We start from the raw sequence: 137,824 nt of genomic DNA on the forward strand, positions 1-137,824 counted from the left end.
ACTTTGGACTTCAGTCTAGAACTTTGTATGTGTTAAAACCATGGTTCCCATAGGGATTCACTTCATTCTGACTCCTCTCTAGATCACTGGGTTTAGCTCTTGCTCACTCCATTGATTTTGAATATTCTATTTGTTCTACTACCTGGGGATTTCCCATTCTCAATTTCAAGCTCAGCTGTCTGGTTTAAAAATTAATTCGGGTTTATCGTATCCAGTTTTTCTAAGCCTTTTTTCATGGGATGGGAAGCTTCTAAAGTCAGTCCTATCCATCATACTGCCACTCAAGTCATATGGTTTCTGGACTCACACCCTTGACCTTTTAATGCATGTATTATTTATCTCCTGCTTTGTTCCAAAGAGAATTTTAGAGATCAGTGCTATATTTCTTAACTCCTTGTATGATTATAAGGTACTTATGTGGCATGGAGTACTAGTTTCTACACTCCCAGACTCCCAAAGCAACACTAGCCTAAACCTCCACACAGTGTGAAGTTACAGGTATCTGTTGGAAAGAACAGAAGGGAAATTTCTGAAACTTTATTAAGAACTTGTGTTTATTAAGTTCAATTTCTTTAAAATGAAACATAAGACAAACTTTCACCCTTTTCATTGGACTGAAGGTAACTGTTAACTATTTAAATAGGTAGACGATCCCTCAACTAGTAGATGTTTTTGCTTTTCTCTACTAATCTGCTAAGAAAATATAGCATTAGAAAAAACTCAATAGGGGCGCCTGGGTGGCTCAGTGGGTTAAGCCGCTGCCTTCGGCTCAGGTCGTGATCTCAGAGTCCTGGGATCGAGTCCCGCATTGGGCTCTCTGCTCAGCAGAGAGCCTGCTTCCCTCTCTCTCTCTGCCTGCCTCTCCATCTACTTGTGATTTCTCTCTGTCAAATAAATAAATAAAATCTTTTAAAAAAAAAAAAAAAAAAAAAAAAAAGAAAAAACTCAATAAAAAAAAAAAAAATACCGGGGCGCCTGGGTGGCTCAGTGGGTTAAGCCTCTGCCTTCGGCTCGGGTCGTGAGATCGAGCCCCACATGGGGCTCTCTGCTCAGCAGGGAGCCTGCTTCGCCCCCTCTGTCTCTGCCTGCCTCTCTGCCTACTTGTGATCTCTCTCTCTCAGTAAAATAAATAAATATTTTTTTAAAAAATACCTCCTCAAAGAAGCAATGCTTCAATTAGCTAAAATGGGAAGTGACAAAATAGATCCAATCCTTTTAAATTGTATGGGTTACCATGAAGTAATTTAGATACATGAAGGTGCAGTGAGAATGACATCATGAATGCCTAACAAACAGTGTAAGAAACAAAACCTTCTGAATGGAGGGGCCAGGAAGGAGTAGGTGGTGGTGCTCTCTCTCTTGAGAGTCAGGGACATCCTTCATATCTGGAGCCAGAGTAAAGTGATATGTTCCTCTTTCTGTAAGGAGGAACCTCTGAAATCCCTCTCACACTTGGGGCTGGTAGCTCTACAAGGACTCTTATCTCCCAGAGGGCTGTATAGTGTGGGGACTAGAGGGGCCTCTGGTTGACCTCCTAGCTGGAGACTTCAGGAGTAGTTGGATGCACCCCATTCCTCCTCGTTGTAAGAAAATCCCTAAGAGACCCTTGGCTGGAAATTTATGCAGCTGGATTGCCCCAGATTTCCCAATGGAGGAGGCACGTCTTGTTGCTTTTGCAAAGAAATGAATCATTTGGGAAACTTGGGACTCAATATTATTTCAGAAGACTTTTCTAAGGAGAGGTGCACAAAGAGAAGTGGGGAGCATGATGCCAATGTGAGACGCTTGAGGAGCACAACTGGGAATTTATTTGGGTGCCCTCTTCCAGCATCTGGATCTTGGGGAAACCTTTCACCAGAAGGACCCATGATCCCTGGAGGGAAAGTAACAAGGGGTGAGGGCAGATTTAAGAGCAAAGTGGCCTCAGCACTGAGCAGAACAGGCTTCATGGGTCTTATTGCCAAACTGAGGACAGTGTTCCATCCCATGGAAAAGACTTCTAGAAGAAAAAAGAAAAAAAGCTCAAGCTATATATTGGAAAAAGCTGAAAGCACCCAAATATCTGTGACTTCCATGACATTTGAAAATTTAGATTAAAGCTACTAAGAAAGAGGAAAACGAACAATGATAATGGGGATTCTCCAGAGGCAGGTAAAGACATCCCTCAAGTCGAGTCTGTCCTTTTGGCAGATTTTTGTAAGACAAAACATTAGCTCCGCAGACAGAATGTTAAACCCAAAGGGAAGGAGGGATCCTTTCTTGGAAGAGCTTATACCAATTTTGTTCAGTTTTTTTTTACCCATCTAAAGGGATTACCCAGAGAGGTGACTCACTTCTGTACCAGGGACTTTTGAAGCAAAGGCTAGGAATTAATTTCCAGCTCTTGATTAGACCATAGAGCTAGTCAAGCTCTACTAGACCATGCTAGAGGAAACCTTTGCTAGTCTTCAGTTTAACTCATTTAATTTGCAGGCGAGGGCCTTGAGGTCCTGCAAGACTGATGATCATACCACTCAGTGACAGCTGGAACTGCAATATGATGTCCTGACACCCAACATGATGTTTTTTTCTGTTACAACTCAAAAGCTCTTCTGGGCTGGAGGACACGCTCAGAGCTGGCTTACCTATGAAAGACTATTAAGGAAATACCAATGTTAGGTGGGGAAGTGACTTGTCCAGCTCTAAAGGAAACTTTCCAGGGGCAGGAAAATAGATACGGGCTAGCCTGTACTTTCTTATTATCTGTGATGGGAAGGAAGAAAGTTGAAGTTTTCAAATTCAACTTTAGACCTTACATTTATTCTAAAGTAACAATCTGTGATTAGTTTTGAGTATATCTGGTTGGGTTATTAGAACCACAAGTAATTCCAGTCCCTTCTGTGTTCAATACTGCCTGAGAAGGAAGATTAAGTTTGAGATGTGGTCTTTGGGTTTTCCTTCTCATTATTGTTGAAAGGAGCACATGAGGTGGGAGGGCAAGTAAGTAGAAGTTAAGAGAAATCTAGGTTATGACTCAGTTGCTCTTCCATGTAGAGTATGTTCAGAATGCACTTTCTACAAGTCCATATAGCAGGTTCCTAAGGTACTAGGAAGCACAGTGGACCTCCAGGTGGGCTTGGGTGACTTGTTCTGATGGTAGGGAACCTTGACAGGACAACAGAAGGATGTACTCAGCTTGATCTCTCTTCCCTTTTCCTTGTCTGTTTTATCCAAGTCACAATTCTTTTGATGGAAATAGAGCAAAATGGAAAATGGATGCATAGGAGCAGGAGAAAAAAGAACTTTTTAAAGAAAAGAACCAGAATTAGTCATCTTCACAGCTGGCCTCCAGCCTCCACCCACATGTACACTCTGTACACACAGCACCTCACAAAGACAGTCAACAAATATACATGCTTAGCCTGTTTCTTTCTTTCTTGTTTGTTGGGCTATATAACATCTTCTCCTTGTCATTCTTCAAATTTATGACAGAAATCTTAACATAGCAATAATTGACCCAATGGTGTTTTAGGAAGATGGAGTAGAAAAAGTGTGGGAAGGTAGAAAATATGTATTTGTATAAATTGTATGTACATAAAGCTTCTCAAATTTCTGGATGCTTTTTATTTTGATGGTCAGCTCAATTCAGCCTGATGTACGTACTTTTATGAAGCATTTTTCTATCTTATCTCCCACTAACCTTCTCACATTCAAAAACCTCATTGTTCTCTTTATAATTTTAGTGACTTAAATTCCTATTGGATTTAAACATTTGTACAAATATTCATTCATTTAATTATCATAATTGGAAGTGAGGGAAGGACTTATAAAAGACACTAAAATTGGAATCAGGAAGTCTATGGTACATTTCCATGTCAGACATTTACTTGTTTATTGAGATTGGATTAGTTTTAAGATCTCTTTACACCATATTTCCTTCATCAGAAGACAGAGACATAAATACTTTTCCTACTTCCTGGCAAAGTTGTGGGAAGTGCTGATTGAGACCATATGAATAAATGCAGGAAGTATTGGAGGTTTCTCAAATGTCAATATTGTTACGGATAAAGAAATGAAGGCTCAGAAAGATTCATTTAGTTAATGGAGAGTCATCACAAAAGTACCTACCTTTTTTTTAACCTTTTTAATTTAAATTCAATTAATTAACATATAATGTATTATTGATTTTAGAGGCACAGGCTTGTGATTCATCAGTCTTACAAAATACCCAGTGCTCATTACACTACATGCCCTCCTTAATGCCTATCACCATTACATCCCTTCACTCCCTCCCCTCCAGCAACTCTTAGTTTGTTTCTTATGATTAAGAGTCTCTTATGGTTTGTCTCCCTCTCTGGTTTTGTTTACATTTTATACCTGAGGGCAGGGGCACCTCGGTAGTTCAGTCAGTTAAGTGTCCAACTCTTGATTTCAGCTCAAGTCATGATCTCAGGACCATATTATGATCCAGCCACAAGTTGGGCTCTTTGCTCAACAGGGAGTCTGCTGGAGATTTTCTCTCTCTCTGTCCCTCCCCTTTCTTGTGCACACACATTCTTTCTCTCAAATAAATAAGTAAATCTTAGGGGCACCTGGGTGGCTCAGTGGGTTAAGCTGCTGCCTTCGGCTCAGGTCATGATCTCAGGGTCCTGGGATCAAGTCCCGCATTGGGCTCTCTGCTCAGCAGGGAGCCTGCTTCCCTTCCTCTCTCTCTGCCTGCCTCTCTGCTTACTTGTGATCTCTCTCTGTCAAATGAATAAATAAAATCTTAAAAAAAAAAAGTAAATCTTAAAAAAAAATAAAAAGTCTGAGGGTTATATATAAATGTGAATAACATCAGCTCTAAAATTTAGCTTGAGGCTGATCTGAGAAAATGGTCAGATAGCTAAATGACTCTATCACATAAATAAGAACAACTAGCCTCTTCATTTTTTTTCACATTCAAATTAGTGGATTTTTTTTTCAACTAATTAACATATAGTGTATTCTTATTTCCAGAGGCAGAGTTCAGTAATTCATTAGTCTTATATAATAACCAGTGCTCATTACATCATATGCCCTCAATGTCTATCACTCATTTACCTCATCCCCCCACCCACCTCCCTTCCAGCAACCCTCAGTTTGTTTCCTATAGTTAAGAGTCTCTCATGGTTTATCTTCATCTCTGATCTCATTTTGTTTTATTTTTCCCTCTCTTCCCCTATCATCCTCTGTTTTGTTTCTTAAATTCCAAATATGAGTTAGATCATATGGTAATTGTCTTTCTCTGATTAACTTATTTTGCTTAGCATAATACTTCTAATTCCAACAGTCTTTGCAAATGGCAAGATTTCATTTTTGATGGCTGCATAGTATTCCATTGTATGTATATACCACATCTTCTTTATCCATTCATCTGTCAATGGACATCTGGGCTCTTTCCATAGTTTGGCTGTTGTGTGGACATTGCTGCTATGAACTCTGGGGTACAGGTGCCCCTTTGGATCACTACATTTGTATCTTTGGGGTAAATCCTTAGTAGTGCAATTGCCAGGTCATATTTCCAATTTTCTGAGGAACCTCTATACTGTTTTCCCAAGTGGCTGCACCACTTGCATCTTTAATATATGTTTTTATATTAGAAATTTAGACCTTACACATAAGGGTCTTGTTAATATGTTTAGAACTTGATGCTACTAATTTGAGTAAAGTAAAATTTAAATAAAGTTTTCAGTCAGCAGAAAAAAATTCCGCCCTATATAACAAGATAAACTGTGGAGACCCAGATGATGTTTACCCAATAGCAGCCACTGTAATTCCTATTTATTCAGCGCTTCAGATGTTTCCTAGTGTGACCATGGCCTTATTATACAAATACTTGAAATATATTTCTACCACTAGATGGAGACATAACCATAAGTGATCAATTTTCACTTGCCTATTTAAAAGAGGGGAAAAAAGCACCTCAGCCTCCAATAATTGTGTAATAATTGTATATTGTATATATATAGAAAGGAACATATATATCAGTAATGCAATGTGATAAGTTTTTTGACATTCTTATATACTTGTTTAAATATTTACTATTTTACTAATATGAAAGCTTGACATGTGTAAATGTTCCAGATAATTTCCAAATGCCATATTAATACCTTAAGTCTCTGGGACTGAACTACAGAAGATGGTCAGTTATAAGAACAGAATAAAGTCAAACTGCATACGTAAAGTTATTAGAACAGTGTCTAGAATCTAGTTTTCTATTTAAGAATGATAAAAGATCTAATATAAACTATTTTTTAAAGTATTTTATTTATTTGACACAGAGAAAGAGAAATCCCAAGTAGGCAGAGAAGCAGGCAGAGAGAGAAAGCAGGAAGTAGGCTCCCCCCCTGAGCAGAGAGCCCGATGCGGGGCTCGATCCCAGGACCCTGAGATCAGGACCTGAGCTGAAAGCAGAGGCTTAACCCACTGAGCCACCCAGGTGCCCCTCTAATAAAAACTATTATACAGCACTACTTTCTGTCATGAAATTTAAAGATTTTTTTTTCTAAAATAAGACAAGATGGATGCATTTGCTTCGTCAATTCTGCCTAAAATTCTGTAGCTCTTTTCACTTGGTAGATTCAAGACTACCTTCAAATTAGCAACATCTTCCTTTATTATTTCTCTGGTTATTGTCTACAATGGAAGTGTTTTTATGTACATTAAGTGCTTATATGTGTATATATGTTTTTATAAATTAACACATATATTTTTATAGGATATAGATCATAAAAGTGAAATTTCTAGGTTAAACATTCTGTTTTTAAATGTGATCATTACTGCCAGTTACTGTCCAATTGTTGAAACAGACACTACTATCACTGCTGTGGAAGTCTGCTTTAACAAAATGTTTTTATTTTTATTTTTTATTTAAAGATTTTATTTATTTATTTGACAGAGAGAGATCACAAGTAGGCAGAGAGGCAGGCAGAGAGAGAGGAGGAAGCAGGCTCCCCGCTAAGCAGAGAGCCCAATGTGGGGCTCAATCCCAGGACCCTGAGATCATGACAGGAGCCAAAGGCAGCGGCTTAACCCACTGAGCCACCCAGGCGCCCAACAAAATGTTTTTAACACTGAATGCTTAAAATTTAGCCAATCTGATGAATGAAAATTAATCTATAATTTTTTATTTGCACATCTTTGAATACCTGTGAGATTGAACTTCTTTCTATATTTTTATTGGGTGTATGTAATTTTTTCTCTGTAATTGTGTATTTGTTGGCTTATCCAATTTCTTATTTTAATGTTTATCTTTGTAATTGTAGAGTTCATTTTATATTGGATATTAGTTTGTTATCTATTATATTGGTTGCAAATTATTATCTGTTGGTCTCTCTAGCTTACATTAATAATGATTTATGCCATATATAATTTTGAAGGTAATCAAATATTTTCCTTTAGAACTTTCGGTTTCCTGGTATTGTTCAAGTTTATTCAATTGTTATTCTCAATTCTTACCACATATATATACTTTCACATAAAGATAATTAAATGATACATATTTATATTTTAGATGCTTAATCTACCTAGATTTTATTTATGTAAATGATGTAGTGCAGCAATCTTTTTGTCTTCCAGAACAATATGCATTTATGCCAGCCTCATTTTAAAATATAAAATACTCTGTTCTTTTTCTATTGAATTAAAATATCAAGTTCATCCTTAATTATGTTTTGGTGTCATGTTACTGTTTCTCAATTAAAACATTTCAGTCTATTGGTTTATCTATTCTGAAATATGTATTAGTAACTTTCACGATTAATTTTATAATTTGACAAGTATTGTTTCAAATAACTAAAGATATAAAACAATAGCTATTATGAAATTACAATAGATCTTAAAATCAGCATAACTCCTGCACTCTTGACATCGAAGATAAGCAATTTCACTTGTTTTTCTTTCTGAGGCCACAGAAATGGTAAAGCTAAATGATTCCTAGTTTTCCTGAAACCTAAACACAACATAGGGCTTTTTTTTTTTTTTAACACAGGGCTTTTTTAGAAAATAAATTTTCCGTGACAAATAGTTCCATTGTCTTGATTTTTTTTTTTTTTTTTGTCTTACAGTAAATAAGTGTTTTCTCGGAGCAGTATGGCATACTGTCTTATTATAAATTACCTAAACTTAGAAAGACCTTTGTCTCTGAATGGGACTTTCAGCAGGGGAAAGCCTGAGTTGGCTGCTTAACTGTGTGCTCGCCTGGTTGGAATGTATTTCTCCCAATCTCCCCCCAAAAAGAGTCTCAGAACTGTATTATGTAAAAGTCATCCTATGGTTTGTAACATATTCCCTTAAAGTATGGGCTTCTGTTGGTTCCTTTAATAATAATAGCCTTGGTTGTAATATTTAAATTCATATCTGTTTTGTCAAAGATATAAATACTTGTGAGCTAGGGTGCCTGGGTGGCTCAGTCAGGTAAGTGTCTGACTCTTGATGTTAACTCAGGTCACCATCTCAGGGCCATGGGTTTGAAGCCCTGCATCGGTCTCCGTGCTGGGCATGGAGTCTGCTTAAAACTCTCTCTCTCGCTCTCCCTTTGCCCCTACCCCCCTAAATAAATGAATACTTGTGAGCCTTACTTTTAAGGAAGAGCTTCAACATTTTCTTTTTTCCCATCATTCAAAAGATAAAGTAAAATCTGCAGTCTTGTTGGATTCCTTATTCAAACAGAGAAATAAGCATCCTTATCTCTTTTAAATTAACAACCCTCTGTGGACTGAATGATTAAACTGAGGTGGAGTGCAGGCTAACAGAGCCAAACTAACCTCCATCTGGGGCTCAGAGCGAAGACCATCTGTCTGCTGCCATCTGTCCCAGCAGCTGGTTGTCACTGAGGTTGGATCCATAGAATTCAGATTTTTTTTTTTAATGACATGAGGACATCTGCAAACTTTGGAACTTAAAGAAAAATGATTAAACTGCTTAATTTCCTGTTTCTCGTTTGATACTTTACCTATGAAACTGGTTAGAACCTTGGTTTGGTTAAAGGCAGGAAACAGGTGTTTTTTTCTTAGGGGAGCTGAGGGTCCAGCAGAGCGAGGTTTTATTTCTGTACTGCGGGGAGGGGGGGGCAGCAGCAGAGCAAGAGAGCTCTGTGGACACACAGGGCACTGCCACCTCCTGGTGGCTAAACACACTTGGTGACGGATGGTCTCTTCTAGAAGCAAGCTTACTCCGGGCAGGGATAGGCACCACAGAGTTGAATGCCTCTCCCAACCCTGGCTCAGTGTTTGGTATTTCGTTTTTCTTTGGACAAAAAAGGATGTCCGAACCTCCATTTTGTCGCCCAAGTATTTGATGAAATTGTACTACTGAAGCTGATCTGTTTTTTCTTCCCTGAATGAAAGTCCATGAATTAAAAAACAGGGAGAGGGGAATCCAGGGGAAATTCATGAATCCTAAATAGGGTCTCCAGCCTTCTAGAAGCACTTTGTTTTTGGGGGCCACATATTTCCTGAGAAGTGAAAGGGGAATGAAGACAACCCTGATATATTCTGAATAAAACCCAGTGACCAAGGAGGGAATGTTGATCAAGAACCATTTATGTGCTTAGTTCTTTAGTAGAAAGACAATAGTGTTTTCCAAATGCAATGGTGTATTACTACAAAAAAACCACTAAATGCATATATAAGTCAGAGAAGAGTCTCTAAGACTTCAAAAAATATAAGAAATCAAGATAACATTCCTAATGTTTTAAATGTGCTCTTTCTGATATAAAAGCAAAAACAATAAAACAACAAAAGCCTCTCTAGTTTGAAGAAACTGGAACTACCTATCTTGCAACAACTGTGTTTTCAAAGAAAACCATTATTTATATATGATACAGAAATGAATATTCAGGGGACAAAGTGTTAATTTTTTTTTCTATCTGAAAATGTTGCCTTCCAAATAAATATTATTCAAATGTTCTAACACCACTGGCTAAAGATAATAGTATAGTTTGATGAGAGGAGAAATAGCATACATACACTTTAGCTGTGTTGAAAAATCTAAATTAAAAATTAAAGTGTTTTTCTGCCCTGGTATAAATATTTTCTATCCTTTGAGGGGTTTTGGGTGAGGAAAAGGAAGAGGTACGGTTTAATGGCCTCATTGTTTCTGCTGAAAATAATAAATTATTCAACAACATTCCAATAATTAATAGTCATGAAGAGGCCAAAGGAGAAAAACAAATATGGAAGGCATGAGGCCTAAATTCGTTTTTATAGTAAAAAGACAACTTTTAGAAATATAATATACAATAAAATAACATTAGAAATGCACTTTATTTTTACTTATATTTAATTTAATTAACACACAGCATATTGGGCCAGGCACTACTCCCAGCACCCTCCAAATACTGGCAGATTTCATTCCTATAAAAATTCTATAAGGTCCTACCAGAAGATTTATAGATGAGGAAACAGAAATGTTAAAAAACTTGCACAAAATCATACTGCTAGAGATATCAACATACTTTTCAGTTTAAAATATAAAAAATGTCCCTTTAAAATATATGAAAGCAAAATTATTTAGTGTTCTATAAACACAAAATAAGTTGTGAATACTGTATTTAGCTACTGTATTGGTTGGAGCTACCGCATCCAGATGCCATACACAACAGAAACTAATTTTCTCACCATTCTAGAAGCTGGAAGGCTAAAATCCGAGTGCCAGCATGGCTGGTTTGGGTGAGGCCTCTCTTCCTGGCTCATGGTTGGCCACCCTCTCACCGTGTCTTCGAACGGTGTGGTCAGTGGGGGAGACAGAGAGGGCTAACTTTCTGGTGTCTCTTCTTATAAGGGCACCAATCCCATCATGAGGGCCCTCTCCTGTGACCTCTTAACCCTAAGTACCTCCCACAGGCCTAGTCTCCAAACACCATTCCACTGGGGAGTTAGGGCATCAACAAGTGATAATTCGACACTCCCACCATGAAATGACCATTGAGACTCTACTACATTCAGCAATTCCTCCTGAATTCATAAAAACCAGTTGTTTTTAGTGTAGTTTGTATGTAACTATACACTTCATGACTTTCTTTTTATAGCACTGCATTGAAGAAGCTGAGCTTGTGTTATCCTTGGATTACATCTGCTAGGATTATTTACATCCTTCCAGTTTAAGGCTGTTGACGACCAACCACACAGCCCTGGGGCTTGTAAATACGTGTGTGGGCCCCTGTGACAGCCCTCACCTATTTGTTCCAACTGTGGTGACACCTCTAGCACCTTTGGAATATGGTACCTGGGGGTGGCGAGAGTAGTAACAGATATCCTTTATCTTCTGTGCCCCCTCAGTGGCACCCAGAACAGTCGTTCCCTTCTTCTGCTGGCCCATGTGAAGGCAGATCTTCAGGAGTGACAACTTTTATCTCCCCCTCAGAATTTTCCAGACTGTTGCTCCACAAAACCAATGACCCTTCCTTTCAACCCCCTCTCCTGCCTCCAACTCACTTGAGATGCCATGCTGTCCTTGCTCAGTGTTAGGCCATGCTGGGAAGAGATGGGTAATCTTTGCATTAATGGGTTGCTTTTTTACTCCCTCCACAGCCCCCTAGCCTGTCCTTGCAGCTGAAGGCAAGGTATGGAAGGCAGAGATGCAGTCTACATTGAAAGAGGTCCCATTCCAAGAATGCAGTGATGATAACCTAAAGAGTCATACCACAAGGTTAAGACATACCACGTACCATAAACTCCAAAGGGTAAATACAACACAATTAGAAAATGAAGTTTTATTTGCATTTTCACTGCCTGGAAAATGGAAAACACATTTGTGTTGTGCATCATCAATGAAGCACGGTAGCAACCTTTGAATGTCATTGGAAGCCAGTGTTCACAGGTGGCACAAAGCGTGATCAGCATAATGAATAATGACAGGATTAAAGATGCGTATTAGGGAACCGCAGGAAGAAGAAGACCTATATCAAGATAAATAGGTTCTAAACAACTATGGCATTGTGAGTAGGAACAATGTTGCCATCTTTTCCTGCCACAAAGAACTATAAAGCTACCCAGGAGTAGCACACTGGGCACATTTAGGAATAAAACAGTGTAGGGGATCTAGGATCCAAACTGAGAGAGATGGTCCCTGGACACTATGAATAATTCATGTGCATGGATTAGATAATAAACACATAAAAAAGTACTTTTCCTCTACCTACCATTCTAAATTTTCATCAAAAAATGACTATACATCACATGGAACCAGGAATTTTGTAATCCATTTTTAAGCCAAATTACATTTTAGGCAGGGGATTCTCAGAAAAAAAAAAAAAAAATTTTTGCTTGGAGGCCCTGCACACAATGTTTCTGTGTGGAAACTGAGCTTAGTCTAACCTCACTAAAGAATTTTGAAGAGAAAGACTAAGATGAACTAGTTATACTGCTAGGGGCAAACATAGAAGATTTTGGTAAAGAATTATGAAGATAAGAATATCAGAACAAGCCTGACAAAGAATTAGAAAAGACTCCGGGCACCCGGGTAGCTCAGTTGGTTGTGTCCAGACTCTTGGTTTAGGGTCAGGTGGTGATTTCCGGGTTATGAGATCGAGTCCCGCGTTGGGCTCCATGCTCAGTGGGGATCCTGTTTTCTGGATTCTCTCTCTCCCTTTCCTTTTGCCTCTCCCCCTCTCAAATAAATAAATACAAATCTTAAAAAAAAAAAAAACAAGGAATTAGGAAAGGCTGGAGTGTCAGACTTCACTCCATGTAACCACTGATGCAAAATAAATCCTGTCTAGTAAAACTAGGACAGTGTATACAACTGCAGTTTTAATTTTATGTAAATAGAGCTGAAAATCCTCTACAGCTCTGTGGCCATTTGTTGGCTACCTGCATGTATTCCTACTTATATTATATTTACTTTTCTCAATAATAAAATCAGCTACTTCTATATTTCTTAATTAGCATGTTTGTTGATTTCTCCCTCTCCCAATACTTTTAACTGTTTTCATATCTGGGCACAAATAGAAAACTGTGATATTTCTATGTCATCCAATGATAAACTGAAGGTCTCTGGGAACACCTATTTATTTATTTATTTAAAGATTTTGTTTATTTATTTGACAGACAGAGATCACAAGTAGGCAGAGAGGCAGGCAGAGAGAGAGAGGAAGAAGCAGGACCCCTGTTGAGCAGAAAGCCCTGATGCAGGGCTTGATCCCAGGAACCTGGGATCTTGACCCAAGCTGAAGGCAGAGACTTTAACCCACTGAGCCACCCAGGCACCCCTGGGAACGCCTATTTAGGGAGTGATGAAAAAATTCTTACATTAAAAATATCACATAGTTATGATAAGAATAATAAAATACAAGAATCAGGAAAGGTCTTGTATATTGAACGTATATGAAATTTCCAAATAAAATATTCTCAAATTTTTAAATGAGAAACTTCGGCTTTCTCACTTATGTAGCTTTTTCATAACTTTTTATATAGAATTTTGTTCTTGAAATACTCTATATAATTCCCGATCATGAATCTTTAATGATCTTTTCAAAAGCTTGATGGCCACTATCAATGAGAAATTTTTCTTGTACAGTTTGAAATGTTTTTGACCATTCACAATTTATAACACTTGAAATTACAGTTGACTTTGAATAATACAGGGGTGAAAGGATGACTTCCTACACAGTAGAAAATCCACATATAACTTCTGACTCCCCCAAAACATTACTACAAATAGCCTACTGGTGACCAGAAGCCCTACCAATAACATAGTCAATTAATAAATATCTTGGATGTTATATGCATTATTTACTATATTTTTATAATAAAGCTAGAGAAAAGAAAATGTTAAGAAAAGCATGAGGAGGAGATAATACATTTGCAATACTGTATGGTTAAAAAAAAAAAAACTCACATGTAAGTGGATTTATGTACTTCCAACCCATGCTGCTCAAGGAAAGGTCAACTATGTATATTTTTCTTTGACTTAATATTTTAAATTTACAAATATTATATTATTCTGACATGTCCTTTTTTTTTCTTTTGACATTTCGCTTTTCACACATTGGGCTTAGTAATTCTATTTTTCAAGAGTGGTGGCCTAAGATTTGGACTAATCACTAAGAAGTAACCAAGGGAACTGGATTTAAAACATTAGAAATTGTCTTAAACCCATTGATAAGCCAACAAAACAGCATGCGGATTGCCACAGTTAACTCTGATTGCAAAACTGAACCCAGGAAAGAAAAGGAAAATATCAATAACAAAATTAAATCTGCCATAGGGCCATTTACTGATATCAGAAAACTTATGTTTATCCTTTTAATTTCATGGGCCCAGGGGCTAGTAAAGGACTCTACCCTCAGGCTCAGAGTGAACCCAAAGTAAACCTGGCCTTTTCTGACCCTAACCCCAGAAGATTGTAGGGAAGATTGCCATAGTGTTGAATGAAACAGAAGAAAAAAAAAATGAATAGAAACATAAAAACTTAACCCTAAGAATTAGTGGCAATCATCCAGTCATGGTGAGGATTCCCAGTCCAAGTTCTCAAGACCTAGGTGGGTCAGGAAAGCTCATGTTCTAAATGTGGTTTAAGGTAGCACCCAGATGACCCTGCCAAATAAAATTAGTATATGGTAAACTAAAGTATCTCTGGAAAGAGTAGCTTTACCCTATGCCTTAGGGAATCCCAACAAGTAATTTTGCAAAGGCAACCGGGCACACAGGAAAATAAGCCCCAGTGCGTGAGAACTTGCAGAAATAAGGGAAAGAATGAGATGGTGAGTAGGAGGCGAAGAAAGAGATCAGGATTGAGAATTCAGTTTAGTAAATTACTTGGCAGTGGCAACTATCCCGTAGTATGCAGTGGAAGTGAACAGATCGGAAGCCCACTGAGTTTTTGAGGAAACTATGTAGTCAAAGAAATTGAGATCCTGGACTTAGAAAACCTTTGGCTGGTCAAGTTTGGGGTGCCCCAAATTTCATGGCAGTAAGTGGGCTTCACAGCTGTCTACTCCAAGGGGAACAGAGTCCACTCTGGTCCACTCATGGTCATTCTGAAGTGGCCTTGGAGGAAAATGAACAAAAACGAACCTCCTGAGGGCACATCTGCAATACTAGTGGCAAAGGGTGTTGGCTATAATGTGACTTCCTGAGAATATAGGAATCCAGGGTAAAGCAGAACACATGGGATTCCTAAACCCTTCCTGATGTTCCATACATAGATATGTTTCGGCCAGCAGAGTTGCAAGTGTTGTGAAAGGTCATTTCTTACAATGACTCTCATTCCAGCGTCACTTTACGTATTTCTAGATTCCTTTCCATTTTTGCACTAAGAAGAGCTAAAACTTACTGAGCCCTTCCTTTGTGGTTGGCACTACTCTAAACACTTTATGTTTATAACTTAATTCTCACAGCAATTCTATGTATCCCCACTTTACAGATGGAAAGGCACTTTATAGATAGATAACTAAGGTACACAGACAAGGAATTTTTCTAAAGTCACGCAGTTGTTAAATGGCAGGGGTGTGATTTGGCTCAGGCAGTCTGTCTCCAAAATCTATGCTCTTAACGACTTAGCTATACCACTTCTCAGGATGGAGTCAATTACCTCTCACCTCCTCAAGGACTTTGGGAGATACTTCCTTCTTTCTCCTGCATCATATCCATCAGCATACATGATGTAATTTTCGCCATATTTTAAAACAAAATCTCCCTTGAGCAGACAGTATGTTCCAGCAAACATTTCTCTGCCCGAACTTTTTGGTAAAGCTTTTCAGAAAAGTTGTCCATATTCATCTGCATTGGCTCTCTTCAATCTCTCTCATCCCGGGCGCCTGGGTGGCTCAGTGGGTTAAGCTGCTGCCTTCGGCTCAGGTCATGATCTCAGGGTCCTAGGATCGAGTCCCGCATCGGGCTCTCTGCTCAGCAGGGAGCCTGCTTCCCTCTCTCTCTCTCTGCCTGCCTCTCCACCTACTTGTGATTTCTCTCTGTCAAATAAATAAATAAAATCTTAAAAAAAAAAAAATCTCTCTCATCCCAGTCTCTGTTTTAGCCCCTCCACCTAACCTTTTTTACAACCACCCCACTGAAAGAGCTTTGGTCAAGGCCACCAATGACCTCCGTATTGTAAACCCTAATGTTGAATGTAAGTCTTCATCCTGTTTTTTTCATTTGGGTTCATTGAAACATGTTCTCTTACTGATGACTCCCCAATATAGATCTCAAGCCTAGACCCCTCTTCAGAGCTTCCGATTTGTATTTTTGACATGCTTACAACATCTTCACTTTGATGTCTAAAAGGCATCTCGAACTTACCATGGGTAAATCAAACTATTGATCTTTCTGTTATAAAAGTCTTTCCCAAGGGAAGTAAGGTTAGGAAAGAGAGACTGTTTCCTTTCTGTTGCTTAAGCGAAAACCTTTGGGGTCCTCCTCAATTACTCTTCCCCTTTTTAACTGCACACCTGATCCTTTAATAAATCCTGTTAGTCCCAGCTTCAAAATATAACATTATACATCCCATCACTCACCTCTGAGTCCTTACCTCCCCCACCCTAGAAACTGTCAGGATGCTTGGATCAGAGACTTTGAGCAACACAGGTCTTCTTTGTTGTTCATAGGAATCTTCTCTCTTCCTGATTCTCTTCTACCTACCTCACCACCGCTTCATTAGTCCATGTGGAGAGTACAGGATTTCAGAGAAGAATGGCAAGAAAGAGAGTTGTCTTTAACTGGTTCTGCTTCCACAGGTCATGATGTTCCCATGTAGCAAGGAAGACCAAAATTTGGCTACCTGCTTGGAATTGAGAGAGAGAAACTATAGGGAAAAAAACATTTTAGTAAATTGCCCTGCTAAAGTGAAAGAATAGTTACTCTTTCTAAAGAATATATGGGGAACTTGAGAGGGACAGAAGTAGAGGCCATGGGAATTAAGGAAAAGAATACCACCATTTCTCAACACGGAGGCACATGGAGTATGAAAATGAACCAGCCACCACTGGGGTAGGTTTGCAAAGGAAGCTTTGACTTTACAGAAGAGGTTGTTTTTAATTTAGGCAAAGGGGTGGAGGGAACATTCAAGTTTTTGAATAGAAAACAAGGCATTTCCACTCCACTCTGGCATTAACCAAATTAAAAAAAAAAAAAAAAAAAAAAAGCTAGGGTGTGGTAAGACAAAAACTACTAATGTTCAAGTGTTCCATGAAATCTGATCGTGATAGTAGGTTAACTATAATAAAAGGCAAATTTCTGTGGTAAGCAAGTATAATTTCCTGCAACAAACCAGCATCAGTCTCAAAAGTAAAGGCAACAAAATCTTTGCAATCAAAGCATAATCTCAAAGGAGAGCTTACCTTGGGAAAAAATAAAATGATTCAAGTTCATGACAACAGGACACAAAGTAATTATAAATCCTAAAAGAAAATGCCATTACCCACAATATACCTACTGTTTATACCATTTTCTTCAAAATAACTGTTAAATATATTTTTTTAGCTTTACCTTGATCTAAATAATAAGATACACAGGCTAACTCAATGTATTGTATTGCTCAAGTTCAATATTTCCCAATGTCTAAATTTCTTGGTATTATAAACCTGTGTTCATTGATTCTAACTTTAATCAAGGCAGAATATATATTTGGAACTTAATGATTTTTACTTCTACAATAAACACAAGTCTTCTCCCTGAGACCTTCCTACTTTGAGCCTGCTGCATTGTTTGCAGGCTCTCTTCCTGCTTGGCAAAATCTCTTATTTCTTCTACCATAATTCACATCCTATTTTGAATGCCCCCCTCCCACCACCCACCACTCACCCATGTAGCAAAGATAGCTCAGGCACGCTCTGTATTCTGTACAGGTGATTACTACAACGCTTTTGTAATTCTACACTTTCTCTCAGTAAGTGTTAGTTTTGGTTTCTCTGTGATAGAATATAAGCAAATTGAAGGCAGCCACTGTATCGTAGTGACTTTGACAAGCTCACCCCTAGCACATGGTGACCTGTTCATGGTAGGCTCTTAGGTATTTTTCTGAATGACTGAATTGATGCTATCCTTGCTACCACCCTAGGAAGCACCCAGACTGTCACAGCGTAGGCAGAGGAGGCTTTCTCATTTAACTAATTAATTAGTTGTTGCATGTGTGGCTATACACAGAACTTTCAAAAGAGATAAAAGAATTTCCGAATATTAGAAACTATGAGAAAATTCTTGTTAATCTGATTAGTTGTGACAATTGTAGCTAGGTTGAAAATTCGTCCTTATTATTAGAAATACATATTGAATTATTTATAGCAAAATACTATGATGTATATTGAATTTAAAATACTTCAACAGCAAAACAGATGAAGCAATATGAGAAAAAAATTATTGTTAAGTTTAGTTATCTGTGTATTCTAGTCTATTCCAACACTTAAATATAACTGGTAAGATGATAAGAATGTATAATAATTTAGAAATTAATATGATTATCCTTAGGTAAATCAGTAATAAGGGACACAGCTCTACTATGAGACTATGACGTGCTTGACAAAGTACAATATGGTATAATTTCAAAGTAAATGAAAATGTTTCACCCCAGGAGAAGCAATGGACAGCATTCTAAAATACTTACAGGAGGCAGGAGAAAAATCTATAATTTAGAAATAAATTATTTATATCCAAGAAAATAAATTTCAAATACTACATGAGACAAAAAATGTGATCAATTATTTATTTCTATTTAGGGAAAATAAATTTTTCTTTACATATCTTCTTGAACTTGTCTTGCTATACATGTAAAACCAATGCATTCATTGACATAAATAAATATAAATAAATTAATCTCAGTATTACAAAAGAATAAGATTTACAATTTGGCTATGAATATCTCACTTCAGAAATATAGACTCTTTTCTTATGTTAATATAATATCGCTGGATACTTTTAGAGATATTAAGTTAGTGGAGACACCTTTCACCCTTCCATAGGGTTTCTTCTCCAAGAGAAAAAAAAAATTGTCCTTAAACAAAATTATAGCCAATCCATCTAACTTACAAGTGAGAGGCTAAGTCCTGACTGGATACCTGTACTTGTGGGACAAAGAAAGAGTTATTCCTTCATTCTGTATTCCTCCTTTGCCACCAACGAACCCAAGAAAATCAACATTCTCACATCATAAGCACGTTTTCCCTTTAAAATATTTGCTAACCCATTCAGACTAATTTTAATGGAATGAGAAAAGAAGAAAATGCCTTACAATCAAGAGTTATTTTATAATACAGTTCATCTCTCTTCAGCAATTTTGCTCAGAAGAGGCTAGGTTTTTTGTTTCTTTCCAATACCAATTACTGTTTTTAGTTTCTAATTTTCTTTGTAAACAAAAATAACACTACATATCTAGTGGGAAAAAAATGACACATTTCCTTTACTTCATGCTCATGTTCTAAGTACAAACAAACCTCTACAGTTTCCTAAACTTTGAGGAAAGTAATCACCCTAAATCTTGCAAGTTCTTCTATTTTCGAGAGTTTGGGGAGTGTCCCAGGGCAGATTCTCTTCTCCTTGCTTCGTTGGTTTTCCTATGCACCTTAAGGACAATGATAACATGCGAAACGAAGAGCACTATTACATTTATTTTGTCCGCTCCTCCAGAAAGGTCTAAGAAACTAGAAATACTCTGCATACTGGTGTGCATTTTCTTCTTAATTCTTCTTTGGCTAAATCAGCTAGCCAATGGTTACTAGCATCATAAACAAGACTGTCAGTATTATACATGTGTGTCCTGAAAGTTAAAAAAGAGAGTTAACATCAAAATAATTTTATTGACTGATGATACACATTAATCTTTTGGTTATGATGTGATAGACAATGAAAATTAATCCATAATAGGGCATGCAAAACACATGCAAAGTTAGTAAGTTATCCAACCTCAGCCAGTTTAGCTATAGCAACACCAACTAAAATATGTCACATGAGTTTTTTAGTTTCTTGAAATTAAGTAGCCAAGTTAGAATCACTTAAGGTACTTCCAGATTAAGAGTCAATGAAAACCCCTGACACATGCATTAGAGAAAAGTTTCACCAAAAGACACTTTGAGGAAGACACCTAGAACGTTTCATAGATTCGTTTACATTAAGTTACTGTTGTGTCATAATTTTGTATAACATAAAGGAGATAAAAGATCTATAAGCATGACTTACAAAAGATACCATAAAACAAATCTTAATTCCTACACACTGGAAACTCTTAAAACCCACCAAGCAAAAAGGAGAAACAGTACAAGTCAATCATCTCATGATGCAAACACTCATAAAGAAGGCATTCCTATTTGTAAGCCCTAAAGTATCCACTTCTCAGTCCCCCCCCAAATATTTGTGGCATCACTAGTATCCAATCATTTCAGTAAACTGAGTGCGAAATACAAGATGAGATGGTGAGTGGAGCATGGATGACATCATGCTAATGACAGACCTAAAGTGTCAGTCAGTCGCTCAACGAAGAAAAACCAGTCTGACAAGATAATAGAGGTCTGAGCTCCTATTATCCTTGAACAGTCATGGATAAAACCTGTCCTGGCTTACTGATGGACATTTTGCAAGACAGAGAAGTACGACTTCATAAAACCATATACCTTTTATGATTTACCAGGTCTTAACTTCTGAGGCATCACCAGTCACACTTAAATTATGAAATGTAACTTTGCTTGGTTTGCTGTTTTTCGTGAATGTGTAAGAGCTGAACAGTAGAGAAGGAAAACACTAGTTGAATTATATAATTTCCATTTCAGCTGAAAAGCAGTATCAGCATTTCCTTACAATCACATCCCTTTTAATTAAACGTATGGGAACCCTCCATTTTTAAAAGGAGTAAGGAAATCCTTGGTTTTTTCCACAGTAGTTTTGCTCAGGCATCTGTACCAACTTAACCCACTTTATAGGACTTCAAATTCTGTTCATTTTTGGTGGACTCTAAACTACATTCTTAAAAAGTCCCTGAAAAATCTGAAGTTCTAGTTTACTACATCTGCTATTAAGCTTCTAGAACACTCAATTGGCAGTAAACAAGTATCGACTTAAAAGCCCACAAAGCCCAGGACCCAGTGCTCACATTATTTTAGTAAAAGACGGAACCATTTAGTGATTTAACGAACATTTACACATTTTAGCTTATAATAGGCTTCAATAATATTGTTAATTTAAGGAGAAATAAGAGTTACAGAGGGTAAAAAGTAGATAGCTCACATCACCCCCAAAATTAAACCAGGCCATTTAGTGATAGCATTAGAGTTGCTTTTAATTAATGGGGAAAAAAATAGGCATTAGGACAGTTTAGAAATAATTCTAGTTTATATAAACTCCATGGTAAATTTTCTGAACAGTAAAATCTATAAAACAGAGGAGGGTCAATTTAAATAATCCTCTGTCTACAGCATAGGTCAGAGCCCACTATGACATTATACTTAACACATGCACATTCAATGCAGATCAGATGTTTCAAGTAATACTGATTTCTTCTCTATGTGCTGCTGTTCAACCATCTGAGGGCTTACCATGTGTAAACTTCAACCCCTGGGAGGATTCATAGCAAGCAGTCAGGCTCCTGGACGCACCCTCTGAACCAAGGGGCTGTTTTTAGCTGTTTTGGCATGTTTTCATAAATATAACTCAGAAAAAGGCCTGATCACAGGCAACCTCCTGAATCTGATAGAGACTGATTTTTCCCTAGGTTTTTGCTTCTGTGTAACACACAGATACCATCAGCAATTATACTGAGTAGGGAAAAAAGGTGAGTTGGCTAATAGATTGTGAAGTGAGAATGGGGCTTTTCAAATCACTTTCCTTTGACATGTTAATGTCCTTGAGTCTACTGAAAAATTAAAGAGAAAAAGACACAACGTCTGTTCACCCAAGGCTGTAATGACTGAGAAAAGGAATAAAGAGAGAGCATGTAAAAAAAAAAACAAAACCAAAAAACAATTAATCAAAGAGGTTACCTTCTGATATAGTGTCAAGTTTTACTGGAAAAGAAGCTAAGAAGAGTTGTGTTTTTTTTTTTAAATTATCAGAATTTCTGCTCACCCTGATTTTCCACGGTGCCAGAAAATTTTGACTAGAATTAGGGTACCAGCTACAGTACCAGCAAGTCCTTGAGGAGGAAAAAATGTGGTAACACAGTTAATAGAAACACGAGCAGGTATAGACATAATGCAGTGTCACAATGACAAACACACCGGTTATGCGTCAAGTTAAAGAAAAACAGGAGACACAAGTTACATTTTGTATGTGGCTTTCTTACGTCACAAGTTTGACAGCAAAAATTGCATGCTACTTATCCTGCTTTCATTCAAAGAAAAAAGAAATAAAATATTTAAACTATCACCATGCTCAAATAGGATGTGTTTAACCTCCTGGAGAGGGTTCCAAAGTGTTTCATCCCCACCATGCTCCATTGTAAATGCTTTGATCATTGGTTGGTCAAACACGATGACGGTGTTCCGTAATTTTAGCACTAGACAGTGTCTTGGAGTTCACTCACATTGAGTAGATGAGAAAACGGAGTCTCAGACAGGGAAGGGTTATCTATGTGGTGAATGGGAAGGCCATTTACTTTGTTCCTAGTTAAGGTAAGAGCTGTAGGCATTAGCCCATCCCAGGAAAGGTAATATCACCTGTGCATGGAGGCTAAAACACATTTATGTCGCTTACAGGATATGCTATTCAGTGTTTAGCCTGTTGTAGATACAACTTCATTTAAGAACGCTAATAATTCCTTTGGAGATTAAATGCACTATTTTGAGTTTCATGACAGAAAAATAATGGTCAAATAAGTTGGTCAACAGTAATTTTTATAGTTTGATTTCTACACACAATCTTTCTTCTCCAAACCACCTGTGTGCCCTTTCTCCATACCATTCTAGGTCTCCCTTTTTCCCCCACGCCACCCTGCAATGTCCTTGAGCTCTAGTCTTTTGATCTGCATGGCAAAAGAAATTAGAGAGGACACTAGGAAAGCAACTGAAACTAATATGACCAAATCACAAATTGGTTCCAAATCAGCAAAACGCTCAAGTCACACAATTGCACTGTCGTATGGATACATGATTCAACAAAACACCTATTTCTATGACAGGTAAGTTTTTACAGTATTTTACCCAATCAATTTCTTTAGTGGATCCCCTAGCACCATATCATTATTTCGGAAGACTTCATTCATAAAATAAATCATAGCTCCTCAAAAATTTGGGGTTTCTTTTCCCTTTAGCACTTCCATTAACTCCACCATTTTCAATGGTTGTAAAACCATCCCATTTTCAAGTTGAATGATAAATGAAGATAGAAAATTTTAAAGTGATCCAGAATATACAGATGGTAGAACCAAAATCCTATTCTTAAAACACCGACAAGCACATACATGTAATTCTAGAAGAATGTGTGCCGAGACCGATGTTTTCACAGGAAACTAGATCAAAATACAGAAATATGAAAAACTGGATTTTACATAAATGGTTCCTCAGTAAACTAAGAGGAGTATTACTTCCCAAATTATAAATAAAGAAGACTTTAAAGTATAGAGGCAATAGTTATGATCTCAAAATTCTCTTGGTACCTATGGAAAATGAACCCAAGTGTATATTGGTGCCAATTTGAGACCTACAACTCAGAATAAATGACACAATGAAATTATGGCTATGATATCAATGTTCTTGCTAACTAATGAGCTTTCAGGTAGGAAAATTATGTGATTTTAGAAAATGGGTTTCTCTAAATAAAAGGATTATTTTAGCAATATTTCTCATTATATTTATAGTATTTAAGACACGGTAAAGCAGTTTGTCACCTTGTATCTCATTACTCCAATAACTAGCACAGTGCCTGGCAAATAGTAGGATGTGTTTAGAAAATATTTATTAAATTGCGTCAAATTATCTTCTTTTTGCAGATGAAAAAACTGAGATCAAAAAAGGATACATTGAATAGTTTATCAACAGACAAAAACTGATTTCTAATCCCAGGTTCTGGTCAGAATTTTAATTCATAGTATGCTTAAGAAAAATACCTGAGGTTATTCGAATATGATTTATATTAGATGGGTATTACATTAATATATGCAGTATCATCTCCATTCCTGAAGAAACTGAGTCAGAATTCCACATATAAGATCTGGTATTAATTTAAGGATTCTATTTTTGAAGAAATGTGGGTTTGTCCAGTCAATTCAAAAGGTATCACTTACATACCTAATAAAGTAGAAATGCTGTTCATATACAAAATTAAAGACACCGTTAATAGGTTGTTCTTCCTTATAATACTATTTAACAAAACAAAGGAACTGAGGTCTACGCACTGGTGAAGTCACACCGGAAAGAGACTTTTATAGAAGGAAAAAGAATGTGCTTCAGTAAGCCTTACATTGTCAGATTTACAATTCAGAATTAAACACCACTTTCTTGGCAACATTCATAGGACCCTTGAAGGGTTTTGTTATTATCATTGTATTTTCTTTGCCTCTGTATCTTATGCTTCTCTTGCCAGCCTAATGAAAAACAGGATGATTATGTTGTCTGATTTCTTAACTTTGAATAACTTACAGATAATTGAAGTCACTTTACAGTGGAATTTAAGTTCATCCTACAGAGAGACAGGTAGTAAGAAACGGTGATGACCTGGTATCATAGCATCTGATGCATTTCAAATTACAACTGATGATTCTAGATTCTTGAAAGTACACCTCCACTTAAGCTGGTCTGCACCATATGCCAGATGCAGGTGGATGGATGTATAAAGCCAAAGTTAATCAGCATGTGATATTTGAAGGATACAGAAAGAACATTTTAGATACGCCACTGAGCAGTCCCTAATTTTTTCTTAAATATTCCTTCAACTGACCTATTAATCCCCATAAGAGATTTATGAATATCATGATATAGGACTTCAGCAATGGTGGGGCGGGGGGTAAAAACTTAAGTTGTGCAGATTTCCGCATAGGACAAGAATCTTTCTATCCTTTCAAGTACCTGGTGCTGGAGAAACGAGTCATCTACTTCTGTTGAAGCACCTAACAGATGTGTGTTCTTGGGCAAGGTACAAATCTTGCAAAAATCATTCTTTCAGATAAAAAAATGGGATATAGAGGGGCGCCTGGGTGGCTCCATCAGTTAAGCATCAGCCTTTTGCTCAGTTCGTAATCCCAGGGTCATTGGATGGAGTCCATAGTCAGGCTATCTGCTCAGTGGGGAGCCTGCTTCTCCCTCTGCTGGCTGCTCCCCAACCTTGTGTGTGCTCTCTCTGACAAATAAAATCTTTAAAAAAATTTTAAAAATTGAAAAAACTAAAAATGGGACACAGATATAGATATGTGTGTGGGTATATAGATACCCACACACACTATAAGATGTTTTGAGAAGTAAAATAAAAATACAAAAATTTCAGTAGAGTACTTGCTACACAGCAAAAATGCAACTCTTACCTTAATAAAGGACAATTCTTACTCTTTGGTGTGGCCAGAGGGAATGATAAAACTATCAGAAACCCATTCTAGGAAAATACCAGTGACAGCACTGCACGACTGCTTTAAGCTAATATTTATTCAATGGTTAGCACTGTGCTGGAGTTTTCGTATCTATTATCTCATTAAGCTTCAAAGACTTTAAATAGGGATCATAAATGAGAAAACTGGGACTCAGAAAGATTAAGTTCAATCACTTGGGTTGAAAAATTACTAATTTAAGAAAGAAAAAAGAACCAACAGGATTCAAACCAAAGATCTGACTGACTCCAGAACACAATCCTGTCATCTTGACAATGTTGGCATAAAAAACAAAAACAGAAAACAAAAGCAAAAATAAAATACAACTACATAGAGCATGTATTCTCAATGGGGGTGTTATTATCCTAAAAGGGTGAAAAAAAATCTTACTTTTTTATGTATAAAGTATAGATATACAGAATATAAATAGATTTACAGTATATCTGTGGTAGTAAAATTTCATGGGGGTGGGGGGGCGATTGGGGAAAATAAAAGTCCAAAAATTTCCCTGAGGGGGAGAGGGCAATAATGAAAAAAAGATTTTTGAGAAGCACAGATATGGAGCCAGCAGAAGAATAGCTTTAGACCTCAAAATAAAGTCTTCATTTACATAGCAAATAAGGAAGTTCTGAGATTAGTCAGTCTCTCTTTTGTAGCAGAATTAAATGGGAAAATATTCAAACACTTCCAAAGTTCTAGTATCATCTATATTGCTCACTAACATTGCAGTGTAATCCAGGAAAGCAATTTCCTCGTCAGTAGAGTTTGCTTAGCTTTAAAATAAGAAAAGTGGCGGGAATAAAAGGCACAGTGTAAGGAACTTAGTCAATGACATAATAGCTGTCATAGGGAGATATCTGTATAGGGAGAGATGGCAGCTACTTTTGGGGTGGGCACATTGTTTATCCAATCACTGTGTTGTACACCTGAAACTAACGTAACATTGTGTATTAACCACAACCAAATTTTTTAAAAAATTGATAAAATAAAAACAAAATGAGAAAGCACCGAATGCACAGAATTGAAGAAATAAGGATAATTTTTAGGTTTATACTATACAAGTGAATGTTCCCAAAGAAAAAAAAAAAACTGCCATATGTCTGATTTAAGAGGGAAAGAGCTCCTCTTTATTTCTGAGCACAAGTTGGAACAACAACTAACCCTAAGGAAAAGTTTCTGGGGAATCACATAGTACATACTCCAAGAATTCCAGAGAAAATAAGCACCTCGAACCTTCATTAGATGCCACTGAGCAGAGAAAAAGCCCATCCTCTAAACTCATCTCTGTTAACATTAAATGATGAAATCATGAAGTTTTCATTTAGAATGCATTTATTTCTATTGAAAATATCAAACAAACAAAGTGAATCCAACTGTTCCAATCTTTCAAGATAACTATTTTAGCTAAGGAGAGGTTCATTCAAAATATAAAAGAACTATAAAAGAACTATAAATAATAATAATAATTAAAAAACACCTTTTCAGCTTCAGTCCCTTATTTCACTCATGCATGCATAGATAGGAGACCTCAGCTTATAAGGACATAATTTTAAAATAATTCACTTTTTAATGTGCATATTTTCTACTGGGCATTCCTTTTTAATATGCCAACTTAGCTGTATTGCTTCTTAAACATTTCTTTTGCCATCTTCTTTAGGAGTTATTAATCTTCTTGGTAAAATGTTTAACATCAAATAATATATTTATGAACAACAAAAAAGGACTGGAACAAAGAAGAAATTGCAACATAGAAATGTCCTTAAGTCTATAGCAACAGAATAATTTTAAAGCTATCTTTGCTTTAAATCACTGACAGGGAAGGGAAAAGGAACAGGATGTAATCAAAGGTAGCATTCTGGTTTATCTGGAACACACGTCTAGAAACAACCAAGGAGTAGTTTGTGAGTACTTGTAAAATACTGCAGGCTTAAAAACTGTATTGATAATAGCTTCCTTATTGTTGTTTTTGGCCCCTAGAATGATAATGCATTGAGACAATAGGCGTTCAGGGATACTTGATTGACTGGCCAAATGATGTGAAGTTGCCCTAAAATTACCTTGGAACAAGAACACGGTTGGGAAGACTTAGGAACGTACCGCGTACCTAACGGGGTCCACCAAACATGTCGATAAAATGCATTTACCCTTCTTCTCCCTGACCTTAAACATTTCATCTTAATAGTATTCCTAAGGCAGTAAAAAGACAATATTCTCCTCCAGGAATAAGGATTGTACATCCCACAGTGATGACAATTTTTTTTAACTGCCGAAGAACCAAACTTACCAACTGCAATGATGGCAGCATCTGAAGAAAAAAAAAATGAATTACAAAAATAAAGAAAAATACATAAAGCCACAGTAATTTAACATATGTATCCACAGAATATACTAGAAAGTTCAAAAGTAACATAGATTTTCATAACGAAAAGAAATAATTATAAATAAATTTAAGAAAACAGTTATACATTAACTTAATCAAGCAACATACACCCTAATAGATACAATGCCTGTATCTATTCCACAGTGAACCCCATAACCATGAAACACGATAAAGATTTAGTGACTACTACAACAAACACCATATTCAGTTATATGACTTGATGGCAAGAAATAAGTTTGAAAGCTTACATAGTAAATAACTGAGATCTAATCTTATGACCAAGAAACTATTTACCCCAAAGATAAAGATGTAGTGAACAGAAGGGCCATCTGTATCCCAATGTTCGTAGCAGCAATGGCCACAGTCACCAAACTGTGGAAAGGGCCAAGATGCCCTTCAACAGACGAATGGATAAAGAAGATGTGGTCCATATATACGATGGAGTATTAGGCCTCCATCAGAAAGGATGAATACCCAACCTTTGTATCACCATGGATGGGACTGGGGAAGATTATGCTGAGTGAAATAAGTCAAGCAGAGAGAGTCAGTTATCATATAGTTTCACTTACTTGTGGAACATAAGGAATAACATGGAGGACATTAGGAGAAGGAAAGGAAAAGTGAATTGGGGGAAATTAGAGGGGAAGATGAAGCATAAGAGACTGTGGACTCTGAGAAACAAACTGAGGGTTTTGGAAGGGAGGGGAGTGGGGGGTTGGGTGAGCCTGGTGGTGGGTATAAGAGAGCACATACTGCATGGAGCACTAGGTGTGGTGCATAAACAATGAATTTTGGAACACTGAAAAAAATTAAATTAAAAAAAAAAAGAAACTGAAGCCTCTCTCAGCAGACTTCTGATTAATTCTGAGTAATTACTCAAATTACTATAGCATCTTAACTTTTACACCTTTCAAGGACTGTGAAAGTGGCACAGCAAAACTTACTTTCCAATAAATATATTTATAATAATACACTGCTCTCCTAAGTGGCAAACAGATGTACTCAAAGTACCACTGAGAACAGGTGACTTTACGCGTCAGAAGAAAGCACAGGATCTGGAATCAGCAAATAGGTGTGTTTAACTCCCAACATTCTCCCTATTAACTGCGCACTATATGAATCACACAAATTAATCTCTAAGTTTCTAATTCATCATCTACGAAATGAAGCTAAAAAGGCTTATGTTGCAAGGCTGCCGCAAGGATGCGTATCCAGAGAGGAGAGGGGCACAGAACATACGACTATGGTGCAGATCCTGCAAGTGGCAGTGACTACTTTCTTTTACAATGTGAGTAAAAAATGGTCTATGATATTTGAAGAATAAATTAATTGCATAAAAGAGAGAAATCTGACCCAAATAGTAGTTGTATTTTCATGACAATTATTGACTCATGTTTAGTTTAGATCTTTTTTTTTTTCAAGTTTGTTTAAGTTTGTTAAATTGTCTTGAATTTTTTTTTCCAAGAAGGAACTATTTCAACAAAGTTGGTGCTCTAACAAATTTATATAAGGTGAGACATTTTTCTCGTTGCTGTCTTCTATGAAAAATCAGGTGTATTCAACCTAAAACTTTTAGGCCCAAAGAGGTCATGAAAATTGAAGAAGTCAGTAACCTCCTACCGGTTTAAAAGTAATGAGCTAGGAGAGAAATGGAAGTGGCCCAGTACACAATATCTGTAATGTTTAAATTCTTTAAAAAAGCCAGGTAAGGGCAAAAAAGGCTTCAAGATAATAAATGTGAAATATATGAAATCATTATGAAAATATGGTCACAATGTGTTGAACTATTTAAAAAAATACCCACGATTATGTGACTCCATCGAAGAATGACCAAAAGGGGCAGGAATGGGTAAAGATTTTGTGTATATGCAATGTATTTGGCTTTTTACCTAAGGGAATCATGAAATACACAAAGGAAAGATCAACAAGGGTATCTGTGATGTTTCAAGCTCTTAAAAAAAACTGTCTGGGTGATGATGGCAAAACATATTCCATCAAAGCAGTTATGAAATATGGACAAAATATGGAAAAGCAATCCTAACAACGATTTGAAGGCACTGGTGGGCAAACTAAGACAGGCAGAAATGGGTCAAAGGCAGAAGAGGGAGAATGATATGGAATGGGGTTTGCATATTTGCAATGAGGGGAGCACTGAGGCCGTGCAGGACACTGGCTAAGTGAGAGGGGTTAAGTCAGATGGAGTTCAGGATCATCCGCGGAGCATCTGGAAAGTGAGGGGGCAAACGTGAGGGCTGCTAATATTTTATTTCTTAAAGTTGGTAGTGGTTCCACAAATACTTGCTTTAGAAAAGTTATTGAGCCATACATGGGTGTTTCATGCAGTGTGTGTGTGTGTGTGTGTGTGTGTGTGTGTGTGTGTATTTTAATGAAAAAGTTCAAACAATTTAAAAAAAAATTATCTCCTGGCTCATAGTCCTGTTGAGATTTTCCAAGAAACTGGAAAAAAAATAGGTATCTCTAATAGAGAATAAGAGTGTCTATAAAAATTCTGGCTATGCATTAGGTAAGTTAATAGACAGGGGGACATCCTTGGTAGCCCAAAGCAGCACTAGCTAGTAAGAAGGGTTTCATTCATTCACTCAACACCTATTTTTGAAGTCTACAATGGATTTTACTCCACTTTGATAAAAATTGACATTTAAAGACCCTTGTGTAAATATAGACTATTTCAAAGAATTCTGTCTTTTCAGTTACACTTAGAAGACACTGTTAGATGCTTTACCAAATTGGCAGCTCTAGAGAATCCGGAGAAATCTTTCAGCATGCTTAAGAGATGGGTCTCTATCAATAAACCAGAACCAGAAAATGGCCATAAGGATGGTACATATTTGGTTCTCTGAAGGGTCTGGAAGATATCAAGGACTCCCTAAAACTCATATTTAAAAAAATTTCTTTGCCAAGCTTAATTTAGCATTGTTTTCATGGAGCCAAAATCTTTTTCTATATTATTGCAAAATGTTTCACCCTAGCACACTCCCCATCTGCCTCTGAAGATAGTCAAGAGCATTAGTATGAAAAACTCTTCCCACCATGGCTCCTTAGATCCCTACTCAGGAAAACCTGAGCAGTGCCAACTAACCTGAAGAGAGGGTCCCTCTTCCATGAGGTGCGCTGGTTGTCCTGGGAGTAGCTGAACTCTGTTTTGCTGTAATACGAGCAGAGGTCAATCTTTTTGTTGTATGGAGACCCTTAGTCACTGGGGCATGTATAGCAGTGGACTTTCGTGTTGCTGGAAGACTCTGTGTAAATGAGGCTTTTGCTGTGGAGGATCTATGGGTTGCTGGCATGGCCTGTGTAGCAGACGCATTTGCCATGATGGGATTCTGGGATGCTGGCGGGGTCTCTGTAGATAAAGCATTTGATATGGGGGATTTTTTGGCTGTGGCTGAATCTTTTGCTGTGGTGGGTTTCTGAGGAGTTGAGGGGGTCTTTGCAGCTGAAACATGTACTGTGTTGGGATTCTGAGGAGTTGGTAGGGTTTCTGCAGCTGAAGAATTTATTGTGTCAGGTTTCTGAGGAGTTGATGGGACCTTTGTAGCTGAAACATGTACTGTGTTGGGTTTCTGAGGGGTTGATGGGGCCTTTGTAGCTGATGCATTTACTGTGACGGGTTTCTGAGGAGTTGGTAGGGCTTCTGCAGGTGAAGAATTTATTGTGTTGGGTTTCTGAGGAGTTGGTAGGGATTCTGAAGCCGAAGAATTTATTGTGTCAGGTTTCTGAGGAGTTGATGGGGCCTTTGTAGCTGAAACATTTACTGTGTTGGGTTTCTGAGGAATTGGTAGAGCTTCTTCAGCTGAAGAATTTATTGTGTCAGGTTTCTGAGGAGTTGAGGGGGCCTTTGTAGCTGAAACATTTACTATGTTGGGTTTCTGAGAAGTTGATGGGGTCTTTGTAGCTGAAACATTTATTGTGTTGGGTTTCTGAGGAGCTGATGGGGCTTCTGTAGCTGAAGAATTTATTGTGTTGGGTTTCTGAGAAGTTAGTGGGGTCTTTGTAGCTGAAACATGTACTGTGCTGGGTTTCTGAGGAGTTGGTAGGGCTTCTGTAGCTGAAGAACTTATTGTGTCAGGTTTCTGAGTTGATGGGACTTCTGTAGCTGGAACATTTACTGTGTTGGATTTCTGAAGAGTTGATGGGGACTTTGTAGCTGGAGCATTTATGGTGGTGGGTTTCTGAGGAGCTGATGGGAGTTTGGTACCTGAAACATCCGCTGTAGTGGGTTTCTGAGGAGTTGATGTAGCTTCGGTACCTGGAACATTCCCTGTGGTGGGTTTCTGAGGAGCTGATGTGACTTTGGTACCTGTAACATTTGCAGTGGTGGGTTTCTGAGGAGTTGATGTGGGCTTTGTAGCTGATGCACTTACTGTGGTGGGTGTCTCTGTTGCTAGTATGACTGTAGAAATCTGAGAACCTTATAAGGAAGAAAAAAGTTAAAAAATATTAGCTAAATAATGCTGTCAAGTTAAGACAAAACAAATTGCTTCCTCTATGAATCCTCTCTTTCTCCCCCGCAAACACCTAAATATGAATACGACTTTTAGGAAATCAAGTCTAATTCTGATTTTCCCAAGGAACTGAAACACTGCATTGCCTTTGCTTTGATATAAATTGACCTTTAGTCAACTGAAGAGGGTTTATAACAAAGTAGTACTGAGGTTCTTAAACTGTTTTCTGTGTAAATAAAAGAAACCAAAGTCAGAGTTGGTGGTGATCTCATTCTGTAACACACCCCAAATTAAGATATTTTCTCTCAGAAAATGTTTTCCTTTCTCATGCCAAGACCAAAGAACCAGAAAGAACCACTGGACAGACAGAGGTAGTCACAACATAGTTCCTTTTCCCAATGTTTTCAGGACATGTTAGTGACCCTGGGAAACTTGCTCTGTTTTAGTCCTTTTTTTAAGTAATACATTCAGTCTGAAAAAAAAAAAAACCTTTTTTTTTTTTTTTTTTCTCTTATGCTAGTTACCAACATTACACAAATTAGATCGGTCTCTCTTTGGATTGCAGATCAGGTCACAATTATCTGAAGTGCAACCTTGATTAAATCCTATTCTGAGGGGTGCCTGGGTGGCCTCTGCCATGGGCTTGGGTCATAACCCCAGGGTTCTGGGATCAAGCCCGGCATGGGGCTCTCTGCTCACCAGGGAGCCTACTTCCCACCCCGTCCCCCATCTGCCTCTCTGCCTACTTATGATCTCTGTCTGTCAAATAAATGAGTAAAACCTTAAAAAAAAAAAAACCCTACTAAAAAAAAAAGAATGTTAAAAAAATAAAAATAATTAAAAAAATAAATCCTATTCTGAGAATTGCAACGCTAACAATTTAGTACAATTTTAAGTCTTCCTTCAGTGCCTGTCGGACTTTGGGCTGCTTCCACACCCCCTCTTGCCAGCTTCCCCACACACTGGAGACCGCTGTCCATTTCCCTAATCCCGCTAAGCTGCCATTTCTTCAACTGAACAAGAATAAAAACAAAGCAGATTTGAAAAAATAAAAACAAAAACAAAGCAGATTTGAGAACATTATTGTAAGGAATGAGAGAAATAATTCAGGTAAGTTATTTCACACAGTGCCTATCCCTGAAGGAACACACTTGACCATTCCGGTGTGCAAGTGCCTGCACCACCAGCACACACATCCTGCCCTGTGCCCTCAGACACCATGTATCATTTATTTCCGCTTCCTTGTATCGACCTCGGAGGCTGGGGGCGGGGGGATGGGACTACTCACATAAAATACCCAGCCAGTACCACATGACTGAGACACTCAGAAAATAGTAGATAGTATTTTAGGGTAAGATTTTATATGGCCCTTTCCTCTAAGGTACTCATATATAAAACTTACTCTTTGTTCCACCAGGCTAGTTCTGGCTTTTGATCCAGAAGACCTATGTGCTAATATAGGGTAAGTTTCCTGGAAATTGCTTTCCTTGTTGTCCTTTTGTTATTTTGTGTCTTGTTGACTCACATCTGCCATCAGCATGCTCCAAATTATTTCAGCCTTCTGAACTGCACTGTGATACAGAGCCCAGCCTATGGGCAATGTTCCAGCACCCTTGAAAAAAAAACTTTCTCCACCTGTCCTTATAGGGTTCAATGCCCTTAATATGTCAATTAAAAAAAAAAAAAGTTTCTATATTCTTATTGATCTTTGGTTGCTTATTCTAACACCTCTTGAAATAGGTATGTAGAATTCTCAAACTATAATCATGGATTTATCTATTTTTCTTTCTGCCTGTTTTCTATGGATTGAAGCTTTTTTCCCACAGTGCTCATAGATCACAGATTGTGATAGATTCCTGCTGAATGGACCCCCTTTATCATTATGAACCATTGTATCTTAAAGTATTCTTTGATATTAATGGAACTGCACCTGCTTTTTCCTTTTTTGGTAATTGCAAAGTATATTTTTCCATCCTTTCTTTGGACCATTCAGTGTTCTTCTCATTAAGTTTTGTCTCTTATAAACAGCAAATAGGTTTTTTTTTTTTAAGTTCTTTTTTTAAAAATTTTATTTATTTATCTGAGAGCGAGAGAGAGAGATCACAAGTAGGCAGAGAGGCAGGCAGAGAGAGTGGGGGAGACAGGCTCCTGCTGAGCAGAAAGCCCAATGAGGGGCTCGATCCCAGGACCCTGAGATCATGACCTGAGCTAAAGGCAGAGGCTTAACACACTGAGCCACCCAGGTGCCCCAGGTTTTCTTTTTTTAATTCAGTCTGACAATCTGACTTAAATTACACTCTGGGTAATTACTGATACAGTTGGGTTTATAGCAAATATCTCACTCTAAGTTTGCTCTTCCACCCATCTATTTTATGTTTCTCTTCCTCTCGTTTCCTTTTGGATAAAGTGCTCATTTATCATTCCTTTGTTGGGTTATGATTAGATTGGATTAGATTTTGAGAAGATAGAATTAGTGATCTGGAAGACAAACAGATAGAGAAAGGATCAGGAGGAAGCCTTTGTTGGGTTATGATTCATAGTTTCTTTCACTATTATTTTCATGGTGACCCTAGAGATTACAGTATATATCAGACTATAAACCAATTATGCAAATTAACATTCTACAACTTTTGGGTATTGCCAGAACCTTGTAACTTTTAAATTCAATTTACCTTTTATTGCCTTTGGCTCTGCATTCAACATACCAAACCCCAGTGGATAATGCATTTATCATTTTGTACAGTCCCTATTCATGTACCTGTTCTAATGTTCATTTTGTCTTGCATTTTCATGTTTTACTTGAGATTATTTTCATTCTACTTGAAGGAATGCCTTTATTTTGTTGTTCTGTGCAGGTCTGGTCTGCTGGGGTAAGTTCTCTCAGTTGTTGTGTGAGAACATTTTCATTTGGCAATTTTAAAGGATATATACCCATTGGCTAAAGAATCCTAGGTGAGCACTCATTTTCTTATCCTTAACTTGAAGGCTTTCTTCTCATTGGTCTTTGGCTTCTATAATTTTTGTCGAGATGCCTGTGGTCAGTTTTTGTGTTGCTCCTTTGAAGATAATGTTGTCTTTTGTCTCTTGGTGCTTTTATCATTGTTTTACGTTGCTAAAATTTTTGCCACAAAATGCTGGGAACTGGTTTTATTCTGCTTAGAGTCCTGAGAACCTTTGGAATGTATCGATGTATTTCATCATTTTTCGAGCATTCTGTCATCTCTTTGAATATTTCTGCTCCTCTTTCTCTCTTTTTCTATCTGCCTCTCCTCTTAGCTAACCTATGTTAGAACAGTTTCACATGTCTCAAATACCTCCTAACTTTTGTCTGTACTTTACATTCCCCCCCTCTCTTTGTGCTTCTGGGCATTATTAATGAATTTTCCTTCCTGTTCCTAATACTGGGTCCAAATCACTGTTAAACCTATCGTGATCTTCATTTCAGATTTTTCATTTTTCATTTTTCTTTGCAGAACGTCTACTTTTATAGGTTCCAGTTCTTTGCTGAAATTCTTTATTTCTCTCTTCCTTGAAAACCTTAAACATATTAAGTGCTGTTTTAAAGTCATCTGCTAACTCAGTTGTCTGGATTTATTTTCCCCTGATTTGGTTATAATTTCTTGCTTTGCTCCATGTCTAGTAACTCTTTTACTGTATTACAGATGTTGTATATAAAACATTCAGATGGTATGATCTTCCAAGAGAGGTCTCCTTTTCTGATAAGCAGACTGGTTGGAGGTGATCACACCCTCAGCCCATGAGGGACTGAGCTCAGCCTTAGTAAGACGTAGTAAGACTCAGTCTACTTCTACTCTTGCCTCTGCTCCTTGGGACTTGTCCCTCTGGGCTTTTCATCAACAGCCCAGGAATCTTTATTTCCTCAGCTCTGAGAAACTGTGGGAGATCCAGGTCTGTCCTTCAGGGGTCCCCAGCCCAGCAATCTAGTCTCCTTCCCCACCCAACTTCAAAATGGGCACAACTGTGTTAAGGGGCACAAGACTGTGTGTTTGATCCAAGCTTCTTCCTATTATATTTGTTGCCCAAATACCATACGGGTCTGAGAGATTTCATTTTGTACTTTGGAAGGTTTGGGTCAAAGTCCTCAGCCTCCCCTGCAGCCCCAGAAATCAGCAAATGGCCCTTGGGGAAAAACTCGCTCTGCACTCAATTTTCAGTGTATTTTTCTAGCCCACCACAACCACTTTGCCAGGTTCTCTCTTTCCTGGCAGTGGTCTTCCTGTGGGTCATGATGGATCCTAGGCCCAGGTGCACTTCAGAGGGGCTTGCCTTCCCTGTCCACTCCCCCAGGAATTCTAGTTCCTTCAGTCCTGGTTGTGCCCACCCTTGTATCTCATGCCTTTCAAAATGGGACTTAAAAAAAAAAATCTATCCAGATTTTGTGGTTATTTGTAAAGAAAATATTGGCCTACCATGGTCTACTGGGGCACCACCCTAGACTTGTAAACTCCGAATAACAGTTAATTTAATAAAATAGGGGGAAATAAATATGAGTGTGTCACATAGCCAGATTAAGAAGTGAACCCATATCAAACTTCTCCCATAATTAAATTAAGTCAAATAATATAATGAAATTTTCCCCTTGCAGTTGTCACATCTCCACATCATAATAAGCATTATCATTAGGGGAGCAGAGAGCCAGCACAGTGATCCACTATTGCTGGGAGAGTAAACTGCTACGGTTTCTTTGGAAACAATGTTGGTGACATCCGTCAAAAGTTTAATGCACAGGGGCGCCTGGGTGGCTCAGTGGGTTAAAGCCTCTGCCTTCAGCTCAGGTCATGATCCCAGGGTTCTGGGATCGAGTTCCACGTGGGACTCTCTGCTCAGCAGGGAGCCTGCTTCCCCTTCTCTCTCTGCCTGCCTCTCTGACTACTTGTGATCTCCGTCTTGAAATAAATAAAATCTTTAAAAAAAAAAAGTTTAATGCTCATACATTTGCTCTAGTAACTATGCTACAAGGAATTTATTTTATGAAATATACTTGCACACCTGTGCAATTTCAGATGCCCAGTACTTTTTGCAGTATCTTTTGTAATAATAATTAAAAACAACAACAACAACCTGTAATCAAAAACTAAATTTCCCTCAATAGGTTAAATAAATGATATATCCATACAACTGCTACAACTGAAAAAATAAATACGTGTATGTTTATTTTCCAGAACCAAATGGAAACATTTGTGAACAATGGTTACTTCGAAGAGAAGGACTAAGGACAGAGAGATTTCTACTTTACCTCTTATACCCGTCTGCATGGTTTGAACATTACTGTACTGTTGACATATACTATTTGTGACAAGCAACTGTTTTTAACAAGCACTGATATTTAAAAATTCATGCTACCATAATTCCAAGTATAATTACAAAAGGCGCTCGAGTCACACTGGCACTTAAATGTCATGTTGCTCAAACAAATCCCGCCAATAGGATCACTAGCGAGATCCCTCGGTTTAGTCTAAGATTCCCTCCTAACCAAATAAAATCAACCATTTTATATGCCTTTTGTATTAACTTATTGAAAGTGATACGGTTAAGAAACAGCAAATGTAAGCGAACTCACTAAAAACATGAGACATGTCACATGCATGTTTGTGTGCGTGTTATGTACCATGGGTATTTATTTTATTCATATGTTACCACATATTCTCCAGTATCAGTGCTTCCTCCTTCTTGGAAAGTCATAGACCCCTCTGAGAATCTGATGAAAAACTGTGCTCCCCTACAAAGATACAAATAGGCATATATACCACATTCTCCATTCATTTCTCAGGGAGTTCACAGAATCTCTGTAGTCCAAATAAAGACCCACTGGTAATAAGAAAACAAAAATACAACACTGCAAACTCATTACCTTTGCATTCAGGCGGCGGGCCACTCCATTCTCCTTGGTCACCCTTAACAGTACAATAAATAGAGTTCTCTCCGATCAGGGTGAAGCCTTTTATACATTCATATTTTACAGCCTGTTGATACACATAAGTGTTCTGTTGATCTAGAATGACTCCATTGCTAATTTTTGGTGGTTCCGGACAAAAAATTTCTTTAAAAAAATTCCAAAATAATTAACATTAATAAAACTGCCAATTACTTACTTTAATAAGTAAGATTAAAGCATGTTAAATAACTTATTTTAAAAAAGTAAAAATCGACCGTTTTTTCTAAGTTCAGCATTATCAACCAGGGAGTTTAGAAATGCCTGTTAAGTCATGAGTAGAGTATTTGGAGCTTTGGATACAAATGGTGTAAAACACGAACGCTAACTTTGAGACCAACATATAGAAGTAAGATTTAGAACATATACGTGAAGCAAGAATTACAATAAAGTCCTCACACATTACGTATCACAGTTGTGCCGGGGAAAGCAAATACTGCCGGAGTTCAGAGGTAAAAGCAGGGCATTTTAGGAGGAAATGGAACTTGAGCTTAATACTAAGATATACCCTTCTGCTAAGACAGTGGAGAACAGGGCATAGCTCTGCATTCCAGGGGAAAGAATGCCAGATGAAAGGAGCCTGGAAATCAAGTGGCATACTTTGGAAGCAGGAATAGATCGTTTTGATGTGTCAATATTAAACTTTGACTCTTAGGATAAAAATTTTTTTAAACATATGTTGACACACTGCCTTTTAGTTCAAGTAAATGTACTGAGCAGCTGCATTTGGAAAACAGATACAAGCAGAGTTATTCTGGTCATATTATAAAAAGCGGCCCCTCCCTGGCAGTAGCTCTGATAAAAAAAAGTGCAGTGGCTCACCTTGTCTAGAGCCAGGGAAGCAGTGGGATCACGTGTGTATGTCAACTATGTTGCATCAAGTGGCCTTAGGTAACCAGAGAATATTAGCAAACCTGTAAGTTACTTTTAGACCCCTTGCCCCAATCAAAGCCAGGAACCAGAGCAGGCCCATCTGCTTCACACGGGGCTAAGGTGCATGACTGCACATCGCCATAAGTACCATCCAGAGACTTTCTGAGCACCTAACACATACCAGGCACTGTTCTATAAACGCAGTTGCAAAACTAAATAAAATATTCAGTTGTAGGTCTTAAAATATAGCGACAGGGGCACCTGGGTGGGTCAGTCAGTTAAGCATCTGCCTTCGGCTCAGGGTGCTGGGATCAAGCCCTCCCCTGGACTCCCTGATTAGCGGAGAGCCTGCTTCTCCCTCTCCTGCTCCCCCTTCTTGTGTTCTGTCAAATAAATAAATAAAATCTTTAAGATGAAATAAAATACAGTCACGAAAAAGATTCAAAGATTTTCATTTTAATGCAAAGTGGCGAGGCTTATCACAGAAGTGTGCACCATGGTGTGGAAAGCGAGAACAGTTAACCAGCAGGGATGTCCCAGAAAGCTTCTAGAAGGTCTATCAGAGGAAACCCTAAGCTAAGCAAAGAAGGGGCTGAAGGGCATTCCAAGCAGGGGCAGTAGCAGAGGGAAAAATAGGGAGGTTTGTGTGGATAGAGACTAAAGTATGAGGGCAAGACGTGAGCATGAACTGGGCATACCATGGTGACCATTGTACGCTTTACTAAGGAGTCTGGACTTTGTAAGTGATGAGCAGACATGTACAAGCTTTAGGATCCATGTTTCAGATGGATCACTTTGGGGAGAATGTGGATCAAACATCAATGGAGTCCAAGAATGGGGGCCACTGCATTCAGGGTCACCTTGAACTCAGGCAAGCGGGACTTCTGCACCAGCTCCCACACTTTAAGAGGCTGTGGCCCTCTTCTGACTATGCTTCTCCCCACCAGTGGGGTATCTGCAGGGCTGAAGGTATGGTCCCTGAGAGCTGCTCCCCTACCCCACTGTAAATCATGCTCTAGGAAGTGGCCCTTGGAATTCCCTCTTTTTTTCTTTTTCTTTTAATATGGAACACTATAAATTTGTATGTTATCCTTGAAGGGCCATGCTAATCTTCTATCATTCCAATTTTAGTATCTATGTCACATGGTCCCAATTGTTGAGAACAGTCTATACTTCTGATATGTACACCTATAGTCCAAAGTTCAGAGACACAGATGGGGGGAAAGGTCTCAGGGTACATGTCTTGGAGCGTGTGGGCCAAGCTGTGTAGGTACATGCATTAGAGGCTTATCACAGTGCCAGAGCAGATACATATTCGAGTAAATTTGCTGTCCAAACGCACTTTAGTATCACTTACAACATCCCTTACTAGACGGTGGAAATGGTAAAGGTGGGTGGTGGGTAGTAATGCTGAAAATTTTGAAGTACTAGTAATGGGAAAAAGGGGAGTAGCAGACATAGGAGGGTAGAGCTCAAGATGGTGTGCCAAGGGTGTCCCTGGGTGTGGCCAGCTCACCCCTGCAAGCTCTTTGTTGGCCAGACTTCCTTTTGTATGTCTCCCTATCAGCTGACCCCATACCTTCCCCACCACAGTGTGTACCACAGTGTGTCAATCAAGACTCACCTGTCAATTCCATTAAGCCTAGTCTAGTTTTCTGCTCCTAATAACAACAAAAACTTGAACTTAGTGATAATTTTTTTTAAGATTTTATTTATTTATTTGACAGAGAGAGAGAGAGATCACAAGTAGGCAGAGAGGCAGGCAGAGAGAGAGAGAGAGAGAGAGAGAGAAGCAGGCTCCCTGCTGAGCAGAGAGTCCCATGTGGGGCTTGATCCCAGGAACCTGGGATCATGACCTGAGCTGAAGGCAGAGGCTTCAACCCACTGAGCCACCCGAACCGAACTTAGTGATAATTTTAGTAAAGTTGGGAGAAATAATAAAGCCTACATTTTTAAGCGTTGCATTTTTTCTTAAGAGAAAAAAAAATATGTTGCACATATTTTACTCTTCTCAATTTTCAGGAGACATATGTCTTTAGTGGATATAAATTTGACTGGATATATGCATTTTTAAAAAAATATTTATTTATTTTTATTTTTTTTAGAGATTTTATTTATTTGAGAGAGAGAGAGAGAGTGAGAGAGAAAGAGAGAGCATGAGAGAGGAGAGGGTCAGAGGGAGAAGCAGACCTCCTGCTGAGCTGGAAGTCTGATGCAGGACTTGATCCTGGGACTCCAGGATCATGACCCAAGCCAAAGGCAGTCGATTAACCAACTGAGCCACCCAGGCACCCCTGGATACATGCATTTATGATACTATTTCTATACCCTATCTCCCTCAGAAAATAAGATTCCTAAGGGCAGAAATCATATTTCTTCTTTATTGTATAACTTATTTCTCTAATCATGAAAAAAATCAATCCCATTTCAAAACATTTATAGGCAATTAGCTCAGTTCATAATTGTAAAAGAGGCAATACTGAATCCTAGAAAAATGATGAGTTTGACGTCCAACTAACTAGAGAGGTTTAGGGTTTTTTTCAGTCTTACCTTGGCATTCAGGCAATGGATCACTCCATCCAACATCGTTCTTTACAATGGAACAGTAACTAGAAGCTGCACCGACTAATCTATACCTAAACCAATGAGGGGAGGAAAAAAGTTAGGTCCCATCCACACATTTGGCTTCCCTTAAATTCTCCAAAATGTCATCTTAAAATATTTACTACACCAGTAGAGGGAGACAAAACAACAGCTGATCAAAATTCACATGGCCATTTAAAGGAAAAGAAAAAATTAAATTAGAAAAGGTGATATCCAAAAGGTAAAAAAGTGTAAGACACAAAAAGTTTTTTATCTGGGTGGGGTCCTTGTGAGAAAACAGGAAAGTGTTCTGAAACATTTAAAGTGATATAGATGCTTGAATATTTTATATTTCTGAATTCTAAAGAATTCAGAATAATAGAATATACTTATATTTTAGGGGCTCCAGGTACTCCCCAGATTTGATATTAATCCTATCAACGATCCAAGCATCTCTGTTTTGTACAGGAGACACATGATATTGATATTTTTAATTTTATAAAGAGCAAGAACACCCACATACACACAAAGTAAAATAACATAATTCAATTTGCAGATATTAAAGAGAAAATGAACATTAAAAGTTTCCAGCTGTCTCTCAGACACTAAGGAGACCCAAAGAGTGAGTTCCTTTCCCTACATAGAGAACTCAGAGAAGACCTCAGGTCAGCATGACATTTTTACACTAGGAGTAAATGTTTTTAACACATAATATTTTGTAACAGGCAGTTTGCATACAGAAAAAAAAATATGCAAATTCATTATTTAGGTAAAGTAAGGATTGGTTTCATTTGAACATTTGAAGGATTTAATTTCTGCAAGTGCCAACCTATTACAAGATTTTTCCTTTACTACTTACATTTAAATTTTATAACTGATCATATATGTACTAAAAATCTAACAGTAGAGAGAATTTGGTGTTATAGGAAATTGTCCTTTCTTGCCTCCATTTTATTAAACTTAACCATGACGGCCTCATGATGAAAGATCTTTGAGCACAGGAGCTGGTTGACGAGCTTGTAAACACTGACCACGAATCTAAAAACTTCCACCTTAAGTCCTAATTGGTTTTTGCATTTGTTAAATATAGAATAGAAAGATGTAGTATGCCAAAACTTACCCCTCGTTACACGAGAAGTGGATAACTGCAGCATACAATATGTCAGTTGGAATGCTGACATGACCATGTCTTAAATCTCCAGGATTAGGACATGATTTTCCTAGAAGAGAGCTCAAATTGATTTTTTTTTTCATTAAATTATCAGGTACTTCTAAGCAGATCCATCATCTGAACTACCAACATTTCTTATCCTTAAACTTCTAAAATCCTGCCTTCATTTTGTAAGTTTCAAATAACACACCAGATTTCGAATATACACTTATTACATTTTAGGTAACCTTAAACTAATTAAATGGGAAATCTGTGAGTAAATGAATACTCCCACCTCACAAGTATTTAGTTGGCCTAATTTAAGACAAAATTATAAAATTACTTGGATGGTTCTTTTCAAAATCATACTCAAAGTAATAATATGGACACAAAGACTTCAGCATGAATGAAGGAAGAAATATTTTTTCTCCCAAATAACCCTACGATTACGAATACTCTGTAAAAATTATACTCACTTTTACAAAATTCATCGGGTTTGGACCATGTAAAATTCGGAAGGCAAGTTAGTTTTCCTGAGAGAAGATGGTCCCTTTGGTAGCCAGGTCGGCATTCATATTCCACAATGGAACCCACTGGGAAATAATTCTGTTTGGTGAAAGACTTTTTGAGAGATGCAAATTGTAGCCTGGTTGGAACGTCACAGCTACCTAAAAGTATTAACAAAAGCAACAATGTAACTAAAACCACCTTCTTTGACAATCTAGGTTTAATGATCCAGAATTATCTGGACCTTATGTCACCCCCTTTTCTGTACTTCTTCATACACATTTGATATTTAACTGTATTAATATCACTATGACACTTACAGTGCATCAAGCATACTCACATATATACTTCTATTTCCTAAGTAGTTAATTTGGCACCTAGATATCACCACGCCCGCAGTTCAGGAAATATAACCCATTATAGTTGCCTGGCACAATTCTGCCCGTGACCCCTGCCTGCCCAAAGGAGGACACGGCTGAGAGCAGAACAGTGTTTCCTTCAGACCCCCTGGGGCTAATGTCTGAACAACAACAGTAACTAACAATGATAGCTAATATTTATTGGATACTTCTCCATGTTTTATACACATAAACTCATTTCATTCTCACAACAACCCAGAAGTCCATGAATCAGGTGAGCCAGTGGTGTACAAAGAAGTACTTATAAATGGTAACATCTGGGCAAATGTTAATGTGTAGAGACATGGTAGAGGGGACGGGGCATTGGATTTATAACCCAAAGACTGAAGTTGGTACCCTGGACTGCTGATTTCAAGAAGTTACTTAATTTCTGGGGGTCTGTCTCCCCAGACTACTTCCTGACTGAAGAATGGAAATAAGGGTCCCTACTCCAGACATGGGGTTGTCTACCCATGGAGACGTCAATGGAGTCAGCTATGCAGAAGCATTGTAAACTCTAAAACATAATACATGTGCAAAGGCTTAAGTACTTCAACCACTGCCTTCTGTCCTGCACACATAAAACCCAAAGGTTCAAGCTGATGTCACACCTGGTTTCATAAAATACTTGAGGCAGTTTCTAGAATTCCCATACATTCTAGGACTCCAGATGGTCCAAAGCTAGGTCCTTACCTTTACTAGTTTCTGTCAAAGCTACCATAGGACTATGAATCTAGTGATAGATTTCAAGGGAAATACTGGGAGCTTTTTAAAAGGCTACCACAGAGTTGTGCTTGATGAGTCCTACTTTAAAAAATGAAACTTAAGAACACAGAAAACTATGTGTCATGGGGTGATTGCCAAACATATTCATATATAATGTACTTCCTAAATTGTACCTATTGTTTATCTTCTCTATTAGTTCAGGAGTTCAGGAGTTATTTTCTCTATTAGTTCAGAAAGCCCAAACCTGTTAATGAAGAAGCAGGATCTATTCTGGGAGGAATGTCAATTAGCTGCAGCGGGAAATGCCAGGTATACATACCCTGGGATTTCATAATGCTTGAAAACTATCAATTACCACTCATGCTGAAGAGGGATAAAAGTAAGCTAAGCAGATACATTCCATTCCCGTAATGTATATATACAAAAATGAAGAGCTTACGGTTACAAAATTCTGCCACCTCTGACCATTTATTGTTGAGACAGACCACGGAGTCTGCCTTGCCAGGAACCTTTACAAAGCCTTCTTTACATTTGTATGTTACTGTGGTTTCCTCAGGAAAACTCTGGCGGTCACCCACACTTTGTATGGCATTAGGTACCTCTGGGGGAAAGCTGCAGTCACCTAGGGAGGGAAATAAAAGAAAAGAAAAGCAGAACTGAAGGAAATGACACTTTTCAGTTCAGAGCAACATTCTTTTTGCAAGAGGAGTGAGGGAAGCAGCCAAAGGCTTCTGAGGCACAGGTAACATTTCCATCCAGTGGCTGAACCGACATACCGAAGACTTGCTAGGCTGCCTGTCTTGTCAATTAATTCAGTATTAAAATAAGGAATCGACCCTTTTCTTTCAATATTAAAAAAAAAAAAAAAAGCGGTTTAGAATTGATCCTGTTACTAAGCGCACAATACAGACAGACGCCCCCGGGGAACGTCACACCTGGAAGAGAAGACGGGTTAACATGCCGCGTCCCCAGCAGCCCACAAGTGGACTCCGTTTAAGAGGCGACAGAGGTCAGCTGTCGCCTCCCACTGCTAAAGAGATGTTGGGGGACTGAGAATTCACTCTTCGAGCCCAGCCCTTTGGCTTCCCCAGGTATGCCTGCTCCGCCAACTCAGCCCGCGCTTCCTCAACGGTCTCCCCCCACTCCCGAAGTCACGCCAGCTGGGGTCCAGCTCAGCAAGACCCCAAACTGCAGGTTAGCAGCGGAGATCCCGTCCCTGTCCCCAAGGGATCGTGCCAGTAGGCGCTCTGAGCCATACGGGTGGAGGATTACGGGAACAATTTACCCATGCCCACATACCTCACCTCCCCAGGTCCCCAGACTTCTCGGTTGTCACGGAGACGGATCCCGCCCCTCCCACCCAGCCTCAGGGTCCCCCAGCGGGGCTGAGCCCCCCCAGCCCCCACTCACCCTGCGCCGTAGGCGGACACAGCAGCAGCAGCAGCGGCAGCAGCAGCAGCGGCGGCGGGGCGCTGAGCCCGCCGAGGAGGGACATGGCGCGCGGGGACCGGGACCGGAGTTAAGTGGAAGCTCGCTCCAGCAAGCAGCCGTAAGTAGCAGCAGCGCCTAGCTGGACCGCGGGGCGGGTTAAATTAGCGCCTGGGCGGGGCTGGGGCTGTGAATCACAAAGGGTGGGGCGAGGAGACCCGCGGAGGAGAGTGTGCCGGCACCAGGTGCCGCGCCGCGCGAGCGCCGGGGAGGGGGGCTCTCGCGGTCGCCTCCCCTAGAGACCCTGGACTGGGGACCGCGGATAATGGGCCGGGAGTGGGGCTCCCCCGCGGGTCACCTGGACTCTCTTTTTCTCTTTGCTAGGGTGGGGCCTGCGAAGAGCTCCCATCTGGACGTGTAAATATCTGCTTTCCAAGTAAACAGAACGCTGGGGGGAACCGAGGAGAGGGGCGTGGCTCAAGTGGGAAGGGCTTTGCTGCCCGGAAATCTGCATTAGGTTGAGAGGTAATTCAGCGCTCCCGAGTGCTGCCGGGCTGAGCAGAAAGTGCCTGAGTAGAGAGTGCGGTGGGTTCCCAAGTAGCCCCTGGAAACATAGAGTGCGCCCACCCAGGGACCCAGTGCCTTCAACTGGAGGTCTGTCAGATGCCAAGAAGGGATAGGAAAAAATCGGAAACAACAGCGTTGTCTCCTAGCACACTCAGTAATCTGAAAACAGCAAGTGGGAAATGGCCCAAGAAAACAGGTCAAGCAATACAGCAGGGAGTGACCATTGTTCATGCTATGTTTTGGGTGGGAATCACTTTCCTCGCCAGGGTATTCCTTATTCAGGGGGGACAGCTCATGCATTCCGCTTTGGGACTATTCTGGTCAGACGATGGGAGGAGAGAAAAATGCCAAAACAAAAACCAAGCGCCAGAAAACTAAATGATAGGGTGGTGGTTTTAAGAGAAAAGAGAAAAGTTTGTTAAGTATATTCCAGTGGTTTGCAAGACTAGCCACACATTAGAGTTACACGGGGGAGCTTTAAAAAAAAAAAAAAAAAAAAAAAAAAAAAATCCAGAGGCTCAAGCTACACCTCAGACGAGTTAGATTAGAATCTCTGCGGAGGGGCGCCTGGGTGGCTCAGTGGGTTAAAGCCTCTGCCTTCGGCTCAGGTCATGATCCCAGGGTCCTGGGATCGAGCCCTACATCGGGCTCTCTGCTCAGCGGGGAGACTGCTTCCTCCTCTCTCTGCCTGTCTCTCTGCCTACTTGTGATCTCTCTCTCTGTGAAATAAATAAAATCTTAAAAAAAAAAAAAAAAATCTCTGGGGATGGGAAGGGGGCAGTAGGATTATTTAAAGAATTCCAGGTGATTACATTGGGCAGCACAAATCTATATAAGGCTGGTCAGAGTAAAGGTCTTCCCTCCCACCCACCCCGGTCTGGCTCTGTCCCTGTCAGAAACATGAAAGGACATTTATGGAAGGGCCAGTTACTCCTCTTCATGGAGAGTAACCCCAAGAACATTTCCCTTTAGTAATTCACCTGAGTCTGGTTAGCAGAGTCTATCCTCAGTTTCCTATCCCCTGCAATACCTTCCCTGGTTCAATGAAATCCTTGACTTGGAAATGCATCTTGGTCCATGGGTCAGATGTGGGGTATTTGTGGCATCTAGTCTTGATATTCTTTCCTAAATGTTTTTGATCACTCTTTTTCGGTTAGTAAGAGCTTTATAAGAAGGAAAATAACAGTTTTCTCTGTTTCTCTGGCTCATGTTTACTATAGAAAAATGAATAAACCTTGTATTACTGAGTGCTGGAACCAATTGTATAGGGATTCCAGGGAAGGAACTCTTATAGGTTTTCATGGAAACCTATCAGTATTAAGACATCCTAGAATTTAGAAGTTGAGGGACTTTTAAAATGATATAGTCTTGGGCCGCCTGCATGGCTCAGTCAGTTAAGCATCTGCCTTCAGCTCAGGTCAGGATCTCAGGGTCCTGGGCTCCTGCATCAGGCTCCCTGCTCAGCGGGGAGTGTGCTTCTCCCTCTCCCTCTTGTGCTCTCTCTCTCACTCTCTCTCAAATAAATAAATAAAATCTTTAAAAAAATAAAAAATAAAATTATCTAGCATGATCCTCTTATTTGATTTTAAAACACTTTGCTTTTACTTCCATATGTGATATAAAAAACACAAAGTATATCAGGGCCCAGCAGTGTTTTAGAATTGATACCAGATCTTTGTTTATTCTCCCATGACTTTATCCACCATTCCTTTCTGTTGCACCATGATAGGCTGGCAATCTTTATTCCTGCTTGAGCTCAGAGAATTGGTGTGAAAGGCAAAGTAGCATTATGGAAAAGAGCTGAAGGTCAAGGCCAGTTATGGAGCTGTTGGAAGACTTAACATCAAGGCCCATTAGAGCTCTCTGTTTATTAAGTGATTTTAAGTAATACCTTTTTATTCAGGAAAACAATGAGCTCTGGATAGTGTTTTTAAAAAAAGATCTCTAGCACCCAGTTTAGCTACACTAAGTGCTCTATACATTCACCTTCTCAAATATTTTGTTCTTGGTATTACTTTTTTTAAAAAAAGGAACTTTTCCGAGAATAACTGGGTGGGACTCTTTAGTCATACTATGACCACCCCCTCCCAAAAAAATTTCAACATTCTAGGCGTAAAGGGAAAGAAAGAAATCCACTACCATTTACTCAATTTAGAAAAAAGATCTGTGACAAAATTCTATGCATTAAGAAAAAAGAAATATGCAAGCCTGTAACTTACTGAGAATTATTTTAAATAATGGCTTCAATGTGTGGTGTTCTACTCATTTCATACACATGACACCATGTCACCAACACCATTTCACCAAGTGGAGATAATTGCTCACATATTACAGATGAGGAAAAAAACTGAAAAGCTAAGTAATTTTCCAAAATCCATGCAGCTAATAAGTGACCCAAGCCCGAATCTACACCAAGTTCGTCATTTCAAAATCTGGACTTCTCTATCTCTACACCACTAAGTTCTTTTCATTGGACCCACGTGGCGAAGGTTTCTTTTATGTAGAGGACACTGAATTCAGTACTTTGGGGGCTGCTTTGGGAACGCAGCTGCTTCTGGTGTCAGCAGTTGACCCAAGTCTTCCATACTTGATCTTCCAAAAGCGAGCTGTGTATTCTCATTGAGTTACTCTACCCCTTAAAGCCTCATTCTTACATTGACTAAGCAAGAATATGGGACTGAAAGAGCCTCTATAGAGCCTTCCAATTCCAACACAATAAGTTTATGTAATTAGGTCAAAAATATTTTTTAAGATAGCAGATAAGTGTATGACTTTGGCAGAAGTAAAGGAACATGGCTCTCACCCTGTCCCAGGAACCATACAACGACTGAATCAGAGACTTTTCATGAACTGGGAAGCACACTGCATTCAGAGGCATGTTAAGAATGTGCCAATACTTGTGTCCAAGCATCTATAATCTACTAGGGAGGCTTTATGTGATCAATGAGGTGAGAATGCCATCGCCAATGTAGGGCGGGGTGGGGAGTCAAAAAGACCATGGTTATTGGTGTGGAGGAGGATAAGGGCCCAGGGATTCAGCTAAATGTGATGAATGAACATCAGTGCAAAGGGAGAAAATATGAAAGGTGATAAGAATGAGCACGTACTTGCAGTCAGGAAAAGATTAGTTGATGCCAAGAATAGTTAAAGGCTTAAGGAAGAACGTCGGAGAGCTCACTAGAGCAGTGGAAGAAGGGATTGAAGAGGCTGAGAGACATTCTGCCAAGAGATGTAAGAGCTTTAAACACGAGGCTTCATCCTTTTCTGCACCCCGGAAGCACAGAGGGACTGTAGACGATGTTAAGCAGGGAGGTCCAAGGTTAGCTGGGAAGTCACGCGCAAGATGGTGCCGTGGGAGTGACTGAGTCAGGAAAGACCCAACTTCCCTAACTGTGCGATTGTTCAGGCTATTAAGTGTGGAGAACGGAAATGTCTTTAGTTTTAGTTTTCAAATGAATAAATCTATGTAAAGAAACAGTCTTGTTACGCTACCAAACCCCTGACATAATTACTATAACCACGTAAGTGTTCCTGTCTGTCCTGATCAAAAGTGTTTTGAAGGAAGAACCCACAGAATTTGCTGAGTGATTAGATAAGGAAAAAGAGGGGGGGAAGGAGCGTTAAGGATGACTCAGAGGTTTGGTGTCTGTGAGATGAGGGGCCCTTTTTAGAAGAACCACCCATTCCTGAGTCAAGAGGGAATTCAGGGAAGAAATAACCAATTTGGCTGCACAGTGGCTCAATGTCAACTCCCTTGGCGGGGGTCCGTGTGCAGATCGGTGTACAGCACAAGACTGGCAAACAGGGAGACTGCGGCAGAGCCTGGATGAGACAGGGCTGTGGGCAAGGGGACCAAGGGAGAGAGTGTGAACTGAAACTCACAAACAGGCAACCCCCACATTCGAGTAGAGACAACAAAAGCGGAAGGAGAGGGGAGGGGAAAAGAAGAGGATAGTGCAATTTCCTGAAAGCCCAGAGATACAAAACCGTGAGCCAAATATGATCACTCTAGTTGCAGGGGAGGCGATTGGTGTTCAGGGAAGTTAAGTAACTGGTCCCAGACCCTAAGGCTGGTGGGGGTGGAGCTTGGCTCAGGTTCTTAGACCCTCTGTTACATTGCTCAGGCAGTGTCTCATCCGGGAAGCCTCCCCTGCTTACAGTGTCAGACCCAGTCCCTTCCTCTACACTACCCAAAGTACTCCATGTGTCGGTCAGTCCTCCCGTCCAAGAGATCCATCTGTTTTCATATTCGCATTCCGAACTCGGCTTCGAAACGATTCCCAACTAATTTTAACATGGCCGAGGAAAAACAAAAAACTTTCTATTGAGGTATTTTGCCATGCAGCTGCAAATGAGGGCAGCTGCACTCTGCAGAGTAAGTGGCGTACTTTTAATTAATTAATTAATATTTAAAATTTTTTATTATGTTCAGGTTGCTACCACATAGTACATCATTCATTTTTGATGTGGTGTTCAATGATTCATTTATTGCATACGACACCCAGGGCTCATCACAACACGTGCCCTCCGTAATACCTAGCACCCTGTTACCTTATCCCCCTACCCATTCCCCTCTGAAACCCTCAGTTTGGTTCCCGGAGTCCAGAGTCTCTCATGGATCGTCTCCTTCTCTGATTTCTCTGCCTTCAGCCTCCCCCCCCCCCATGGTCTTCCTCCTCCCTCCATAAGTCCCACCAATGAGTGAAACCATATGGTAATTGTCTTTCTCTGCTTGATTTACTTCACTCAGCATAATCCCCTCCAGTTCCATCCATGTGGATGCAAACAGAGGGTGTTCATCCTTTTTGGTAGCTCAGTAATTATTCCTATATGTAAATTCTATATGTAAATTGTGTATTTAAAAAAAAAAGTAGCAGACCCCTATTTCTCCTGAAGGAAGGTCATTCTCCAGGACTTCGCTAATCAGGTTATCCGCCCACTACAGCCCATATCGCGTTTGTTTTTTCTCACTAGGTCAACGTTCAGCAGTCCCCAGTAAAGTGGCCTAATATGACAGATGACATTTTCATCTGCCCTGCCCTGGGCTTCCCGTTGACCAACGGAAGTGTAATGCCTGACTCACGTAAGGTAATGTTTCTTTGCCAAGCCCTAATTTTCTGAGGTTGCAATGAAATTTTGCTGAAGTAGAGGAAGTGGTGGCAGGAGCCAGAAAAAATTATGTGGGGTGTGTGTGTGTGTGTGTGTGTGCGCGCGCATGCATGCGCTATTTGTATGTGTATTTGTGTGTGTGTGTGGTGTATGTATGTGTAAATGTGAGTGTGTGGAGTGTGTGTGTGTACCATATGTATGTGTATTTGTGTGTGTGGTGTATGTGTGTAAATGTGAGTGTGTGGAGTGTGTGTGTTTATAATATGTATGTGTATTTGTGTGTGTGCTGTGTATGTATGTGTGTAAATGTGAGTGTGTGTACCATATGTATGTGTATTTGTGTGTGTGCGGTGTATGTATGTGTGTGAATGTGAATGTGTGTGAATGCTATATGTATGTGTATTTGTGTGTGTGTGGTGTATGTATGTGTGTAAATGTGACTGTGTGTGTGTGTGTGCGCGATGGGTGACAACACAGCACAGGGACAGAGTGGGTGGCTTTGGGAGTCAAACTGACTTCATCTGCATTAGTCGGGCATTACTGACTTTCTGTGTGGTCTGGTTTTCAAACCACTCTGTACCACACATTCCTCATTCATAAAACAGGTGTGATAGTATTACCTACGTCCTCGAGTTTCTGTGAAGGATAAATGAGATAACATATGTAAGCTTTCGGTGTGTGGCTTGGCATACAGTAAATACTCAACAAATATTAGCAATAATCGATGGCAATGACTGACGCGAATGAACACTTCATAGACCAGAACCTGCCCCCGCTTCTCATCTGATCTAGAAAAAGGGACATGTCATGGCACAGAATCTGAAAAATCTATAAGAGAAGTAGAAAATATGCAGATGCTGGTTGTGATGAGATGCTGATAGTGATGAGATCATTCATTCTCCTGATGCTCTCCCCACCCAGTAGAATTTGTTCTTTGGCAAAGATAATAAGGTCATTTGCAAAGGTTCAGATTTGTTTACGCATTGTCCACTTTCCCTCCCTCCACTGTAGTCCATCTGCATTCTGTTTGCCTTGATTTATGATCTTTCAAATTAAGAAGCAGAACTACACTCATGAGAATCGTGCAAGGATAAGGAGAGAAGAAAGAAATTTGCATTTAAGGATCATGTACTATGAGCTCCTAGTTTGAGACCTAACCTCCCTGCTTACCCATTACCTCAATGCCGTGAGGAATCTATTATGACATCCACTTTGACTTGAAGAAACAGTGGTTCAGAGGGAAAATGACTAGACCAAAGGATGTAGACAGCTAAGCCAAGATTCGAACCCAGGTCTAAGTAGCTCTGAAATTATGTTCCTCCCACCACGTGTGTCCCCTTATAGTTGTCGGTGCATAATTAAGGCTAAATGTGTCCTTGATGTGTCTCAGGAGTATTCATTAGTGGGTAAATATTTTCCTACCACTTTTCTGTCAGTTGTCAAATGAAAGTCATTTGCCCAAATGATGAGCACTTCCCTGGGATAAATTGTTCTTTCTTTCTTTCCTTTTTTTTTTAAGATTTTATTTATTTATTTGACAGACAAGTAGGCAGAGAGGCAGGCAGAGAGAGAGGAAGAAGCAGGCTCCCTACTGAGCAGAGAGCCCGATGCGGGGCTCAATCCCAGGACCCCAGGATCATGACCTGAGCCGAAGGCAGAGGCTTCAACCAAATGAGCCACCCAGGTGCCCCTAAATTGTTCTTTCTGATACAAAGTCAAACAGGTTGCGATAAAGAAGACCGTTCACTTCGAGCAAACAATAATTGCAATTAGTCTTGGAAATGGTACTCTTTTCCTCAAGAGGAGGAAAAGACCACGTCCACCTCTGAGAATTCTGTGATACTCCTTTCTCCCTCCTGTACGTCACTACTCGCGTTTCAGAGCACTCAGATTCTCCTTGCTGGTACTTTCTTGGTTTATTCTGACATGTATAGGCTAATTGAGGTTCAAGTCTATAACCCAGGGAGATTTGAACTTATTGAGGGCAAGTATAATGTCTAATTTATCTTTCTATCTTTTACTTTCTAGTGTAATACCATGCACAGTGTAGGCACTGAATAAATGGTAAATTATAGTTATTAATCTGTCTTTATGACTTTAGGATTTATGGACTCATTCAATAAAATATTAACATCATCCCTAAAGACATTATTTCAACCTCTGGCCATTTTTCTTTCTTACTTCATAGTTAGGTAAGCTTTCCCTACCAGATCAGAATTTTAATATGTAGAAAAGAAAGAATCTCCTGGGAGTAAGGAGCCTATATACAGTGATTCTGAGTTTATATAGGAAATATATGGAAGTGAGCTCATTTTCATATTCATCACCTGCCTCTCTAATTCAAACCTGCTTTACCTCAAAGAATGGTACCATTATCCACCTTCCCCTCGGTGCCTGCACATCTGTTACTTGAAGACATTTTACAGAAGAAGATATTGGAATGGCTCAAATAAGCACAAGGAAAGAAAAAAGTTCAACATGGTCATTCATCAGGGAAATGCAAATCAAAAGCACAGTGAGTTACTACTAAATACCCACTAGAATAATGAAAAATTTAAAAGACTGAAAAAAATCTAGGTATTGGGAAGGATACAGAACAACTGAAATGACTCCCATTCCTTGCTGATGAGAATATAAAATGATACAACCATTTTGGAAGATACTTTGGGGACTTCTTATAAAGTGGAACAGATACCTTATGACCCAATGGTTACATTTCTGAGTGTTGACCCAGGGAGTAAGAACATGCCTCCAAAAGACTTGCACATAAATGTTTATAGCAATTTTATTCATAATAGCCACAAGTGAAAACAATTCACATGTCCATCAACAGCTGGAAAGATAAACCAGTTGTTGTACTTCCATACTCTGGAACTTCTGTACAATGACTCAGCATTGAAAAGAAACATATTAGGGATCTACAAAATTTGGACAGATCTCAAAACTTCCTGAGCAAGAGATGCTAGACACATGAGAATATATACCATATGATTCCATTTATGTGATCTTCTAGAACATACAAGACTAATGAACAGTGGCAGAAATCAAATTAGTGACTGTTTGGAGTAAGGAGTATAAAAGGGTAGGAGGACTGACTACAAAAGGGTGAGAGGAAACTTTGGGGGCGCAACGAAAATATTCTTTCTATATATTGGTTGGGGTTGGGTTATATTATATTTCTAAACATTTATCAACACTCATCAAACTGAATAAATGTCTATCCATATGAGAATGGATAAAGAAGATGTGGTACCTATGTACAATGGAATAGTATGCAGCCACAAAAAAGGATGAGATTCTGCCACTTGTGACAACGTAGATGGACCTAGAGCATATAATGTTAAGTGAAGTCAGACTGAGAAATACGAATACCATATGATTTCACTTATATGTGGAATCTAAAAAAAAGCATAAACAAAAAGCAGAATCAGAATGATAAATACAGAGAACAAACTGATGGTTGCCAGAGGGGTGGGTGTGGGAGGACGGGCAAAATGGGTGAAGGAGAGTGGGAGATACAGGCTTCTAGTTGTGGAAGGAGTGAGTCATGGGAATAAATTAATAAGAAATATAGTCAGTGATATTGTAATAGTGCTATATGATGACAGTTGGTAGCTACACTTGTGGTGAACAAAACATAATGTATAAACTTGTTGAATCACTACATTGCACCCCTAAAAGTAATGTTACATTGTATGCCGACCATATTCAAGTAAAAAAAAAATAATGTTTCCATTTGTAATTTGTAATTCCAGTCTGTAATTCCATTTATGTAAATTACACCTCAAAAAAGTTGATTTAAAAAAAAAACACAAAATAGGGGCGCCTGGGTGGCTCAGTGGGTTAAGCCTCTGCCTTCAGCTCGGGTCATGATCTCAGGGTCCTGGGATCGAGGCCCACATTGGGCTCTCTGCTGATTGGGGAGTCTGCTTCCCCCCCCCCCCGCCTGCCTCTCTGCCTACTTGTGATCTCTCTCTCTTCTCTCTGTCAAATAAATAAATAAAATCTTAAACAAACAAACAAACAAACAACAACAACAAAAACACAAAATGAATTCCAAGACTTTGGTTCTGGAATTTGTGGGCTTTAGCCAGAAAGCACCAAGTAAGTTATTATGCCAAGGACAGCACAATCCAACATACTTTTCTTCTTTTTGCCCCCTAATTCAGTAAATCAGTTTTAAGTAATGTTAACCTTGCTTATGAAATAGTCTTAGTCTATATGGAACAAGATTAGTTGGTTTTGCTGACTCCCAAAAAACTGAATTATTACATATATACAAGGAAATTGATAGGACAAAAAAAAAATTTTAAGCATGTTAGATCAACCTTTTGATTTGGATGGTATAACCCTGGTTGTTTACTATATTCTGAGAAGCACAGGATCAGATCAGAGGGCCCACCATTACCAGGACAACCATGGAACCTTCCAGGATGACTTTGCACCAAACGAGAACCAAGGAGATTCCATTATCCGTATGGTTTCCACCCCAGTCTGCTTTGTCCACTCCATCTGAGGGGCTGGTGATGTTTTCAGAGCAAGTGAGGAAAGTTTCTGGCTCTTTTGCAAATGACCTCTCCCTTGCTCCCTGAATCACCACTAAATCGTGTGCCTGGATAATGTGGAGGACGGAAGTGATGACAGCAACAATTAAGATATGTATGAGACACTTAATGGCCCCTGGGGAATTTTTCATTGACATCCCAGTTAATCCGCAGATGCAGTCTGTGAGGTAGTTGTTAGGACCATCTCCCAGCAAATTTCAAGCACTGTAACTAGTCCAAAGTCATACATCTGGTAATTATCAGGGCAAAACTTGAACCCAAATCATCTGACCTCAGATTTGGTGCTTTGTGCATCAGGCCCTCACACTTCACAACACACTAGAAAATGAAAAGCTGACCCCTGTAGGCACCAGGGTTCACTTGCCACCAGAATTTTCACTGCTGTTGCCAGGGCTACTAACTGGCTTAGATATCTCTTCTTAATGATGTCTACCATTTCTATTAATTCAGAATTTTCAAACAGCAATGTGATGAATTAAAAATAATTGCATACTTCAGAATGTACTATGTGCACACTCCTAGTGAACTTAAATGTAGATACATATAAATAAGTTTAAATGCAACATAAAAACACACAAATATAGGTATAACTATAGTGTGCTTTTGATGTTAATTACCAGCCCTAGTTTGCTTCCTGAGATGTTTTCTATGCTCTGGTTAATTTCCCCAGAGTCATTATCAGTCCTCCTTCAGGTGCAGTAGTGTGGTTAAAAAACGGTCATTTTGTTGCCTCACTAAAGTTTTGCTATTTAACTGTTTCATCCCCATGTAAATAGAAGTTATGTTTAACCTGGTCATTTTTTTTCATTGTCCATTGTTTTTCACAGAGATTTTTTTTTTAAAGATTTTATTTATTTATTTGACAGAGAGAAATCACAGGTAAGCAGAGAGGCAGGCAGAGAGAGGAGGAAGCAGGCTTCTCGCGGAGCAGAGAGCCCGATGCGGGGCTCGATCCCAGGACCCTGGGATCATGACCTGAGCCGAAAGCAGAGGCTTTAACCCACTGAGCCACCCAGGCGCCCCTTCACAGAGATTTTTATCTACGAAACAAGCCTAAGGAGGTAATTCATAATATAGAAAAAAGATCTTAAGCAGATAGATAACACTATGTAAAAAGAAAATTTAGAATGTGCTTAAATGCCATTATATTTAGGGGAGCAGTTGGGTGGCTCAGATGATTAAGCCTCCAATTCTTGATTTCGGTTCAGGGTATGATCTCAGGGTTCTGGGATCGAGCCCCAGGGTCGATCGGGTCCACGTTCAGCATGGATGGAATCTACTTGACTTTCTCTCCCTCTGTCCCTCCTCCCCCCTTACTAAATAAATAAACCTTTTTTAAAAAATAACATTATGCTTGGTTAAATACCTTTAGGACACATGCTCACATTATTGAATGCTATATAATTATTCAGAGTTATGTATACAAGTAAATTTGTAACAGATTATGAAATGTTTTCTTTTTCTTCTTTTTTTCTATTTCCCATATTGAGCATATATTACTATTCATTCTAGAAATCTTTATTTTCATTTTAAAAGAAATCCTAGGGGCACCTGGGTGGCTCAGTGGGTTAAAGCCTCTGCCTTCGGCTCAGGTCATGATCTCAGGGTCCTGGGATTGAGCCCCACATTGGGGGGGTCTCTGCTTGGCGGGGAGCCTGCTTCCTCCTCTCTCTCTGCCTCCCTCTCTGCCTACTTGTGATCTCTGCCTGTCAAATAAATAAATAAAATCTTTAAAAAAAAAAAAAAGAAAAGAAAAGAATTCCTATCAGCTGACTCAAGATAACAATTGTGAAGTATTTGATTATTCTGGGGTATAAATTGTTTGAATCTAGTAATGTGAACTTATTTTTAAAAAAGCAGATCATGCTATCTAAATTGCTTACAATTTAGCTGCATTTTAATAATATCTTGTTCCATAATTTCTAGTTTGAAAATCTTTCTCCTTGGTATCCTAGAGTTGAGAATTACTCTGATCTGATTTTTTTTCATTTAACACCTCTATCTCCTACAGGGTAGTCACCTGGATGCACTGTGTTTCAGAAGGGTCCTTGAGGTCCAACTGCTTTACATAGCTTTTCAACCTGTTCTGCCATTTTCAGTCCAAAGCCTCCCCACCATCCTCAGAGGTTCTTGGTGCCTCCAACTTATCAGCTTTTCTGAAGTTCTTCAGCATGAAAGACAGGCTTCTCCCTATATAGGCAGTTAGGCTTCTCCTCCCTGCTAAATCAGTAACCATTCAAACACCTTCCTGTATCTCCTTACCCATTGTCATTCTCTCGTGTTCCTAAGCCTTTGAAAAATTACTGTCATTTTAGTGGAATTTGGGGAAAAAGTAGAAATAAACATGAATATTTATTTTTAACCATTTTAAACCAGAAGTCCCTGTCAATACATGGATAGATAGATAGATAGATGATAGAGTCACAGCTTAACCATCTCATGTGATGCTATTACCACCTAAAGAACAGAGACCAATTTATCAGCCAATATTTATTTAGCATCTGGCTAGAAACTTTGAAAAAAAAACTGGATGTCAATTTAAAATGCAGAACAGAAGTATAAATCGAAATTTTTTTTTGAAGATTTTTATTTATTTGACAGACAGAGATCACAAGCAAGCAGAGAGGAAGGCAGAGAGAGTAAGGGAAGCAGGCTCCCTGCTGATGCGGGGCTCGATCCCAGGACCCTCAGGACCTGAACCGAAGCCAGAGACCTGAACCCACTGAGCCACCCAGTCGCCCCCCAAAATTTTTGTTCCTAGGGGAAAAAAAACACATCTGTCTAGTAAGGTTAGCTGTAAATCAGTTCTTCTCTTTTAAATGGCTTGGGAAGTCGGCTGTTCTTATTACCTAAAATGCAAACCAGAGAGGGAGACAAACCATAAGAGACTCTAAACTCTAGGAAACAAACAGAGGGTTGCTGGAGGGGACGTGGGTAGGGGGATGGGGTCAGTGGGGGATAGGCATCAAGGAGGGCATGTGATGTGATGAGCACTGGGTTTTCTATGCAACTGATGAATCACGAAACTCTACCTCTAAAGCTAATAATACACTATGTTAATTACTTGATTTTAAATTAAAAAATAAAAGTAATAAAAATAAGTAAAATTCAACAAGTTGCATCAATATTTGTCCTCTGAAAAGCCCACTAACTCATGAGTTATAAAAGAAAACCACAATGGGCACAGGGTGGCATACGGAAGTGTCAGATCGCTACATTGCGCACCTGAAACTAATATAGTTCTGTATGTGAATTAACTGGAATCAAAATAAAAACTTTAATTAAGTAAAAAGAAAGAAAGTCTTGGCGGTCTGGCCCTGTTTCTCAGTACAATCACACAAAAAATGCTAATTCAAAGTCCAGGGTCTAATGAATCTAACAGTACTGCAGGGAGTAGACAGGACTCATTTTTATGCATTAATTTAGCAACCATTCGTTGTACCCCCACTTTGTGCCAGGAACTGGGCTGGCTGGCCCTTTGATGGGAATATTTCCTGTGCGTAAATAGGGCTCCATGGGGGGCCTTCTTTCTCTAAAGCAGCCAATCCAGAAGGGTCGCCGGGGATCACAGGTGCTCTCTCTGGGCACAGAGCACAAAAGTTTATACCTCTGTAGAAATTTCCACCATTCCAAATATGTGATGAGTTTGAGCTTCCAAAAGGGAATTCCAAATTAAGAATTTTTCTGGGATGATAACAGCATGTACTTAATAAACAAATCAAGTTCTTCGAGAAGTGCCAGTAGTTGTTATCTAGTAGCTCCATAGAATAGCTGTCTATTCCTCATGGACCAAGACCGGAATGTTTAAAAGAAATGTGAGTTCTAGTGGGGATGATGCAATCTGAAGTCAATTTCATCCTTATTTCTTCGAGCCAAAAGCCAACTGACCATTTCCAGGGCAGGAGTCCCTCAAAGTCCCACCGACTGTGGGTGGCAACATCAGTTCGGCCATGTTTGGATTGAAGAAAATCTGAATATGGATAGTATTTCCAGAGGAAGTCTTTTCTGCTGTGAAGGATCCATAATATCTACTGTATTTTCAGGAGGAGCAGATAAAATAGAGAGACGTGGCAGACTGGCGGCCTGTAGGCTGGACCCAACGCTTCGTGTGCACTCTTGCCTCCCCTCGGGTCCCGGATCCCAACCTACCTCTCCCGCTCTGCGACATTCTTCCAGCAATTGTCTCCCCCTCTCACCTGCATTCTTAGCTTTTTCTCTCAGTTGGATCTTTCTAGTAGCAGATTCTGTTGTCTCCACCTCCAAACACATCACAAATCTCACTCAGTGTTCCCCTACCGGTCTTGTCATTTCTAGCTAGCGTTACTACAGTAGCGTGGTCTTGAGTCGCCTCACTCCTTCCCTGACTCTATAGAAATGTGCTTTCAACATGGCGAGCACAGAGCTCCTCCTCAGCTCCAGTGGACCAGTGGTTCCTCATCTCACCCAGGAAAATGGCCCAGACCCTCACTGTGGCCAATAAAGACCCAGGAGCATCCTGTCTTCCTTTACTTCTCCACTCTATCTTTCCAGACTCTTCCTGGAGGTCTCACTGCATCTGCTGCCCTGGCTTCTTTGAATTCACTGGGCTTTGCCAACCTCAGAGACATTTGTTGTTCTTTTTCATGTGAATATGAAAGTAATTATCCAAGTGGCTGGCTCCTTCACTTCCCTAAGCCTTTTTCTCAGACCTTCCTTTCTCAGGAAGGCTTTTCTCTGCTACCCTATTTAATATTGCTGTCCACTCCAACATCATGGATCCTGCACTCCTGCTTTCTGCGTCTTTCATGCTTACTTCCCCAACTAACAGACTATATATTTTCCTCATTTCCTTGTCCCCTTTCTTGAACTGTAAACTTCATCCAAACATTCACAAACAAAAAGGGATTTTTGTCTCCTCTACTCACTGCAAAGTCTGCAGATCCTAGAATAGTGCCTGGTGCATAGTAGGTGCTCAACACACAGGGTTTTTTGAATCTGGAAATTTCCCATGAAACACCATGTTTATAATCTTTTCGGCCTTGTCAGAAAATTGGGCAACAGGGAAACCGCCTGGAGTGGCTCCTGGCTGTTTCCTCTGGTTGATACTTTCTCTCCACCACTCCCAGTGTCTATCATCAGCTGCGGAGGGTGTCTTATCTGATTCTGCAGCAACACCCCACTTCCATCCTACTCCTGTTGATAAGGGAAAATACTTTCTCTTTTTCTTTCTTTCTTTTCAACAAAGACTGATTTTCTAAGTAGCAAGAAGGAAATGACAGAGAAAATATAGTTTCATTTGTGTCTGTTTCATGGATGCTGTCAAGTTCATCTCGGGTCTCTCAGGCTAAGCATTTCTGTGCTCCTGAGTTCTGTTCAGGATCTTCTTACGTGGCCTCTGTCCCTGCTTTCCTGGGACTCACTTCTGAGTTTCAGACTCACAGAACCCCTACTTAATAGAGACCACTGCTGGGAATTTTCAGAATCATCTCAAATCTATCCTGTGAAAGTATTATTTGCATCTCCCTCCCTAACCAGCAATTCTCACACCGTCTTCTTAATCTTGCAACCAAAATTGTGCCTCCTCCAGTGTTTCTCATGATAATGAATGGCCCCCACCCAACACCAAGTAAACATGGGCCAGACTCCTGCGGTCACCGTGGAATTCCTATACTTTTCTCTCATATTTTCCGTGTACATTTCCACCAACAAATCCCAAGAGTTCTACCTTCTAAATGTCTTCTAGTCTCCTCTCTCCCTTTTCCTTTACCCCACAAGTGTGGGGTTTTGTTCCCCCCTTTTGGAATCATTTCTTAACTGATCTTCTGGCCTGGAGTTCTCCCAACCCTCATCCCTGCTCTTCTCAATCCATGTTATCAGCGTTGCCGTCTGAATAAAACAACGTAAAATCCTACGTAGCCTTGACTTTCTATAGATTAGAATCCAAACTCCTTAGCATGGCATTCAAGGCCCTTCAGGATGAACTCCCTCCATACCTTCACCTTGATACAAGCCGCTTCTTCCCTACACACACACACGATGCTAAAGCCCAGGTAACCTCCTGGTTCTTTGCCGCATGCTGTGCTCTCTTCCATCTCAACTACGAGGCCCTCACCTAACATTTTCTTACTTCAGGATGCAGGCTAACTGTTGTCAGGTTCAGGAAATTTCCCACGGCCTTCCCATGAAGACATATAACACTTTGTACGATATCCTATCACAGCCCTTAACAAAGATCTGTAATTATTTCTAAGAGACCATGGCCTCTTAAGGAGAAAGATCGGAAGTTAGTTACCTTTATGTCCCTAGCAACTAACTTTATCTAGCCATGCGTGATGTATAAGATATACTCAGTAAACTTACAAATGGGTGAATCTGTCAAGGACAGAGATTTGCTTCAATTCTCTCTCCTTTCTTTAGAACTTTGTTCCAGGGCTTGTGTACATAAGAGCCATCAGCTCATAGGCTTATAATCATACCATATCAGATTATTGAGCCATAAATTAATGCTTAATGTCTCAGTCTTTCCTAGGAATTGTGAGTCACAGGACCTGGGTGTAGTCCATTATATATGTGTCGTAATATATTCCAGGGCTGCACAAACAAGTAAACTGGTCTATCCGGCACAGAGCAGAACGAGGGAGAATCTCAAACTAGTGTGAACTCAACAGGCAGGAAACATGACCTCAAGAAAATATGCAAGCAAGGGAACAAAATATATGCCATTTACAAGATACGAAATCATTTTCGATTTAAATTTTTCTTCTTAAAGAAAAAGTTAACAGTATCAACCCAACCTCACCAAGTCCCTGGTTTCTATAGTAAATAACATGTTTGTTATGCATGTTAGTTTCAGATAATTTCTCTTCCAACCACATTCTCCCCGACAGAGATTGTTCCATTTAGCAACGCTGTCCCGGGCCTTCTGCTCAATGTCAGCGGCAGACTTCTCTTCACCACAGCCCTTGATCTGTTGAAGACTGGCATACTCACAGGCTTCTTCTCCATCCAACATCCACCCATTTTTCTGGATGATATCATATCCATATTTGCCATTCTGGGCATTTATTTCCTTGACATATTCCTTTCCAACGACTTCTATTGCAGCCACCCCTTCCCATAGAAATACCCTGGGACTTGTCACCACCCAGAATTGCTCCAGCTGCAAAAAACATTTTTTCAGACATCAGACTCTGAACGTAACGTTGAATCAATCTCTCTCAATCTACAGTTTTTGTCCTCACTGAGACCTCCAACTCACTGATCCCTCTGCTTTCTACGCCGCCCCCTCGGCTTCTGTCCGTCTTCATTCTTTCCTTTCCTGTTGGATAGTCTCTGGCCCATGACTTCTCCATTTTACTTTCCAACACCCTTAACTTTGGTACCCTGTCGTTCTTTCATTGGACCTGCCTGGCCAAGTACCAAAGCTCCACGGACCACCTTGTTGCCTGTATCTACCTCTTCAGATGATCTGCTGGAGAAAATAAGACACGCAGTGCACATCAAGCCATCCGAACTGAAGCACCAGTGCTGTGTTTCTTCATCAGCTCCCTGTAGTCCTCAACCTCGTCTATTTTCTACTTTTTAGCACTTTTCTCAAACAGCTATCCTTCTCCCCAACAGGCGGCACCCTCACTTTCAGTAGAGGATTTCCCCTTCTAATTAGCAGCTGTAAGGCTGGCATCAGCCTCCCCCAACAAGCACACTCTCCACAGTTCACTTTGCCAGTGTTTTAGAAGAGCCAAGACTCCGTCTCCGGAGGCCCTGGAGGCAGCTTCACTGCATTGCCCCTGCCTCTCCTCTCTCCCAACTCCACCCAGAGAAAGCGTCTATGAGCTGACACTCACCGCCTGGATCATGAAAGTGTGCTTGCTGTTGGATCTATCGGAGAACACATACAATGGCATACCTTGAATCAAGGAGTTTCTTGGGCCAGAGTGTGAGATCTTATATGAGGTTTTACAGTCCCTCAGTTTCAGTCTGAACAAATCGTTTCCAACCCAGGACTGCAACTCTTTTTGAATGTCAGAATCTAGATCCTTGTATCATTGTGGTTTTACTTTTTAGAATCTTTTTTTTAAAGAATCTTTTGATTAAAAAAAAAATGATTTAAAAAGCTACCATGAATTCAGAAATATTAAGATTCATTTAAGTTTATTAATTGCTAGCCTCTCTATGCTTTTATAAATATCATTTTATTAATTTGTCAAAAAATAGCTTCACCAAGCACAAAGATCCAAAGATATCTTTACCATATCCACAGCCTATCATGTGGACCCACTTTTTCCTCCTGTCCTGCTGGACCTTTTCTTTTCTTCTTTTACTTGCCTATGTTATCTCTGAGATCTCTCCGCCCATTACTAAACTACATTCTTTCTCATTTCTTTTCATTGTGCCCATCCTTTAGTATGTTCTTTGAAATTCAGTTAGTTCAGATTTAACAATCCTTTCTGAGCATTTATTATGTGCCAGGTACTTTTAGGCACATCCATGCCTTAATTACAAGTAATCTTCACGTATGCCTTCTCAATAATACTTTGAAGATGCTATTATTACCACCACTTTATATAGAGGGATATTGATGGATTGGTCAGGATGTAAAGATTTTAGTTAGAAGATGCCAAATGCATGTCTAAGGCCTCTAGTTTTTGCACTGCATCGTATCTGCTATGACACCTATGTCCTGTTGCTCTTAGCGTGTATGCGGATCACACATGGTGTAGCATTTGTCTATTTTAGGTGCTGGTTGAGGGCAGTAAGAACACATCATCGAATAAGTAAAAGTAATGGTTTTTTAAACATGACTAAGCACACCCAAAAGTAATATTTTTACCTTCAATACAAATGTAACTTCTCCACTTAAAAAAGTTTGTCAAGTATATTTCCCCTTCTCCACATAATAAGGATTTACTACATGCATCCTTATTAACGGATCCATTGAATAAAAGCAGTCGAAACCAAATTACAGAGATCTAATAGTTATTTCAAATTCAGTGCCTGCTAAACCTTGCCAGGAATATGCTGGCCTCTGTGGAAGTCTTTGTAACCAGGCAAACATGACATTGCTATGGCATTGTCTCTTGGAACAAAATAAGGCCCTAAGGTCTTTGGGGAGCTGAGGCCACTTTGGACTTCAGATCAAATTGGAGTCTAAAGAAGCCAACCATAAAGTACACCACAGGCAGAGTGTATAGTCACATTTGCACTGACGCACCCACAAGTATAAATGCCTGGTCTCTTCTGTGACCCTTCAAAGTGTGTGACAGAGTCTTCTGTTGGGTTGCCTCTTTTGTCTTTTGAGAGAAGAGTAGAGCTTCAATTTTAAATATTTATTCTGGAAAGCAAGATTGACTTTTTTTGATAGAATAAACAACTAAAAAGAAAGGAAATAAGACCAAGAGGTAAAAAGATTTGTTTCTCCTGGCATGGAGGGAAGCCTGAGTGGAGAACTCTGACAGAGAACTGAGCAAACCCCAGAAGCATGTAAGAACTGGGTGTAGTTACAACACAGTGAGAGGACTTTGACATCTGAAGTTGGAATTCATCCCTGAGGCATGAGCACATTTGGAGACACATTGTTAGGGCCATGATACTGACAATTTTTAAGCCTGTGTGAAAATGGTGCCAGGAGAGAAGAAAGGGGGATATTTCTGCACAGCTGAAATTTTCATTTTCCTCTAAAGCAAGATTCTCCTAGTTCCCAAGCACTTCTGGCTTCGGCACAAAGTCTTAGGCTGAGAATCAAGAAATGTGAGTTCTAGTATCAAGTCTCAGAGTAACAAGTAGGCTTACTTTGGGAAAGTCAAAGAATAATGGAATTACAGCCTAGAAAGAAACTTCAGAATTTTCTTAATACATGACTTTATTTTCTAGCGGTGGAAGTGGAGCTGGGACCTTTCTGCACTTGGTTTTTCCACCCTGTCAAATGCTTTCATCATTCTCATACCTCCATCACAGAATTGTGGTGAGGGTCGGATGAGCTCGGTATGAGAGTGACTCATCCCTGTGATCTCTTTCTTCCCTGGACTCCTGTATTAGTTACTGTGATGCCCATGCTCCCACCCTCCCTGCCTCCTTCCCTTCTCTCCTTCCTTCCTTTTTCTAATGGCCTCGTCTTATTCCTTATACTACATTTGTCTATCTTTGATCTTACCTTGATTCTGAAGGTGAGGAGTTATATATTAAATAGAGAGCCTGAAACAGATTTGTTGAGCATATACTAACAACGGAAATCTACTATGTAGTTACAATGCACCAGGCTCTGGGCTACTACACACAACAAATCCTTAGAAGTGGGTAGCATTGATCTTCCTTTTCCATGCAAGGAGACTAAGAACCAGAGAGGTTAAGTGGCTGCCCAAGAACACACAATTAGGAAGTAGTGGAGGAGGGACCAGATTCAATCTCTCTGGCTCTAAGCCTTTATGTCTGTCCATGCAAATTGGCTTGATTAAATTAAATATGATTTTGAAATGTTAGGCATAATTATGACAACCCTTCAATCTCCCTCAGGACCAAGGAGATAAAGGCAGGAAAAATCAGGGGAGGAAGTAAAGAAAAAAAAAAAAAAGATCCTTTGATATTATTGAAACCAAAAGTCAGAGAACTGGAAAACTATTCATCCATCTCATACCCCCAAGGATACTGAACAAGAAATTTCATTCAACCTTATCTTCTATCCCTTCGTTCAGCCTAGCTACCAGCCTACAATATATGTTCTCTGGCTCCTTTTTTGCATACCCAAATGAAGGATGACTTAAAAATTTTTATATCCCTTAAATTTAATCACTGTCCAAATGTCTTCCATTTCAGATTCTTCAAATCTTCTTACCTCTTCTCTCTCTCTGGTGGGACAATGCAATGGGCTCAGTAGGGGCACCGGTTCTCAAGGCTGGATTCCATAATGAGTGGAAAGCTACAAGCCATGCCCTCAGGGAGCACTTGAACCCTGTTCTCTGCAGCTTCTATGCTTTCATGAGGCACTGGCCACCAAGGATACCTAGCATTAAAAACAGCCGCAGTTTTAAATGGCAAATCCTCCAGGAAAAGACTGTGTTTATACCTTTCTCAGATTTTTCTACAATTTTTAACTCTTTTTTAGCCCCTACTCTTTAAATTACACCTTGTTAGAAAAAGACAAATTTCACCAGAAGAAAACTCTAAAGAACTAGTGGCCCAAATAGGTGAAATATGAACTCACATGTGAAAAAATATGTTTTGTTTTTTTTTTTACTATGTTATGTTAGTCACCACCCAGTACATCATTAATTTTTGATGTGGTGTTCCATGATTCATTGTTTGTGAACAACACTCAGTGCTCTGTGCCATACATGCCCTCCTTAATACCCACCACCAGGCCCACCCATCCCCCCACTCCCATCCCCTTTAAAACCCTTAGCTTCTTAGAGCCCATTGTCTCTCATAATTCAACTCCCCTTCAGTTTTCCATTCCTTCTCCTAATGTCCTCCAGGCTATTCCTTATGTTCCACAAATAAGTGAAACCATATGATAATTGACTTTCTCTGCTTGACTTATTTCATTTAGCATAATCTCCTCCAGTCCCATCCATGTTGATGCAAAAGTTAATTATTCATCCTTCCTGATGGCTGAGTAATTTTCAATTGTATATATGGACCACATCTTTATCTATTAATCTGTTGAAGAGTATAACAGCTCTTTCCACAGTTTGGCTATTGTGGACATTGCTGCAATGAACATTGAGGTGCAGATGGCCCTTCTTTCCACTACATCTATATCTTTGGGGTAAATACCCAGTAGTGCAATTGCTGAGTCATAGGGTAGCTCTATTTTTAATTTTTTGAGGACTCTCCACACTGTTTTCCAAAGTGGCTGCACCAACTTGCATTCCCACTAACAGTGTAGGAGGGTTCCCCTTTCTCCACAACCTCTCCATCATTTGTTGTTTCCTGCCTTGTCAATTTTTGCCATTCTAACGGGTATAAGGTGGTATCTCAATGTGGTTTTGATTTGGTTTTCTTGATGGCTGCTGATGATGAACATTTCTTCATGTATCTGTTAGCCATTTGTATGTCTTCTCTGGAGAATTATCTGTTCATGTCTTCTGCCCATTTTTTGACTTGATTATTTGTTTTTTGGGTGTTGAGTTTGAGGAGTTCTTTATAGATCTTGGATATCAGCCCTTTGTCTGTAGTGTCATTTGCAAATATCTTCTCCCATTCTGTGGGTTGCCTCTTTGTTTTGTTAATTGTTTCCTTTGTTGTGCAGAAGCTTTTTATCTTGATGCAGTCCCAAAAGTTCATTTTTGCTTTTGTTTCCTTTGCCTTTGGAGATGTGTCTTGAAAGAAGGTGCTGTGGCTGTTATCCAAAAGGTTACTGCCTATGTTCTCCTCTAGGATTTTGATGGATTCCTGTCCCACATTGATATCTTCCATCCATTTTGAGTTTATCTTTGTGTGTATGGTGTAAGAGAATGGTTGAGTTTCATTCTTCTGTATATAGCTGTCCAATTTTCCCAGCACCACTTATTGAAAAGACTGTCTTTTTTCCATTGGCTATATTTTCCTGCTTTGTTGAAGATTATTTGACCATAGAGTTGGGAGTAGATATCTGGACTTTCCATTCTGTTCCATTGGTCTATGTGTCTGTTTTTGTGCCAGTACCATGCTGTCCTGGTGATCACATCTTTGTAATATAACTTGAAATCAAGTAACATGGTGCCCCCCACTTTGTTTTTTCTTTTTCAATATTTCCTCAGGAATTCAGGGCCTTTTCTGGTTCCATACACATTTTAGGATTGTTTGTTCTACCACTTTGAAAACGCCAATGGTATTTTGATCAGAATGATATTGAAAGTATAGATTGCTCTGGGCAGCATAGACATTTTAACAATGTTTATTCTTCCAATCCATGAGCATGGAATGTCTTTCCTTCTTTTTGTGTCTTCTTCAATTTCTTTCATGAGTGTTCTGTAGTTCCTTAAGTATAGATCCTTTGCCTCTATAGTTAGGTTTATTCCAAGCTATCTTGTGTTTTTTGGTGCTATTGTAAATGGAATCGATTCTCTAATTTCTCTTTCTACAGCTACATTGTTAGTGTATACGAAAGCAACTTATTTCTGTGCATTGATTTTGTATCTTGCCACGTTGCTGAATTGCTGTATAAGTTCTAATTATTTGTGGGTGGAGTCTTTTGAGTTTTCCACATAACGTATTGTGTCATTTGTGAAGAGAAAGAGTTTGACTTCTTCTTTGTCAATTTGAGTACTTTTTATTTCTTTGCTAGGACTTCTAGTACTATGTTGAACAATAGTGGCGAGAGTGAGTGTCCTTTGTCATGGTCTTAATCTCAATTTCTCTCAGCTCTCAGCTTCTCCCCATTGAGAATGATATTTGCTGTGGGTTTTTCATAGGTGGATTTTATGAAATTGTGAGATGCTCCTTCTATCCCTATACTCTAAAGAGTTTTAGTCAGGAAAGGATGCTGTATTTTGTCAAATACTTCTTCTGTGTCAGATGAGAGGACCAGGTGGTTCTTGCTCCTCTTATTTATGTGTTCTTTCACATTTTGATTTGCAAATGTTGATCCACCCTTGCATCTCAGGGATAAATCCCACCTGGTCATAGTGAATAATCCTTTTAATGTATCATTAGCTAAGATCTTGAAAATTTTGGCCCTCTTAGTGGTCTAAAATTCTCCTTTTTGATGAGGAAGGTAATCCTGGCCTCATAAAATGAGTCTGTAAGTTTTCCTTCTGTTTCTACTTTTTGAAACAGCTTCAGAAGAATTGGTATTATTTCTTCTTTGAATATTTGGTAGAATTCCCCAGGGAATCCATTAGATCCTGGACTTTTAGTTTTGGGGAAGTTTTTGATCACTGCTTCAATCTCTTTAGGGGTTATTGGTCTATTCGAGTTGTCAATTTCTTCCTGTTTCAATCTTGGTGGTTTCTAGATTTCTAGGAATGCATTAATTTCTTCTAGGTTGCTTAATTTATTGGAATAATGTTGATAATAATTTCCGATATTTTATTTATTTCCTTGGTGTTAGTCGTGATCTCTCCCCATTCCTTCATGATTTTATTAGTTTGCATCTTTTTCTTTTCTTTTGGATAAGTCTATCCAGTGGTTTATCGATCTTATTTTTTCAAAGAACCAACTTCTAGTTTCATTGATGTTTTCTACTGTATTTCTGGTTTCTAATTCATTGATCTCTGCTCTTATCTTAATTATTCCCTTAATTATTTCCCTTCTTGTGTTGTTGATTTTCCAGATCCTTAAGATGTAAAGATAGTTTGTGTATTCAGGATTTTTCTATTTTTTTTGAGTAAAGCTTGGATGGCTATGTATTTTCCCCCTTAGGACTGCATTTGCCAAATCCTATAGATTTTGGACCAATGTGTCTTTGTTCTCATTGGTTTCCATGAATTGTTTAAGTCTTCTTTGATTTCATGGTTGACCTAAACATTCTTGAGCAGAATGGTCTTTGGCTTCCAAGTGTTTGAATTTCTTCTAAACTTTTTCTTGTGATTGAGTTCCAGTTTCAGATTATTGTGTTCTGAGAATATGCAGGGAATAATCTCAATCTTTTGGTATTGGTTGAGACTTGATTTGTGACCCAGTATGTGATCTATTTTGGAGAATGTTCCATGTGCACTCAAGAAGAATGAGTATTCTGTTGTTTTAGGGTGGAATGTTCTGTATATATCTATGAGGTCCATATGGTCCAGTGTATTATTCAAAGTTCTTGTTTTTTGTTGATTTCCTACTTAGATGATTTGTCTATTGCTAAGAGCGGAGTGTTGAGGTCTCCTTCTATTACTGTGTTATTATCAATATGTCTCTTTATTTTGGTTAACAGATGGCTTATAGTTGGCTGCTCCCATGTTGGGGGCATAGATTTTTACAATTGTTAAATCCTTTTGTTGGATATACCCATTAAGAATGATATAGTATCCTTCTGTATCTCTAACAGTCTTTAACAATCTACAGTCTTTAGATTAAAATCTTATTTGTCTTATATGAAAATTGCTACCCCAGCTTTCTTTTGAGGTCCATTGGCATGAAAGATGGGTCTCCATCACTTTACTTTCAGTCTGTATGTATCTTTAGGTTCAAAATGAGTCTCTTGTAGGCAGCGTATAGATGGGTCCTGTCTTTTTATCCAATCTGCAACCCTGTGCCATTTCATGGGGAACTTATGCCATTCACACTGAGAGTGATTATTGAAAGATATGATTTTATTGTCATCATGTTGTCTGTGAAGTCCTTGTTTCTATAGATTGTCTCCATATATTTCTGTTCTATATCACTATTGGGGTCTTTCTTCTTTTTTAAAGCCCACTTTAATATTTCTTGCAGGCCGGCTTAGTGGTCACATATGCTTTTGATTTCTGCCAGTTCTGGAAGCTCCTTATTTCTCCATCCATTCTGAATGACAGCCTTGCCAGATAAAGAATTCTTGGCTGCATGTTATTCTCATTTAGTACTCTGAATATGTCTCGCCAGCCCTTTCTGGCTTGCCAGGTCTCTGTGGACAGGTCTGACATTATTCTGATGTTCCTCCCCTGTACGTAAGGAATCTCTTCCCCCTAACTACCCTTAAGATGTTTTCCTTGGTTCTAAGATTTGCAGGTTTTACTATTACCTGCTGGGATGTTGGTTTGTTCTCCTTGATCTTGAGAGGGGTCCTCTCTGCCTCTAGGACATGAATGCTTGTTTTATTCCCCAGATTGGGGGAGTTCTTGGCTCTGACTTGCTCAAATATATCTTCTAACCCCTCTCTCTATCCACCACCTCAGAGATCTCAATAATTCTGACATTGGAACATTTCATGGTTTCTTTTATTTCTCTAAGTCTGTTTTCATGGATTTTAAGCTGTTTGTTCCAGGCCTCCTCCTGTTCCTTCTTTCCTATCAGTTTGTCTTCTAGATCACTAGTTCATTCTTCTGCCTCATTTACCCTAACTGTTAGAGTATCTAGATTAGATTAGATCTCACCGACAGCATTTTTATGTTCTGCCAGACCAGCTCTCATTTCTGCCCTTAGATAATCTATGCAGCCATTAACAGTTTTCTCTGGCCTAGCTATTATTTTCAAAACTGTTATCCTGAAGTGTCTTTCTAACATCTTTCTTATAGCCATATCCATTAGGTCTGTGGAATAGGCCATTGTTTTGGGGTCTTTTCTTTGTTGGAAGTTCCTCCTCCTAATCATTCTGTTGAGTTGTGGTTGAGGGGATATACAGCCCAAAATACCAACCACAATCCAGGCAAGGCACACTGGGAAAGTTCAGATAACTGGAAACCACCACCACCAAAAAAAACACAAAAAACAAAACAAAAAACAGACAAAATGAAACCCAAGAATAAGACTTTTAAAGTACAAAAGCAAATATAAACAAACAAAAATACCCACAGCCCCCCCCAAAAAAAAAGAAAATGAAAGAGAGGGTGATGGGAAAGTGGCTATAATCCCTTGATGTGGGAGAAGAATGGTATTTCAAGTCTTCCTGTATTTTGTTCTCTTTGTTAGAGAACATTACTTCCCAGAGATACAGGGAAATTAAAACTGGTATATATGTATGGAAAAAAGGTCTACATTGGAGCTTATATCTATCTATCTATCTATCTATAAAGAAAAAGAAAAAAGCATATGTATGAAAAAAAGTTCAAGTTAAAAAGTAACTATGGAATATGTTGTATTAAACATGTAGTTGAAATGATAAGTAGGTTAAAAAAAATAGAAGAAACATGAGAAAAAATTTAAAGAGAGAGAGAGAGAGAGAGAGAGAAGTTGTATCACAGGCTGCATCACGGGCTGTCAGACAACACCAGGAGCTTAATATACTATTTTCCCCTGATGTTGGTGTTTTATAGTTTTATGGGGACCTGGGGTTGTTGTCCTCTTTTTCTTTCAGCTTGTCTTCTGGGGGAGGGGTATACCACATTGTTTTCTAGTCAATCCTGCTTTAGAGGATTTGCCCTTCCCCCTATCAAGGGGCTGGGCTTCTTGGAAACTGGTTTTCTGGGCTTTCATTCTCTGGCAGCTTTTTGCACCTTTTAGGAGGGTCGAGCAAAGGAAAATATCTGCACCCAGACCCCAGACCTCCACCTCAGAGGAGAGAAGCCACAGTCTGCTCCTCTCTGAATCCCCTGGAACACACAGTCCCCCCCTCTCTAAGTACCACTGAAAACAGCAGCCTCCCACAGGTGGTGTGTGCCTCCAGTGATCCTCTCAGTGGTGGACCCTGGCCCCCACTTGTCCCTGCACCCTGCACCCCATGCCACCAAAACCACCAGCAATCCAGGTCTAGGCCCGCCAGGGCCCCAGAAGCAGCTGGCCCTGGGTCCATGGGCTCAGGTCCATTCCTGCAGCCACCAGGTCCCAACATTTGCCCCTTAAGCCCCTGTGTTTTCTTTGAGCACTGTTACCAGTCCCTTCCCATCATGCTGCCACTGGTCTCCGAGCTATCGCTTATTCCCAGGTGCAGGATGCTTTTACACCGGGGCATTACTTTCCAGTGGCTACCTTCTGGTGATCCCCATTCCCTTCTGTTTATCCTCAGACATTTGTCCACTTATTCACAACTCTGTCCTTCATACCTCTCACTGATGATCCTCTGTTGATATTCCTGAGAATCTCTGAGATCCCTATTGAGATTCAGACATAAAATCTTACATCTCAGGCTGATTTTGTGGGTGTTCACAGTGGCTTGGTAGACATCTAGGTAAATTCAGGGGAACAGTTGAAACACAGTTACCCACACTCCCCCCCCCATTTTTAATTCATTTACTACGTATTAATTGCCTATTCACTGCAAAGCTTCTGCAGTGAACTTTCAACTGATGGGCATTCAGGGTCCCAAAGAGATTGCTAGATCTACCACATCACCTACAATCTTACATCTGGACTTCCCCAAACTTTCCTCTCCCATTTGCCATTGTTTTTTCTTTTAGTCTATGTCCTACACAAATACTGACCGTTTAAAAAAAAAAAAATCTGCTGGTCAGAAAGTAGCCCAAGATTCTTCACAGGGAGTAATGAAGGTGCAAGACTTACACTGGAAGACGAGGCTTTACATTATGATAAAAATATACCCACCATATAGTCCCATTGTTTATACTGGTTTTTCCTAAGAGGGCTGTTCTTTTATTTATTATTTTACAAAACCTTTTTTTTTTTTTTTTTTTTTAAGAGAGAAAAAGCTTGTGAGCAGGGGAGGTGGGGGGAAGGGAAGGACAGAGGGAGAGGGAGAGAGAGAATCAGGCAAGCTTCATGCACAGTGCAGAGCCTGATGCAGGGCTTGATCCCACAACCATGAGATCATGACATGAGCCAAAATCAAGAATCAGACACTAACCGACTGAGTCACCCAGGCACCCATACAAAGCCCATTTTTAAAAAATCAGTTTGTATTAAAATTGAGATACATTTTTGTGTTAATATTTTTGTCACTATTCAGTTTGGAACTCATTACTGACCATTTCTCACTTATCTGACCACAAAAATATTAAGCATTTAAGCCTACTTTTCAAAATCAAGATGCTGGATTAAAACCCAGCAAGCTATCTACCTTCCTCTCTCCGCAAAAAAGAAACAAACAAATAAAACATATGATTTTTGAGTACTTGGCTTTCTGTAAGTTTCTTATCCTAAGTCTCTGTTAGTCAGAATTATCTCTAAAAAAGAGGAAATACTTAATGTCAAATCACATATTACACATTCCTACATATTTAATATCATTGACATTAAGTAAAATATATAGAATTAAAGGGGGTAAACATCTAAGTGAACCCATAAGAAGTGATTACTCAGTATCTTGGTGAATTCCCCCCCCCCTTTTTTTCTTATATTATTTTTACTTAATATTATATTGTGACCATTCCAGTGCCATGACAACTTCTAAAATAGTTTTACAATGGCACATCTGTAACTGGTTGGTAATTTATTAGTCACTTTCCTATTGTTGAATGCTTAGGCGATTTTTTCACCATTACAAATAAGGCAGAAATGAGCATCCTATATAAACATTTTCTCAGTATTTAAATTATTTCATTGATGGACCCTTATACCATACACAAAAATCAACTCAAAATGGACTAAAGACTTAATTACATAAGTCCTAAAACCATAAAACTACTGGAAGAAAACACAGGGAAAAACCTCTTGACATTGGCCTTGGCAATGATTTTTCTGTTTATGCCACCAAAAGCAAAGGCAAGACAAGCAAAAATAGACAAGTGGGATTACATCAAACTAAACCCTTCTGCAAAGTAAAGGAAACAACAGAATGAAAAGGCCAGATATGAAATGGAAGGACATATTTGTATACTGTAATCTGATAAAGGATTCATACCCAAAATATATTAAGAACTCCTATAACTCAATAGCAAAAAAGACAAATAAATCAAATTTTAAAATGAACAAAGGACCCAAATGGAAATCCCTCTAAAGAAGACATACAAATGGCCAACATGTATATGAAAAGATGGTCCACATTAGTAGTGGTCAGAGAAATGCAAATCAAAACCACAATGAGATATCACTCTGTCCCTGTTAGAATGACTATTCTCAACAAAACAAAAGATAACATATGTTGGTGAGGGTGGTGAGAAAAGGGAGACATTGTGCTCTGCTGGGAATGTAAATTTGTATGGTCACCTTGGAAAACAGTATGGAAGTTCCCCAAGTATTAAAAATATATCTACTGGGGGCGCCTGGGTGGTTCAGTGGGTTGGGCCTCTGCCTTCAGCTCAGGTCATGATCTCAGGGTCCTGGGATTAAGCCCCACATCAGGCTCTCTGCTTAGTGGGGAGTCTGTTTCTCCCTCTTTGCTCTCCTTCCCCCTCATCAAATAAATAGATTTTTAAAATCTTGTAAAAAAAAAAGTTTTAAAATATAGCTACCAAAAGATCCAGCAATTCTGCTTCTGAGTTTATACACAAAGGAAATGAAATTATAATCTTGGGGGCATCTGGGTGGCTCATGGGTTAAGCCTCTGCCTTCAGCTCAGGTCATGATCCCAGGGTCCTGGGATCAAGCTCCACATTGGGCTCTCTGCTCAGCAGGGTGCCTGCTTCCTCCTCTCTCTCTGCCTACTTCTGATTTCTGTCAAATAAATAAAATCTGTAAAAAAAAAAAATCATAATTTTGAAGCAATCTGGTCTCCATGTTCATTGCAGCATATTTCACAACACCCAAGACATGGAAGCAACCTAAAGGTTACTTTGATAGATGAATGAATAAAGAAGTATATACATACAATAGAATATTATTCGATCTTAAAAAAATAAGGAAATCCTGCCATTTGCAACAATAAGGATGAAACTTGAGGACATTATAAGTGAGATAAGCCAATGCAGAAGACAAATAATGCACTTTTTTGAGGGGTCTAAAAATAAACTCATAGAAATAGAGAGTAGAATGGTGATTGCCCAGGCCTGGGAGGGGAGGAGAGGAAAACAGGGAGGTAGTAATCAAAGGGAGCAAAGTTTTAGTGATGCAAGATGAACGAGTCTTAGAGAGCTACTACACAGCATAGTAAATAATAATACTGTGTTGCATGGTTGAACATTTGGTAAGGAGGTGGATCTTATGGCGGGTGATCTGATTACACACGCAAACTAATAGTAAGCAAAAAAGATGGGAGGAGATGTTTAGTAATGATGGAGGTGTTTATGGCATAGATTGGGTGATAATTTCATGGATGTATACTTATCTCCAAATTGAACAAGTTGCATATATTAGGTATGTATAGCTTTGGTATATCAATCATACTTCAGTAAAGTGATTTAAAAATTATTTCATTGAGAATGAATCTGTTTAAGAAACAAAACAAATAAACAAATAAAAAAAAGATACAAACAAAAAAGCTGACTCTTAAAATACAGTGAACAAACTCGCAATTGCCAGAGCGGAAGAGGGAGATGGGTGAAATAGGCAAAGGAAACCAAGAGCACATTTATCATGATGAACACTGAATAATGAATAGAATTGTTGAATCATTACACTGTACACCTGCAACTAATATAATTACTGTATGTTAATTATACTTCAATTTTTAAAGAGATGCTAAATTCCTGATGTAAGATAAATAAGAAAAAAAGAGAATGAGTCTCAAATACAAAATTATTATATCAAAGGCTTTTGGTAGAAATTTCCATATTGCTTTAAAAAAGACCGATACCAGCTTATTATTTTAAGAGAAAAACATCAGTCCTAGGGCACCTGGGTAGCTCAGTCAGTTAAGTGACCAACTCTTGATTTTGGCTGGATCATGATATCAGAGTCATGAGATCAAGGCCTGTGTTGGGCTCGGTACTGAGCATGCAGTGTGCTTGGGATTGTCTCTCCCTCTGCCCATCCCCAACCCCCCAGCTCATATGCTCTCTCTCTCTCAAAAAATAAAATAAAATAAAATAAAATACAATAAAATGAGAAACACATCAGTTTACCACCCTCTAAAATTTATATTCAATTATGATATCCACATTACTGATCTAGAGGCTCTGCAATTGGGACTCATGAGTTCCTATGACTCTCTGACAGTAGGCTTGCTGTCAAAGTCAAGAACTTACCTTATCCCATTTCATTCCAGAAACTTAGTTTTTACAAAATGTGAGTTATCTACAAAGAAAAAAATTCTAAATGAACTAACAAATATTTCGTAACAAACTTACTATGCATGAAGAACAATACCTAATGCTTGCCCTCAAGTGCTTACGCAAGTGGGAGAGGTAACATGATGAACCTGCCTTCCACCGCATTCACTTTGCAGTGTTTTAGTTACACTTTGTTCACTTTGCAGTTGTATTAGTTATGCAGTCAACACAAAACAGAAATTAGTAAGAGCCACTGAAGAGATTCAAAGAGCTTAAGAGGATAGAAGAGAGGAATACATTTGATGAGATTGGGAAATCTTACGTATATCAATTGCTTTAAAACTTGTCCTCTTTTATGAAGAACAAAATGCCAGAAGGAGGGCTTTGGAGCCTTAAGATACTGTTATAGAAAGCTCTGGTAGAAATCCGGCTTTCTTGAGAAATTTTGCATTTCTTTAATACATGGTATAGGATGGGGTGAGGAAGTTCTTGTCCATGTTCACCGTCTTTTCCAGGAGTATAAACTCTTTCCACAGTGTTTCAATTACAATGGATCTACAAATAAGTTCTCAGTTCCACAAATACTCTTGATATCTATATATTTTAAGTTCTTTTTCTTTTCTTATATTTAGTAGAGATGAAATTGATTCTCGGACAAAAGTAAAGGCTAAGAGTTTGGCCTCTTAAGATCCTGGGTGGTGTAGTGTGAACACCGGACAAGAAAATGAGAAATGTTTTGTTTTTATCTTATTACGATACACATGTCATCCTTTTTACTCCCAGTAGTCTAGAGAAGCATTACGTAATATGGTAGCTGCTAGCCACATTAGTTGTTTGAATTCACTTTTCAATTAATGATAATTAAAATTTAAAACGAAGTTCCTCCATCATACTAGCCATATTTCAACTCCTCGATAGTCCGTGTGGTTAGTGGCTACTCTATTGGAAAGTGTACATAGAAAACATTCCATTATTGCAGAAAATTCTATCGGGCAATGCTGATCTAGAGTGTTAGGTAGTTCTGGAGGCTCACTGTTTGGTAAAAATTCTGTTTTCCTCTACTCATACAACACTTCTGACGCTAGATGTGTATGTTTTCCACACCAAGCTATTCTGACGCTGTATGGAGTTAATACAGTCTCCACAGGTGAAGGGCAATCATACCAGACTGCCCCCCACTTTAGACACCCATTGTAAGTAATGGTTCCCCTGGTTACTCATATCTTCTATCTGACTTGGCTACAAATCTGAGGTTCTTATAACCTTCTCCTCAAGTTTGGTAATTTACTAGGGGGGATCTACAGAACCCAAGAAAACAATTTACTTATGATTGCCGATTTATTACAGAAGATATTTTAAAGGATACAAATGAAAAGCCAGATGAAGAGATACATAAGGCAAGGTTTGTTAGGTTCCTAAGCACAGGAACTTCTGTCCTGTGGGGCTGGGATACACCACTCTCCCTGCATGCGGATGTAATCACCAATCTGGAAGCTCCCCAAACCCCATACTTGGGGCATTTTTATGGAAGCTACATCATGTAGGCATGATCTACTAGTAACTTAATTTTTAGCCCCCTCCCTTCTCTGGAGAATGAGGGGTGGGGTGGGGATAAAGTTTCAAGCTTCTAATCATGGATTGGTCTTTCTGGTTACCAGCCTCCATTCAAAAGTCAACCAAGAGTTGCCTCATTAGAACACAAGACACTCCTATCACCTGGGAAATTCCAAGGGGTTGAGGAGCCCTGTGTCAGATGTTCCCATTGCTCGGGAAATTACAAGGGTTTTGGGGGCTCTGTGAGATAGGAATTGGAGTCAAAGACCAGCCATTGGCAGGAATTGGGAAGAGATCGATATATATACTGCTTATTGTTTCAAACTCATGAACATTGACGATGCAGTCGGGCAATTTTGAGAGATTTTGTAATTAGAGATGAAAGACCCAATTTACCATGGATGAGGGAAGGGAGTGTGATTCTCCTGTTTTCTAGGATATAGTTAAGAAAAGAACATTCTTTACACATCAACTATTTTCAGAGTGTCTATGTAAAGTGTGGTCTAGACTAAAGGCAAGGAGAAAGAAACCATGCTCATGAAGATTTCTAAATCTGGGAATTTTTTATTTATAGATAGAATGATTATATGTCCTAGTATATGTGGGTGGTCCCAGTTTGCCCCTGTTTTCTTGACACATAGTTGTTTCGTGTTCTCCATTTGACTCTGAAGGTGTTTATCATCCCAGTTGGGATGATAAATTAAATGGTCTTGTCTATTTATAGTTCCATTTCCTCTTTCCCTGTTGAAACTTTGTAGATCCACAGAACAAAAACCCTGTAGATGTTGGTTTCCTGAAACCAACTTTGCCAGGTCACATTCAGGTCGATGTGCTCACAGACTGTAAAAATGTTTCCCACGTATTCACTTTCTTACTTCTAAGTACTTACTTGCCAACTTACTTGTTGCAAGCTATTCTCGTACTTTAAGGGTGAATCATTAGAGCGAACACTTTTTAACCAGAAGGTAGAATGGCTTAAAGCACCATCAGCTTCATCAAATGCTTACATATATTTATTTTCTGCATCAACAGATTTCCATGAGGGTGCTGATGGAAAAGAGCCTTGGTCTCGAAACAAATGCAGAAATATAAATATTTAAAGGAGAGAGAACTGATCTGGGAGTCGGAATTTCTTGCTAGCTCAGTCATCTATATGAACCGAGCTTTCTCCTTTTTATGCCTTGCTCCTGTCGGTTTCCGTTTTCTACAGAGAAACGTATGATGTAAATTTCACACATTCTCTATCTGAGCCAATTTGAACTTTTAAACTTCCTTCTCCATGTCTTAAATATCCCTGTCTCTCTCTCTCACTTCCTGTTCTCTGCATATACGTTTCCTTCATACCTTAATCTCACCATGCATGTCGCTCTCTCAGTAAGTCTCCTTTGGTCCCCTGAATCGGGTCAAGTAATCTCATCGTCTCTGTATCGCAACAAAGCACTGAGCTTTAATTTTCTCTTTACATGTCAAAATTCCGCTTGAGACTAAGCTCTGAGAGACATGTCTGTTATATGCACTTTATCCTTCCAGCCCTAGAACAGAATCCGTACAGTTGCTCCTCAGTTATATTCATGGAAGGAAGGAATGAGTAAGTCAATGAGCAAGTCTGCGCAAGTGTTCATATCCAAGGATACTGGGCCAAGGAAGACATTGCTTCTATCCCAAAGAAGAACAGTTAAGGCCAAACTGGAATGACTATATTACAAGGCAAAATAAGCTTCACTGAAGAGGTAAAGGAATTCTGGACCAACTCAGAGAGAAATGAGAACACACTGGAGATAAGAGGAGGGTTCTTCCAAGAGGGAGCCATTGAGATAGGCCTTAAAGGAAGGTTGGAACATTATAGGCAAAAATAATTAATACATAACATTCAATATATTGTAAACTCTTATGTGTATAGGAAGATACTGTTTGGGGCCCCATGTCAGTAAAACAAAAAAGGACATGCACCCTGCCTTAAAGGGGCCGGTGATCTAATTGGAAAACCCATAGACCACTTTAAAAGGGATGGCATCAAGGCAAATTGTATTCTGTGCTAAAATAAACAATGTAAACAGAGTGCTGTGGGAGATGAGGGTGTGGTGGGTGCGGAGATGGAGAGAAGAGGGATCAGTTCTGTCTGGAAATGTCTCTTCCACTAGGGTGGAGAACAGTGAACCAAAGCCCTGCAGCTGTGAGGATTAATGAACTTCTTGAAACTTGCCTTTGTTTCTCTTGTTGCTTGGTAACCCTCATTCTGGCTCAGGAGATGGCCACCGCTGGGAACAATTTTTTAAAAAACTGAACTGTAAATCCCCCATTTACACATAGACCACAGCTGCAAAACTACCCCCCCCACCCAGATAATTGCATATTTGGGCAACGACCTTGGCCAGGTTAAGAGCGTTTCACCCAAATTTTGCCTTCCCTTGGCGTCTGCCTATCTTTACAGGGTTATCGCTGGACTATTTTAACTTCAGTAACTCCTGGGGACATTTTGAGCTGATTTCTTCCAAAGGGAGTTGTGACTGGTTAGAATTTACTTCGGGTGAGATCTATTTATTTCCCCTTTCCCTCTTGGACTCTCACTTTGGGAATTATAGGCTCTGCTGCTCTATAGAGTCCCCATGGTTTATGTACCAAATGGCGTGCCTAACCCAGCTGGCTGCTTCTGCCCCTGGGATGCTCCAAGGTTGCTCAGCAGCAGCCTGAGGGGGAGAGAAGCGTTTTTTTTTTTTTTTTTTGTCTTCAGTTAACATTAAGCCTATATGTGGATTCTAACTCCTGCCATCAACTCAAATGTACTGTGTCTGTGTGAGTGTCCAGAGGGCCTGGAGCCCAAATGTCAGTTGCAAATGGTGATACACACTTGAGCATCCCCTGAGTCACAGCATTATGCATTTATCTAATGACCTCTAATATAGACAACTGGAAAATATAATTCCAGTACTAACTAATGTCTTCTAAAAAGTCTTTGGATAAATCAAGGCCTATAAACTTCTGTAGTTTATCAAATTCCCTCCGTCCCCAAATATTCCTGGAAAGACAGGAAAGTTGGCAGCGAACTTATTTTTTCTTGGGAGGGGGTGTCATCTGGACAGAAGGAACACTGTTAAATGACTCATTGATCTAGGACTACAGAATGGTATAATGTGATGATGAAATCATCACTAATTGTGCAAATACATCTAGTCCTAATCAAGGAGAGAGATGTAATTTATACAAACAGCAGGTGATGGCCAAATGACTTTGCATCCTCTCCCCCATTCCACAACTGAGTCTCTGCTTTGCAAATGAATTTTGTTACAAAATCTGGAAGCATTAATTAGTTTAAAGCAGGAAAGAAACTGCAGGCCCTAAAGACAGTAAAACATTCATTTTCTTATGAATTTAAGCATAGCTGATGCAGGGTCTAAATACAGACTTAAACCCATGATTATATGGTCAATTAAACTTTGACAAAGGAAGTAAGAATATGCAATGGGAAAAAGAAAATCTCTTCAACAAACGGTGTTGAGAAAACTGGACAGCTACACACACGTAAGAATGAAAAGGGACTGCTTTCCAACACCATATACAAATATTAACCCAAAATGGAGGAAAGACCTAAATGTGAGACCTGAAACCAGAAATATCCTTGACGAGAGCACAGGTGGTAATTTCTCCAGCATCAGCCGGAGCGACATTTTTGTAGATCTGTCTCCTGAGGAAAGGGAAACAAAAGCAAAAAGGAACCATTGGGACTACATCAAAATAAAAAGCTTGTGCACAACAGAGGAAACGATCAACGAAACTAAAAGACAACCTACGGAATGGGAGAAGATACTTGTAAATGACATATCTGATAAAGGGTTAGTATCCAAACTACGTAAAGAACTTACACAAACTGACACCAACAAAATAAATAATCCAATTTAAAATGGAGAGAAGACATATACAGTAGTAGAAGACATATACAGTAGTCCTTTCTCCAAGGACTACATAGATGGCCAACAGACACCGGAAAAGATGGTCAACATCACTCATATCAGAGAAATGCAAATCAGAATGATGATGAGAGATCATCTCACACCTGTCAGAATGGCTAAAATCAACAACACAAGAAACAAGGGTTGGTGAGAATGTGGGGGAAAAAGAAACCCTCGTGCACTGTTGGTGGGAATGTAGCATGTTTGTGGAAATTCCACAAAATGTTTATGGAAAACAGTATTACGTTTCCTCAAAAAATTAAAAATAGAGCTACATTATGATCCAGTAATTCCACAATTGGGTATTTGTGAAAGAATACTAAAACATGAATTCGAAAAGATATATGGATCCTTCTGTCTAAGCAGCATTATTTACAATAGCCCAGCAAGGTGAGTGAAATAGGTGAAGGAAGCTAAAAGTACACTTGCCATGCTGAGCGCTGAATAATGTATAAAATTGTTGCATCCTTACGTTGTGCCCCTGAAACTAATACACCAGAATTAAATTTGTTAAAAAATGGAAAAAATACAAAATATTTCAGAGCAGAAATAATATCTTTGTCTCTGGCATCCCTGACTGTGACCAGCCTACCCAAAGACAATTATGCTGAGAAAGTCCTTTGTCATTTGTAAATGAGACAAAAGTCTCTGGGAAAAAAACATCTTTCCCAAGAAAAAAAAAGAAAAAAGAAAAAAATTTCTGACTTTTATGGTTAATTTATGGGGAGGATTTGGTTTTTTATTTATAGTTCTTTAAACAGATACAGCAGTATCCAGAAGAGGGTGAATAAGGAAAAACTAGCTCTCTGTAGGAGGGAATTTAAAGAAAGACACACACACACCCATATGGTGTCTGTTAGAAATGCTTTACGAAGCTATTCTCTGGAATCAGCAGTCTTAGAGCCAAAGAAAGCTGAGAATCTGGTCGCTATTGACTCTGAGCCACAAAGAAACTACTGACCAACGGCCACATTCTTCTATTGTACCGATGCAGTTAACACTTTCCTGCAGTGGAACCATCTCACTGTGTGTCCGGAGAAATCTCTTACCACGATGTTTAAAGGGCAGAAATCTGGGGAGGCCAGATTCTAGGCAGAAACAGCCACACCCTTTGAAACCAGGGGTCTCACAGTGGCTCGTTGAATGCTAAACCTAGTGCATTCTGGACTCACTCGTGCCTATGGGGCTTTGCCAATAATCTTCCAGGGAAAATATGAGATGCTGGGGAAGGTGAGCAGGAAGGACGAGAGCTCCCCATTGCTTCCGGGAAAGTGCTCACGGAGTGTACCAGGCAGGATGTATATGACCCTCTTTTGGATACCCCAAACCTCTCTCTGTTTTTTGCTTGTCTGTCTGTTTGTTTGTTTGTTTGTTTGTTTAATTTTTTAATATTTTATTTTTTATAAACATATATTTTTATCCCCAGGGGTACAGGTCTGTGAATCACCAGGTTTACACACTTCACAGCACTCACCAAAGCACATACCCTCCCCAATGTCCATAATCCCACCCCCTTCTCCCAACCCCCCTCCCCCCAGCAACCCTCAGTTTGTTTTGTGAGATTAAGAGTCGCTTATGGTTTGTCTCCCTCCCAATCCCATCTTGTTTCATTGATTCTTCTCCTACCCCCTTAACTCCCCATGTTGCATCTCCACTTCCTCATATCAGGGAGATCATATGATAGTTGTCTTTCTCTGCTTGACTTATTTCGCTAAGCATGATACGCTCTAGTTCCATCCATGTTGTCGCAAATGGCAAGATTTCATTTCTTTTGATGGCTGCACAGTATACCACATCTTCTTGATCCATTCATCTGTTGATGGACATCTGGGTTCTTTCCATAGTTTGGCTATTGTGGACATTGCTGCTATAAACATTCGGGTGCACGTGCCCCTTTGGATCACTACATTCGTATCTTTAGGGTAAATACCCAGTAGTGCAATTGCTGCGTCATAGGGCAGTTCTATTTTCAACATTTTGAGGAACCTCCATGCTGTTTTCCAGAGTGGCTGCACCAGCTTGCATTCCCTGTTTGTTTTTAATTAGAGCTGAGAGAGAAACAAAAGAGGACGATAGAAGACTCCTGCATAGAGAAGAACTAAGACACCACTGAAATCATGCTCTAGGAGTAAGAGAGAATTCTCAGGCATCCCCAGTGGGACAAGTCATCATTCCGTGTTTTCAGGTTCCTTCTGTGCTCAACATCCTTAGAATTCCCATTCCCTGTGCTAATGACATGTTGAAATCTCACACAGTTGGAATGTTTCTTTTCTGTTTCTTTCTTTCCAGCGGCTGAAGAGCATGGTTTGGGCGGGCTTGTGTCTGTGACAGCTTCCCATGGGGACAGGCTCCCGTGAAGAATGGAGAGAAACGTCTGCTCTGAATCCCCAGCTACGGAGTGAGAAACGTCTGCTCTGAATCCCCAGCTACGGAGTGAGACACTGCTCAGCCTTTGGCTGAGCTCCAGGCAGAGCTGCATGAAGCAGGGCTGGAAAGCTCCAGCAGTCCATGAATATGTTCCCAGAGTCGCAAAGACGGGTTTTTGCTTTGTTCTGGAAAAAGCTGTTTTTATTCTGAGGTTGGAGTATCAGCAGAACTCTGTAAATGTAAGCTAATCCTGTCTGCTATGGTTAATCCTGTTCCCACCAGTCCCGTGGACCCAGAGGAATATCCTGTCACGTCCTTAACCGGACTCCCAAGTGTGTTGAAAAATTACATTATTTGAAATTTTCAGGCATGCTCAATGGAAAGAGACAACTGTTAAGTGTAAAGTTCGAGACCAAAATCCCACCTCCTCTACATGCCTTTCAGCTACAACGCCCGCTCCTGGCCCCGAATTCCTGTACGTGGCCCTGAGGTCTCATGAAAACAGCTCTGACCTTCCACTCACTTATTTTGCTCCGGACATTTTGTGTCCCCACATGGATTTTTGGGTTGTTAGAGGGAGGGTGCCTTGTTTTACTTTTGCTTTTATTTCCTAGCAACACCTGCTTCAATAAGCCTGTATCAAGCGCTTGTGAGATACTTGCTTAAGTAATGAATGATTCTTCCTCCCTTCTCTGCCATCAGTCCCATCACCCTAACCTGATGCCCTCAACACTTGACACTCTAGAGTCCGACTGGTAAACTGCTTTTGTGGTTCTGCTGTTCATCTCCACAGTCCTCCTGACTGCAGCAAAATCAGACAGGCATCACCTGGGAAGAGCCACCCAGTGATCATCTCAACGTGAGACCCTCAGTTTGCCCTTGCAGGTCTCACTCTTCTCCCTGGCAACAACCTCCAGAGGAAGGGAGGGGACAGGTCACATTTCCCAATGACACTGTCATTGACAGCAAAGTAAAACAGATAATATGGTGAAGTCACCTAAATTATGATTGATGTGGGGAATGGCCAGCCTTGTTAAGTGATGCTCTTCCTGTGTCATTTGAATTGTGATCCTAAGGCCCATTGCCGTTGAGAAACTGAAAAGAAACAGCTATCACCAACTCTAAGCAGCCCGGATGTAGGTAAGGTTGGTCCTATGCGTGCCCCCTACCCACTGTTCCATATCCTGCCTCCAAACCAACGGCTTTCTCAGTCACGAATTGTTCTGTTCTCTACTATTGTTCCTGTCTTAAAAAAAAACAAATCTGTTACAGGTCACCTGGGTGGCTCAGTTGGTTAAGCATCTGCCTTCAACTCCGGTCATGATCCCAGAGTCTTGGGATCCAGCCCGGTGCTGGGCTTCCTGTTCAGCAGGGAGTCTGCTTCTCCCTCTGATCCTGTTCCTCTCTCCACTCCTGCTCTGTCTTTCTCTCAAATAAATAAATTAAAAAAATCTTTTTTAAAAAATCTGTTACAGGGGCGCCTAGGTGGCTCAGTGGGTTAAAGCCTCTGCTTTCGGCTCAGGTCATAATCCCAGGGTCCTGGGATCAAGCCCCACATCGGGCTCTCTGCTCAGCAGGGAGCCTGCTTCCTCCCCCTCTCTCTCTGCCTGCCTCTCTGCCCACTTGTAATCTCTGTCTGTCAAATAAAATAAATAAAATCTTAAAAAAAAATCTGTGGGACGCCTGGGTGGCTCAGTGGGTTAAGCCGCTGCCTTCGGCTCAGGTCTGATCTCAGGGTCCTGGGATCGAGCCCCGCATCGGGCTCTCTGCTCAGCAGGGAGCCTGCTTCCCTCTCTCTCTCTCTCTGCCTGCCTCTCCATCTACTTGTGATTTCTCTCTGTAAAATAAATAAATAAAAATCTTAAAAAAAAAAAATCTGTTACAAACATACAGAACTTGCTAACATCTCCCTTGTGAGAAAAAAAAATGCTTTAAAAAAGATGCAGCGAAACAGCGATCATTAACACAAATAATGATAGAAATTCAAGCATTAGTCCACTCCAGATTAAAGAAATATGTGTTGTTGTTGTTGTTGTTGCTTTTAATTTAAGAGTAAGAAACTACTCACAACGAGTATTAATGAGGCTGGTTGTAACTGTAATAAACATCTCTGGCAGAAATAAATTGTCAGATATCACTGCACAAATCACTTAATGTTATTTTATTTTTAAAAGGAGAGTTCATCTCACCCAGCTGTTTGGTGATCCGGTATCCTGGAGTAAAAACAACTAAAGGTCAGTGATGATTCTTTCCTGAGACAGTGAAGATATTTTCACTTTAGAGGTCTGGGTTTGCCCAGAAAGGAACAGCCAAATCTATTAGCAAAAGGAAAGAAATCTCTTCCAGGCTTTTATTTTCTATGAGAATCTTCAAAACGGGCCCAACTGCGAGCTGGTGGCTCTTCTCCCAGCCAACCTGCTCTCACATTTTGGTTGTTTCTACCACCTGACGTTGACGTGTATTTGAATTCGGTGCCCTTTAATTTTGGCCCAAGCGCAGTCACAGACTCATTTCTTTGTTTTCACCTTAGCACAGCTAAGACAGATTGGAACTTTCACAAAAGCTTTTCTAATATAGTAATTAAAACAAAAAAAGAAAAAGAGAGAAAAGAACGGAAAATCAACAGACTTCCAAAGTCCGGCTCAACTTCCGGTGGGGGAAGTCATTTGAGCATCCTCAGTTTCCTCCTAGACATTGTGCCCTCATGGTGGTCCAGATCAAGAGAGGGAGAGAAATTTCCACTGAGCCGCCCGGGCTTCCCACTACCCTTCCCCACCAGTCGCAACAGAGCCTTCTCCTATGTTCTGACAGGAAAAACATGGTCTGGTGTGCTGGGGGAGGGGCCTGCTGCTCTCAGACACACTTGCTCTAGGAAAGAAGCCCCTGCAGAGTGCGGAGGGGTGGGGCTTGGTGTAAGCGGCTCTGGCCTCCACTTTTGGCATTGTGCTGCTCACTGAGGTCAGCCTGTGCCCATGGGTAGGGGAGAAAAATGACACCAGCCCTCTCCGTTATCCCCAGAGAGGGGAGATTGCGCCACCCCATCCCCTGTCTGGGGAAGCCTTCCTGGAGGAAGGGGCAAACTTCCTTCGTGTACCCCGTATTCCTGCCTTCACCCTGCCCGTGCCATCTGCCTTCACCTGCCTGCTCGGCAGCACGGTGCACCTGCATTTTATCCCAGGCAGGCCGGGCGAATTTTCCAAACTTAGGGACCTGGCATGGTGTGGATCCTTGCTCATCCTTTGTCGGGGCGGGGGGCGGGGGCGGTAAGAGGGGATCCTCACCTCACTGGGGCTTGTGCTGGTTTGTCCCAAAGCAGTTGCACCAATGTGCAGGAGCTTAAAGTTTAGAGTACAGTGCAACAAACAGCTGATGTCCGGGTTAACCTCCCTCAGCAGTTGTCTCTGCCCCTGTGCTAAGGAGTGGGGCAGAGCAAGGGCACCTGCCAGCTCTTTTGTCCCCTGAGTGCTCAGGGGATGTTCATTGTTCCAGATGCGCCCCAAGAAGGGAGAACCACGTCTCCCAGTCCATATTGGGGGATTCTCGGATTGCACACTCCACTCCCGGGCCTCTGGCCTCTTTCTGCACAGGAGAACTGTGGTGACTGCTGGGCCAACACTGGCCAAGTCACTGACCTCTAACACTCCAGTCTTCAAGCTCTGCTGGTTCTAAATACTCACAATAATCAGCTCCTCTTGTTTTCTTAGTCGAAAATGTTTACCTTGGATGAGCCCCTGTGTGCTGCTCTCTCTCTTTCTCTCTGTCTTCCTAGCCTCTCTCCATGATCAGGGCTCATGTCAATTTGATTATTAGATCAGTTAGACAACTAGAAGAACATAGAAGAGTAGAAGAAACTCCCCATGGTCCCCCCCTCCACACACACACACAAATTCCCCGAATGGAAGAATAGATATTTGGTCATACTGAGGGTGTATGCTTGTCACTCTAAGTTCAGCCATTCTAACTGCCTGACAAATGTCTGAAAGCTAATGAGTAGGAAAAGGAACCTATTGAATTATGGCAACAACTTCCTCCTCTTTATTTTTTTTAACGTGTTTTTTTAAGTTTTTATTTTTAAGTAATCTCTACACCCAATGTGGGGCTTGAACTCCCAATCCTGAGATCAAGAGTCACACCTTCCACTGACTGAGCCAGCCAGACACCCCATAACTTCCTGCTCTTTAAAAAACAATGATAATGAGTTGAAATACAAAGCTCCGCTTCTCACTTCTGTCCTCTGAAGCCTGAGAAAAGCAGGATATGGGCTTCTGACCTATTAATCCTACCAAGTTCATAAACATGAATTCAGACAATAACAAACTGTTTTCTATTGGTTGGAGAAGGAAATAGCTCTAGAAGACATTTGTTGCTCAACTCATAAATATCTAATTAAATTCAGGAGTGATTACTTGGAATAAATTCTGAATAAATGAGCTATACAATAAATGATGAATAAATCCATCAACTTAAAATCTTCCTGCCAACCGCCTCAAGCCCCTTTAACCAATAGGATTTGCTCTTTTTCTTCTTTTGGACCCTAGTGCCGCATTTTGTTCCCAGCCTCTACTCAAGCCTTCTGTTTCCTTCCTCTCTGTTATTTACTCCTACAGCCTAAAACAAACAAAATAAAACAAAATGAAAACAAACCAAACCATCAGCTCTGCTTTCCCTTCAAAATAATCCAAGTGACCCCATCCTTGCGGTTCCCCCTCTGACTTCTCAGCGAGGCCTCCACCCCCACACTGGCCTGTTGAACAGGTTTCTTTTTTCCCTCCTATCTCAACAGAAACCAAGTTGTCTTGATAGTACTTCATGCCCAGCTGCCTCCTCTTGTGAAATCCCTATTGCCTACTCCTACTTATTTCGTGATAGAAGAGAAATTTCTATTCTGCTGTGCCTTTAAGCCCATCAATCCATTTTCACTAAAAGTTTTTCCAACCCTTGATTTAATTACTTCCAGAGGGTAAACACAGTCCATATGACTCTTCTGATGACATTTGCTCTCCCATTTTTTGGTCTCAAGGAATCCCTCTTCTCACCAGGAGCTGGAATAACCCTTCTAAATAGCATATCTGGTTATATTATTTCCCACTTTTGGATTGCTTCGTGATTCTCTATAGTCTATTGGGTAAATTCCAAACCGCTCCCATGCTTGGAAATCTATTACGGCATCGTTCTAACTGTACTTTCTGACATGTCCCACCCCCAAATTTCCATGGCTCTCGTTCTAGCCATGCCAAACTGCTGCCCACCCACAGAAACATACAAGGTGCCTGCCTCAGCCCACCATCTTCAGGGTCATTGACAAACCCCTACATGTCCACAGACACACCCAGGAAGCCTGCTTTTCACTTTTTAGGAGGCATAAGTATTTTCTACTGTGTGTGTCATGCCATGAAAATGCCAGTATAACCGCAGCAAGAACCGAGTATATCTGGGGATGGACAGCTGGGTCACTGCTTTTCAACTATATGTGATCTGACCAGGGGAAGAGCCAGAACTTTCTCAGAGCCATGAGTTCTCTGAACATCCTGGACCAGACTGTGGCATGTGGGTATTTTAGTAATTGGCTCACCTTCAGCTGATGTGATTGAAACTATGGTTCGCTACTTATTTGGTCAAGTGAAAAGAAGATGACCTTTAGTCATAAAAAATGTATGTTACAGTATGTTAAAACTTATAAAGCAGGATTCATGATACCGTCATCAGCATTCTTGTCATCACAGCTGATACAGTTTGCAATATATCCCATACTATGATAACTACATTATCGCCATTATTTCATTTGTTCCTCAAGGTATTTAATTCTACTTTTATCATCTTACATCAGTCCTACCCTCACCCACTTCTGCTATTTCTAATCACCCTAACCTACTACACTTCATCTTTTCCACAGCAACGTTCGCCTTCTATTTACCTGTTTATTATGCCTACTGCTCCTTTTCTGTCTTTTCTTAGCAGAATATAAATTCCACAAGGCATCAGACTTTTAAAAAAAATTCTATCTGATTATAGAAGTACATAGTAGGTGTTCTACAAATATTTGTTTCATAAGTAGCCAAAGCTCTATGAAATAAATAATATTTTAAAATTCCTGTTCTACAAATAAGGAAATGGAGACACAAAGAGGTTAACACATATAGCAGGGAGATGGAGGACAAGAATTTGAATGGCCAGTGGATTCCAGAGTCTGCTTTCTTAACATTACACGGCAAGTAACATAACAATTTATTTGGAATTATCTTTCTTTTAAAAATTATCATCAGTCTTGCTCACAAAGGCTAGCAGTCCCTTTTACAGATACAGTCATTGAATACTGTTTGAAAACTCTTGAAGACATCAAATATGGTTTAAGAGACTTTATTTCGGGTATTTATGTTCTAAAAAGTGTTTCCTTCCAGGACATTGTTTATATTCTCTCTTTAGGTTTTATTTGTATCTGTTGTGGTGGTAATTTTCCAACCCAGGAAACTACTTTGGAAGTATATTTAGGGCGTTTAAATTTAGATAATAAACTGAATTACTTCTTTCGGGCAACAGTGTCATGCTGTGTGTGGTTTCAGAATGCTGACTGCCAAATACAAGGGCTTGTCCGCCAGATGGTTCTTTCTGATGGCTGGAGTCACGGCTTTCAGCAGCCTGCTTTCCCATCTCAGAGTAGCTCCACAGAGACACAACACAACCAGCAAGGGCTGGTGAGTCCATATTTTTTCTAAAGGACGTCAGCATATGTGCACAGGGATGAAACTAATATGCATTTTTTTTCTACTAAAGAAAAGCACAGTCCTCCTGTGTCTCCTCTATTCTCAATATTTCACCATGACACCATTCACTTTAAAAAAAAAAAAAAGGAAAGCAGGCTCCCTGCTGAGCAGAGAGCCCCACTCGATTCCAGGACCCTGAGATCATGACCTGAGCCAAAGGCAGAGGCTTAACCCACTGAGCCACCCACGCACCCTGACATCACTCACTTCTGACACCCGATGTGTGGTGTTTCCATACACCAAGCCATTCTGCGACACCAGCTGGACACCGGACGATCCAGTTCAGTCCTGACGCTATCCACCTGGTGATTGTTTAGCTCCCACACATCAAGGGGTCAGTCCTACCAGACTGCTCCCCACCCCCACTTAGATGCCAATCACCAGTCCACCTTGTCACCTTTCTGATGGAGGGGTATAAATTGGAAGTTCCTAGCACAAGCTCTTCGGGTTCCATTAATTGTTAGATTGGCGTGTAGAACTCAGGAAAACATTTTGCTTATGAGATTACCCATTTATTTTCAAAGGATGTAAGTCAGAAACAGCCAAATGGAAGGTACATAGGACGGGGTGAGGAGGGGCGGTGACTTCTCGGGCACCAGTCTCCCTGCTTCTCCCCATGTTCACCACCTAGGATGCTCTTCAAACCAGTGCTTTGTTTGTCTGTTTGGTTTTTATGGCAGCTTCGTTACAGAGGCACAATTGATTAGATCATTGACCACTGGTAATTGAACTCAGTCTCTAACCGCACTCTTCTCCCCCGAGGTCAGGGTGGGGGGGGGGTGCTGAAGGTTCCCACCCCACAGTAGAAAAGAACCACTGTGCTGGCAAATCCATAACCCAGTTATCATTGTCTGCTTTCTTAGTAACTGCAAGGAATTATGCCAGCACTAATTTATATACTGTGTCTGACCCTATTCAGGGAACACAGGTGTGCAGAGCCCTGAGGAGAGCTTTTGAAAGGGATCGTCATATAAATGTTGAGCCTTGGGAAATGAAGTCATGCAAAATGGTAAGGTGGCCCCTGGAAGCGGAATGAGCCAGGTCTGGGAAAGCTTGAAGTTTGACTTTAAGATTAGAAGCGTACCACTCCGGAGAGTGCATCTCCAAGGGTGCATCAAATATCCATTTTGTCCTGATGCCAAAAGGCCAAGTATCAGAGTACAATGGTTGACTAAAATGGAGGTCAAAGCTTATTATGAGGATTGTGGAATACATTTGGATGCTGGAGGGAGAAAAATTAGATATCTTGGATAAACCAAGAGAATTGAACAATTATTGCAAATGTTTATGAAAATTTAATAGTTGAACTTTTAATGTTTCTATTCTCATTCAGGAACAAGAATTTATCAAGAATTTCTCAGCATTGTCAGCCGCTAGGCTGTTCCCATGGTTACTGTATTGGTTCTTTGTGAACTTCCCAGATCTTCCCTTTCCATGGATGTTAGAAGAGCAAGATACTTGGGAACTATGACATTTTTTCTTAACCATTTCTTCCTTTTTTTGTATGTCTTATAATAATTTATCACATTATGGTTGATGACACTTCATCATGAATATCACATATGATTTAGAAGTTTTTTTCTCTTTTTGTCACATTCAAAGTGGCAGCATTGATGTTCTCCTTTCTGTTCTGGTTTGGTGAGTTCCTAAAGGACTTGTGTAAAAACATAGTGGCCTAAAGGAAATAAAATAACTCAACAGAGCTATGCAAGATCATTTTGTTTAACATGACGAGTGCTACCGTATCAAGCAATTCCATGAATAGTATCACTTTGATGTAAACTCTTGTTTTGCCTTGTGCAATTATTTATTAGATGTTTGTTGGCTGAAGAGTTACGGTTTCCCTCAAGTTGTCCTCATAATGCACTGTCAATATTTAATATGAATGCTCAAATGATTTCCCTATTTATTTAAATATTTAAATATTTTTTGTACATACACTCAATAGGTTTAACAGTGATTTGTCACAGTAATACATATAAGGGATATTTGTAATAATTCATGTGTAGTATATATCCTTCAACTGACTGATGGAATCCTGGTATAAAGCACATAAGGAGACTTTTCACTGAGTTGCATTTAGAATACCTGCTCTCCATATTTAAAAGAGAAGGTTCAGTAGGGACTATACATTTCAATGACATTCTTTTTATACATTACCATCACTGTGACTCAGATTAGATGTGATTAGATATGGCCTTGAAGGATGCCAGAAATCACCGGTGTAAGACGCATAAAGATATGTGGCCTCCACAGGACAAAGCTGAATTGCAAATTGTCAAATACAGAGGCTACTAGGTGCATCTCTGGTCTCTGTACTATGAAAATGGCATTATGGGGCTGGAGGGGGGTTGCTCTATCGGTGATCGAATGTGATCATTTTTCTGAGATGCATGGGCAGGGTAGGTACAAGCATTCTTGGTCCATGTGCATTGTCACTGGTAGTGATGAAATTGAAGGATGTCAGTTGTAGGCACATCACCAGAGATCCACTTCGCCCGGCTAGGCATTTTGGAAGTGCAACCTGAATGCTTGGTTTATCAATTAACAGGTTCTAGGTAAGCAGTCATGTGCCCAAGGGCTGTTCAGAACCACCTGTGACATCTGGGAGCAGAATGTTAGATTCCTACTAATTTCTTGCACTTTCCCCTTTCGTCAGGATGCTGAAAGTACCATCTCTTCAGGGCGCCTGGGTGGCTCAGTGGGTTAAAGCCTCTGCCTGTGGCTCGGGTCATGATCTGAGGGTCCTGGGATCGAGCCCTGCATCAGGCTCTCTCCTCTGCAGGGAGCCTGCTTCCTCCTCTCTCTCTCTGCCTGCCTCTCTGCCTACTTGTGATCTCTGTCTGTTAAATAAATAAATAAAAATAAAATCTTAAAAAAAAATACCATCTCTTCCAATCATTCCAAGAATCCGTATTACTCATAAACGATAGAAATTGCATGAGAACCTTTACAATGACTTTAGATTTCCCTCCCCTATAAACTCTGAAATTTGGAATAGGGGCCACCCTGGGAGGGTTGGGAGACTGTAGAAACAGGACTCGTGAGAGGGAAAACATCTCTAGCAGAACCTCGCCTAATTAGCCCTCAAGGGTTGCTACCTCTTGGAGTCAGTAGCCTTGATCCTCTCTTGGGACCATATTTTGGGTGGGTGGGTGGGGGCAGGGAATAGAATGTGGCCACAAACAAAACCTAGTAAATGGCATGATAAAGGAAACATAGATTTACAGCAAAATATCTGAGTGTCCCTCCGCCCCCTTTGGAGGATCTGGTGCACTCATCAACCAGGCCAGTGATGGAATTTTAGGACCCAGGAGGCAGAAGCGAAGGCAGAGAGTCCTGATCTCCAGAGGGCCAGGGATGTCATTATTAGAGACCACATGGGGATCTGGATGGCAATAAATAGTCCTATGCCCAAGGGACTCAGGAATACCTGAATTATGCTTTCTCAAATATACTCCAACTTCTCCATCATCACTCTATCCCTTCCCCTGCTCTGCTGGCCTGGCTTCCTAACAGGGAGGTGTAGGGTCAGGAAACAACTCCAGCTAAGGCCTGGCCTCTCATTTCCTTGAGCTCCGTATCTCCAGTGACATTCTCCTCACTCAGCACCCTTTCCAATGGCCATCCTAGACTTGGTTGCTCTTAAGACTTTCTGTGACATTTGCAACCTTTCTTTTCCTTTCTTGAAATGCAGGCCTCTTTACTTCTTCCCTCTCTCTGAGGATATGTTCTTACCTCCTACTTAACTGGGAAAACAGAAGCCAGAACAGACACCTGATATACAACCAAACAGCCTCCATACCTGTTCTTTCCTTTTCCCCTGTAAAGTGGAGATGCCCATCCTTCCATCAGAGGTCATTTCCCACAGCTAAGTTTGGAATCATACCCACTATGGCTTTATCAGGAAACCAGGGTGGCTCTCCCGTGCCAATATCCTCTATGCTACCCCCGCCCCCCATCTACTGCAACCAACCTACCCCTTACCCTGAGGTACCACTCCAGCTACTGCCCTCTGTCTTTGCTCTCTTTAGCAGCCAGATACAATTTTTGTTAGTCTTTAAAATTACACTAGTGTTTTCTATAAATATATAAAATTACAGTTATTAGATATAAAAACACACTCATATTACATGAGTATAAAATGCCAAATAAATACTTTCTCTTCCTAGACATCCCCTAAATACAAATCCCAGAGATAATCACTGGGAAATTGTGTATGTATGTACCAATGTACATAGGTTCATAAGAATTTCTTACACAGGGCACGCTTGGGTGGCTCAGTTGGTTGAGCATCCAATCCTTGGTTTTGGTTCAGGTCATGATCTCATGGGTCCTGGGATCAAGCCCATGTTGGGTTCTGTGACCAGTGGAGTCAGCTTGAAGATTGTCTCCCTCTGCCCCCCATCAACTCCCATGTATGCACATGTGTGCACACACATACTCTCTCTCTCTAGAATAAATAAATAGATAAATAAATACAAGAATTTCTTACACGAATGGAATTATATCACATGCTGTTCTGCAACATGCTTTTTTTCTTTTACATATTTTAGATCTCTTTTCACATCAGTACATATAAATACACCTCATTATTGTTAATATCTGCAGTAAATTTTATTTTTTTTTAATATTCATGATGCTATCTTCAGTGACTAGAACAGCCCATAGTAGGCACTGTATGAATATTGGTGAATAAGTGAATAAGTTCCACTGCTTATAAGCACATCATATTTGAGAACAGTCCTCTATTGATAACCTGCAGAGAAGAAAAACAGGTGCTCCTTCTTTACTCAGCTGATAGCTTGCCAATTGCCAGACTAGTGAGTGCAGCCCCTGCTAAGTCACCGACTGACCACAGACACATGAGCTAGTTTAACCAAGACTGGTGGAGCCGGAGCCGTACCAGAAAGACTACCCAGAAGAATCCTTATTTATAAAGAGTTGTTTCAGGGAACTAAATTTTAGGATTGCTTTTCCACAAAGGCCCATCAAAATATCCTTGCCATTTGCTAGCAGTTTGTTAAGCAAAAGCACAGAAAGGATTGCAGTTCTCAACTTGGCAGTTATCAAGTGTGAAGCCCAGGCATCTCGTGGGGCTCATTAAATATGGGACACATTCAGCTTACAAGTAACTGATTGGGGCTTTTGACCCATGAAATAATTTTCTTTTCATTGTTTTGTTGAGGTGGTGGTTGGGGTGGCCTTTGTGGGAGACGACTCAGGCAAAACTGACAGACCTTGAAGAGGAACTCACCCAACACATTCTTCCCAGTCACAGGGAGGTAAACCTGCCCTCGGGATGTGGGTGGGGATGGAAAGGAAGTGTGATGGAACGTCTGTGCTCCAAGTGCTGCTCCAGAACCTCTGATACCAAGAAGCTTCTCTCTGTACTGAGCATGACAAGAGCTCCTCAGGCGAGTGTGGATTTCCCCGTGGTTGTGACAAAGCAGGCCAAGTGTAGGAGTAGGAAATGAAGGGTTTTTAAGACGTTCTGTTCGGTGCCCCTGGCAGAACTATTGTCCAGGGAAAGGGCAATGAGGGAGAGAAGAAGAAGCCTCAAAATAACTATTATATTTTGTCTTTTCTCAATTTCTCTGAGAAAGAGAAATGTAAGAAATTTGTTGAGGTAACAACGTTTTGAAGGGAAGTAGCAGTGGATAGAGACAATTTTTAGAATGTGGGGTTCTCAGAGCAGCAGAAGGGCAAGTCCTAATGCACAATGACTTGCGAGAATGCTTGCATCCTATTTGCTATTTTTGTCCCATTGGCCAAATCGAATCAAAGGCAGCCCAAACCCTCAAGGGATGAAAAAGACCCTTCCTCTAATGGGAGGGATTATTAAGGAGGTAAATACAGGCACAGAAAGCATCCATGGCCATTGCTGTTGTTGTTGTTTGCCATCTGCAGTAAGAAGGTGGCCTCCAACTCAGGCCTCAGCCTTACTCTGAAGAGTTTCCTGATCCGAGATGGTGAACCCACTCAATATACTCATTCCACTCCCACGACGAGCCTTCAGAGGCCTAAGTCACTCCTGCCTCATATCTACTTCCACAAATCTGCTCTGGTGTCCGTAGCACTAGACAGCTATTCTGTATGACTTGGGGTAAGAGTCTGTCACTCACAGTTATCAACATTCTGAATCAGGAATTTGATATTTAAAGTTTTGGTAACTCATCATTACTATGTGCATTTTTAAGAGCTTGGAGGAATTAGAGCAGTGAGTAATTTTCATTTCTATTACCTCTTCACTTAGAGTACTGGCATTCCTGTAATATTTCATATCCTACTTGTAGATAAATATCCTCCTCTCTTCTACCTGGCATGATGTTCTCTGCACATTTCTCCTTTATGTCTTCCAGATTCCAAGGTACACTTAAAAAAGTCAAGTGTACCTCTAGACATATGAAAACACTAACACATATTTTAATATTTGTTAACATTTACATTGTAGAAAGCCTAGAATTGCATTATATAATACAGCAGCCATTAGCCATATGTGGCTATTGAATACTCGAAATGTGGCTAGTTCAAATTTAGATATGTTAAAAATAAAAAAAAAAATACACTGAATTTTGAAGATAGGAAGAAAAGAATGTTAAATAACACACTAATAATTTTTATATTGATTACATGTCAAAATGAAAATATTTTTCAAATCTTGGGTTAAAAAATATATTATTAAAATTAATTTCACTTGTTTATTTTCACTTTTCTTAATGCAACTGCTGAAAAATTATACAAAGTGGCTCACTTTGGTTCTCAGAATTTGTTTTAGAATTCAACCTAGGAAAAATAAGGGGGAAGTGCTTATATTAATATCAGACAAATTAGATTTGAGAACAAAACATTATCAAAGATAAAGATTACTACAGAATAATAGGGGGTCAATTCATCAAGAAACCATACAAATTCTAAACATTGATGCCCCTAATAATAGAGCTTCAGAGTCCATGAAGTAAAAACCAAAAGCTGCATGGAGAAATAGATGAATCCACAATTATAGTTGGGAATTTTAGTATCTCTCCATCAATAATTGATAGAACAAGTAGATAGAAAATTAAGAAGGCCAGAGAAGACTGAAACAATACTAACAGCCAACTTGATCTAACTGACATATATAGGAAATGGCCTCTCAATAGCAACAAAACACACACGTATTTTTCAAGTGTACATGGAACATTCAGCAAGATACCACATTCTGAGCTACAAAACATGTATACATTTTGAAAGCATTCAGATCACACGAAGCAGGTTCACACTGGAATTAAGTTAGACATTCACAACAAAAGTATACTTGGAAAAGGCCTTCCAATACTTGGAAATTAAATAACACACTTCTAAATAACCCAAGGATCAAAGAAGAGCTTGAAAAGGAAATTAGGAAGTATTTTGTACTAAATGAAATTGTAGCACAATGTATTGAAATTTGTGGAATGCCAGTACTGGGGTCCTCATAGAGAAATGTGTAGTACTAACTGCTTATATTAGAAAAGAAGAGGGGGTGGGGCGCCTGAGTGGATCAGTGGGTTAAACCGCTGCCTTCGGCTCAGGTCATGATCTCAGGGTCCTGGGATCGAGTCCCACATCGGGCTCTCTGCTCAGCAGGGAGCCTGCTTCCCTCTCTCTCTCTCTCTGGCTGCCTCTCTGTCTACTTGTGATTTCTCTCTGTCAAATTAATAAATAAAATCTTAAAAAAAAAAAAAAAGAAAAGAAGAGGGGCGCCTGGGTGGCTCAGTCAGTTAAGTGCCACTCTCAATTTTGGCTTAGGTCACGATCTCAGGGTCATGAAATCAAGATCCATGTTGGGCTCTGTGCTGAATGTGGACTCTGCTTAAGATTCTCTCTCCCCCTCTGTCCCCCCATCTCTGTCTCTCTCCAGAAGAAGAAGAAGAAGAAGAAGAAGAAGAAGAAGAAGAAGAAAGATCTACATCAATGATTTCAGTTTCTACCTTAAGAAACTAGAATCAGAAGACCCAATTATGGGGTCTCTGGCTGCCTCAGTTTAGAGACCATGCAACTCTTGATTTTGGCATTGTAAGTTCAAGCCTCAGGTTGGGCACAGAGATTGCTTAAAGATAAAATCTTAAAAAAAAAAAAGAAATTAGAAGACACAATTAAACCCAAAGTAAGCAGAAGAAATAAAGATCAAAGAAGAAACCAATGAAAAAAGTAAAGAGAAGAATAAAGCAATGAAACAAAAAGCTGGTTTTTTGAGATCAGTGAAACTGATAAACCTACAGCCGGACGGGTCAGAAAGAAAAAAGAGAGAGAGAAGCTATGAATTATCTATATCAAGAATGAGCATCACTACAGATCCTGCAGTTAATAAAAGGATAAGAAAATCACTATTATGAAAATTAGTAAAGTCAATACTCTGTATGTTGTGAGTGTGGACAGAAAGGCACTCTCCCGCACAGTGAAGTAAACTGACCTGCAACTCCTTTGCTGAGCATATATCCAAGAGAAAGTCTCAACTGGTATCAGAGATGTGTACAAAAATATTCACTACAGAGTTGTATGGGGTAAAGGGGAGTTGGAGGCAACCATGTGTTCACCAAAAAGGAAATGAAAGGCAAATGTAGGAGATACATGGTATGGAATATTCTGCAGCACTCAGAAGCGAAGAACCTGAAGAACTTATTCATATCCCAAACCTGCATGCATAGTTAAAGACATCTATTTAAATTAAAATGAAATGAAATGAAATGAAAGTGAGTTCCTAGAAGGTGGAGAGTGGGAAATGGGAAATGGCAACCAAGAGATAAGAAAAGACAGAGGGATGTTTACAATGAGCACAGACTGTTTTAAGATCACAATGTCTTATGAACTAAGGAATGTACCTGGTGTCCAGAAAGAGAAAAACAATTTCATGAACACTACTATATAACTCATTGCCCTTCACAACCATTGGGATATCATAAAATGAAAAAGAAAACAACTCACTTTAGGGAGTGGACTTGTGCAGGGCACTTACGTTATATGACATAGCTATCCAAATGAAAATTAAGGCAAAAAAAAAAAAAAGGAGAATTAGAAAAAACTAATTTTTTTTTTTAAAGATTTTATTTATTTATTTGACAGACAGAGATCACAAGTAGGCAGAGAAGCAGGCAGAGAGAGAGAGGAGGAAGCAGGCTCCCCGCTGAGCAGAGAGCCTGACGTGGGGCTCGATCCCAGGACCCTGAGATCATGACCTGAGCTGAAGGCAGCGGCTTAACCCACTGAGCCACCCAGGCGCCCGAAAAAACTAATTTTTATAGGTAATTTTATTATCCCAAAAAGTAAAAAAATCTGAGTGAGTGGTATAAAATATCCATAGTTCCACAATCCCTATGTGTATTATCAAGTTTTACCAAAGTTATATATTACAATAAACAATGATGTTTCAACAGAGTTGATAAACTAAGGTTTTCTTTCTAGAGCCATAGATGAAAGCAAATCTTTTCTCCATCTTCTTGGGGAAAGAGGCATAGTATGATTTAAATAACTTTCTCTCTCTTGCTCCAGGTTTACAATCTCCATAGATAGTTTAGGTAAGTCCAGGACCACCTTGAGTGCTGAGGACTTGAGATAGAAATAAATAAATATTCAGACACTGTAAATATATAATATATTATATATATAAAAAATATATAAAAATATAAATAAATATATTTAAATAAATTTAAATATAAATAAATTTATAATAAATATAAATAAATTTATATATAAATATAAAAAATATATAAATAAATATATAATATATATAGATATATATATATATTTACAGTGTCTGGTTATTTATTTACTGGTTAGCCAGTAATAGCCAGTACATAAATATAAATATAGCTTATACACATACACACACGCACATATAGCCTGTAATAGCCAGCATACAAATATATATTTATATACTATAAATAGCCATATATATAGGGGTGTTTTTGTTTTTGTTTTTGCCTTTCAGGACTATCTCACCATCTTTAGAAGCTTCCTTTAAAGGAAAATCAAAAGAGTGATTTCTCAAAATTTCTCCATCTTGTAAAAGGTTGTGCTTCCTCAGCAAGTCTTGTGATAGGAGGAAGACTGAAGATGAAAAATGATCTCAGAATGAATTTATGGGCAGGGAATTCCAGAAAAGTACTTTGGATCCTGGTAAAATATTTCCCTAAGAGCTGAAGTCGTATCTGTTCTTAGGTAATAATCAGAATCAGCTCAAGCAGAGAGGGTGAGAGAACCCTTCGAAAATAGCTGAAACAACCACCGGCATGTCATTTGACCAACCAGAAATGGAACAAAAGCACATCGGAGAAACGGAGAATCAGAAAAAACACTAAGGGCCAGGATATCTGGTCAGTAGACTTTCCCGTCCACTGACCCAGGCTGACCTGTGATAAGATCTGTGCAATAAACTTTGGGGCCAATACAGACTCATCATAATGATGATGGAAAGAGCCAGTAAACATCTTATCAACTAACCCCAACAATAGAGATAGTCCTTTAAGACATATTATTACTATTCCTATTTTCTGAACCATCCTATTTTCCTGTAATTTATCTCAATGTGTCATAGGACATAAAATTCATTGAATGAGTATAAGGCACCCTCTCAGCCTCCAAGTTTTGTTCTCATGAGCAAAAGACACTCTGGGAGCCAGTCAACCATCCTACAGCCAGGGTCACACTGGATCGTGACAGTTTCTGATCCTTCTCCACAGACAGACTTCCATTTGATGTTTCTGGCTTTAGGCACAGAGATCTAATCAAAACACATTTTCTTAGCATCTTGAGTATCTCAGAGAAAACACATTTTTTAATACTGATGATATTATAATAAAAGGGGTAAGAACTATTGCTGGCTTCTACTTTATTTTTCCTGCCCTACTGATCCACCACTCCTTCCCCCAAACAATACCACCTCTACCAACACTAGGGCTGCCTGGTATTTACTGAGCACGGTGCTCTTTGCACATTACATGCATGATTTCGTGAAAGCCTTCAGGGACTCCATGAGGAAGGCAAGGCCCTGGGTTATTCCATTGTAAATACTAGGAAACTGAGAAACAGGAAACGTAAATGCTTTGTCCCAAACCACACAGCAACTTTTAAGTGGCAGAGCCAGAGTGTGAACGTAGGATTGCTAATTAATTCCAGATTCTGAGCTCCTTGGCACTACAGGACATATCTTCTCGCTTTGATTTTCCCCTGTGTAAAACGAAAACAATGACAGTGACTCAGCTCTCGGAATCATTGTGAGTAAAATGACCTAAATAACCTGCTTAGGAACATCTTCCATATCCTGCCATAGCAGCTGCTTGAGAAGAGGGAGGTCGACCCCACAGGCCAGCTCTCTCATGAAAGGCTCTGGAATGCAACAGAAGCTGAGGATGCTATTCCTTAGATATCTAGACTTAAATGGCGATCGACCAGCTCAGGCTCAAGCACGTGGGGTGGGGGGCGCGGTGCACGGGGTGTGGATCTTTTCATCAAGGTGCCTGTGATGACCACTGTGAAAATGTAGAGGATGTTGTAGCCAATCGGACCAGAGCACACGCATCCTCCCTTGTACCGGTACTCCCTCATGGTAGTGAGTGATCGTGACCTACTATTATCTTTACAGTGACCTTGTTGAATTCTGGGTGGTGCGGCAACCTGGATGATTAGAGAGACAGAGGAAGAGAGTTGTTTGTTTTTTGACTTATTAAAGAATAGCACAGAAGTAAGGGGATTTATTGGAAGACTTTTATCCTTCCTAATCCATGTTATTGCCCATCGGAGAACTTGGAATCATTCACAGAGCAGGGAGGTGCGTCATATTACCATGAGGTTGTGAATTAAGTGGGTATATGTATGCATGGATGGGGATCTGGGAAAAGGGGATGGACTCCTCACCTTGTACAAAGCAAATTTTTTGAAAAAATTTAAGTCTTCAACAAAATGTGTGCATGTTTACTATCGTGTGTACGTTTTAAGCATTTAACAAATGCTAACTCATTTAATCCCCCCAAACAACCCTTGAGGCAAGCATTATCATTATCCCCATTTTACAAACAGTGAAAACAGAGGTGGACTAGGCAGGAGGAGAGACGGTGCCCTTTCGCCCCTTGCTCTTGGCAAATATGCTGTCTCAGCTGAGAGAACAGCTTGTTGGGGACAGAGAGATCATCAGGCTTAGGGTCAGCATCTGAGGAGTCCTTTTTTTCTGAAACTGGAGTTACTCAAGAAACATCTGTGACAAGGAGATATTGTTCTGTGAGTCCCGGTAAGGATTGTCCATCCAGAATCCCCACATCCATCCCTTCCTCCCCATCACCGCCACCAATACTCTCTGGTTTGGAATCTTTTATAGAAAAGAATCTTAGGGGAAATTTTTTTCTTAATTGCTTGAGAGGTGAAATCAGAACTACTTCATATGAAAAGACATTGTATAAAATTTCATAAACCATTGTTAGAGCCTTTAATAGTATATTTTAGTGCATTGGTAAATACAGATACTTTTTTTTTTTTAAGATTTTATTTATTTATTTGACAGAGATCACAAGTAGGCAGAGAGGCATGCAGAGAGATGGGGGGAAGCAGGCTCCCTGCCGAGCAGAGAGCCCGATGCTGGGCTCAATCCCAGGACCCTGGGATCATGACCTGAGCCGAAGGCAGAGGCTTTAACCCACTGAGCCACCCAGGCGCCCCAACACAGATACTTTTAAAGAAAGAGGTTTTAGGGAAGATGTCGTATTGGAATTGAGAAAGCTTTCATAATTGTATATTTTATGTAAATAAGATATTGAAACCATTTAGCAATCCTGGGGTTTTTAGAAAACTTTTTCGTGGTTTTGCTCATTGAAAATGCATGCTCAGCCTTCTGCCCTCACGCTCTGGGTTCCTACCTCTGTAACTTTACTTCTGCAATCCTTTCTCCCTACCATTTCCCTGATCCTTTTCCCCATCAACTAATTTAATTCTCACCTTCCCTGTTCTTTTTGGTGTTCTTGGACCCAATTTCAACATGCATGTGGAGCAGCAGGGGGTGGGGTGAGGGCCCATTCTCCATACCTCCAGCAGGCAATCCTCCAGACAGCAGCCAGTGCCTGGCCACAGATAGTGTCAGAAGCCACAAGCGAAGGGTTCCGTCCTACCAGACTGCATCTGCCCCCAGCTTTATAGACACCAGTCTCAAGCCCAGGGGCTCACCTGTTCTTCTGACCGACTGGTATAAATCAGTCCACAAAATCCCCTCCTCAGGTTAATTAATTTGCTAGAGAAGCTCACAGAACTGAGAGAAATATTTCACTTCCTTTATCACCAGTTAATTATAAAAAGAAATAACTCAGGAACAGCCAGATGGACAAGGCCTGTGGGAAGGGGAGAAGCTTCCATGCTCTCTCCAGGAATGCCATTCTTCACGTCTCTATATGTTTGCCAACACAGAAGCTCTCTGAACTCTGTCATGTTGGGTTTTTATGGCAGATCCATTGTGTAGGCACGATTGATTAAATCATTGGTCATTGAGATTGATTCCATCTCTAGCCCCTCTCCCTTCCCCGGAGGTCAGGAGGGTGGGCCTGAGAAAGTTCCAACCCTCTCATCACAAGACTGGTTCCCCTGGCAACTATCCCTAGGTACTTTACAAAAGTCATTACTTAACAAACAACGCCTTTGATATTCTCACTTAGGGTAACTCCCAGGGTTTGCTGAGTTGTGAGTCAGGGACAGTGGTCATCCAAATGACCAAAATACATGTTTTTCTTATAAATCACAATATCACATCTGTAAACTCCTTGACTGCTTTCGGCACACAACAATCTTTGGTTTCTCTGAACTACGTATCGCTTGTTAGTAAAAACAGGATTGTTTATCTATGTAGGTAGCACTGTGTTAAGCACTTACGATATTCCATTTAATCCTCAGAACAACCTTATTAAGTATGATTATTATCCTCCTTTGTAGATGAGATTGTAGATTTACTCTGTAGATTAACAGAATAAATAAAGTATAAATAAAAAGAGTTAAGTAAATAAGTCACCCAAGGTCACTCCATGAATGGAGTACCATTGAGGTCTATTTGCCTCCATATCTGCACTCTTAACCAGATTCTGTTCTTTGTTCCACTGATTTGGCAATTATATTATGATGTATGTGTGCGTTTATGTATCTATGTCTATGGATACATCTATGGACATCTATGTCCATATATCTGTCTATGGATAGATAAATGGACAGATTTTTATTAAAATTTTTGCATTTTGAAAGCAAAGAGCACATTTCATACCTCCCCATGCCACAGGCTCTTTACCTGTTTCTCTGAAAAGAGTAGTTCCCCAATACGCAGTTGTGTGAAGGTAATATTACTACCTATACAGGAAGTCTAGAGCAGAAATATGGCATTTTCTGAGCTTCATACAAAATAAATTTCTATTAACACAATGGACACAGCTTGTTGCAATAAACTTCATGGAACATATTAAGGCCCATGCTTGCATCTTGTTGGGATCCTAAAGCATAACACATGAATAGTTTAGTCAAAATACCAGGCAGAGTCTGACAAATGTCAAAAGAGAGCAGACAAAACGTAATACAGGAAGAGAGAAAGAATTTCAAGAGTTAAATAGGTCAGGAAAATGCCTCCTGGTATCAGGAATTGGAATTGGATAGGTAGCTGCATTGGTGGAAGGCATTTTATATTAGGGGAGATTTAGTATTATTAGTAAGAGGGGGAAGGAATGAAATGTATGGAAATATTCATGGTGAATTAAAAGATGGACTTGACTAGAGAGCCATATGGGGCAGAAGTGAGGTAAGTTGAGATCAGAGTACAGCAGGTTTTGAACAACACACTGAGTAAAAGACATAATTCCCTAAACAATGGAGGAATGTCTTAGGGAATGAAAAGAAAAGAATTTATTCAAAAGATAATGGAATAATTCACAAGACTTACTGGCCAGTGGTGTATGGCTTTCCTTCATTGACTTAGTCAGCATGGAATAAGAAACAATAGACTTGAAAGATTAATAGAATAAATACATCACAACACACACACACACACACACACACACACACACACACGTGCAAAAAGAAGAAAGAGAATTTGACTACCTATTAAACCTGGTCAAAAATCTCCAGATTCAATTCTCAGCCATAAACATGAAGAGATTCACAATCTCACATTGACTCTTTTGCCTACATTTCACACCTCTCTTGATAATTTTCATCTTTTGCTGTAAAAGAAATTTTCAAAAGAAAGATGCCTCCATACCCTTTTTAGAAAAAGCTGCCTCAATGTCACCAGGGTATTAAGGCATTTCAAAAAGTCTAAAAAAGGACAGTTGCACTTTAATTTCTTCAGGCCCATAGAAATCAATAGGCTCATCTTCCCTCATATTTAATATCTTGTATTTTAATGTTATAAGTGCTGGTATGGGAATCTCTTGAATAAATATTTTTAAATTCAGGTTAAAAATTAACTCACAAAAAATCACATAAAGAAAGGGAGGGATTTATAAGTTCAAAAGGACTTAAGAGATGTGTCCACCGATTGCCATGTACAGACACTATTTGGATTCTAATATGAACACATAAACTGTTACAAAAATTTTTATGCGACCATCAGAAAAATTTGATGATAGATATTTGATCTCATAGAATTTTTATTTAACTTTAGGTATGATAATGGTTTGTGGTTATGTTTTTAAAGACAAATGCTTATCTTTTAGAGATACTTATTAAAATACTTAGAACGGAACTACAGTGTCTAAGATTTCCTTTTAAATAACTTACAATGGGGGCACCTGGGTGGCTCAATGGATTAAGCCTCTGCCTTCAGCTCAGGTCATGATCTCAGGTTGTGGGACTGAGCCCTGCATCGGGCTCTCTGCTCAGCGGAAAGCCTGCTTCCCCCACCTCTCTGCCTCTCTCTCTGTCTACTTGTGATCTCTGTCAAATAAATAAGTTAAAAAGAAACAAATAAATAAATGAATGAATAAACTTAGAATGGGCGAAGTGGGTGTAGGTATGGATAAAAGAAGATTGACCATGATTTGATACTTTTGTGGGGGACAGAGGAAGGTGGAGAGAGAGAATCACAAGCAGGCTCCACACTCAGCAAGGAGCCTGAGGAGGGGCTCTATCTCATGACCCCAAGATCATGACCTGAGGTGAAGTCAAGAATCAGTCACTCAACCAACTGAGCCACCCAGGCTGACAAGCTGATAATTTTTTAAGTCAAATGATGAGTACATGGAGCTTTGTATGTTTTAGGGGGGAGGGAAGTAGTTGTTATTGCCTAACTTTTAAAAAATCACCTTTAATGTGTAGATAATCATTTGTATAAAACTTAATGAAATATTCCAGTCACCATATTTCCTCATGGAGTCCTATGGGTATGAATATTTTTAATGTTGATTAATTTAACTTAATTAATAAATTAACTTTTTTATGGGAGATATAACTTGTTTTATTAATGTTAATTCTTATTAACAATGAAATTTTTTAATCCATGGTATAATATATTGTTTATTAATTTCCACTTTATTAATGGAAAGATTGAATTCCAAAATAGTTTCTAAAGGTTTTAATAATTTTAAGCATATGCTGTTACCATGAACAAAGAAAACAGTTTTTTGGTATACATTCCTAGGGCTCTCCTCCTATAAACAGATAAGAATAAATTGCAAGTAACTTCACCTTTACAAATATAAGTTCACAAATTTTTAAAGTTCCTTTATTTAAAAAAATTTTTTATCCCAGATATCTTTGTTTCTAATTGCTGATAATATTTTTAGCATCTATAAAGCCTAAGTGAACTTATAGTTATCACTAATCATTAGAAAATTCACTAAAGTCTAAATTCATGAGTTAGGTGTGTAAAAGTCTTATGTAAACTATCAGACATTTTGTAAATGAGGTTTTATTTTTTGCAGTTTTGTTAGTAATTTTCACAAATTCATCAACATTAAAAAAAGTCTGACATACCGCAGTCTGATCACAATTTTAGAATTCCCAGTAAGGAATACATTTGCAATGAATTGGTCTAACTACTTTCTCTTCACGGATTGAACACTTCTCTCTTGTTTGCCTTGGGCCCTAAGCACCTAACAGCCTTACTCCCCAGGCAAGCACCTGCAGAACCCTGAGGAGACTCAGAGCTGGGGAGTGGCTCCGTGGGAGCGGCCTCATGGTTCCTGCTGACCCTGCACCAGCAGAAGCTCAAAGGTCTCAGATTTCACCTGGAAATTTCTGGGAGAGTTGACTCGCAGCCACATGTGCCAGACTGGAGTTGAGCTGTGCCATGGTCAGCAAAGCCCAAGGGAAAAGTCCAAACCAAGACTGAGCTCTAGATTAGGGAGAAGCTGAGCAGAAGAGGCTGGAATTAGGGCTCCAGGAACCAAACCTCTCTTCCAGCGCCAGTGGTTGGATGCCAGGTGCAAGCAGATTTGTGTAACTCGACATGAGAGTATTTAAAAGAGTGACCCTAACTTTTCTTTTCATGGTATGAATGGGAAATTGCTATCTAGAAATGTAAATAATTGACTTCTGTGTAACAAACAGTGGACGGTAAAAGAGCACTTTGGTTCAGAGTGGGCAACCTCAGCCACCTTCAAAGCAGAACTTGAGCAGTCTAAAGCTGAGTGCTGAGCCCAGTGGAGTCTGAAAACGAGTGTGCGAGAAAGCTGTTCCTGAGAAGCATTACCTATTAGGAAAAGTTGGCACTTTGGTGAGGAGAGTGGTCTGGCAACAGCGGAATGAAATTTTTTTAAAAAACAGACAAAACAAAAAATGTTAGAGAAAGTTAAATCTTTGATACAAGTTCAAAAGCCTAGTGGGGAGAGAGAAGTCAGAAAAGGATCAGAGATACAGATGGGCCTGAAGAAAATTCCTCAGACAATATTTGAGTGGGACATTCATTTTTGTTATTCCTGAGTTTCCTAAGACACCTAATGAATCATACTCTGGTGCCCTTCTTGTCTGTTAGAAAAAAGAACCATGGTGTCTGAAGTATTGAGAAAGCAAGTCCCAGACATTGAAGGGGTTGGGAGTGGTGAATTAAAAGAGCAAAGTTCCATGAGACTGGATACCCCCAGTCTTGTGTCACGTCTCTGGCTAAAACAGCAAATGTCAAGTGTTTACATGCACAATCCTTATGTTTCATGGGAAGTAAGATTTGAAGATAGGCTCATCTGTATTCAAAGAAGACAATGAGTTGTTGTTGTTTTAAAGATTTTATTTATTTATTTGACAGACAGAGATCACAAGTAGGCAGAGAGGCAGGCAGAGAGAGAGTGGGGGAAGCACCAGAGGGTGATTCATTAGCAAAAGAATCCAAGACAATCCTAAACATTAGTTAGAAAAAAGCAAGCAGGGCCGCCTGGGTGGCTCAGTGGGTTAAAGCCTCTGTCTTTGTCTCAGGTCATGGTCCCAGGGTCCCAGGGTCCCAGAGTCCCAGGGTCCCAGGGTTGAAGGGTCCTGGGATTGAGCCCCACATGGGGCTCTCTGCTCAGCAGGGAGCCTGCTTCCTCCTCTCTCTCTGCCTGCCTCTCTGCCTACTTGTGATCCCTGTCAAATAAATAAATAAAATCTTTAAAAAAGAAAAAAGCAAGCAAATAAAAATATGCACCAGAACACTATTTTAAATTATTCCTTCTATCTGTTAAGCACCTACTATGTACTAAGCATCTTCCATAAATGCTTTCATTTAATCTTACAACAATCCTGGGTTTGTTTTTTAAGTAGGCCCCACGCCCAATGTCCCCAATGTGAGGCTTGAACCTACCACCCCCAGAGCAACACCTGAGCTGAGATTATGAGTCAGATGATTAACTGACTGAGCCATCCAGGTACCTCAATCCTGGGATTTTTTAAATCCTTTTCTCAAAAAGGGTTAAGGAACAAAAAATTTACAAACAATAAGTGGCTGAGTCAGAATCTGAACTGGATCCATGCTTTCCACTACAACCTAGTACTTCTAAAATAATATAAATTATGGTAAAAAAAAAATAGGTAACTGTTTAGAGACAAGGTAGAGATAAGGAACATAAGAAAATGCAGTTAAGATCCAGAACACAGAAACACTTTCTCCCTCCTCCAAACCACAAAAGGACTTAATCAAGAGCTATTGAGTGAACCAAGGTTGACACTGATACAATCTACGGATCCTGTTCAAAGTCTTACACTCAGTGTGGGAGTGTGTTCTCTTCTGTGCAGCTTTATCACGTGTGTAGGTTTGTGTATCCACCATCACAGTCAAGAGACAGAACGGTTCCATGACCACAAAGGTCCATCATGTTGCCTTTTTATGACCACATCCACTTGCCTCCTGGCCATCTCCCCAGCCCTAACCCTGGGCAACCATGAACCTGGTTTTCTTCTCTAAAATTTTGTCATTTCAAATGTGTACAGAAATAGAGGGATGTAGTACATAATCTTTTGGGATTAGGTTCAAGTTATTTTATGGGTCAATCATCTGTTCCTTTTAACTGCTGAGTAGTATTCCACAGTATGGATGTACCACAGTGTGTTTAAGCATTCACCTACTAAAGGACATCTGGACTGTTTCATAGGAATAAAGATAATAAGAACATTCATATACAGGTTTTGGAGTGAACATAAGTCTTCTTTTCTCTGGGATAAATAAAAGAAATGCAATTGGTGGGTCATGTGGTAGTTGTATGTTTATGTTTTTAAGAGACTGTTGGACTGTTTCAAGAGTGGCTGAACCATTTTACATTACTAGCAAGATGTGCAAATCACCCAGTTTCTCTACATCCTTGCCAGTGTTTGATCTTGTCACTGAAAGACCCCCTCTCCCCTTGCTAAAGGCTTGTTTAAGTAACCTGATGTCCCCACAGCACCCCCTATCCCCTTGCTGAAGGCTTGATTGTTCCCATAGCCGGATGGCAACACATACCAGGATGTCTATTGTCTGTGATCACCTGGTCTGTCAAAAGAAAAGACAAATGAGGAATAGAGTGTACACGGGACTTTCCAGAGTGCTGAGCCAAGGCCCACCAGAACAAACCGTTGTGTCCTTGCCTTAAACCCAGTGCCTGACAATGCTTGATTTAAGTTAACCAATCAGATCCCTGTAACCAAGCATCTGCTTCTGTAAGCTCGCTTCCCGCCATCCCAACCTTGCCCTATATAATCTGCTCCCCAACTTAGCCCGGGACGCTCAGCCCACAAAGGCTGATGCGTCCGCAGGCGCCTGTGTAACCAATAAACCTCTTGCAACTTGCATCCAGTGGAGGCTTGGTGTCTGCTTCTTGGGTGCGGATCGAGGGTCTTTCATCACCATTTTTAATTTTAGCCATTCTGATAGGTGTGTAGTGGTGTCTTGGGGTCTTCATTTGCATGTCTTTGATGGTTAATAATGTGAGACATCTTTTCATGTGCTTATTTGCCACTTATATATTCTCTTCAATGAGATGTCCATTCATGATTTTTGCCCATTTTCTAATCGGATTATTTGGTTTTTTTTTTTTTTTACTGTTGAGTTTTGAGAGTTCTCTATCTTTTCTACATATTAGTCTTTAGTCAGATATATGGTTTGAGAATATTTTCTCCTAGACTGTAGCTTATCTTTTACTCCTTTCACATGGTATTTTGCAGATAGAAAGGTTTTCATTTTAATGGGGTCCAACTGATCAATTTTTCCATTTGTGAATTGTGTTTTTGGTCTCAAGTCTAAAAACTCTTTCCTCAGCCATATATCCTAAGATCGTCTACTATGTTTTTTTTTCTAAAAGTGTTATAGTTTTGGGGTGCTTGGGTGGCTCAGTTGGCTAAACTTCTGCTTTCGGCTCAAGTCATGATCTCCAGGCCCTGGTATCAATCCCTGGGATTGAGCCCAGGGATCCAGCTTTGTGTCAGGCTCCCTGCTCAGCAGGGAGTCTGCTTCTCTCTTTCTCTTTCACCCCTCTGTCCTTCCCCACTGCTCATTCTTTCTCTCTCAAATAAATAAATAAATAAATAAATAAAATCTTATAAAAAAACAATTAAAAATAGTATGTGTTATAGTTTTATAATTTCCATTTAAGTTTTAGATTCCATAATATTTCTTCTGAGCTTTATTCTAAAAGTTTTTCTTTTCTTTTACGTTTTACATTTCAGTCCAAGATTCATTTTGAGTTAATTTTTATATGAGGTGTGATGTTTAGAGCAAAGTTTAGTTTTTGCCCCTAAGTATCCAGTTGCTGTACCATTATTTGTCCAAAAAAGCTAATTTTCTCCATTGATCTGCTTTTATATTTGTCAAAAATCAGTTGAACATATATATGTGTAGATTTATTTTTAATTGTCTAGCATGGGCTACCAATTTAATGAGTATTTATGGAGCTCCTACTATGAGCCAAGAATTCTAGGTGCTGAAGATGCAACACGATCCCAAGCAGACAAAAAACTTCTGTACTCAAAGAGCTTATAGGCTAGTGGGAAAGATAAATCTAAACAAAAATATAAATTAACACGTACCGTAAAGTCAGAAAAAGAAATACTAAGAAAATAATGGAAAGTGGTAGACAGTCATGTGTGAGGTGGGATGGGAGGCCTATATGAAATACCATGGTCAAAGAAGACTTCTCTGAATAACTGCCATCTGAGCAAAGACTTAAATTAATACGGGAGCAAACCATACAAATATTTAGGGGAAAATTTTACCTGAAGAGAACACAACATGTCTTGCAAGCTTAAAAGACTATGTGTGTGGGGGCGCCTGGGTCGTTCAGTGGGTTAAAGCCTCTGCCTTCGGCTCAGGTCATGATCTCAGGGTCCTGGGATCAAGCCCTGCTTCGGGCTCTCTGCTCAGCAAGGAGCCTGCTTCCTCCTCTCTCTCTGCATGCCTCTCTGCCTACTTGTGATCTCTGTCAAATAAATAAATAAATAAAAATTTTTTTAAGAAGATTGTGTGTGTGTGTAAGAGTGTGGAGAATATAGCAGTGTGGGTTTCTGTGGCTTTATCTTCTCACAGATAACTATTACAAATTCTAGAAAAGATAGAAGGTGAGGGGGGAGCCTACCTGAAGGGACCAGAGAGTGGACCAAAGCAGAGTGTGCTTCCCATTTGTTATGGCTGCCAACCTGAGAGAAGAGTCTATTTGGTGTGGTGGGGGACAGCTAAAATTTAATGGAAGACTGGCAGTCTTTTTGTCCTGAAGAAACAGAAACAGAGTTTGGGACAACAACAGCCACTGCAGAATGAAGGGACATCTGGAAATTAAAGACGCGGTGGGCGAGAGGAGGGCTGGGTGGAGTGGCGACCCTACTGTTCAGGAACTCTGCCCAAATGTCCACTGCTTTCTGAATTGCTCATTAGCAAGACAGACGGAAAACAACCCTGCTGAGGAAAAAGAACAGAACTCAGATTTGAGCTGCTGTTTAATACAGAATTTTCTGTGTGGATCCAAGTAAGTTCATTGTTTGCTTAAACAAACAAACCAACCCCTTCCTTTTAGGGGGATGTAAGAGAATCCATTCCCAATGTCCAGGATACAATCCAAAACTACTTGATATATAAAGAAACTACAAAACCTGAGTCAAATAAGCAAATAACAAATAATCAATAAATCCATATTATAGAAAAATTCCCATAATCCTAACGTAAGTTTTGTTTTTCCATTTTCTCATAAAACAGTTCAAAGGAAGAAGGAACCAAATCACATGGCTGGTGAGATGTAGAGGGCTAGAATAAGAGAAGAAGTCAAGCAACCAGTGATCTTTAGCCATGGAGAGAATGGTACTGTACAAGAGAAATATAATGACTTGGCAGCAGAGAATATCAGGATAGGCCCTAATGGTCTCTTCCTTTGATTTCAAGAGGTCTCAGTAAGTAACCTTTGTTCCCATCCAGGAATGTTCTAGGCAGGGCTCTGTTAGTCAAGGAGGCTGTCTCCGTCTTTATACCTGCAGTCGGGTTGTATACTGATGAGACGCACCTGTCCCGGATGAACAGGTTCGGCATTTATCAAAAGCAGCCACGGACATTGGGGAGGGTATGTGCTGTGATGAGTGCTGTGAAATGTGTAAGCCTGGCGAGTCACAGACCTGTACCTCTGGGGATAAAAACACATTATATGTTTATTAAAAAATTTAAAAATTAAAAAATAATAATAATTTTAAAAAGAAAAGAAAAGCAACGGAACACACCACCCTTCCTCAGTCAGGGACTTTCCACCTGCAATGTGTAACAATCCCAAACTGGGGAGAGAAGAGATGCCTCAACTTAAAATCAAGTCGGGAAGGGACGCCTGGGTGGCTCAGTCAGTTAAGTGTCTGCCTTCAGCACAGGTCATGATCCCAGGGTCCTGGGATGGAGTCTTGGATTGGACTCCCTGCTCAGCCAGGAGCCTGCTTCTCCTTCTGCCTGCTGCTCCCCCTGCTTATGATCACTCACTTTCTCACTCTTGCTCTCTGACAAATAAATAAATAGAATATTTTAAAAAATAATAAAAGCAGCCATGGTGGGGAGAACTGTTCCAATGTTATAAGGCTGTGCTCAGAAAGGAACATTTCTAGAATGTTCCTCATCCTCAGAAATTCTCATGAGATCCTACTCAGATGAAATGATCTCAACAGTACACTCACCGTGATGATTTTGAAGTCTGGAAACTTGACCTCTGCCTGGCTTGGAAAATGTAACTGACCTCTCTCCCCTATGTCTTGATCTTGATGCCTTCCTTCTGTATTTCTGTATCTTTTCTATAACCACGTGATTTGATTAAGCAGTTGACCTTCCTATCAATCTAGACTTCCTCTTAACAATACTGTAAATGCTCTCACTGAGTAGATCAGTGGTAACAGTAGGGGTGATTCAGAGTTGTCACCTCTAGTAGGTCAAAATCTCTGTGAAAAAAAAAAGTTGAGACAATGAAGTGGTATAATACTGTGCACCCAGATTATTTTACCATCCATTGTTTGAGATTCCTAAGGTCTTGAGGTGTCTAAAGGGAGGTAGAACTTACCAGTAGGACATAAAAACTATACACTTAGCTCCTAAGAATCTGGTCTGGTGGAATAATCTGGAAAATACTAACAACAAAACCTAAATGCTGGCTATTGTTCGCGGGACTAGTGAAAATCAATGAGCCAATAGGGGGAGCCAAAACAGCACAGATGAAACTCCTGGATACTGAGACTTGGGGTTCCCACAAAACTGGTGGTGTAGTAACCTTGGATATCAGGTGTAGCTGTAAAGTGGCAAAGAGTGGCAGCCAATAAACTTTGAAAATACGAACTTCATTGTGAGGAAAATGGCAATTTCTCCAGTATCAGAATGCACTATTAAGAATATTCTAAGTAACTAGGAAAATCTGCCATTACTTCCCCGATCACTAGGGTAGGGAAAATCCACTCTCTTCTCAGTCTTTAATTTCTATTGAAATATATTTTCCATGCAAAAAAAAAGTGCAATATCTTATAGAGCTAGTTAACTTTTCATACACTGAGCCACACCCACGTATCACTACCCCAGTGAAGAAACACCAAAACATTATCAGAATCTTCATGGCCCTCCTCAAGTCCCCTTCCTCAGAGGTATTTCTATTCTGACTTCAAACACCATGGATTACTTTTGCCTGCTTTTGTACATTACATAAGTTCAATAAAGCAGCAGGTGCTATTCTCTGTCTGGCATCTTTCCATAAACATTTTATGTTTTGAAATCCATCCATATCACCTTTCATTCCATTGTTGTATATTTCATCATGTGATGTCCCACAGTTGACTCAGCCCCTCTTCTGCAGGTGAGCATTTTGGTGGTTAGTTTTGAGCTGTTACAGATAGGGCTGCTACAAACACTGTAACACTTGTGTGTTGTTGAACAGATGCATGCCCATCTGAAGGGCAGTGGGTAAGGGTGGAATGCTAGATCACAGAATGGGCTCACGTTCAATGTTAATAAGTGCAACCAAAGAATTTTCCAAGGCAGTTGGACAAATTTGCACTTTCACCAACAGCTTTTTCCAGATTTGGGGTCACCATATGTTTCTGCTAACACTTGGTGTTTTCTCATTTTAGCAGTTCTTCTGGGGATATCCTAAAATTGCTCTGTGGCTTATTTTGGGGGGGTTGTTTTGTTTTATATAGTTGCTCTTTTATTGTTTCTCTGTACACAACCACTTTATCTATACTTGAAAGTTCTTATGAAAAAGCCTGATCCCTAGTGTATTTGAGAGGAGGATGTGTGTGTGTGTGTGTGTGTGTGTGTGTGTGTTTCCTTACCAACTTTAAATCTTAGGGAAATCAACAACTACTTAAATCATCCAAACCAAGAAACAAAATTCGGCTGCAGCTTCTTTACTTCTGCAAAGTTATATTACGCTTAAAGTTCATAGTCAAATAAGCAAATGCATTTCTAGACAGTTAATTTGTTTTCTGGAATTCTTATGCCTTGTAGTACATTGAAATACTGTTCTTTTGCTGATTACATGCATATTTATGGGAAAATATTTCATCAGTTTATGATGTTCATGCTTTCATATTAAAGGACTTTTATTTTTTAAAATTTACTCAAGTTGTTTAAAACTTTTAAAAAACCAGTTTACCTATTTCTCACGCCCACCCTTTACCTCTGTCAATCATCAAACTGTTCTCTGCATCTATGAGCTTATATATATATTAGATTCCACATATAAGAGAGATTATACAGTATTTGTGTTTCTCTGTCTGACTTATTTCACTTGGGCTAATGGCCTCAAGATAATCCAAGTGGTAGCCCAACCATACACTATTGTTTCAATTGTAATTTCCCTGATCATTAATGAAATTGATCATCTTTTTATATATCTGTGGGCCAGTAGAATATCCTTTGTTATGGAGGCTGCTTAGATCTTTTTTCCATTCCTCTAGTGGGTTCCATTCTAGTATATTTTTCTTATTGATTTGTAAGAATTCTTTATATATTTTGGATGTAAGCCCTTGGTTGGACATGGGTACAAATACCACTTGCCATTCTGTGGCTTGCTTTTTGGTATTTATACCAATGTGCTAGTATTGCCCTAACAAACTGTCACACATTGGTTGTCTTATACAACAGAGACTTATTTTCTCACAGTTCTGAAGGCTAGAAGTCTGAGATCAAAGTGTTAGCAGGTTTAGTTTCTTTCTTTTTTTTATTTTTTAACTTTATTTTTTATTTATTTTCAGCATTACAGTATTCATTATTTTTGCACCACACCCAGTGCTCCATGCAATCCGTGCCCTCTATAATAATCTGAGGGTTCTCAAGGGGCGGAGGGGTGGGAGGTTGGGGTACCAGGTTGTGGGTATTATAGAGGGCAGGTTTGGTTTTTTATGAGAGCTAGGAGGGAGAATTCTGTTCCAGAATATAGTCCTCTGTCTGCATGCACACATGTCCAAGCTCTGTGTATATGGGTCCAAATCTCCTCTTCTAATGAGGACACCATATGCTTGGTCTTAATACCCCATACTCAGTCTTAATCACCTATTCAAAGACCTTTTCTCTGCATACAGTTTCGTTCTGAGGTATTAGAGTAACTCAGGCCTGAATATACATCCCCCCTCAGGGGGGATGGGGGACACAATTTAGCCCAATTCATTGTTTTGTGTTTTTTTCTTTGAGATAAAATTAACATTTCACAAATTCACTATTTTAAAGTGTATAATTCATATGGTTGTGCGACCATCAAGACTATTTAATTCCAGAACATTTTCTTCACCCCAAGAAGAAACCCCAGGTCCCTTAGTAGTTCCTCTTCATTCTCTCCCCCCAGTCCCTGGTAACAGCTAATCTCCCTTCTGTTTCTGTAGATTTACCTGTTTTGGACATTTCAGAGAAATTGAATCGTCACCTTTGTGTCTGGCCCCTTTGACTTAGCACCACGTTTTCAAGGTTCATCTGTGTTGTAGCTGATGTTGATACTTCATTCCTTTTTATGGCTGAATAGTACTCCTGTGCATGGATAGATCACATTTTCTTTATCCACTCATCATGAGTTGTTTCCACTTTTTGATTATTATGAATAATGCTGTTATGAACGTTGGTGTGTTTATGTTCATATGAAGATATGCTTTCAATTCTCTTGGGTTTACAGTTAGAAGGGAATATACTAACTCTAATTTTTTTTGAGGAACTGCCAAACCTTTTTCCTATCAGCTACAGTATTTTCCATTCTTCCCAACAAAGTTTGAAAGTCATCCTAGAGGGTGGGAAGTGGGGTGTCATTGTGGTTTTGATTTGTGTTTCCCTAATGACTAATGATGCTGAGTAGCTTTTCATGTGGTTTTTTTTTTTTTTTTGCCATTTTTATGTCTTCTTTAGAGAACCTTAATGATGTCTTTAAATTAACAGACATGCTTATTTTAATATTGGATAATTTGTAACTTTTTTCATAATGCTTTTTATACTTCTGTATATAAGAAGTATTTGCCTACTTAAGATCACATCTTCTATATGTTACCTTTCACATGTAGATCTATAATGCACTTTGGATTTCTTTTGGGTAGCAGTAAGATAAGGATCAAGATATAATTTTTCCAGGGTGGTTCGAGCGGCCGAAGCAAGATGGGTCAGAGTCAGAGCGGTGGTCATGGCCCTGGAGGTGGCAAGAAGGATGACAAGGACAAGAAAAAGAAATATGAACCTCCTGTACCAACTCGGGTGGGGAAAAAGAAGAAGAAAACAAAGGGACCAGATGCTGCCAGCAAGCTGCCACTGGTGACACCCCATACTCAGGGCCAGTTAAAATTATTGAAGTTAGAGAGAATTAAAGACTATCTTCTCATGGAGGAAGAATTCATTAGAGTCAGGAACAAATGAAGCCTTTAGAAGAAAAGCAAGAGGAGGAAAGGTCTAAGATGGATGACCTGAGAGGGAACCCAATGTCAGTAGGAACCTTGGAAGAGATCATTGATGACAATCACACCATCGTGTCTACATCTGTGAGCTCTGAGCAATACCTCAGCATTCTTTCCTTTGTAGACAAGGATCTGCTGGAACCGGGCTGCTCCGTCCTGCTCAACCAGAAGGTACATCCTGTCATAGGGGTGTTTATGGACGACACAGATCCCTTGGTCACAGTGATGAAGGTAGAAAAGGTGCCCCAGGAAACCTATGTTGATATTGGGGGGTTGGACAACCAAATCCAGGAAATTAAGGAATCTGTGGAGCTTCCTCTCACTCATCCTGAGTATTATGAAGAGATGGGTATAAAGCCCCCGAAGGGGGTCATTCTCTATGGTCCACCTGGCACAGGTAAAACCTTATTAGCCAAAACAGTAGCAAACCAAACCTCAGCCACTTTATTGAGAGTGTTTGGCTTGGAACTTATTCAGAAGTACCTAGGTGACGGGCCCAAACTCATTCGGGAATTGTTTCGAGTTGCGGAAGAACACGCACCATCCATCATGTTCATTGATGAAATTGATGCCATTGGAACAAAAAGGTATGACTCAAATTCTGGTTGTGAGAGAGAAATTCAGCGAACAATGCTGGAGCTGCTGAACCAGTTGGATGGATTTGATTCGAGGGGTGACGAGAAAGTTATCATGGCCACAAACCGAATAGAGACTTTGGATCCAGCTCTTATCAGACCAGGTCGCATCGATAGGAAGATTGAGTTCCCACTGCCCGAAGAGAAGACTAAGAAGCGCATCTTTCAAATCCACACAAGCAGGATGACGCTGGCCGATGATGTGACCCTGGACGACTTGATCATGGCTAAAGATGACCTCTCGGATGCTGATATCAAGGCAATCTGTACAGAAGCTGGTCTGATGGCCTTGAGAGAACGCAGAATGAAAGTAACAAATGAAGACTTCAAGAAATCTAAAGAAAATGTTCTTTATAAAAAACAGGAAGGCACCCCTGAGGGATATAGTCCAACTTGAAACTATAGGCATATAGTACCAACCCGAGTTGGTACCTTTCACATGTAGATCTACAGGAGGTTCATATTTCTTGTTCTTGTCCTCTCTAGCAGACCACAGCTGCCTTCAAGGAAGTGGTCGGGGTTGTTCTGACCCCTTGAAGGGATGAGGTTGAGGAAGTTGCCCAGAGGAACCCATGTTCCAGTTGATCTTTCTTATTAGCAGAACCTCCTGGTGTACTTTTTTGAGCGTGTAGGATGCCCTTCAGGCTGCCTTCACCTGTTGGTCCCATGAAGTGCTCTGTCTCCAATAAAGCGTGCTCCTCAAAAAAAAAAAAAAAAAAAAAAAAAAGATACAATTTTTCCATATAGCTTTCCAACTGACCTAGAAAATATGTGTTGAAAAGAGTCCTTTCTCAGCACACTGAAGGGTCAAGTTTGTCACAATTTAATATTATATTAAATAATATATATAATTTGTATTCGCCTTGATATATTTACTTTTTGATTTTTTTTATTCAACTGCATAATTCACTTGATTCTATTTGTACCAACACCACACTGTCTTAACCTGTTTTATAACCAGTCTTGAAATCTACCAGTATTAGTCTTCCAGCGTTGTTTTGTTTGTTTTGTTTATCTTAACTATTCTTGGCCTTTTCATGGCTCTGGATTTCCCTATTAAACCCAGTAAAGAAACAGACCACTTGTTTTTGGTCCCATAGAAGGAATTACATTCAGCAGAAAATTTTTAGAACTGATCTTTCGTACTAGGTCTTAGATCATGGAACTTCAAACATCCTTGTATGAAATGATTATTGGACACTTACTGTGAACAAAGCCCACAATGAAATAGTAAGTGTATATGGCAAAAGTTAGTTCTGTCTTCAGTAGGTAGTGGTCAAAGATGTTTAAAAAAATCAATGAGCTATAAATGAGCAGTATAAAAATAATAGTATGTAGATAGAAGTTGTATCCAATTGGATACAAACTTAGAAGCACTCATTTATTTATTTTACATGATACACATAAGTAGTGGAAACTCAAGGGCACCTGGGAGACTCTGTCGATTAAGAGTCTGCCTTCACCTCAGGTCATGATCCCAGGGTCCTAGGATCAAGTCCCACATTGGGCTCCCTGCTCAGCAGGGGGTCTCCTTCTCGCTCTCCCTCTACGCCTCCCCTCTGCTCATGCTCTCTCTCTCTCAGATAAATAAAATCTTAGAAAAAGAAAGAAAGAAAGAAACTCAAGAGAAAAGAGAGAGTTTGATAGATCAATCCAGAGGGGATCACAGAAATTTCAGGAGACACTAAGCATCCCCAAAGAAAAGACGTGTCTCATTTAAAAATAAAACAAGCATACAAATAGTTAAAACTTATTGCCCATCTTGCTACAAAGAAATTCACCATTAGAAAAACCTTGCTCGTCCATACAGAAACACTAGCCAATATGTTAGGGTCTCATTCCTTCTTGGGGGCAGAAAGCAGAGAATATAAAAAAACTCTACCCTATATGTAATACTTTCAGAGACAGAAAAAATGGTCTTGTATCCGTAAGGAAAGAACAGGATACCATTTAAAAGTAACATGTAGAGGGACGCCTGGGTGGCTCAGTTGGTTAAGCAGCTGCCTTCGGCTCAGGTCATGATCCCAGCGTCCTGGGATCGAGTCCCACATCGGGCTTCTTGCTCAGCGGGGAGCCTGCTTCTCCCTCTGCCTCTGCCTGCCATTCTGTCTGCCTGTGCTTGCTCTCTCTCCCTCTCTCTCTCTCTGATAAGTAAATAAAATCTTTAAAAAAAAAAAAAAAGTAACATGTAGAGACAACTACAGCCTATTGGAAATTAAAATGAAATAATAGATTTTCAACATCAATAAAGGTCTTAAGATACCAAGTCAAGAAAATCTCCCAGAAAGTAGAACACAAAGAAAAAGATACTGGAGGTAAAGTAGGAAAGGTGAAAATAGTATTTTACTGACGCGAGTTCCAGGGGCAGGAGGTGGAAGGAAGAAAACAAAGAAGGCAAGACAAAATGAAACCAAAAAATAATGGAAAAAATTTCTAAATTCTGAAGCACATGTGTTTCCAGATCAAAAAAATCCCAGAAGGCACCTATGTGAATGCATAAAAAGCACCCTACAGTAAAACCACAGAGAGAAAGAGAAGGCACTAAAACCAGTGAGGGGGTGGGAAGAGCGTCAATAACACTGCATTAAGGATGGAAGTGTCATGGACTGTTGCATAACAGCACCGGAAGGCGAGGGACCGTGGAGAAACACCTTCAGAATTCTGAAAGAACCCTGACTTCTACATAAAAGTAATCTATCAATTAACTGTGAGGGTAGAAAAAAAAAAAAAAAAAAAAAAGATATTTTAACACATGTAAAGATGTTACTTCCCAGGCACCTTTTCTTAGCACTAAAAAAGATGAAGAAATAAGATAAAATACATGAAGACTTGGAGCCAAATTAATGAAAAGCGCAGCCAAGGGAAGGCTTCAGATTTTAAAAGTAAACAACAATTCATTTCAGAACCACTAACTAGAGGGCCTGGAAAGGAAATCTCCAGGAGGGGAGCGGCACAGGGAGGAGTGGAACTGAAATCGTATCTGACATGTCTCAGCATATTCAGAAATATATTGCCAGATCTACTGGGGCATGTAGCAAGCGTCAGCAACAGGAGCAGGAAACTAAGCCAAAAGCAAGATAAAATATTCAAGCCATAAAAATTAAAGCCTTCGCTTATTTGGAAATAGATTCAGAAGTCGTTGCTTGGCTTCCTGTGTTAGTAATCACTGTTAGCAATGATTGGGATTTGCTCAGTCATAATGAGGTAGACACTGAAGGTTAATTTAATCAAGAGTGGGAAACAACACTGAGGAAAGATGGAACCACAAACTCTATTTTTTTCTGGATAGTAAGTTGATACATAATGTTGAAAAATAATAAATAAACATAAGAAGGGTGAAAATACCATTTGGAAATCTGTAGATAAATATCCCAAGAAAGACCTTAGAGAGTTGAAAGTGGTTATTTTGGAGGCATAAGGCCAAGGGATGGATTGAGTGTGTCAAACTATTGGAGTTTTCATTACAAGTCTTTTTGGATGATTTGACTCTTTTAAATTATTTGCTTGTATTACTTTAGGGAAGTATCAAATTACTAAAAATTAGAGTTGCATAAATAGTAGAGATTTAAGTAAGTTATTTAAAGCCATAAAGATAAAAAAAATAAAGCCATAAACATAAGTCATCAGTAAGAGAAAATAAAATTACATGAGACTGACTGATGGAGAGAGAGGTGGGGAAAAAGAGCTAGATTGGTCATTGTGTAGCAGGAAATCAAAATACATTCTTTAGAGAGAAGAAGTCAAATGATGTAGTGTGTGCTTCCTCTTCAGAATGATTAAGCTAGCCAGTAGAAAAACTCAAAACAATAGGACTTAGGTAGAAGGAGAGAAGAATTTCATTTTCTTTTTTTATATATACCTTTGTAAGGCTTGAATTCTTGTTCATATATACATATATATCACTTCTATAATTATAATTATGTGTAATTAACTGGAATTAACAAATAAAAAATTGTGGCATAATTCACATCAGTGCAAAAGTGTCTCCACACCGCCCTCCAGAAACTGCAGAGCAGGAAATATGGAAAGACTCATGTTGCAGAGAGTCTCCTGAATCTTCTCTATGGCTTGGTGTCTAGATCTGTAATGGATGGTGTTTGGCTTTTTGAGTACATTCGTGAATTTTTGGATATAAAATTCCCGAGACGAGGGAAAGATGATGAGTTAAAATGCCTTCTCTAATAAAGTGAGGGGAAATGAGTTTCTGGGGCAGCAGGAGCAACAGCAGATGAAGTCTGACAAGGAAAGATTTGAGAAGGGAAAACGGTAGACCAGAAAAGCCTGGAGACTGACAAGGTCATGCAAAGAAAGTAAGCCAGAAGATATTCCTGGTGCCAGGGAAAAGCAATGGTCTTTTTTTGTTTTTCTTTTTTTTTTTTTTTTAAGATTTTTATTTTTATTTATTTGACAGAGAGAGAGATCACAAGTAGGCAGAGGGATTGGGGGGGAGGCAGGCTTCCTGCTGAGCAGAGAGCCCCATGTGGGGCTCAATCCCAGGACCCTGGGATCATGACCTAAGCTGAAGGCAGAGGCTTTAACCCACTGAGTCAACCAGGCACCCCAAGGCAATGGTCTTTTAAGATCACAGTTCTGGAACATTCACTGTGGAATTCCTGTCTTGTGTACCCAGTCATATCACCCCTCTGTTAACTCCAAAGCTTTAGTATAAGTCAGCTGTGAAGCTTTCTCATGTGATGACTGTTTTAAAGAAATCAAAGAGAAGTGGCCATTTTCTTTATTATAGATCAGGATGTAGTGGAGAAGCAGAGGCCAGTATAAGTCAGCATGAACAGAAATGAGACTTCAGAGGAGGTGAAGGTTTAGAAGAAGAGGTGACTGTCAGAAAGACAAGTTTTCCAAGACTATCCAGAGCTATAAGAGGGACACATGAGGGATAAGCCCTGAGGAGCCCCACCCAGCCCCTCAGTCCCTTCTACCATTTTTGTGTGTTCCTCGGCCGGTTCCCCCGAGAGAGCTGGATGCCCTAGGAACTTGTGTGTCCCTCCCCCTGGGTAGCTTTTCACCCAGTTCCTTTACCTGGAATTGGGACAAAATGTAAGCAAATTCAGAGTCCAAAGTTCCCTTTGGGGACAAGGCTAAGCCACTTCCTGTAGGACTTGGCCCCATCACAGTCCTGGGCTCCTTCCCTGTCCTGCCCTCTCACCACACTCCTTTTCCTGTTTCTCTTTAGAACACTTCTTTTTATTATTTTGTTGTTGTTGTTGTTGTTTTAATATTTATTTATTTGACAGAGAGAGGGATCACAAGTAGGCAGAGAGGCAGGCAGAGAGAGGGGAAAAAGCAGGCTCTCCACTGAGCGGGGAGCCCGATGTGGGGCTTGATCCCAGGACCCTGAGATCATGACCTGAGCTGAAGGCAGAGGCTTAACCCACTGAGACACCCAGGTGCCCCAGAACACTTCTTTAATAAATTACTTGCACATGAATCCTTTCCTCAGGGTCTGCTTCTGGAGAATCTGGTCTAAGAGAGACACTAAAGTCATTTTAATTGAAATATGAAGAAAAGAATTAGAAGCCTTGGCCATACTTAAGGGTTGGGTGACACAAAGATTAGGCTTTCAAAGACTTTTGATGTAGTTAATATTTGGTGGAAGGGATATCGAGCAAAACCAAATGTCAGGAAGCAAGAAGTTGTTCCAGAGAAATACTGGTGATCAAATAGAGAAAGAAAGCAGGAGGGGTGCCTAGGTGGCTCAGTCAGTTAAGCGTCTGCCTCTGGCTCAGGTCTTGATTCCAGGGTCCTGGGATCAAGCCCCACATCAGGCTCTCTGCTCGGTGGGAGGCCTGCTTCTCCCTCTCCTACTCCTCCTGCTTGTGTTCTTTCTCTCACTGTCTCTTTCTTTCTGTCAAATAAATAAATAAAACATTTTAAAAAGAAAAAAAAAAAGCAAGCAAGCAAGAGACTTGGAGGAAGATGTGATATTTGGCCATGGCAGTGAAAGACAGGTAGGACGTGAAGATGTGGGGTAAAGACACCTTAAACAAGGCACAAGTATACATTTGCGAGAACTACATTCACCTTGTGATACAGTAAAATAGAAAAAGAAGTTAATTAAAGAAACATTAGGACGTGACTGGTATAAGGCCCTAGTTTTTCATTATACAGGCATCAAAGTGAAGACAAAGACACTGGATTTTTGTTTTTAAAGATTTCATTTATTTATTTGACAGGCAGAGATCACAAGTAGGCAGAGAGGCAGGCAGAGAGAGAGGAAGGGAAGCAGGCTTCCTAAGACACTGGATTTTTGTCATTGTTTATTTCTGTCATCGCACCAAGGCCAGGGCAGCAGAAGCACAGGCAGAGCAAAGGTACAAATCAACAGCTCCACAGTATCGGTGGCACTAAGGGTATCAACAGATTCTCCTAACACGGGTATTTTTTTTTTCCAATAAACAGTACTCAAGAAAGGATTAGTAGAGTTGTTAATGAGAGAAATGTACCGAATTCTCTATTTTTGCGGAGGTGGGGAGGGTAGATGTGCTGGTTTCGAAATGGTGTTCTCTTCACTCTTGCTCAGTTGTCCAATCTCCAGAGACAACTTATAGATCTCCAGGGCCTTTTTCACATCGTCTGGGTAAGGGAGACACTGGAAGAATTTACTGCCAGCTAACACTTGCTCACAGCCCATCTGGAATTCCTACAAGACATAAAAGGATAGAGGTAGAGACCTCTCCAGCTGTGAAAGTATAGGGTGTCTTCAGGATGCCTCAGCCATGACAGGAAAATTAGAGGATCCTGCCCATCCTCAGGACTGGTGGAGGAAACCCAAAGATACTCTGTGTCAGCAGCGTGCCCAGTGCAACACCAGCACTCCTCATGTGCAGCGGATCACATGGAAACAGGGAAGGAGGAAGGCTGCAGAAGACACCCAGGGGGTTCTTATGCGAAGGAACAGTTCTGACGGCTGTGCAAAAGCATAGTGCATATGGTAGAAAACACAGGGCCAGGGGCCAGGTCACCTAGATCTAGGGAGCCCTCCTCTCTAGAGGCTTGGTTCATCTTAGTATAAAATGAGTGAATTAGAACTCGCTTTAAAGAGCTCACTAAGTGTGGGGAGCTTGGGTGGCTCAGTGGGTTAAAGCCTCTGCCTTCAGCTCAGGTCATGATCTCGGGGTCCTGGGATCGAGCTCCGTATCGGGCCCTCTGCTCAACAGGGAGCCTGCTTCCTCCTCTCTCTGCCTGCCTCTCTGCCTGTTTGTGATCTCTCTGTCAAATAAATAAATAAAATCTTAACAAAATAATAAAAGAGCTCACCAAGTGCTTTGAGGCCAATTTCCAACGTGATTTAAACAACTCGTGCATGGGTCCTGATACAAGTCTGATTTCATCAATGTTCATTGACAGGGCTCTGATACCAGCTACAATTTTTAGAACATGACGGGACATCATGAAATGTGTGGCACTTACCCACTTACACTTGGGCACCGCTGGGAACCAGATGCCGTTCTCTGAGCAGGTGATTTTTTGAGAGCCAATCACACCATAACCATCATCACATTGGACAGTAACACTCTCAGGCTCAACATACTGGTCCTTATCCACAGACAGATCTCCATTTTTGATCTCTGGTTTCTGACACAGAGCTGTAATGGAAACGCAGTTTTGATCATGCTGTGATTCTCAGAATAAAATCTTACAAAAGTGAAGAATCCTGAGGGGATGAGAAACACTGATAATAGATTATATCTGCATGCTGAGAGCTGTTCTCTACCTCCATTGATTGTATGATCATAACGATAACATTAATAACAGTAATGTTATTTTTCATACTATTCTCAAGAGAAAACACTATTATTTTTCCAGAGATTTTATTTATTTATTTATCTATCTATTTATTTATTTTAGAGAAAGAGCACAAGCAGGGGAAAGGTCAGGGGGGAGGGAGAGAGAATTTCAAGCAGACTCTGCACTGATCATGGACCCTGAGACAAGGCTTGATATCATGACCCTGAGATCATGACCTAGCTGAAACTAAGAGTTGAATGCTTAAACAACTGAGCCACCCCAGCACTCCATAAAACGCTATAATTATCTCCATTTGGCTAGAGAGAAATATGAGGTACAGATGGTTTATGTGACTTGTCTTAGGATGCATAACTTTTAGGTGACATGATTATAATATTAACCTAAGGATTGTAGTCCTAGAATCCAAGTTTTTAAAACTGCTATATTTCAAAACCTCACTCTTTCTATGATCCTAAGTATATAATTTTTATTCACATACCCTTAACATCTTCCTGTGTTAAGTGGAGTTAATGGTGGGAAATTAACCTCTTGAGTTGATAGCAACTATGATTATAAAAAGGCACACCTAATCTTGGTGGTCAACCAGAAATCTTTTATTAGGGCGACTTCATCATGAGAAGATGAATGGTATGCATGTGGCTCTAATGGAGATGTCAGACACCTCAAGGAGATTTGGAATTTATCCATAACTGCAGTCATTTAAAATGAAGCAGGTGCTTACTAAAATGTTGCTAAACCCTCGCTGACAGTCTCGAAGATTGCTATCTTTGTGTAGAAACAGAACCATACATACATGGGCACTCCAATTGTGCCAAAGGAAGCAGTGGGAACTACAGCCCATTTAGTAAGTGGTACACAATTAGTTGATTGTCCACTGGGGAAAACCAAACATTGACCCCTACTTTCTACCATACATACAAAGGAATTTCAAGTGGGTTGGCGATATCATTGTAAAAGGTAAAACAATAAAGCTCTATAAGAAACATAGGAGAACATGTTTGTTGTTGCATAGAATACTGCCTTGCAGTAGGCAAATATTTCTGAAACAAGACAAAACAGTTTCCAACATCAAGGACAATATTAGTAATTTGAAATAAATTGGAATTTAGAACTTATGTTTGTCAAAACTAGAACACTTGGGTTGCCTGGATGGTTCAGTGGATTAAAGCCTCTGCCTTCAGCTCAGGTCATGATCTCAGGGTCCTGGAACTGAGCCCCACATTGGGCTCTCAGCTCAGTGGGGATCCTGCTTCCCCCTCTCTCTCTGCCTGACTTGTGATCTCTCTCTGTGAAATAAATAAGTAAAATCTTAAAAAATAAATAAAACTAGAACACTCATATTCTACTTGTAAAAACAAAATTTGTTGTTATGACCACTTTTTTTTTAAGATTTTATTTATTTATTTACACTCAGAGATCACAAGTAGGCAGAGAGGCAGGCAGAGAGAGAGGAGGAAGCAGGCTCCCTGCTGAGCAGAGAGCCCGATGCGGGGTTCGATCCCAGGACTCTAGGATCATGACATGAGCCAAAGGCAGAGGCTTTAACCCACTGAGCCACTCAGGCGCCCCTGTTATGACCACTTTTGAACAAAATTTGGCATCATCTACGAAAGATGACGATGTGTACAGTCTGCAGTACAGTTCTACTCCTGAGCTTATTCCTAACACAAATGCTCGCACATGATTAGCAAGAGACCTACACACAAGTGTTCATAAGAGCATTATTCATAATAGCCTGAATCACGAAAAACGTGAACTCTTATGAAATACATAAAATGTGGTCTATTTATCCAGAAGAATATTATAAAACCATGAAAATGAAGGAACTATCAAAATGTGCAAGGACATAGAAGAAGAAAGAAGCCAGGCACAAAGAGCAAGCATGACTTCCTTGATACAAAGTTAAAAAGTTGGCAAAACTTATCCATGGTGTTGGAAGGTACAATAAGGACAATAAGGTACCCCCCCCAAAACTGAAAAGGCATTTTGAGACCAAAAAACAAAAGCAGGGCCACACCATGCAGTTTACAGAGTTTTCTTCAGAGTAACTTACTGATGGGGGGAAGGGGGAGAGTCAGGCCGACAAGGACCCAGGCCCTGTACAGCTCTTCTCCAAAAAGTCTGGATTTCAGTCCACAGATTTTTTAGAGCGAGGGGACACTGTATTTCAGGACACTGCAGGGATATCTAGGGGCTCACGTGCACCTAATTGACAGCTGACCTTTATTTAGATCTTGTGGTGCCATCTCTACCTCAGAAAGAGGGAGGACTATTTTATCTCAGATTCATGCGAGGCCAAAGCGAACCTTCCCCTACACCGACCTGCCTTGGTGGGCGTTTCTGAGGTATGTATGTTACTCTCCTGTGGGTCTGGAGCACATAACCACAAAAGAGGTCATCAAGCGTACATGAACAAGATGGAGGGCCAAAGATGGAGCCAGTATTTTCAGCGCTCCTACACATGGTGTTGGTAGAATGACCTTCTTTGGGGAGGAGAGTCGGGAGTAACTGTGGGAAGACATGAGATGCTTCAAGGGGAGGTTCACATTGTGATAATTGTTGACCTTCACCCTTAAGATTTGTACACTGTTTTGCAGTATGTTACATTTGAATTAAAACTTTTATTAAAAAAAAAAAGCAAAAAGTGGTCCTCTAGATTACCTCTGAAAACATACACGCTGGTAACAACGGTTACTTTCAAGACTGAGAAGCTAGGTAATGGTTCAAACTTTGAAAATAGTATACCATATGCATGCGTTAACTACACGAAATGAATAAATAGTACAACAAAATTTTTTTAAGTGTTTCTCCTGGCTGGAAAGAGACTAGAGTCAGAGCCATCACAGAGGCTCTACATTTCCAATCAAGGTCATCAGTGAGGTTGAAATTACCTTTACATTGAGGGGCTGGAAGTGACCAGTGGGAGTTCCTGCAGGTGATTTTAGACTCTCCAACCAGAACATATCCTTCATCACATTCATATTTCACGACAGTAGTATAGGAGAAAAATGAACTCACGTCTTTATGGGATCCATGGGCAATGCTCGGAAATATTCTGCAATCTTGAATGGTAAAAGAGAAGGGTGGGGACAATGAGCTAGGGTCTAATTTAATTAACAATTCAGAGTGAGGGACTCTTCTTATTTTGTTGAATGAAGTAATTAAATTACACTGCAGAGGTATATTTCAATTCCTTAACAAAATCAATAGGAATGGTTTACTGAGAACTTAGCTACTTGCTAGGCACTGTGTTTGTTAATCGTTTTAGATATGTTAAATCAATTAATCCTCACAATAACTCTTCGAGGCAGTACGATTATCACTCCCATGCTAAAGAAAAGGAAACAACCTTAGAGGGGTCAGATGTTGCACATAAGGTCACAGCTAGGAGGTGTCAGTAACATGAATCAACCTCAGGGATTAAGCTCACGTGTGTATCAAAATCAACTGGTACTTTCTGGAATCCTGCTATTTTCTGCAGTCTGTAGTGATCATTGGATGCTTACTTTATAGAGGCATCAATAGATATCTGAAGGCCATACAATGGAAGTTTTGTTTGAAGAACAGTATTCTTGCACAGTCAAGTAACATCCCAGAATTGATGAAGTAGGCAACTCAGAATCCCTTAGAAAACTCCTATCTCTTTCGCCCAAATCAAAGGCACTAAAAGGTTAGGAATCTAACTTTTAAATTCAAATTAGTCCCAGGTGAGGCAAATATGTGGATGCATTTCTCCTTCAGACTGACAGAGGGGCTCTAAGGAGCTCACTGAGAAAGGCCAATATATCCCTTTTCACTTTGCAGGGATATTAGACACAGTGGCCTAATATCGAGCTCCTGCCTGGGAAATCCAAAATGCAAACAGGGGCTGTCTAGTGGCTCTGTTGCTGAGGGTGAAGGACATAGTTCTGCTGCTTTGAGATTGGCCCGTACTTCTGACATTATATGGAACAAAGGATGAGTGAGTACTTCCAGTGAGTTGGAAACGGGATGCATGAAAAAGACAGGCCTGGTGGTTTCTCTTCAGACCTGTGCAAAAGGACCTCCTGAGGCTGGAAGAAAGCTTCAGTGAAAATAAATCCCTAGGAGTCCCTAGGTCTTTAGGAGATAGGAAAGAGAAAGAGATCATCCAGAATCAGAGATGGATCCTAGGATCTAGCAGACCAGGGAATTGCAATTAGTTTCTCAGTGATGAGGAAGGACCCATCAAAAAACAGCAACAACCAACAACAACAAAACACAAGAGAGAAAGCAAGCTTGAAACACTCTTGATGCAAAGAATCAGCTCAGGTCAAGCACTATTTCCCTTATCTCTGCTTCTCCCAAAGCTTTAACTCTGAAGGATCCAGAAGGCATAAGAACAATAATCCCAAAATAAGTTCTGCTTTAGTATCAAGGAAAAAGAATTCACCTGTGCATGAGTCAACAGCTTCCATATAGCATTTCTTAAACTGCAGATTAGGCCCCTCCACAGAAATATAAAAAAAAAAAAAAAAAAAAAAAAAAAGCTCTTAATTTTTATGACCAAACACACATGCAGAGTTCTATACTATGCTTCTCAGGCAATATCAAGGAGGCATAATTGCAAGGTACTTAAAAAGATAAGATGTAGCCCTAGTGTAGGAGAGACGTTAGGGTTTGAAGTCAATGGCCAAGGAAGAGTTTTTGTGGTGTATTTGGTGCAAAAAAGTGGTTTTATGAAAGCATGGGGACAGAACCAATGGGCAGAAAGAGCTGCATTGGGGTCATGAGGAGTGACTAATTTTATACTTCCAAGTTGGAAGGGGTTAGGAATAATATAAGACTCTAAGGAATATGGAAGCAGGGTTTCCAGGACCTTGAGGGGGGTGGCTATTGTTGGGAAATGTCATTTATTACTGTCTAATAAAACCTTAGTTATGAGACTCTTCATATGTATATCAGTGGCCCATATGCTTAGGGGATGAGTGCCAACATGTATCTTGGGAGGTTTGGAGATTAAGGAAGTGTCCAAAAGAATTTTTATATGTTAAAGTAGGCTTACAGGATCGGGGCGTGGGGGGGGTGTCAGTCTAGGATTACCTTTTCCCCATGGCAAAGTGTCAACATCAAGGCAGCTGAGTCCCTAGAGAAGTCTCACTCTGCCTATCTTAAGGACTTGTCAGTGGGCTGTAGATAGTAAGGAAACTTAATGATTTTTCTTCTGCCTTGGTTTCCCACATCAGCCACATACATAGTTGTACTACAACTCTGTATCAGTCCACTCTAGTGCCAGATTAGGTCAGGAAATTAGTTCTATAGGAGAAGGTGTTGGAAGGATGGAGGGAAGGTCTCCAGGAGTAAGATGAAAACAGATCTCAAAGGATGGGTGGAAGTTGAGTGGTTGGTAAGATAGGTGAGGCCGAGCAATACTGGGGCCATGAGAAAAGTCTGGCATCAGAAGCCCTTATGGTGAGGGAAAGGACCTTCAGATCAGAGCACACAGACATTAAGTATCATTTCAGAGGGTTGGGGCCATGGACAATGGGAAGCGATGAAGGAAGAGAAGGAAAAAGGAGAAGGGAAATAGGATCATAAAGAAATAATTGAAAGACATGACAAATTTGATTAGGTCTTCCTCTATCACCCCAGATTGTGTGAGAGGGGAACTCAGAGATGAAGTTGAGAAAAGTCTCCTGAGCATGAAGTCCTTTATCCTGCCACTCAATAATAAATTAACATTCATGCATCTGATGAGAAAAATCTTTTTCTAAACATTGCTTCCTTAATTAACCCATGCTTTCCCCTGACCACTCTCAGTGTTGAAGAAAGCATGGCTTCCACGTTTTTAAATCAACAGGCCAGCTCACCTAGGAGCAGTCAGTTATTATTTTAGGGTTGGGGTTTTTCCCTCTAAACTATCTCAAATCCTCAACTTTTATGCCATGATAGCTGTTTCAGAGAATATGTTAATAAATATTTTTAGGTATGAAAATTAATTCTCTCAGATAAAAAAATAATGTCAGCTAAGAAAAGAACACAATATAACTTTGGTCAAAGGACATTTCCATTTAAATAACAGAACAACAAATAAATTTCCACAGCGGCAGGCCTTCAGGTGGTTCTGGTAACTTCTCTCAGATACTTTTGTTTCTCATTCTGACAAAAATTTCCCTCTGTTTCAATAACAATGTCTTACATTTATATAATGGTTTACAATTCATAAAGTACTCTATAATTTTACCTCAGAGAATTTACTCAGTATTTGATAACAGAAAATGTATTTTAGAATTTTTATTTCTCATTAGGTTTTAATCCCAGTATAGTTAACATACATTGCAATAGTAGTTTCCGGTGTACAACACAGTGATTCAATATGTCCACACAAAACCTGGTCTCATCACCAGAAGGCCACTCCTTAATCCCCATCACCTACTTCACCCGTCTCGCTGCCCACCTACCCTCCTGTAACCATCAGTTTGTTCTCTATAGTGAAGAATCTTTCTTGGTTTGTCTCTTTTTTTCTTTCTTTCATTGTTTTGCTTCTTAAATTCCACATATGAGTGAAATCATATGACACTTGTCTCTCTCTGACTGACTTACTTGACTTAGTATTATCCTCTCTAGCTCCATCTGACAACAGAAAATAGTTTTGCTTTTCAGATGGAAATTATTCCTAATCAATAAATAACTAAGGTTATGGATGGTATAATTAACCTATTTGGAAAGTAAATTTGTTCTATGCATCTTGGAGCATTGAAATATAAGAAACTAATTTGAAAATTCATGATTATTTTTTGCTAAAGCCGCCTCATGAGGAATTTTGCATATCAACACATTTTTATTCTATATATAATAATAGCTTCTACCTGAATTAAAACTATTTCCTTTTTATTCTAAAATTCTTCATTTTTATTAATACATAGTTCACTATACTCTCTCAAAAAGATTATGAATTACCACTATTTGGTTATATTCAGTTAATTCTTAATTGGGTATTTGTCCTGCATATCTTAGAGAAACTACCCTCCTTTCCCTATAACTACTGTACTCACCACACAAGCCAGAAGGGCACAGCAGTAGGGTCAAGACTCCAAAGACATACAGTGCTGGGAAACTGCTCTGCAACTTGGAGGCCATGGGTCTCAGAGGTGCCATACTGGGGCTCAGTGTTCTCAGACCCTTGAACTAATCTGAAGAAAAGAATTCTCAGTAACAATTGAAATGGTGCCTAAGCCAGGGTAACCAGCCTTGGCAAAGTCTCAGTTGTGTGTCACTAAAGGGGAGGGACAGGGGGAGTGACAAGAAGACCAGGTGCTGAGCACAGCTCTAACAAGGGTCAGCTGATAAGGCCCCATTCTTGGAGAGAAGAGTCTGGAGGTTGTTAGGAGAGCCCTCTGGGATTCTGTGTGTAGTTATTGTTGTTATCCTAAAACTCCCTTGCTGTTCAGATGGGGCACGTGGTGAGTTCCTTTCTGGATATATCCATGATTCCTCTGAGTAAACAAGAGCAAAAAAGCACAGGGGAGTGCAGCCCATGACGCTCAGTGTGTGTGGTGGGTTCTGCAGGAATTTGAACCCATAGCATGAGAGAAAATAGAATGTCTGCCAAAGGGTGCCTGTTTGAGAAGTGGTTTCTGTGATGAGAAGTAGGTGTAACTTGCCCATAGAAGAATGGATTTTTTTTTAAGCTTGAAAATTAAATTTCTTTCTAGGTAGCACATAGGCTAGGCAGAACAGAGTAGTATGAGTCTCTAGGTGTGGAAAATCTCAAGAATGCAGTCCACACAATTACAATTATAATTACAATTACAATTATTATACTACCTCAGGGGAAACGTCTTTTCCCTAATTCCTGGGGTTTTTAATGGAGGGTATGTGATTTGGTGAGTGCTGTGAAGTGTGTAAACCTGGTGATTCACAGACCTGTACCCCTGGGGATAAAAATATATGTTTATAAAAAATAAAAAATTTAAAAACAAACAAACAAACAAACAAACAAAAAAACATCAAATGATTCACTCCGTAAAACTGACTATTTTAGTGTAGAAGCTATTCTAGCCTGAGTTTGCAATACAGAAAAAGGACGCATTGAAAGTTAAGTGGTTGAAGATGATTAATTAAGGAGAAAGGAAGATTTATTATGACTCTCAGAATAGCTGAATGATTCTGGATCCTGGAGAACCTAGCATTTTGCTTCTAAGCAGTAAACACAGCTGGATGGAAGGCACATTTGTTATTCATCTTAGACTGGTAACCTCTAGACTAAGTGTCCCATAACCATCTGGGATTGCCTGGTTATTCATCCAGATTACTTCTTAAATTTAGGAACTTAAACTTTGGGAACTTCAACTTAAAGAGTTAAGTGGGATGGATGAAACTATCAACCTGAATTCTATATCTTGCCCACCAACTGGGAATATCTGTTCCTTGAAGAGACAAAGATGGTTGTCTAAGCAAATGAGCAAATTCTGAAAATTGTCCTCAAGTGATCTTCACTACTCAGCTGAACTGGAATGATTGCTACATACCAATAATAGCCAAAATGCTTCTCTCTCAGAAATAAGAGTTACCAAATATAGCTGAACAAAATTCTTTGGAATATTAAGGTAAGCACAATTAAAATTCAACAAAAGAAAGCAAGTAAATTCACTGAATAGTTGCTTCCTTTAAAAAGAGGAACTACAGGGACACCTGGATGGCTCAGTGGGGTAAGCCTCTGCCTTCAGCTCTGGTCATGATCTCAGGGTCCTGGGATCGAGCCCTGCATCTGGCTTTCTGCTCAGCAGGGAGCCTGCTTCCCCCCACCCCGTCCTGCCTGCCTCTCTGCCTACTTGTGATCTCTGTCAAATAAATAAAATCTTTGAAAAAAATAAATAAAAAATAAAAATAAAAAGAGGAACTACAATAAAGAGATTCATGTAATTTAAATCATTAATCATATGTTTTGTTAACCTGCCTTTAATCTTTAAGGTCTGTAACAGAACTTTACATAAATTATTATAATGAGTTCTGAAAAACTCCTGTGACATGGCTCTTGCCTACCTTGTTGCATAGATGAGGAAACAGGTTCAGATAAATTAAGCAAATTGTCCCCCAAACTCTGCAGATAATTAGTGGCTAAGCCAGATGTTGACCCAAGACTGATAATTAAAATCCAAGCTTTTTCTTTAAACCAAAATAATTTGTATTTTGGGGGGCCAGTAATGATTTCCTGTCAGGACACTGATTCAGCCATATGGGAGTATATCAACATTCTTGGCTTTTACCCAATGGTACACCCAACTTCCAGATGCTGATGGAGCTGCAACTAATGGCTTAGACCCATGACCTCCAAAGCATGTACTGTGATGATAGGA

General features: G+C 39.8%; 3 protein-coding genes and 1 long non-coding RNA gene across 14 annotated transcripts; 2 read left to right on the forward strand and 2 right to left on the reverse strand.

The window, feature by feature from the left end:
- Positions 1 to 11,698: 11,698 nt before the first annotated feature.
- Positions 11,699 to 46,020, reverse strand: CD55 (CD55 molecule (Cromer blood group)). Of its 11 annotated transcripts, XM_059147121.1 has the most exons (12): positions 45,881 to 46,020; positions 44,910 to 45,092; positions 43,316 to 43,507; positions 42,810 to 42,909; positions 41,657 to 41,742; positions 38,153 to 38,341; positions 32,034 to 32,246; positions 30,915 to 30,980; positions 27,719 to 27,739; positions 21,987 to 22,053; positions 20,540 to 20,643; positions 19,520 to 19,689 (listed from the first exon to the last, which is right to left on the reverse strand). In XM_059147121.1, the coding sequence occupies exons 1-11, from the start codon at positions 45,963 to 45,965 to the stop codon at positions 20,550 to 20,552; spliced, it is 1,296 nt and encodes a 431-aa protein (XP_059003104.1). In that variant the 5' UTR covers positions 45,966 to 46,020; the 3' UTR covers positions 19,520 to 19,689; positions 20,540 to 20,549. The 11 variants fall into 11 exon arrangements, 7 of the variants coding, with proteins under 7 accessions (XP_059003106.1, XP_059003105.1, XP_059003103.1 ...); XR_009347660.1 differs by lacking the exons at positions 19,520 to 19,689; positions 20,540 to 20,643; positions 21,987 to 22,053 and adding exons at positions 11,699 to 12,631; positions 16,471 to 16,743; XR_009347657.1 differs by lacking the exons at positions 19,520 to 19,689; positions 20,540 to 20,643; positions 21,987 to 22,053 and adding exons at positions 11,699 to 15,913; positions 16,471 to 16,743.
- Positions 45,258 to 95,143, forward strand: LOC131815335 (uncharacterized). Its single transcript, XR_009347662.1, has 7 exons — positions 45,258 to 45,664; positions 45,783 to 46,019; positions 46,283 to 46,423; positions 51,440 to 51,553; positions 87,739 to 87,798; positions 93,245 to 93,334; positions 93,659 to 95,143. It is a non-coding gene; the product is annotated as an uncharacterized LOC131815335 (long non-coding RNA).
- Positions 95,144 to 119,793: 24,650 nt separating this feature from the next.
- Positions 119,794 to 121,152, forward strand: LOC131815002 (26S proteasome regulatory subunit 4-like). The gene is given in 2 exon segments (XM_059146561.1): positions 119,794 to 120,050; positions 120,053 to 121,152. Coding segments are annotated over 2 exon segments (1,323 nt in total). The 5' UTR covers positions 119,794 to 119,812; the 3' UTR covers positions 121,138 to 121,152.
- Positions 121,153 to 126,936: 5,784 nt separating this feature from the next.
- Positions 126,937 to 135,662, reverse strand: LOC131815011 (apolipoprotein R-like). Its single transcript, XM_059146579.1, has 4 exons — positions 135,521 to 135,662; positions 131,399 to 131,569; positions 128,169 to 128,344; positions 126,937 to 127,398 (listed from the first exon to the last, which is right to left on the reverse strand). The coding sequence occupies exons 1-4, from the start codon at positions 135,621 to 135,623 to the stop codon at positions 127,210 to 127,212; spliced, it is 639 nt and encodes a 212-aa protein (XP_059002562.1). The 5' UTR covers positions 135,624 to 135,662; the 3' UTR covers positions 126,937 to 127,209.
- Positions 135,663 to 137,824: the final 2,162 nt, after the last annotated feature.

The sequence above is a fragment of the Mustela lutreola genome, chromosome 14 (assembly GCF_030435805.1).
Source record: "Mustela lutreola isolate mMusLut2 chromosome 14, mMusLut2.pri, whole genome shotgun sequence".
Lineage (NCBI taxonomy): Eukaryota > Metazoa > Chordata > Mammalia > Carnivora > Mustelidae > Mustela > Mustela lutreola.

Excerpts from the sequence above, each read along its gene's own strand:
- CD55 (XM_059147120.1), bottom strand. The coding sequence starts at position 45,965 with ATGTCCCTCCTCGGCGGGCTCAGCGCCCCGCCGCCGCTGCTGCTGCTG. Across the intron at positions 38,342-41,656 it reads TCCATTGCCTGAATGCCAAG|AAATTTTTTGTCCGGAACCA; the intron begins GTAAGACTGAAA and ends ATTTTTTTAAAG. Across the intron at positions 22,054-27,718 it reads TGCTGCCATCATTGCAGTTG|GACTTGCTGGTACTGTAGCT; the intron begins GTAAGTTTGGTT and ends TTCCTCCTCAAG.
- LOC131815011 (XM_059146579.1), bottom strand. The coding sequence starts at position 135,623 with ATGGCACCTCTGAGACCCATGGCCTCCAAGTTGCAGAGCAGTTTCCCA. Across the intron at positions 131,570-135,520 it reads GTGCCCTTCTGGCTTGTGTG|ATTGCAGAATATTTCCGAGC; the intron begins GTGAGTACAGTA and ends TTACCATTCAAG. Across the intron at positions 128,345-131,398 it reads TCCAGCCCCTCAATGTAAAG|CTCTGTGTCAGAAACCAGAG; the intron begins GTAATTTCAACC and ends TTTCCATTACAG.